At 32.3% G+C, this 116,113-nt stretch overlaps 1 protein-coding gene across 1 annotated transcript; it reads left to right on the forward strand.

Annotated features, from left to right (window-relative positions):
* Positions 1-3,199: 3,199 nt before the first annotated feature.
* Positions 3,200-101,652, forward strand: otp (orthopedia). Its single transcript, XM_076403606.1, has 5 exons — positions 3,200-3,354; positions 3,637-3,935; positions 75,234-75,420; positions 75,486-75,641; positions 98,732-101,652. The coding sequence occupies exons 1-5, from the start codon at positions 3,330-3,332 to the stop codon at positions 99,010-99,012; spliced, it is 948 nt and encodes a 315-aa protein (XP_076259721.1). The 5' UTR covers positions 3,200-3,329; the 3' UTR covers positions 99,013-101,652.
* The last annotated feature ends 14,461 nt before the right edge of the window (positions 101,653-116,113 follow it).

Below are 116,113 nucleotides of genomic sequence, written 5' to 3' on the forward strand. Positions count from 1 at the left end.
TGCTATTTCATGGTTTTATTTAATGAAAAAAGAGATATTATTAATTTGTAATTTCAAAATTAGCTCACCATATAAATATCAGAAATGATTTGGACAGTTTTCACATTATAAGGAAACTGTTTAATACACGCCATTAAACTCTAGAGCTTACTGACTGTGTTCCCTAGATTTGTTTTGAAGGTTCCAGGTCTCGCTAAATTTCATGATAGAATCAACTTTATATCCCGTTCAATGAAACAGATAATGCATGTCGTTGATCTAATACTTTCAAATTAAGTTTATAAAAATGCAAAATTCATTTTGAGCCCGAGGTGGATTTTTCCTTCTCATTTTATTCTAGTTAAAAAGAGTGATGTCCGATGCGCCGGAACATGTAACAGAATCAGTATACAAAATTGGATTTGAGTTGGTTTTTGGACCATGTTGCCAAATGGCTGAAAAATTCTTTAGAACATTAGTGATACTAATTAGACGTTTTAAACCAAAAAAATGTTTTTTCATTACCTATGTTGCAGGAAATAATATGGTACTGTGCTGTCCGATTGGTAACCTATTTTTTTATTGTATTCTTCTTTATAAAGAAGCTTCCATCTATGGGCCCACAAACCCACCTGGAGCAAATACAATTATGGTTGAAGACATGGCGCATTAAAGCCAATGAATCAAAATCCACGCATATAACGTTTACCCTGCGTAGAAGAACATGTCCACCAGTAAATATCAATCATCGCCAACTCCCCCAAGCAGACCATGTTAAATATCTTGGTATGCATTTAGATCGACGCCTAACCTGGAAGAAGCACATACTCTCTAAACGGAAACAACTAGGACTAAAATTATATCACATGTATTGGCTCATTGGGCGCAAATCCAAGTTATCATTAGATAACAAGGTATTGCTGTATGAGTCTATACTCAAGCCCATTTGGACATATGGAATTCAACTATGGGGTACCGCTAGCAAATCCAATATATCCATCATTCAACGGTTCCAAAATAAGGTGTTGCGTGCCATTGTTGATGCTCCGTACTATATTTCAAATAAAGTGATACAACGCGATATTCCTCTAGAACCTATAACGAGTGTAATCCAACGTGTTTGTGTGAAGTACTTCGAAAGAGTGTCAGTGCATCCCAATGTACTCGCTAATCAGCTAAATATGCGACGTGATAGTGAAGTGCGTAGACTAAAACATTTAACACCATCTGATCTGATTACTGGACATATGTAGAGTTTAGAATAAGCATTAGAATAAGACTAATTAATTAAGATAATATTTTATACAGAAGATTGCTTAATGAAGTGATTTTCTACATGCCATGTATATATAATATAAACAGAAGAAATACTTATTGCCAATAGGGCAGATTGTGGACTCACGAAGAGTAATAATAAAAAAAAAAAAATCTATGGGCCCAGATCTCATCCTTGTGAGTTGTTGTTCTCACACTTAATTAAGTGCTGGAGCCTGCTCGTATGTAGTGCAAGTCTCCTGTGATATTTTATGTTATGCTAACTTCTTTCCTGCTTCTCTGTTTTCATATTAAGTTTTAATTACATGTAATTGTTGCTCGTGCTACGATGAATATTAAGCATGTTTCTTGGTGTCTGGAATTCCCTTGCTCTGGAATATTTGGAAGTATATGTGGCAACATTGCGACTTGCTTATATCATAAATTTTATGAAATGAATTAATTGCTCGGGCTATATAATCTTGTTATTAACTGTATTTTTCAATAAATTGAAGCAAAGCAAAATAGATAGTATAGCAAAAGCTGTACATTATCACAATCCATATGATCACAATCCAATATTCTGAGACAGAGAGATAAATAAAAATATTGAAGTGAAATAAAATCATATTGCGTTAGATTAATAAAAATAGTGATGTAAAGATCAAAACAAAATAAGTAAGGCCCAAGAATTATGTTGCCAAGAGTATTTATTTTTCAATAAAATCCTTTAACCCTGGAATGGTTCCATTTCTCTAATGAAATATATATTCAAAAAAACTTAGTTGCAATATTATTCACGAATGTAATAGTATATTATTATGTATTTGCTTTTAGAATAAACGTGGGCATTTATGAAGTATATGTTAAAAAGATCTTTTAGTATCATTAACATTTTAGCTTGGCATTAATCTGAAATTACGGATAATTATATTATTTCCTTATTGTTTATTATGATGAATCTGTGTTTTGAACGACATGTCATCCTCATTTATAATATCATACGTTGCTATCGACTTTAATTGAATTAATTTTTATATATAACTTAACTGTTAATGAGATAATCAAAATATATATCAACAGCTGACATATTTAGATTATTTAATCAAGTTCTTTATAATGTGATTTTCAAAACACTGCAAAAACAAGTTTAGTTCACTTCTTCATGGTAATCACCCTTGGACTTAGAGGAAACACTTATTCCGCACCAGGAATAAAAGCATTCCTATTTCCAGCATGAAGAACTATATGTATGCAATGAATTATTAATAAATGTTACGCAAAATATAGGGTAGAGCTAGAATAACCTAGAACCTTAGAATATCCTGCATTATAGCTAGAACTCTATTATTTATGACAAAAATAAAAATTGGTATGCTCACTTATGCGCATGTATATTAACATATAACTATATAACATATATAATAAAATTTAAATACATAAAAATTAGCAAACATATTATGACATCATATAAATGTTAAAAGGTCCTCCATGGACTGTTCAAATGCACTCACTGGTCATTTTGTTCGTCTTTAAAATAATTATTTGATAACAGAACACGTGACTTATTCGTTTAAGGACTTGAATTTGAAAAAAAACGCATATCTCGATGATGTACCACTAGAAACACGGTAATCAAGTATCAAAGAGAACGTACCGGTTCGAATTCCTTTTCCGAAATACCCTAAATTCCCCCCTCTGTTCCCACCGACAACCACCTTCCCCTCCTTGCCCCTCGCTATCCTCGTCGTGGATGGAAAAAATAGGCGAAAACGCAAAAAGCCAGCCGCTATTCCGCCGTACGGTCTCCAGCGTCTACGGTATGACGGATATGCCCCCACGACCCAAAGGGTCCTCTCGTGACTCCGCCCACGTGGCGGCCCCCTCCTATCTGGGTCGGAGAGGCTCGCACCGCCTCGCCACGCCTCTCGTCCCATTGGCTATCTTCCGGACGGCATTACGACGCGCCGATCGCCGCATACTACGGATTCAGTATCAAATCAGTACTCATTAAATAAACAGTGCAGTGCGGTCCGATTTTGGCTCCATCTATTTATCCGCACACACACCTCAGCACCGACAAAATTCACGCCAGCATGCTGAACAGTTTGGGCACCGTTGGTAAGTGTTCATGGGAGGGCGCTACCCCCCCAGTTAATTGACGTCGAGATCTACGTTGAGCATAACTAAACGATAGGCCGACTAAATGGGCTAAATTGGTTCTGCCTCGCCCTCATTAAGGGCCAGCGCGGGGGTGGAAGGGGGGAGGCGCGGGGTGGCGGTGGTGGTTCGTCGCGAACCAGGGGGGGTCAGTGTCGGCCGGGCACGGGGCAAGTGAAGACGCGGGCTAGAATAGGAAAAAATCGCCCCCCACGACACTGTTGGTTCTTGCTGATGTTGCAGGACTCAAGGATATGTGCGGCGAGGACCTGAAACGGCACCAGGATATCAAGACGCTGGACCAGCCGCGGCTGACCGGACTGTGCGACGGGAACCTCGGCGGAGGCGTCGGTGGGGGTCCGTTGAGTAACGGCAGTTCCGGCGATGGTGACAAGCCGTCGAAACAGAAGAGGCACCGGACAAGGTTCACGCCCGCACAGCTCAACGAGCTGGAACGATGCTTCTCCAAGACTCATTATCCGGATATCTTTATGAGGGAGGAAATAGCCATGCGAATAGGTCTGACTGAATCTCGAGTACAGGTGAGTACATTTTCAATTAATAACAATGAGAAGAAGAAACATCGTTTTGCAGAAAAGAATGTTTAATATTCTCCCTCACAAGTAGTTATATTCTGATTTTGTTAGACTTATATCTACGTGGAAGAAAACATAAACATTGTAAGTAGAATTATTTAAGATGAATGCTGGCTTTTAAGGGAATAAGCTTAATGCATCATAAAACCTCTAAAGAGCCAAAACAATTTTTCGTTGACTATAAAGTTTATACAATAACACATAAACAAGTTTAATAACTAAAAACTTATATTAAATTAAATCGCGATAAAACAAAAAGTAGATTTAACCTAGATGTTTACATAATGTTATGATATAGCAAGGAAGTTTATGGAAATATTAATATACAATATAAGGAAATGTGTTCATAAAACTCAGCGAATAGCAACTATAGCATAAATTAGTACTAGAACATGCAAAATAAATAACCAAAATTGACATCTTCGACTTCGACATTTTTCTGAATTTGACTTTGTAATATGAGTTCTTATTTTTGTGAGTGTTTCCACTGAAATGCATCATTTTCGAATAAATTTTGGATAAAACCGAACTTCTGTTGTGTTCGAATGACAGGCATAATTGTCCTAAATTCTAAAGATTAAAGAGAAAGACTAGAAGACTAGTAAAGACTCTAGAGATTATCAAAATATGGTCCTCTAATTTTGCATACCCATGCTGAACTGGCTGGTCATAGCGGGCGGTAGCGATAGAGATTTTTTTGCGATGCAGTGAATAGAACACGTCATCACTACATACATGTGGTCAATCGAAAAAGTCAGAAGAAAAATAGTTTTTATACAAGAACAAATTAAGGATATTTGTTTTCGAACGATGATTATATTAGTACTACACGATAGTGAGTTTGTGAAGTGAAGTACAGAATGATTATTCAAGCAAATGACTTGTATAAATGAATTGCAGTGTTCCGAAAAAGACTTTGCATTTTGAGTTTAAACATTTTAGTATATATATTTATATATATTTGTTCTTGCATAAAAACTATTTTTCTTTTGACATTTTCGAATTGAATTGAATTGAATACATTTAGGCCAAGATTGTTAGACACAATTTTAATAGTTACCATACACTTGCCTTCCATAATGCCTATCAATTTTTAAATGTTTATATATTCATTGAGATAAGATAGGAGTTCCATGCAAAAGTTCTAAGAAATCCTTCTATAAGAAAAATTATCAATCTAGGATTTTTGAAGATAGTGTGATATGAAACACAGGATTCGTTAGGCGAGAACTAGCAGGTCAATTGAAAAGCACCCGGCCTACCATAGTAAAACACATTTTTTTGGCAAAATTAGTTTTTCTTACTCAACTTAATTCCCTTCAAGGGTGATACACTGATTATAGCGACCCTCCAACATTTCGATACCATTCTTGTAGTACAATTTGTCCTTTGCTTCAAAATAGGCCTTAGTTTCGGGTATCATCTTTTCAGTCGACGAAAATTCCTTCCCAGCGAGCACACTTTTGAGATCTGAGAACAGAATATAGTCGCTGGGGGCAGATCTGGAGAATACCGTGGATGAGGAAGCATTTCGAAGCCCAATTCATGGATTTTTGCCGTCGTTTTCACTGACTTATGATACGATGCATTCTCTTGGTGAAGCACCACTTTTCATTTTCATCAAATGCGGCCGATTTTCGGCGATTTCGTTCTTCAAATGGTCCAATAAAGCTATATAATAGTCGCTGTTAATGGTCCTGCCTTTGCAATGTAGTCAATGAAAATTATTCTATGCGCATCTCAAAATACAGACGCCATAAACTTGCCAGCCGACTGTTGCATTTTCCCACGCTTTAGAACAGTTTCAACGTGTGCAGTCCACTCGGATGACTGTCGATTGGACTTCGGAGTGGAATGATCTTTCATCCATTGTCACATATCGATGCAATAACTAGGGTTTATTACGCTTGATCATCTTCAATCACTGGTCTGAATCATCAACTCGTTGTCTTTTGTCAAAAATGAGCTCGCACGGCATCCATTTTGCCCAGAGCTTTCTCATATCCAAATATTCGTGAATGATATGATGTACACTTCAGTTGATATCTTTCGAGTGTCTGCTAGTTCATTCAATATCAACTTACAGTCTCTCAAAATCATGTTGTGGATTCTTAAAATGTTTTCGTTGATAACAACCTCTTTTGGGCGTCCACTACGTTCACCGTCCTCGGTGCTCATTTCACCACGTCTAAATGTAGCATACCAATCCTTGTTGTTTGATTTTCCTGGGGCAATATCCGGAAACTCGGCATCAAGCCAAGTTTTTGCTTCAACTGTATTTTTTCCCTTCAAGAAGCAATATTTTATCAACACGCGAAATTCCTTTTTATCTAATTTTTTCACAGTAACAAAACTGGCTTTAATCAAAATATTATAATTCACAAACTAATGATCCGACAGCTGTCAAATTGATACACGCCTTTTTTGAGGGTTATGGCTAAAAAAATATGGATTTAATTTTAGTAGCGACATCTATGTGTCATGCCGGAGACTTTTCAATTGACCTGTTATACGGCTTACATCCTATTTACATTCCAAAGTTTCGCCAATAAACAATATGAAGTAGTAGTGTAAAATATCCACAACATTTACTAATATAATTTGAATATATTTAGGCTAAGATTGTTAGACAAAATTTTAATAGTTAAGCCCTGATATTCACAGGACAAATCTTAAGTAGGAATCTTGCCTTCCATAATGCCTACCAATTTTTAGATGTTTATACATTCATTGAGATAAGTTAGGAGTTTCATGCAAAAGTTCTAAGAAATCCTTCCATAAGAAAAATTGGCAAGTTAACAGGATTTTTAACCTCGTCGGAGCCTGTAACCGAATCACCCTATAAAATTTGATTTGGTTTGATTTTGGTCGGCCATGTTGTCAAATGTCTGTAAAATTCTTCAAAATATCTAGAGGTTTATAAATCGGAAAAAGTTGTAAACCTGCGACGTGCTGACGTCCTAAATTTTGATGACGTGCGCCGGATATTTTATTGCTGTGTTTTTTTTTTAGTATATTTTTTATTTTTCAAACCGTAACTATTTTAATATAACACTATAATATCCACTAATCATTTATTTCTTTGAAAGTATTATTTTATATTACGGAATAATAGAAACATTCACGAAATTTCGAATTAAGTCAAAGAGATTACCGCTAAACCTTCTCCATCCTGTTTTGATCCCGGACGAAATCCGTCTGCCGTCGCCGCCACGAAACGTCAGAATTATTCAAGAAACTCCGGAGGATTTTCGTTTTCACTTTAGACAAAGCTAATTAAAAACTATTCGGGATATTTCGGGCGAAGCTCGTGCAAAGGGAATTTCGGTGGAAGATTCGACTTCGGAGGGATGGCCGCAGAGAGTTTGAGATTGAAGCGTTTGATTGAAGTCAAAGTCGTTGAAGTTGTTGGTACACAAAAGAGATTAATATGTCAGATAATATTACGTTAAAAACGTTGTTTATTTTACAATGAAATTGTATAGTATTGTATATCCATTTTATTGAATGGCGACGCCTGTGCAATTATATTCAGGTTAAAACATAAACAACATATTCAATTCATTTTTAGTTCAATGGACAGTTCTGCCAAAAGCTCAAAAACAAATAATTTAGATATAGTTGACAAAAAACGCTTTATATCAAGACCGTCTTCAATGTTCATAGAAAAATAGTTATTTTAAGAACCGAAACTGAAATCAATTGATTTGAAGCGATCTAGATGTCTGAATAAATAAATAAATATATATATATATATATATATATAATAAAAGAAGTATTATAAATTAATTTAATATCTATAATATATATATATAATATATATAATATCTATTTATATATATATATATATATATATATATATATATATATATAATAAAAGAAGTATTATAAATTAATTTAATATCTATAATATGGTTCCTGTCTGAATAAATATAAAATTGCCGTGACTTTAATGTTCATATTTTTAAAAAAACGAGCATTAAAGTAAAATATTTTCTGGACATATGGTGCGAAGAACTTATTTTTGAAACATTGAACATGCCGAATAGTACGAATTCTCTCAAATGGGCATCTAATAGTAATAGGTATTATTAATAATCAAAAAAAAATTAACTAAATTTAACTATAGGCCTACAAATTAGTTTTAAAGTATTCACTTAAAATGAAAAATTGGTACGATGTATTTTATTCAAAGAAGAAGTCCATCGATAGCTGGTACTGTTTCCCATCTTTCAAGCTCGAAAAAACGATGTATCCTTTCAGGCTATCTATAAATCGACCTATATTTTAATATCTTCAAAGAAGTCAAGAGTTGCTCAGACAGGTTATGACTCAAATATCGGAACAAGCAGTAATCAGAAGGAGCAGCATCAGAAAAATAAGGCGGGTGCGGTAGCACTTCCCATTTTAATGTTTTCAGGTATATTTTATCCGATTTTGTAACATGTGATCGAGTGATGGTAAAGAATAACATTATTGTGTCTTTGCTTATATCTCGGTCATTTTTCGCGTAGTACTCGGTGCATAAATTTTAAACGGTAGCGATCAGTATTGATGATTTCATTGAGTAAGTCCTTCAAAATCTTGTTTTCAAATTGTTTCGCCAGTAACACAGTAATTATATCTCTTTCATATCCTTTAATATTAAATGATGTCATAAATCAAATGTACTAGCTAATCGGGTGATGATTTAAATGCAGATCTTTATATGGCAAGATATCTTAAGACATACTCATATCAACTTATGGTCAATTTTGTCGTACTTAGTTCAACTCTCAAACGTAGTAACTTAACACAATATTCCTCTATAACCCGTCTTAGGTTAATTCATTTTGTTAATAATAATGCACACTCACTAATAAGATAAATATGCATAAGGGCAAATAAGTGTGTTTATATGCTTGATATATATATATATATATATATATATATATATATATATATATATATATATATATATATATATATAATATTGCCGTGACTTTAATGACATTAATGTTCATATTTTTGAAAAAATGAGCATTAAAGTAAAATATTTTCTGGACATATGGTTTGAAGAACTTATTTTTGAAACATTGAACATGCCGAATAGTACGAATTCTTTCAAATGGACATCTAATAGTAATAGCTATTATTAATATTCAAAAAAAATAGTTATTTTATGAACAGAGACTGAAATAATATAATCTTAAGCGATCTATATATACAATATGTTTGTCTCTATATGTCGAAAATACAAGTTTAAAAAAAATGGCTGGCAGCGGTGTTACCTGTTGACGAGGCATGGGCAGTCAATGGTGGTACGTCTAAAGTCAACTATGGTCAGTCAGTGAATGATCCCTTCAATAAAATCCCAGATAAGCGTCTCGGGGTTGCCAGATATTCGATATTGTATATTAGTTGGTGTTGCTGGTACCCCGCCCGTGTTCAACATCTGGGATTATATTTTTGGGTATTTTGTACACCTTTCTTTTATATTTTCAATAAATAACGGTCACACAATGTAAACACCACTGTTTCATTTCGTTTTACCTCCATTCACAGAGCTATATCATTTACCCTAAAATTTGATTGAAATTTATTTAAAATATATGGCTAACTGAATGTTCTGAGTTGTGTTAGGCTCTTATAAAGTTATTAATAACCAAAATAAACTTTTTTTTATTATTGGTAAATCCATAGACAGTAGCTCAACTTCTCAACCAATATGCTGATATAGGTGGAGCACGACTTTTGTGTGAGGAGTTTGGGAGGAACAGATATGTCCACGCCATTGAAAACGGCGTCTCAGGACTTGTTCCTTAACTATGAAGAATTGCATTTCTAATATGATCTCGGGGATAAATATGTTTAATTTTTCCTGATTATCGCATTTTAAATAATTGAAGCTTAGAGATGTCAGACGATAATAGTCTACAAGTTTGGGGCCATTCAGAAAAATTAAAAAAAATAAGCAACCAAAAGAAAGTAAAGAGAGCAAATCCTTGGCTGGTAACTTGGCCAACTAGGCTTATTATTTTAGTCGTAGATGCTATTACCTGCTCCAGTATTAACGATTTCAAGTATCTGAACTGCAGCACTTGATCTAACTGGATTTCTTTATTAATTATCAAAATTCGTGGTTTTGCAAAGTGAACTATATCGTGAAGAATTCTCTGTATCTGTATCTGCAAATATGGTTCTATCATCTAGGCGTAGTGTAGCATTATATTTGGATCCACTATATTGAAAAGCAGTAGAGAGAAAATATCTCCTTAGCGAATACCGGCTAATATCTCAAACAGAATTAAACAAACTATTTTGCTCATAATGAGACCAATGAGGGTTAGTGTCTACAGTTTAAAGTAGAACGGAAATCAGTAAAAACGACATTCGATTATTTTCTATAAACTGGTGGAGTGTAAAAATGTTATCTAGATAACGGGAATTGAGTCTAAAATCTGCCTAATCTTCTCTGCTCGTTTTTTTATGAGATATTTGAAGTCTCTGTATGATTTTCATAAATAATATTCAAGAAAATGATAAAAGAACTACATAAAGAACTCTATCCATTCCCTGAGATGAATCACGAAGGGTTCCAACCACATTTTTAATGTTGTTTTTAGTAGATTTACTTTTGACGCTCAATCTCCAAAGTGTTTAGAACAACGTTTCTATATACACATTTCGATTGCAGCAATATTAATGTTAAATAAAAAGCTAATAACCCAATTTAATTCGTTTTGCCATTTTTCACTCTTATATAAATTAAATAAAAATGAAATTCATAGAAACGATAAATATGCAACAATAGATACGAAAGGGTTGTAGAATAATAGCTGTATAATGAAACAAAAGCTGTTTTTGTTTAACTTTTAGCTGTGTCCTACGCTGTGTCAAAGGCCTAACATATATACAGGAATGCTACCAAGCAATATCGGCAGCATTAAGATTTTATTTATTTGGTTTTTGGTTCTATAGTTTCGTGCTCATTATAAACCCTAAAATGTCTTTATTAAAAAAATTATAAATAAATATTAGAAAACTTTGGAGATTATAGGTAATAAATTTATGGGTCCGTAGGAAGTGAGTTAAGTGAGGTTTAAGAATCATAATGATATCAGCAAATTTATATAAATAAATATTTATATATATATATAAATTTATGAAGGTGGTCATTTTATTTTATTCATCTGTAGATTACACGGGAAGTTTAAATATATTTTGAAATGGCGAGAGAAAGTTTTAGCGTTTTTTGTTAATCATTTACATTATTTCTACAAATGGCTTATGCTGTTGTCGATAATCACTCCTTTTTTTTATTTTTATTTTTTTTTATTACTCTTCGTGAGTCCACAATCTGCCCTATTGGCAATAAGTATTTCTTATGTCTATATTATATATACATGACATGTAGAAAATCACTTCATTAAGCAATCTTCTGTATAAAATATTATCTTAATTAATTAGTCTTATTCTAATGCTTATTCTAAAGTCTATATATGTCCAGTAATCAGATCAGGTGGTGTTAAACGTTTTAGTCTACGCACTTCACTATCACGTCGCATATTTAGCTGATTAGCGAGTACATTGGGATGCACTGACACTCTTTCGAAGTACTTCACACAAACACGTTGAATTACACTCGTTATAGGTTCTAGAGGAATATCGCGTTGTATCACTCTATTTGAAATATAGTACGGAGCATCAACAATGGCACGCAACACCTTATTTTGGAACCGTTGAATGATGGATATATTAGATTTGCTAGCGGTACCCCATAGTTGAATTCCATATGTCCAAATGGGCTTGAGTATAGACTCATACAGCATTACCTTGTTATCTAATGATAACTTGGATTTGCGCCCAATGAGCCAATACATTTGATATAATTTTAGCCCCAGTTGTTTCCGTTTAGAATGTATGTGCTTCTTCCAGGTTAGGCGTCGATCTAAATGCATACCAAGATATTTAACATAGCTCTGCTTGGAGGAGTTGACGATGGTTGATATTCACTGGTGGACATGTTCTTCTACGCAGGATAAACGTTGTATGCGTGGATTTTGATTCATTGGCTTTAATGCGCCATGTCTTCAACCAGAATTGTATTTGCTCCAGGTGGGTTTGTAGGTTTATTGATGCTGTGACTGGATCTTCATGGGATGCTAAGATTGCTGTATCGTCTGCATATGTTGCCACAGTAGTTATTTTTGTGGTGGGCAGATCAGCCGTATACAGAAGATACAGTACTGGACCCTGTATACTACCTTGCGGAACTCCTGAATATATGGGATTTAATTCGGTTTGTTCATCGCCTTGATTTACAATAAAATGTCTGTCAGTGAGATATGATTTTAGTAGCTGATAGTCCGGATGAGGAAGAAGTTTCTTTAGTTTAACCTGCAAGCCCGTATGCCATAGTTTGTCAAAAGCCTGAGATATGTCTAGGAAAGCAGCCGAACAATATCTTTTGGCATTTAGGTCAGCGTTTATTTTGTTTACAAGTCTATGCACTTGTTCTATAGTCCCATGCTTATTGCGAAAGCTATACTACCTTGCGGAACTCCTGAATATATGGGATTTAATTCGGTTTGTTCATCGCCTTGATTCACAATAAAATGTCTGTCAGTGAGATATGATTTTAGTAGCTGATAGTCCGGATGAGCAAGAAGTTTCTTTAGTTTAACCTGCAAGCCCTTATGCCATAGTTTGTCAAAAGCCTGAGATATGTCTAGGAAAGCAGCCGAACAATATCTTTTGGCATTTAGGTCAGCGTTTATTTTGTTTACAAGTCTATGCACTTATTCTATAGTCCCATGCTTATTGCGAAAGCCAAACTGATGTTCTGGAACAATTTTTCTTTTTTCTATTATATAGTTTAGCTTTTTTATGTATAATTTCTGGAAAACTTTCGAGATTATTGGTAATAAACTTATAGGTCGGTGGGAGGTCACATCTTCTGGTATTTTTCCTGGTTTAAGTATCATTAATATTTTAGCTACTTTCCAGATACTAGGGAAGTAATTAATTCGTAGCATAGCATTAAATATAAATGTTAATAGTTTTATAGTCTTTTCTGATAGTTCTTTTAAAATTTTGCCAGTAATTAAGTCATAACCAGGGGCTTTTTTAATATTAATCTCTCTCATTATTTTATGTTTAACTTTTTTGACCGTTAATTTCTCGTGCGGTAAATCCATTTGAAATGGCGAATCTAGAAAGCTAGTAATTTTATTTTCGTCATCTTTATGTAGCTGAGACTGGAAAGGTTTAAAAACATTTTTTAAGTGTTTTGAGAAAATGTCGGCCTTCTCTTTATTGCTTCTCGCCCAATTATTTTCGCTTGTTTTAATAGGTGGGTTATGCTGCTGGGATCTCCTAAGCTTTTTTGTTGCTTTCCACAACGAATGGTCTGTAGCCTCAGTTGATGTCAAGTTTTCTAGGTATTCTTGAATGCCTTGGTTTTGTTCAATTTGGATTAGATCTCTCAGCTCTTTTATAGCCCTATTAAATTTTCTTTTATTCTCTTCAGTCCTTTGCTGTTGCCAATTTCGTCGTAACTTTCTTTTTTCTGCTATCTTTTTCTGTATTGTACATGATATATGTGTATTTTTTCTTGGAAATGTTTCACTGTTGGGAGTCGCGGAATATATTGCCTCCTGTATATTTTTTGTAAGATTTATTGCTGCTATTTCTATATCCATTTCAGTTTGTAACGGTAAGTTTAGAGAGATATTTTGGTGTAAGTTTTCTCTAAATGAGGGACAGTTAGTTCTATTATTGCACAGAGAAGGGGGTTTATCTTTGATGGTAATTTTTGAAGAAATTGTTACTATTATTGGTGAATGATCAGAAGACAGGTCGAAACATGATTCTGCCTGACACTTTTTTGGATCAATATTTTTTGTAATACAGAAATCTATTGTATCTGGTTTTTTATTTCTGTCTGAAGGCCAATATGTTGGTTCACCAGTAGAGATATGTTGTAAGTTATCTGTATTATCCTTATGGTTTTTAGCAGTTCTCTACCATTTGAGGTTATTATTCTTGAACCCCACATTAAATGTTTTGCATTATAATCTCCTCCTGCTATAAATCTATTACCTAGCGTACTGAAGAATTCTTGAAATTGTTCTGCCTTGCTGTTATGTTTGGGTGGGCAATAAATCGCAGAAATTGTTAATGGTCCATGGGCTTCCTCTATGGTTATACTGGTGGCTTGCAGGTAGTCTTTGCGGAATTTTTCTTTTTCGAAATGCTTTATATCATCTCGAATTATTATGGCTGTACCTCCATGTGCTTTATCATCAGGGTGATTTGTATGATAAAGTTTATATTTAGGAATTTTCAAATAATGTTTGTCCGTAAAGTGTATTTCGGAAACCATCATAACGTCAATATTTTGTTCAGTTACGAACATTTTTAGTTCCCTGGCGTGTTGTTGGAGCCCATTGGCATTCCAGACGGCGATTTTGTAGCTATTGGTTTCAGGCATTAGGCAAGTTTGCTGACGACGGTTGTGAGTAGACCAAGTATCGTACTCATTTGATCCATTAGTTTGGCCGTCATGTTTTCTAATCTAGAGATGTTGCTAGAACCATTTTCAACCATTTGGGCATACGTTATTTCTGGTTGACTTGGTCTGGTGGGTAGTGGTAGATTGGTAGTAGTGGATTGTTTTTGTTGATGCCTTTTTTCCCTTAAGGCAGGATAGAGTTTCTGCTGTAGTTGCTTGTGAACTGCGCAACCCTTGTAGTTCGCTGGATGATTTCCGTTACAGTTAACACATTTCACTTTTTCATCGCGAACTTTACGAGTGCAATCTCCTGTTTTATGTTCTCCTGCACATTTTAGGCATCTATATGATTTGCGACAGTAAGTCTTTGTGTGCCCGTGCGCTTGACACCTTGTGCATTGTGGTATAATTCTTTTTATATGTGGTGGTTCGCATTTAATAATATTATTTTCCAATTTGGTGATTTTATACACCGCCTTATTATTTCCATTAGGTTTTATACCTATATAAAACATAGGCAGAGGTTTTTTTGTCATGTGATGTCGTATATTGTGAATATTTACGACCTCGTGACATTTTTCAGCTAGTGCTACCTTGATAGTGTTAAAGTCCGTCCCGTGATGTAATCCTTTTAACACGAATTTATATGTTCTCTCGGATTTTGGCCTGAATATATGGTATTGGGTGTTTCTTGCATCTAATTCTTTTACAAGAACTTTAAATTGATCCGCTTCGAACAATTGGATTTTAATTGTTTCATAGCTCACTATTTTAATTGTGTAGTTCGTAGTAATGTTTTTCAATTGGTCATGGATGTTTTTTATTATTCCTACCTTATAGACTGTTATTGGTGGTGGTTTGGGAACAACTTTTTCAGGGCTTGGTTGTATGTTCTCTTCAATTTCTTCCGACAGGTTGCTAAAACTGTTTTTTGTCTCTATCGGTTTTTGTAACCAATAGTCACTGATTCTTGTTTGTTTCCTCGCGATTTCTTCTTCTGGACTTCTCAATCTTTTTTGTTAATGACTGTAGTCCATTCTGATGGTGGAGTTATTGCTGTTTATTATAATCTTATATCAAAGTGTGCAGGTGATTTGGTTGAATCGCTATGGTTTGCCATTTTTAGATTTTTAATATTTTATTTAATTTACTTCCAGAGGATAAAAAAATAAAATAAATACATTGTTTATTTCACGCACTTCATTTTTCACTTACGTTATTTTAGCACTAGTTTTTGACCAAAAATACTATAAATGAATTTCAAAAAGACTGTTGTAAAATAAGGGGAAATAATTTTAAAACACTAATAAAAATGAGATGCAGTCCTTTTGTCCGGTCACGTAAACACGTATTCACTACACTTTAGGTCCACTGAGAGACGGATAGCCGCATCTGTTATGCGTTTTTAACACTCACTTAAAATAATAATCACTGCAGTGATTGTATTAGTACTGTAGCTTCTATAAACAAAATTTTATTTTAGTGCTATATTTGTCTCATAGATATCAGATAGATATGTTATAGTATGTTATATGATTTTCAGAATATATTAAGCATATAAACACACTTATTTGCCGTTATGCATATTTATCTTATTAGTGAGTGTGCATTATTATTAACAAAATGAATTAACCTAAGACGGGTTCTAGAGGAATATTGTGTTAAGTTACTATGTTTGAGAGTTGAACTAAGTACGACAATATTGACCATAAGTTGATATGAGAATGTCTTAAGATATCTTGCCATATAAAGATCTGCATTTAAATCATCACCCGATTAGCTAGTACATTTGATTTATGACACATTATTTAATATTAAAGGATATGAAACAGATATAGTTACTGTGTTACTGGCAAAACAATTTGAAAACAAGAATTTGAAGGACTTACTCAATGAAACCATCAATACTGATCGCTACCGATTAAAATTAATGCACCGAGTACTACGCGAAAAATGACCGAGATTCAAGAAAATACACAATAATGTTATTCTTCACCATGACATCGCTCGATCACAATCATGTGACAAAACCGGTTAAAATATACCTGAAAACATTAAAATGGGAAGTGCTACCGCACCCGCCTTATTCTTCTGATGCTGCTCCTTCTGATTACTGCTTGTTCCGATATTTGAGTCATAACCTGTCTGAGCAACGATTGACTTCTTATGAAGATATTAAAATATAGGTCGATTTGTAGATAGCCTGAAAGGATACATCGTTTTTTCGAGCTTGAAAGATGGGAAACAGTAGCAGCTATCGATGGACTTCTTTGAATAAAATACATTGTACCGATTTTTCATTTTAAGGGAATACTTTAAAACTAATTTGTAAGCCTATAGTTAAATTTAGATTATTTAAATCTTGAATTGGTTCTTCCAATTTAGGCTTCAATCCGGATATATGTAAAGATATTTACCATCCTGTATCTGTGGGGAAAAATAAATTTATTTATTTAGTTAACTTTCGATCCTTTCAATCTAAACTAACTAACTTTCATCCGTGGCCCTTTTATCTCACCCTCTTATATTTAGAGTGACGGTATCATGGCCCGAACACAACAGATTTAAAACTGCGTCAATATGTCACAATATCTGACACCCACCCCCATGCATATTAACCGCATAACCCGCACACACACATAGACGAACAGGTCTCCCCGATATTCCCCGGTCGAAGACAAGGTGCAAACTCCTGGGGGACGGGTGCCGAGTCTCGGGGCGGTCGCGAACGACAGCGGATATCCATTTGTTTCGGAAATATATTGCTCCTAAATAATCCAACAACATTAGCGCCCTTAACGACATCTGGCGGCCGTCGCTATTCCGCCGAGATTTACGTCCCCGGCAGTCGACGTTGGACCCGTCACTGAACGGTGAAACCGTTTCGATGTCTCGCTTTATCAAACGAGGAAGGGTGTTCGGGACGGGCGGACGGATAATGGCCAACAAAATATGAGCGAGACGTTTTTTTCTCTGTCTATTTTTCTTGGAGTTTTGTTGTTTTTGGGGTGACATCTTTTAGCACCAACTAATGGTGCTTTTCTATAGAGTTTTTTTGTTTGACATTAACTCTTTCTTTACTATAGATCTGGTCGTTTTTTCAGAAACTGCAATATATATATATATATATATATATATATATATATATGTATATAAAGTCGATATCTTTCAAATACTTATTTTAGTAACCCATCCGTGTAGTTCCAAGATTTGGACCCATTATTTGGTTCAATTCTGATATTCGTAGGCTTCAGATCTATCAAATGCGTTATTTGCAAATTTTAAGTGTCTTTCTCCGAGCAAGCATTCGTTTAAAGGTCAGTAATGTGTTTAAAACAATATGTGTTGAGAATTATATTAAGAGACGAAGAGTACAATAGTTTGAACATATCCCTCGACTCAGCGAGCAGCTTTTATTCAAAGGTATGAATGAAAATCATGGAAAATAATATGAAAATTAGAAGACTAACATTACCCGAGACCAGATAATATTTTGTGTTAGAACATACATTGTACGAGGCCAAAACCTTTGAAATCCTGCAGCACCAATAGCAGCATGTGATCGCCAGGTATGGATTGATGATGATGATGATGATGATATATATATATATATATATATATATATATATATATATATACATATATATATATATACATATGTATATGATGTATGATGATGTGTACAACCGATTAAGACTTTTTTAATCTATACTGGAAGTAATTTCTGTTTTAAAATATTTTGTAGATTTGAAAAGCAGTGAGGAAACATAATCTCTATCATAATTACTAGCTTGGGTTATAACTGAAACTGACTCATCTCTCCGTATACGATCACAGATAGTAATACTATTGTAAGATGCCTAGAGGAGTAAAATAATATTTAATTTTTGGGGAACGTGTTCAGCTTCCAGTGAAGACCAGTGAATACAGTTGAAAGACGACCGAAAGTCAATAAAAACGACGATCTCACGTTTTCCTCACCTAATAAGTTCCTTCATAATCTGGAAGTGTGAAAATCTTACCTGCCCAATCGTGATTAGATCGATATTATGCTTCCTATTGTCGGTTCGTATCTTCGCAAGTCTCATTTCTATTATATTTATACTGTAGATTCCTAAGATAGATAAGATATTTATTTATCTATTTTTTGCTAGTATATAACTTGGCGGATTGTCGTATGTCAACTCTAGAGACATTTATGAAGCTTCTAAGATGTTGAAACTAATATTTACAAACCAATATACATCTTGTATATTTCATGTGTTCTCGATAACTTAAACAACGAAAAGTAAAACAACGCAAATGTTATTTTGTTTACCCGTAATTCGACATATTCGAAACTGAAGGTTGAGGATTATTCAATTCGTATATTGTATAATAAGAAGTAAAGCCTAATGACAAACATTACATTGTATAAGCTGATTCGGTTACAGTCTTCGACAAATCAGTTAGCATTGTGTCTCTTTTCAACTATGATAAAATGAGAATGAAAAATGCGCCCTCAGTTTAAAATGAATTTTCCATTTTTACAATCTACAATTGGCCGTGTACCATAGTGGGTGTCATTTATAACATTGTCATTCTCTTATCAATAGCGATATAATTTTTTTATCAATAGCGATAAATGAATAATGAATACAAAAAATAAAATAACATATTTTTTTTCTAAAAACTAGGATATAGGTATTACTGGTAAAAAAAATATACTTTATATTAATATCACTTTTTTTTAAAATATATTTTAAAGTCTCCTTTTACCAACTATGGATTTGTCTGGACTGGGCCTAAAGTTTAACGTGGGAACCACGGTCCTCAACATTAAGCCTACCAACTGGCGAGCGACCAACTTTATAAATGATACCAGAAGACATCCGGTCTTACCCGGCCTGGAGTTATTGGAGTGACTGGGATCATTTTCCTTGTCGGATTTTACTCTCTTGTCTAGAACAATCACAAATTTTAAACAATCAAAAACATAAATTTACGACCCAGCAGGATTCGAACCCGCGGCTATCACAACAGTAGGAGGACCGTCCTATCGCCTTTACCACTGCCGGCTCACTTGGATATTAAGTGGATGGTTTTGGTAGATTCGCACATGTGGTAAACAAAAATTTTTTTTATCAACTTATTATAACTGAATATAGCGACTACAGCACAATAGTACGTTTTCACACAGCACAAGTAGATAGTACTATGATTTGTGTTTGGCAAATATAAATTATGATATTATAGAATATTATATATATTTCCGGTTGGAATATATAATTCCTGGAAAGTCAAAAATTCGCCAGCAGTGATGAGGTTTAATGAGAATGTTTTGAAAAATGGTTGTTGTCTTATTAAAACAGCTAGGGATTATTTATGATGTTCGTAAGTTCATTTCACAAATTTTACATGCTCTACGTTAAATCAGTCGAGTGACATTAATACTAAAAAAATATGGATGCTAGGTAACTTCTGAATAGCAACAATAATAACTGCTGTAACAATTTTTTTAAAACTTTGATTATATTCGTTTGAATATCATTTCTTAACGAATTGGTTTACCATATCTATTTTACAAATTTATAATTATGAGCCACATAATATACACTTATATTACTATATGTGTTTGAATGGCTATGGTCTTTTAGTCGTCGTATAAGCTTGAGACTTCAAAAGAGCTGGATTTTAGTCGTTACTTAATATTTCATCCCTTCCACTCGTACAACTCGTCCAATTCGGCATAAACAGTACTTCCTTCTCCTGTGCTACTGATCCCAAGTATTTGAATTCCATTATTTTCTGTAACTGGATGCTGTTTATTTTTACAATAGCAGGCGTTACCTCAGATATCATATCATACCTTTGTTTATCTTTATTAGTTCTTAAGTAATATGTATCTATTGTGAACTATATCACGTAGAATGCTTGAATGAACGTCTATATCAATCAATATAATGCTATCATCAACGAATATTAGATGAATCAAGATGTTATACTGAGATTCAAATCTCCAAAAATACTTTCTAACAATTTATTTCATTATGATCTTGAAAAGCTGCGGGGAGACGGCATATATTTCGCGAATACCTGTTTGAATCTTAATTTAATTAAGTAATTCCGCATGCAGCTAATGAATCTTAAAGACATCGTAAGATACCTGAAGAGGTTTATAATTTTTAGGGCGACATATTTGGCTTTCATATTTGACCAGTGTTGGCCAGTGTTTAGAGTTTAGAAAAACAGAACTAAAATCAATAAAAACAACAATAGCTTTCCACATCTAATACGTTGATTTATAAAAAGAATAGTCCGAAAACAAATTTTAATATAATAAATATTATTTAGTTAATTTAGTTTGTTTTATAGAAACATGGATTATATGAAAAATAGAAAATAAATAGTAATCGCACAGAGAAACCTTTAAGATATTTTTCTGAACTCCATTCAGCGCTTTCAGGTTTTCAACAAATCTTAGTGAAGTATCTTGACTCATTGTAATATACTGCACTCATTTAACTTTAGTGTTTTTTTTTGGTGTAGTCTGTTTGAATTGGGACTGTGTCAGATTGTATTGTCCAGACCTCCTAAATGTATCATTACTAATCCATTTTTGATTGAATGTCGTAAAATGAAAGCTTATTTATCAATAGATATTTTATTTCTTGCGTAAGATGCACATTTATCCTAGCTTTCCAATTTCCAATAGTGCCTTGCAATTGATATGATAAAATGTTGTGCCATAAATAACATAATTTGGTGACATGGTTCCTATTATATTCAATCTGGTTCCAAACTCGCAAAATAAACTTGACAGTAAACACAACATCCTAGTCATAAACATCTTCAGTTCTAGTAAGTTTCTTAATGAATCCTTAAAATTATATATCATCAGCCAACGGCAGATTTAGAATAAGGTTAAAAAAACTAATTTCTTATCCTGTTTGTATTATACGAATATTTATTGAAACTTTAATACTTATAATGCTATATATAAAAAAGAAAATTCAAAATAAAAGCACCCATTAAAAAATATGGTTATATATCGAGCAAATTATGTTAAAGCAAGAAGAGTGCTTTGCCCATAAGAAAGCCAGAAATCCTCACGGTTGATTTAAAATAAAAATCAGTAAAAAGCAACATTAATTTAATCTCACAATAATCATAATTCCTCATCAGCAACCTGCTTCCCGCATTACCGCTACTCGAAACGCGAAATCCTCATTACTCCCTCTACCTCCAGCATCAATTCATATCCCCCATCCATCTACAATGTTACTCCCCTATTTTTCGCTTCGCTTCCTATGATCTTAATTCTTATCTTTTTTGAGGTAGCTCGTAGCGTCTCCCATCTTGGAGGGAAAAATGTAGAATGTGCAAAATGAATGAATATTGCATACTATTGATATTTGCAATACATGTCATCCATCAGCTGTTGATACTTTATTTTTTTATTAATTCTTTAATCATGAACCTTCAGCTAATACAAGCTATTTTACGAAGAATTAGCTATATCTCATATATCATATATAATTAGCTACATTTGAATCATCTAATCAGTGAACATCATATCGGTTAAGAAGCGTGTAGTATCATATTGTACTCCAAATTTCCAAATAATTTCTCGTATTTGAATCCATTACTGTATCGAAAAGCAAGAGGGAGATGAAATTCTGGACGAATAAAATAATTCCGCATGCATCTAATGAATCTAAAGGCACCGCAAGATCCCTGAACAAATTTATAAGTTTGGTGGTAATATGTCAGTGGATACAGTGAAAAACCTAACGAAAAGCAATAAAAACGACAATAGCCGCGTTCCATATCTAACACGTCCATCCACCTGCGGAATGCAAATATTACTTAAAAAATAATAAATATTATTGACATTATTCGGTAGGCTTTATTTTTCAGAAAGATAGATCAAGAGAAAGATAAAAAATCATCGTATAGAAAAATTGCGCAAAAATAGTATTTGGTGTATTCTATTCAGTGCTTTCAAGTTTTCAACGAGTCTTAGAATAAAATACTTCGACTCAATGTAATATACTGAACTCAACTAACCATATTTTTTCTAGTGTAGTTTCTTTGAAGCATTCTATTGAGAGGATTGTGCCAGATTGTGTTGTCGAGACCTCTTAAAGTTGTCATTATCAATCCTTTTCTAATTTGATGTAGTAAAGGGAATACTTATTATTTAATAAGTTTCTATTTTTTGAGTTAATTGCTATAGTGAACATTTATCCAAGATTTTAGGAAAATTTTTCAATGTATTTTTTGCGTCACAAATCACATAATTTTCACAATATATATTTACATTTACGCAGTCAAACATCGTCAGTTAATCCTAAAAATTGTATATCACCTCAGCTCATTTTTCATCAAGTTGATATTTCACATACGCTTATTGTATTTTGATACGGAATAGAATTATATGTAAAACCAGGAGATTTAAAATAAAAGTATCCACTAAAAAATTGTTATACAACGAGAAAATTATGTTAAAAGAAAAAGAGTGCTTCGCCCGCAAGAACGCCAGAAAGCTTCACGGTTGATTTAAAATAAAAATCAGCAAAACGCTACGTAAAAAACGAACACCCTAACAATAATCGTAATTCCCCATCATCAGTCCGCTTCCCCCCATTACCGCTCCACGAAACGCGAAATCCTCATTACTCCCTCCACCTCCAGCATCAATTCGTACCTCCCACCCTCGCCGTTCGAGGGACCGATTCGCAACGGCAAAAAAATAAGGTAGCGAAAAGTAAAAATAAAACAAAAGAGCGTCGCCGTCCGATGCCGTCTCGATATCGATCACGCCGTGGTTGTAGTTTTAATATTTACTCATTCTATTTTGTGCGGTGTCTTCGCCTACGCCGGGGGTTGATTTATGTGCGGCGGGGGGTGGATTTTCGGCGGGCTTACGCCCCACGGGACCTCGCTGTCGCCGCAAACGCAGAGGCATTAGCTTGTATGCAGTCAAACGGTCGTTTGAATACCTAATGAAGAACGATGAAGGGATTTTCCTCTTTTTTCTTTTTAACACACCCAGAACGATAATGCGTGCGCGTGTAGCGAGGGTGATGAATTAGGGTTGTAAATATTTGATCTACAAATTAATTTTATGCCTACAGTAAGCTTGGCGAGTTAAAAAACTGATATATTAGATTCTTTCAGTTCGGGAAGAATAAAACTATCTATATTTTATAGAAAACATTTTTCCTTAAACTCTATCTCTATCGCCGAATCTCACAGGATTAGCAAATACTACTGAATGCATAAACAGGAAAATAAAAGGTACTGTGATAATTATAGAGGAACTACTCTGTTGTGCACAGCTATGAAGATACGCGAACATATTATAGAAAATCGTCTAAAATCAGTTGATAAGACGAGATAAGACAGAATCGCAAGCATAATCCGAAAGGGAAGATGCATACAATGCCATATATTCAGTATAAGATAAATAGTGGAAAAAGTGCCGTTATTGCAGAGAATACGAAATCAAACACCATCAAAAGCAAAGCAGGAATAAGACAAGGTGGAAGTTTATGCCCAACTCGGTTTATGATATACATGGATGAACTAATAAATAAATGTCAAATAGACAAAACAGGATTACATATCTGCTATCGAGAACGGCTGGACCGATTTGGATAATTTTGGTCTTGAATTATTTGTGGAGGTTCAGGGAAGGCTTAAAAGGTGAATAAATATGACAATGTTCCAAATTAAATAAAAACAACAGTTTTATTTTTTTCTTTGATATATCCTCCGTCGTTCAATCAAATCAAATAGAACGCATAGTTTAAAATGAATAGCTAATTAGAATTTTTATATCTTTATTCACAGGAGGTAAAAAATAAACTTAATTTTAGCTAACTACAGTTGTTAACTATCAGATTATTTTTATATAGATTAACTACAGGTGTTAACTATATGTCATATTATTTTTATATAGATTTATAAATCTTAAGTTTTGTCACAAATTAAAATTTTGAAAGCGACCATAATATTTCACATCATAATCTATCTTCTATGTCGATCGATACCTCAGACAAAGAGTGCGTCCTTCTATCTTTTTGATTGGCGATTACCGCTACGTGTGCGAGAACTTTCTTAACCTCGGTGATCCTTTGTGATAGTGACACTTTACTGTTAAGTGCGCGAGAATTATTCTCACTTTGATTAATTACAATTTACCTTACTGAGGAGAAGACGACCTGACTTAGGTCGTCGCAGTCTATAAAATGTGCGAAGAGCTGCCTCACGTGGTAACCGCACTGATGACCAGAGAGAGACAGATTAAGAAAATAATCGTATTGCTATATCAGAATTGCGTTCTTTAGACAGTGACAATGAAGTGGATTCGCTTAGAATGCAACTAGTTCGTGCACATCAAACACAACAGCGAGCTCGACATAATGAAATTGAACGCTTCCGCAGACACAGTGCTCCTGTGATCCTGGAACGAGCTTTATTCCACTATGATGCGGCAATAGATTATTTTGCAGACAAATCGGTAACAATTGGGTAAATGACAATAATTTGTAAATATTGTAAGGCGTGGTGAATCTACTGGATTATGTTGTGCTGGAGGCAAAGTAAAACTGCCACAATTGGTCCACCACCAAATCCTTTACGCTCTTTAGTTTCTAGAATTTGAATTTTATTTATCGATTGAGTCGGTACGAAGTCTGTCGGGTCAGCTAGTATGGTATAAATATATGCAAAAAAGTTGACTTTTACAGATTATAAAATAATAACAAATGATAGATCAAACTATCTCCCGAAAATCTCAAACGGATGGAATATATCACTAGGAGTAAAACGATAAACATGGTGATGGGAAATAGAGAAGTACTGAATATCCATATTGAAGCTGCAGATATAGAAGTAAATGTTGTTAAGTATCAACATACAGTTATCAGAAGATAATTTTCGGTTTAGCCCACATGCACTTTCTATCTTCTAATAGTCTAAATAGCTAATTCTTAATTAAAGAAGTCTAGAGTCAATACATCATTATTTTTACAAAACAATAAATTATCTACCTGTGACCACCTTAGAGTATATCTTTTTTCCTTGCTTTTTTTGTTTCACTTTTCCACCTTCAGAGTAGTAGACATTAGGTAAGGATTATAAGGTCATTCATGGTTAATATTATATCTGTTCAGGTTAATTCTTATTAGTAAATTTGATCTTTTAAAAGTATCGTCCTTCACTATTCTTGCAGTTTACAACATCCTATCTAATTTCTTCTTTTATTCTTTTTCTTTTTATACTAACATATATCATAACTAATATAAATGTCCAATTTTTAGCAGATACTGCAATTTTTGCTACTATTTTTGATAGACACAGCTTTTGATTAAAATATTATTCACTTACTATCTTTTATTTATCGTCCTTCACTATTCTTGCATTTTACAACATCCTATCTAATTTATTCTTTTATTCTTTTTCTTTCTATACTAACATATATCATGATTAATATAAATATCCAATTTTTACTAGTTACTGCCATTTTTGCTACTATTTTTGATGGACACAGTTTTTCGATGATGCACTTACTAGCCTAAAACGAAATAAAATGGTTAATTGCAACCAAATGTGTATAAAGGTTGTAATTACTTTTAGTAATACTTTTAGTACATTTGTTTTTTATTTCTCTTATACCCTTTGCAATGTATTTATTTGAAAAACAAGAATAATTTTCTTTTTTGCTTCTTGTTATCGTTTCGAAATCTGCCGCTGTTTGAATTTTCCGAATATTTTGATATCTATATGAGGTCGTTGAAAATATCTTCTTATAATTTTTCTCACTATAAACAAAATTGATGCCGTTTGGATATCTTAACTTTTAAAAATTTAACTTACTTTTCTCACTTACCTTTGTTCTTCCATATTTTAAAACTAATAAATGTTACATCCCTAAGAATAACACAACAATTCAATTATTATTATTAAGGAGTTATTAATTCATGACTACATCTAAATATCATAGATTTTTTTATTGTTTTCAGTCAGTCAACGGTAAATTTTAATATAATCGATTAAACACACTATAGGTAGAAAAGGAGAGCGCGATATAGCCGATTGTGCGCATACGCTAAACTGAAGATTACCTTCTGAGTATTGAAATTGTAAAGTATTGAATAGTTGATATATCTGGATATAGAAATCGAAGGTAATATAAGGCAGATGGAGCAAACGAATGTCAGAATTGGAAAACCCATGAACTTACACTTCCTATTCATTATTAAAAAATAAATATCAAGTGAAATTAGAATGGAAGTGTACAAAACAATTTTCAGACGGGGGCATTGTCAAAGTGGGGTAAAAGTATGATATAAGCAGCAAACAAACATGATGAGTAAAAAACTAAAGCAATAAGAAAAAAATTTAATATGGAATAATGTGAAGAGTACACAAAGAGAATGTAACTAAGTTTTTCTTTTTCCAAGATGACCAGCTAGAACTAAATGGTCTTCTGCTGATGTCGCTCACACTGAGCATGCCCGTGAAGCTTTTCATGAATGGGATGCCCGATTCTATGTGTGTTCACATACCTCATAAACGATGGGATATTGAGTAATGGACTGGAACACTTGGAATAATGCAAGTTGTCTCTCAAAGACGTACCTGTACACACCTGTGCTCCTGTGTAATCGGTGGTAAACACAGCAGTGTCATTTGCACAAAATTCTGTGTATAAATGTTTAGGAAGTGAGAAATTAGCCATGTTAAAGTTGAACGGGGCTGGAGGACCTTGCGTGATTCTTACGGATATTTGTTTTCGAGAAGAGACTGAAGCACCAGCCTTAACTCGAACGGATCTATCTAAAGATAACTCAGTTAGAGGCGATACTGTACGCTGTTTGTTTGCAGCAGGAAGAAATGAGGAAGGCTATCGAAGCAAATATGTGAGTAGTGTATCAAGAAATATGTCAGAGGAAAGGAAATCTCTCGCGGAAAGAAGAAGAGTGATCAGAGATAAAATATATACATGGAGCAAGACAGAATAGTCACTAGACAAAAGATGCTTTTTGGATATGTATAGATATGACAATAATCGATTCCTTCTACTACTAAATGTGCAGTTGTTGTTTACACCATCAAGAGAATATTACAGAATTGGAAAATGGTAGTCGAACAAGGGTAGTCCGAATACCTGAAAATTTCCAAGTCAGTGCCTCTCAATTTTTACCCAATCAATAAGTTGATCATTTATGACCGCTTTTCAACCCTTGCTCCAATTGCAATAACTATTGACAGTAGAAAATATCATTAATTGTTTGGTCAGATTTAACCACAACAATCCCTATAAGAATTCATTGCATATACAAAAATATGAATATTTAGTATTCAAAAATAGTACCAAATAAAGTCAAATTTAATCTAATTTCTTCCATTTATAACACTCCCGAACCATATTAAAACGAATAAAGGTTCCATAATAATAATTTGGATTGGATGGTGATCGTGTCCCCGAAGGCTAAACGAACCAGAGGCGGAAAAAAAGGAAGAGGGAAAAGACTAAGCGATCCTATTTTATTAGGCCGGCAATAGTCGTACTTTATAACGCGACGCATCCATAGAGCCTTAACGTGGCCATAAAGGTAATCGAAAACCGTAAAGCCAAATCCGCTATAGAAATTCATGGCGTCGACTTACCGACCAGGATTGGGGGGAGTCGTCCTTGCGCCCCCTTATCGAAATCTGCGCCCGTGGGGACAGGTAGTTAAAAAGTGGCATAGAAAAGGTCGCGCAATTGTCGATATGACCGGTTTTGGCAAATTAGATGTTCTTCCAAAGCATCTATTTACTGATTTATAGTAGATCTGTTATATTAAAAACTTTTGGGGTAAATGATGTGGCTCGGTGAATTGAGGTAAAACGAAATGAAACAGTGGTGTTTACATTATGTGACTGTTATTTATTGAAGCAATATAAAAATGTGGAAAATACAAAATAGATAAAACGGATGGCAGCAGTGTTACCTGGTGACGAGGCTTGGGCAGTCGATGGTGGCACGTCTAAACCAAACGATGGTTGAGCACTGAATGAATGGAAATCCCCTTCAATAACATCCCAGATGAACGTCTCGGGGTTGCCAGCTATTCGTTATCTTGTTCTAGTTGGCGCTGCTGGCACCCCGCCCGTGTTCAACATCTGGGATTATATTTCAGTATTTTGTAGACCGTTGTTCCACTATGTAAAATTCGACATGCCTCAAGGTCGTTACAAACGGTTATTTAACAAACTGTTTTAAGCCTTATAAATTAATTTTAAAGGATTACTGTTACTGTGTATTAAATCGCATCGGATATAGTTTTAACCAACTTTAACTATGTTGAAGCCTCACTAAAAAGCCTCAATTTTCAGTGTGGGTCATTTCGTCGATATGTGAACGAAGTATTGTTCAATGTTTTGAAAATGTCTGAATTTGTATTGAGAATTTGAATCGCATTGGCGAGAAGATTAACTTTTTGAATTTAGTTCGAAGAAAACGGTTGCTGACGCTCATCGAATGCTGTATGATGCTTATGGCAACCACATTCCATTGATTTCATTATGTGAATATTAGTTTCGCCTTTTAAAAAGTGGTCATTTTGACACCGAAAGCAAAGAGCGTTCTGGGCGGCCAAAGAAATTTGAAGACGGTGATTCGATCGCATTACTCAATGATGATCCTTATTAAATGCAAGAAGAATATACAGGATTTACAGAAGTAAGAAGTAACACAAGAAACCATTTCAAATCACTTAAAGGACATGGGAATTATCCAAAAGCTCCGATATTTTGTGCTTTATGAATAAAGCGATGAGACGTTGAAAGGCATTTGGAAAAGCCGCTTCAGTGGTAAAATCGGGAAGGTATTTTGCACCGTATTGTTACTGGTGATTCATTATGATCATCCAAAGTGAAAAATATCATGAGGACCACCTGACAATGCGTCGACATCAACGACAAAATTGAAATCCATGGTTTCCAGCTAATGTTTTGTATTTGGTGGGATCAGCTGCTGTGGTATACTATGACCTGCTAAAACCTAATGAAACCATCAGTGATCGATTAGAATTGATGCGTTAGAGCACTATCCGAAAAGGGTTCGGAATACGAACTAAAACTCAAAAATGTTATTCTTTAGCATGATAATATTCGACTACATGTTGCAAAATCAGTGAAAATATATTTGATAACATTTTAATGGGAAGTGCTCCTCAACCGCTGTAATTTCTAGACATTGTTCCTTATTATTACTACTTGTTCCCGATATATGAGTCGTGATATATCTGAGAAGAGCTCCTTATGAATACACCAAAATATGGGTCGATTCGTAGATAGTATTAAAAGTACCTGTAAATTGGAGATTGCAGTTTATGCGATGGAACGGCATAAAATGGCCAAGGAATACATATGGCGAGCAAAATTTCGCATTGATGTCGTAGAGGCTGAATCCTATAAAAGTAACCAAACTGTTTTAAGAATATCATCAGCTTACTACTACCATAACTTGTATTTGTATTGCGATAGTCTTTCTCTAAAGGAAACAATATGGGTTTGGGTCGCCCAGTAGGCGACGAATACGACGAAAGAGATTAGGGTTTGGGTCATAATTCGCAGTTTATTGATGAATCAAAAAATATCACCTGGCAATGTCTGAAAAGAGACCCAGTTTTAATAGATTCAGCATTATTGAACTACCGAATGCTGTATAGTATTTCGAACCGTCTCGGTATATGTCATTATAGTCTGCTTAGTGTGAAAAGATAGCTTATGTATATAGCTTAGGCTATAGTTTAGCTCTTTTAAAAAAGCGAGTTCGATTTTTCCATGAACATTTAGAGAGGAAGGAATTTGGGAAAGTATTTTGAAATGTTTATTTACTACATACTTTTATTATTAGTACTATTTACGTTAATGGGGCCAAATTGCATTAACATGCCGCGTGTGAAATAACTTTGCATCTCAAGAACAAGAAAGGCCTTGAATCTCAGAATAGTATCTTGGTTATACCAACATGATGCGTTATCATGTAGAATTATTCCATTTTCTGGTCAAGCTTTTAGCTCAGAAGTTTTATTATTTACTGTTAGATACTACAGTAATCTCCTAATTGGTTCCAGAGGTTCGTAATAAATAACTCGCTTTAATTCCCAGATACCAGATATATGAGAAACTTATACTATACTTAAACTTAGAGTTAATTCTTGTTACGTTAACTTTAAGTCTTCCTGCAGTAGAGCTTGGAATTCTGCATCTTCAAACCTTCGAGACAGTTCAGCAACGGCTGTCCACTAATATCGAACGGATGATCTAAAAAGTTTGTATCAATAACAGGTGGTACAGAAGATAATTTCAAGACCCTTCAGAAAAACCGATTCCCATGTTTTAGAAGCATTTTATCTTTACTGATATTCAATGTTCTGTTCAACATTTTGATCGATTCTATAAAGACTATATAATTTTTTGTTGCAAAAATAAACTTATCCATCTAACAAAATACGAATATATTATAATATAAACTTTTTATAGATTGTAATATAGTTTATAGTTTTTAATAATTTGAAGAATTCGAAGATAAAAAACACTGAATGACAGAATGGTTAAATATCCTAAAAATTATCGCAACTTCTAAAATAAACATCTGAATCTTGCGTCCCATGTCAGTCGCTATGTCCTACATCTCATTCCATGTTTCCTTTTATATATTCTTGTCAACATCTTTGTTGGTCTTTCTTCTATTCTGGCACAGATTCTTTCATCGATTAGTCCTGTTTTAATAACGTTCGCTCTGGTAATTTTGACGCTATAAAAAACCCAGTCTTTTTTCTGAATATATAATAATAAAGGTAATGTTGCTATACCTGTTTAATACTCTCAGAGGCTATGTGTCTTAGTTACTCGTTTCCAATACAGTGGCATTCTACAGGCTTCCTTAATTATCAAACAAATTTCAGATGAATTATCCTAGATTCTCTAGAATAGTTTTAACGCTATTTATTATTATATAAGTTAAAAAAATATATTGTTACTGATCTTACGATCATTTATTTCGAAGTTATTTTATTTTCCATGTCTTAAATGGCTACTAAAAGCTCTAATTATATAAATATATTCTGTAAACAGGTGCGTGTTGACAATTACTAAACTTTATTCGCACTTAACGATAATATTTAAATAATAAAAAATGTACGGTTACCAACAACGGCGCAACGGTTGGTTAACTTGACCTTCTTTCAAAATTTCTAATATAAGTCGGGGTTTTGAAAACCAATGAAATTATTGTTACTAATGAATTATATATTCTTACGCTTCTTTCAATTTAAAATGTCGCATACTTTAATATTATCTAGAACCTGTTACGACCGCAATAAACGTTATATAGCAATAACTAATCATGTACTATAGCTATAACACATTCTTTAGGATATCCTATAGGGAGTACCCTATAGCGTATATAGTAACTTTCAATTTATTTTCTACTCATTTGAAAGAAGTAATGATTAGACATTTATTAGAAATTTCACAACGAATCGGTGCTCTGAACTGTGAACATTATCCCAATTAATTCCAGTTAATTCCAGCTACTATATTTTAACAGTTGGCAAAGCAGCTACCTAGGCAAAATTGCCATAATAATAATCAGCATAAATGCATACTATTGAATATGTAAAGTAAGTTTCATGCTTCTTCACATAATGTTTGTATAGAACAAGTATATGTAATAAGCAGCATATCTCTTAATATAAATAGAAAATCTAAAGTTTGTAAAAAAAAGATATTGAAATCAATGTGTCTCAATACTACTACAAACATTTCGCTGTATTTCAATAATAATAAATAATGATTATTTGATGAACATCTCAAATATAATGTCCAAATGGCAGACACTGAAACATTATATTTTAACAATTATACCAGATCAGCTATCAACTATCACGACCGGTTTGATAGTTTTCTCGCCATACAACGATTTGAAGTAATATTTTATAGCTTAAACAAACGATTTAACAACCTTGACAATGTTTATCCGAATTCCTTATGTCTCGATAAAAGAACAAGGTTGATGCTTGAACAATGCCATACAGTCTAGAGAATACAACTTGCCACGAAACGGACGGTATTTTGTAAATGTGTTATTTTTTAGAATAATTGAATCGAAATTTAATATATAAAGCCAGACATATATAAGTAATTTTTTAAATAATTTCGACAATGTATGCATAACATATGAGTGCATCTCTTGGAAAATGTTTTTCGAAGCATATATATTGAGGCCACCGAAACAAATTATTGTACAGTGATTGCAGAGTAACATTGCCAAGCAACTCAATCATCGACCAAAACATTGAAGATTTATAACATCTTTTACTGATGAACTAATCAGAAAAAATCACATAAAAATGCATATCCATAAATTTCCATCTCTGTTAATCCATTATCATTCAAAGATTTCTATAAAAATAAATATACTTAAAATGTGACTAGTCAGGATATGGTTACTTAAAAAAAAAGAAAAAGAAAAAACCAACTCTGTTGAGAATTGCAGTATATCCTGTAAGATATCAGTTATTGGAAATCAAGTGTTATAATGAAATTAAATCAACTTACAAAAGTTGAACTAATGAAACATTATATCCTACGTATTCAAAAATAAACTTCTAAAAATGGGTGGTGGTAACATTATGGTTTGGCTTCTCTTCTTAAATTTAAACTTGTTATACTGAAGATCTATTGTATAAACAGGTCAATTGAAAAGTCCCCGGTCTACACTGTAAAACACTTTTTTTGGCAAAATTTGTTTTTCTTTTATTCAACATAATTCCCTTCAAGGGTGATACACTAATTATGGCGACCCTCCAACTTTTCGATAACATATTTGTAGTATGATTTGTCTTTTGCTTCAAAATAGGCCTCAGTTTGGTCGATCACCTCTTCATTCGACGAAAATTTCTTCCCAGCGAGCATCCTTTTGAGATCTGAGAAGAGGATCGCTGCGGGCCAAATCTGGAGAATACGGTGGATGAGCAAGCAATTCGAAGCCCAATTCATGGGTTTTTGACACGGTGTGTTGTGTTGGTGAACCAGCACTTTCTTTTTCATCAAATGCGGCCGTTTTCGGCGATTTCGCCCTTCAAACGGTCCAATAGTGCTCAGCTCAGAGCGGGTTCATCGTGTGCAGTCCACTCGGATGACTGTCAATTGGACTTCGGAGTGAAATGATGGAGCCATGTTTTATCCATTGTCACATATCGACGCAAAAACTCGGGCTTATTATACTTGATCACCTTCAAACACTGCTCCGAATCATTAACTCGTTGTTTTTGGTCAAAAGAGAACTCGCGCGGCACCCACTTTGCACAGAGCTTTCTCATATCCAAATATTCTTGAATGATATGATGTACACATTCAGTTGATATCTTTATCCATTCAAAGTCATTTTGTGGATGTTTTCGTCTGTAACAACCTCTTTTGGGCGTCCACTGCGTTCATCGTCTTCGGCGTTAATTTCACCACGTCAGAACTTATCATACCAATCCTTGATGGTTAATTTTCCTGGGTCAGTGTCCGGAAACTCGGCATCAAGCCAAGTTTTTGCTTCAACTTTTTTATTCAATATTTTATCAACACGTGAAATTCCTTTTTATCAATTTTTTTCACAATAACTTCACTCGAAATGCTATAATTCACAAACTAGTGATGCGACAACTGTCAAATTTATACACGCATATTTTGAGGGTTACGGCTAACTAAAGGACATATGATTTTTCAATTTTCAATGAATTTTTTAATTCTTCTGTTAGTTTGAATGTTGCGACATGTCAATCAAATTCCCCCCTAAACCGTTTTACATAATAAGTGAATCTCAAAAGCTTCTTTAGAAATATATTTTCAAAACATATTTATAATTTATTTCATCTTAATTATTATATTACACATTAATCTGAGGCAATACTGACAAAAACATTTATATTATATGAAAGTACATTACTGTAAATAATGCAATAGAGATTATTTAAAATAACGCATGACAAAAGGCTTTGAAACATTGTAGAATCTGGCTATCTCTAGGCCTTTTAATTGCTGAACATTTATTATACGTTAAAATATTGTTTTAAAGTTACTTAGCAATACTAAGACACACTTAAGATATTCAAGTTCAGAAGTTGTCAAACTTCTTTTTCAATATGTATGCTGATAGATCCGATGATTTATGACCGGAGATGGGTTATAACATGCTAATTAATATTCCCTTTCATTTTATATTCATTATTCCAAAGAATTTATTATAATATTGATTACAGAGTAGTATAATATTGAAATCGTTGTAGTATTACACATATCATTTTTTAATGTGTCTCGTTGTGTAAATATTGTAGTGTTGACTCAAATGTATACAATTTGTTAATATTTAATTTTCTTTCTTTTTATGTTTTTTTAAATTTTTATTAGCCGTTACCGACTAACCTACAATTTGTCTTTACAATAACTTTAATCCTGCTTAGTTTCTGGTGTAAAAATGTTAATGAATTAACGCTGCCGTTTTTTTATTAAATGCATCTCACTACACTACAATAGACAAGATCAAATGGGTTGATTCTCTTGAGTCTGTTTTGATGTTATTCATGAGTTACCTCGATATTAACATAGAATGGAGTCTGTCTTCATGTCTCCTTGAAATTCTCTTGATTTCCTGAATAATACTCATTACTGTAGTATCTGGGTGCACCTACCATACTTCTCCGGAAATTCTTCTGGAAAACCTATTTATATTATTCTTCGCGGAACATCCCCATAATTGAATGCGTTTTCTTATGTTTTAACTCCAGATTTTTATTTTACTTTTATACATATTAAGTATTGCATCAAAATTCATTACAAGATACATAGCGTTGTTGCTATATGGAAAGATAATATTAATTATTGCTATTAGTACTTGTACGATCTTATTATACGTGAACTGCATATGCACATATTTACTTTCGTTAATTTTTAGTTTCCATGTTTGGGTTAAATTATTTATATTGTCACTTGCCTATGGTAATTTTCGTTTGGCTTCTTCGCTATTGCCTCCGACAGTAAGAATTGCAGTATCATCAACAAATTTAATTATCGTCTATTTTCAATATGTGTGGTGTATCACATGTGTGGAGTAGTTAAAGAATTGAACCTAATTAACTTATTTCTGGTACACCTATTGTAGCTCCTTTTATTGTACAGTAAACTTTCTCTTATTTGACTCTAAACATTTCGTTTGTAATGTTATATTTTAATAATTCACTGTTGCAATACACGAAAATCTTCTTTATTCATATTTGTCAAAGTTTGAAAGATTCTCTGCTCTGAATGGCTATAAAATAAAAAACTATATTATGCAGCTTGCTCAAAGTTTCTCCGTAGTTTATCAATAAATGGCAGTTATTCAAGACATTCTCATTATCAAATTTTATCCCCAAATTATGCAAATAAATTAGTGTGCGTGATCATCTGCAAACGCAAAACTGATTCGGTAAAAATAATTATGATATTGAGAAGGGTGCATAAGATAATATGATACAATAATTTCTCATTTCGTTCAAGAAATAAATTTCAAATAGTCTAGAACCTAATAGAGTATTCTACATAAGTTCTGAAGTAGTAATTGTATAATTTGCGTAACTACTTAGTTATCGGCATATAGTTACTTCGAGCTTAAGTTGTTTCCGCCCTTGCTATTAGAATTCTAGTACTAATTAATTATATCCAGTTTTTAGTAACCTAGAAACCTGAAAACATGAAGTATCCTTAACATTAATGATGCATTTTATATACCCTAATATCATTTTGTAAGCTGTCAGTTTGTTTTTGATAATGTTATATATAAATCAATTTTTGTTAATATATGTAATATATTACAGAATGTTTAAAGCAATTTGAAAAGCTATAGAAATATAAGAAAGTTAAAACTATTTCTATTAACGTTTGCGGTGTTGCTAAATAAAGGAAAACTGGCGTCAATTCTAGGTCAATGGTTTTTAGTTTGAAACTTTTTGATGTTTTACTAAACCACTGATCCTGCGTTGATTGCTTGTTTATAAATTTTTTTTGGTTTCAAAAAAACAATGTTGGATTAATACATTTTTTAATAGAAAAATATTACATAAATTAATTGTTAAGTTTTTACTATAGCAATCAATATAGATCGTAACTAAACTAAGTTATATTATATTTTTACATTTATATATTTAATTATATATTATTATTTTATTATATTAATATATATTACACTAAAACCAAATCATCAGTATTTGTTGAAATTAATTTTTTTTATTATCTAATTAATATATTCTTACTAGTTGATTCCACCTAACCTACAATTTGTCTTTATGATAACTTAAATTTAGGTATATAACTTGGAGGGTACATCGGCCCTAACTCAGTCTCAGGTGAGATAATATCTATACATGTCACTACTGAATTTTTTAATATATGCACCTCACTACACAACACTACACAAGATCAGATGGTTTGATACTTTTGAGTCTGTGTATTGTTCTAGTGGTATCCAATAGTTCTAATATTTCAATATTCGTGTGAGAATGGAGTCTTTCCCCATGCCCCCTTGCAATTCTCTTGGTTTCTTGACTGACTGTGGGTATCTGAAGGTCTCTATGTAGGTAATCAGTCCTATAGTATTTGGGTGCGCCTACAATACCTCGCAGGACTTTGTTCTGAAAAATTTGTATTTTGAACTCATAATTGAACTTCGTATGTCCATATAGGTTTCAATATTTGCTTATATAATAACAATTTATTACGTACTGATAATTGTGATTTTCTTCCAATTAGCCAGTACATTTTCTTATATTTCAATTCCAGTTATTTTATTTTCTTTATATTCCTTCCAGCGAAGCTTTGCACGAGATTTATTCCGAGATATTCAGAATTCTTGCTATATGGAATGATAGTATTATTTAATGTTATGGGTACTTGTACGGTCTGTTTATAGGTGAATTGCACATGTATAGATTTACTTTCATAAGTTCTTATTTTCCAAACTTGTGTCCATTTATTTATATTGTCACTTGCCTGGTGTAATTTTCGTGAGGCTTCTTCCCTATTTTCTCCGACAGCTATAATCACAGTATCGTCAGCTAATTTAGCCATCGTAATATTTTCCGTTTCTGGTATATCACAAGTGTAGAGTAGATAAAGCCTATAAAGTCGCAGTACCCCCATTGCTTGTGGTACACCTGCTTTAGATTCTTTTATTGTAAAGTAAGCTTCTTGTTGTTTATCTCTAAACATTCTGGTTGTAATGTATGATTTTAATAGTTCGGTGTGTTGTTTTGGTAACATTTTCTGTAGTTTATGAATAAGGCTTTCATGCCAAACCTTATCGAAGGCTTGTGCTACATCTAAAAATATAGCTGAGCATAATTTTTTACTTTCGTAGGCTTTTTCAATAACATCTGTTATTCTGTGGACATGGTCAATTGTTGAGTGCTTGTTAATAAACCCAAACTGGCGTGTTGGTATTAGATTTTTTCTCTCTATTATCGGTTTTATTCTTTTCAACAGAAGTTCTTCAAAAACCTTAGATAATACCGGTAGCAATGATATAGCTCTATAGGCTTTTATTTTGTTTGCTGTCTTCCCAGGTTTTGGGATCATTATAATTTCCGCCATCTTCCAGAGGCCTGGAACATGATTTAATCTAAATGCTGTATTGATCAAGTTGGTGAGTTTTATAATTCTAACCCTTTCTTGTTGGTTTTTGCAGTAATTTTCCTGTTATTAAATCGTATTGTTGGTAATTTTCTGGGGTTCATGTCAGTTTTAATAACTTTAGTTAACTCTATCGGCGTGACTAATTCAATCATCGAATTTTCAGCTTCTATGTCCGCCAAATCATGTTGAATATTAGTTTCGTTTAGTTTGAAAGCTTTTCCTAGATATTCAGCAAATGCTTCTGCTTTTTGGTGATTGTCACGTGTCCAATTCCCACATAGGTCTCTTATAGGTGGACTGTGTAGACATGAGCACTTTAAATATTTTGTGGCTTTCCAGAGTGAGTAATCAGTTTCTTTATCATCTGTTAAATTTCTCAGATAGTCATTTATGGTTTTGTTTTTAATTTTCAGTATTTCTCTTTTCAGTCTATGGGTTATATTGTTTAAACTATTTTTATTTTCAGGTGTTCTGTTTTGTTGCCATTTTTTTTTTGTAATTTACGTTTTTCAGCTACCATTTCCTTCACTTCTTCTGGATAATTAATTCCTTTAGTAGTACTCTTAATTTCTGGAGTATTATCCCAAGCAGCTTGTTGAATATCTACTACGAATTTTTCTTCTTCAAAATTTAATTGTTCAGTTGTCTTGAGGGGTACATTTAGTTGAATTCTTTAGTTCAATTCTTCAGCAAATCCTTCCCAGTCTGTTCTCTTGTTTGTTAACGTTGGGTTTTGTAGTCTTATTATATTTTCTTTCAACGTCAGATTCACTGGCGTATGATCTGAACTTACCGTAAAATTTTCTTCTACCTTTATATAGTTTTATGTTATGTTTCTTACTATGAAGAAATCTAACATTTCTGGGGTTTTCTCTTGGTCAGCCGGCTAATAAGTTGGTTTTCCAGTTGACATGCAACTACATCTAAGTTCAGCAGCTGCTTTATGCAGTTCATTGCCTTTAGCTGTTGTCATTCTGGATCCCTATCTTTAATTTTTTGCATTGAAATCAGCTTTATTATAAATTTTTCTCCCAGGTAGCTTAGGACATTCAAATAATTTTTTTTTGATTGTATCTTGGAGGACAATAAATTGCGGCTATTGTAACCTTATATATGCTTGATTTAATAGTTTGATTTTCTGCTCTACTGAGCCCGGGTTCTTGATGGTGGAAAATGTTATTTTTATTATTATTGCACTTCCTCCTCTTGCGGTGTTAGCTGGATTTTTGGTATGATAAAATGTTTATCCTCTAAATTTTATAAAGGATTATTTTGTTAAATGGGTTTCTGATATTAGGCAAATATCTATTTTTTGCCTATCTAGGAATACTTGCAGGGTAGCGTGATATTGCTGATATTCTGATATCTTTATTTGCCATTTCGGGTTTTTGGGGCCACAGGCCTAATGTTTTACGTTTCTAACTTTTCAATCCTTTCGGAAAATATTCGATCATTTTTTCTTGTCTGTCCAGCTTTCCTATTAATTTAAGTAGCAAATGGTTGGCGATTGCTTCATCTTCCTTGGTGTCTCTTTGGTTATTTTCACTGATACTTTGGGCATAAGTCATTTCACCATTAACGTTGTTATATTTTTTCGGTTTTTTCTTTGTTGCAATTAATAAATTAATTAATTCAAAATAAAACATACCTATCGGTAATCCTTGTATTTCACAAGTTCTTGATGGAATAACTTATATGATTTCAAGACAACGCTAATCTTATAGGTGTCTAAATTATATGTGGTTTCAACTCTTGTTTACTAGTTACTCTAGTATACGGGAATAATTTTAATTATTTTCAAAACAATAGGCAAATGAGACTTTTATGTTGACAAGATATTCTATTTTGATTGAGTAAATAATCTTTGATTGAGGAGATTTATGGAGACTCCGCACCGGATTAATTAGCTATTATTTTAATAATATACTCAATATAATATTTGTTCTCTATTGACGTTAAGCGAAGTCATATAAACGCCTGTCGTCAATGATCTGTAGATGTCTGTCTGGAAAATTCTTTAAAATTTTCACAAAATGCTTTTGGAAAGCCCTAAAGTTGCGTAGAATAATTGAAAACTCAATAATATCACAAGATAGTGTGTTTAAAATTTTATATCCGTACATATCAATGTATGAAACATGGAATTATGACTACATACTTGGTTTAAAAGATACCCCAGCTGAAAGAAAAATAGCGGATGAGAAACGCCTAAAGCTCTCATCAAAAACACAAAAATTGCATGCCAAGTTTCTTGCATTTCTTTTAGGCATAATATATTCTTCACTAGCCGTAGTGTATAATCATAGGCAAAATAATATGAACAACATGCAATATTGTATTTTGTATTACATGTTGGCAGCACTTTTTCCGTGTAAATCAGGTGATAATTCTCAAAAAATACATTTTTCACTGAGACAGTTAAAACATGCGATCAATGAATTGTGTGCAATCTAACGGTAAAGACAGCATTCAACGTAAAGACCGAGGAAAAATTATGGCTGCAAACTCAGTCGTAGTTTGAGGAACATCAAAACATTTTACAATTCAATCGTTAGACCTCAATATAATTCAGCCGTTATGGTGATTTTTACAGCAAAGGGTGAAGAGTATATTTCCATTAGCAATATAATCGGTACAATTAACGGATGTTTTGGTACAAGAATGAGACAACATTTCTGTTTTGAAAAGTATTGCAGCTGTTTTAAAATCAGATGATGATACTGAAAAAATTTATTTTTCGGGACATTAAATACTATCGGAGTTGATGGTATTTTTTATAACGTCCTGCAACTAACTGAGTGTAGTTATCATCGTTTTGTGCCTTCTTCTTTCTAAGTTGAATAATTTTTCTCTTCAGCATACTCGGCTGATGGTTTTGACAAAATTATTTATTAAATTCAGGCTGATACGTAGCAATAGAAGAGGAATATTCTTTTTTGTGGTAGTGGTTTATTAAAGAAATATATTCCACTGGACTTACGAAGATCTACGCTATAACAATATACATGTCTGCTTGAATATAATATGATATTTTATCGTCTCTAGGACCTCACATATAATATATAGAAGCATATTAAGAATGCTATAGATACTCTTCTAGTTTTAAGCATGTTTAATTAAGTCGACGATGTCTGTTACCTTTACATTAGTTAAACTTATGTAAACTGTATGACCAGTAGGAATACAAGGAAGACGTATTACTCCACTGTGAAGCAATGCAGTTTTTAAATTAAATTCTAGAAGTTTATAAATAACATGCGTTCAGTTGATTTCCACTTCAAATTTAAACTGTTCATTGAACTTTTACTGTCATAACAATATTGACAACAATTGACAATGAAGAAGACCGTGCGACTGATCAAAATATAGGATGAGTACAGTTCAATACTGCTCATTCATGTTCTCATTTAATTCAAGAGTTCTTTAACTTGCAACACTTCTTTATCCAATAATTTCAATCGTAGTATTTGAATATTGTGCATACGTCAGGTGTTCATAATACCCTGTCAGTTGCCGGTCCATAAAAGGAAAGTGGTTTTTCACCAGGTCGCACAAATCGATGACATTGATGTCATCGTTAAATTGAATCAATTACTGTTGAAATTATTTTCAGTTATTCAGGCTTCCAGTGTTTACGAATTCTAGTAGTGCGCAAATAAATATTGAGAAAAAATTGAGATAAACTGAGAAAGTCAATGCCTTATATCTATTGAATGCTTGATACCTATTTTATGTTGAAAGACAAATTGTTAGACGAATTTTAGAATATTTCTTGAAGAATATTGATTGATGTGTTATTATATTGTTATCTGTTCTTTTTCTATAATAAATTTTATGGAATGTTTCAGTGAAAAATATATTTTAATTATTAACAAATAGTAATTAATTATTAATTAATGCTCAATCATTATTCAAAGTTACACTTGTTATTGAATTCTTAAAATACAGCACTTGTTGCTAAAGAATTGTCATAATGGTTAATATATGGGAACTATATATTATATCAAAATTAGTTACATTACGCGTTTTAGCAATACATTTTTTATATATTAAGATTAAGTTTACATTAAAATATTTGTTGTCACTAAATATAAATAATAATGTTAACAAAATATGTTAATGTCAAGTAGTTAATTAAATAAAATTACTAGCTCTAATGTAAGCCAAATTCTAATACTTAAATTACAATCTCTTCTATAAGAAAATGTACTAAAATTAACACCATAAAATTATACTTAATTACCTGGTAACAATATAAAAAAAGCTATGAAATAGAATCTGTATTCGAAATCGGTAAGGATAAACCTATTACTGCTATTACAGGTCCATTTGTTTATCTTTCTCACAAAAATGAGGGTGCTAAAACTAAGTCCAATATCGATAAACACCGAACGTAGGTACAAAATCTGGGTAATACGGAGGGCTCGGTAGGTCGAGAAATCCGAAATAAAAAAAATGAAAGTGACGCCGTGGCCAGGTCGGTTTACGATCGTTTCTTCGGCATTCCGCGCGTTTTCACATGTGTCCGTCAAAAGTAGCAGGTTTCTTACCCCTGCCTCACCGATCGACCTGTAAAAACCCCATAGCAAACATCGTACAAGTTCGTTTTACGATCGACAAACATACACAAAGCCGTAGGTAAAGGTTTTAATGCCTTTTTTTAGGTATGATCCGTCTATTCCCGGGTAGCTTTTGTAGACTACAATAGTCGAAACAGTTGAAAACTAGCGGTGATAACTTAAATTTAATATTCAATTGTCCGTTCACGGACGGCTTGATTTTATATCCGATCTCTTTGGTTTATTTATTCATTATACGGCTAACTTAAGAGTTTTTTGCAATTTAATATATAATTTATGTATTTTGGAATTGATTGGTTAATTTTATTACTTAATTTCTGGTGTTTATTTGAAGTAATTTAAATAATTCATCGAAATTAAATGGTTGAAGTTATCAATCAAACAGTTAGTTGTTGATTTTTGTTAATATTTTTAATTTTCTTTCTTCTTTATGTTTAATATAATATTTTTAGTGAATAGCGAAAATAGAATATTTAATTTAAAATTCTAATAATCATTCCAAATAGAAAACAAAAAAATTGTTAAGCCTAATTATTATTATTGTTAACCTATTGTTACCCTAATATTAACAGCTGCAGAAATTGTTATTTTAATATTTTACAACGCTAAATACTGGATTAAAAATATGTAATTTGCAAATGTAATCTTTCAATCAAGAGTGTCCCAAGGGAATTATATTTGGCGGTTATTTGATTATTATTTTCATCTAAAAGTTATCAGTAATAGCTGAGGAATTACTTGAAAAACGAGAAACTGTTTACAGTTACAAAACTCTTTATAAATTAATAATCAAAATATTTATTAGGAGTCATAATTAGATTTTTAAACACTTAAGAACTCAATAACAAATTTAATCAAATATACCATTTATATTAATAAAAGCCTTAAATCAGTACAACAAAATTTTGACAAAAGGAATCCTATTTATTGATTAGTACAACAAACATTTAGAACTATGGCGAAGAAACACCAAGAGATTCCCTAAATATCTCCATAAATATTTCAAAAAAAGTAGATGAGTGATCATCCAAGTAATTATTATCGACTTTTCTCTATTGTTTAGTTTTCTTCATAATATACTGTTTTTTTGGTTCTAGGCTAAAACAAACTTGAGTTATTACACGACTGGATGCTGTCGTATGAGGGCGAAATTTATGACTGCAGCGACAGATGAGGTCGTTTCAGCTTGAAAAAAGATGGAGATTAGCGGTGACGCGGCGCTAAACTTTCAGCATGTCGACCAGTCCGCGAACAAGATCGTTTTCAGGAGAACTTGAGCTGAGTTGTTGTTTGTGGAAGTATTGAGATATGAAATGCTTGATTTTTGTGGTGTCAGTTTTCTTGTCAATTTGATAATTTCTGACAATCCATGGCGCGTTTAAAATTCCCCTAAGGAGCTTATTTTAGTAATCTTGAAGCCGTTTCACCTGATTGAGTGTTACAAACTTGAAGTACACATTAGATCCGTAGAGAAGTACGGACCGAATTAATATCTTGTAAAACAAGCATTTGATGGAAATGGGAAATCTGCTAGAAAGGCAGATCAGAAAAGATAGCAGGTTTCCTATCCCCGAACTTTTCTGGAATGCTTTCTGGATTTGGGAATGCCAAATGAAGCGTCGATCGAAGTGGAGACCTAGATACGTGACGATATTCAGCCATGGAATTGTTGCAGTGTCGATCTTAAGTTGCGAGACGCGCAGTGCGTAACGCTTCTTATAGAAAATGATGGTCTGGGCTTTCAGGGTTGAGAATGTACTGGAAATAAATCAGATCATTCATATTAATCCTATTTTTGGTCTCAAGAAAGCTTCAGGTAAAAAAGAGCCTAACTAATTTGTATTTCCTTTTGATATCAATTAGCTATATCGATCAAATTCGTTTATAAAAGAATACTTGATCTAATTATTCTATTGATAAATGAAAAGATGGTTTTACTGTATAATTATTCTAAACAAAAGCACTAAAGTATGCATTAAATACTTATATACATTTTTTTTGTAAAGCTATTTGTTGATAGAATCACAACCAAAATAGAAAGTTACTTTCCTATTTTGACTAAGCATTGAAATGAAACTTACTGCTAGCTTACTTTTCCTTACAAGAGTAATTATAACGTTATTAATTATTTGTAGTAGTGAGCAGTTAGTGACCATTAAAAACATTTTCGAAAATCATATAATAACGTATTTTTTAATTCTGCAAGGGATAATTGATCTTCCAGAAGACGAATATGTTTCACTAAACTGTTATTCAATTACAATTTTCAAAGGAATCGGTCAAAACATTTCTTAGTACATATGCCGTCAAAAATGTACAATAGAGATATTAATTGAAACAATTTTTTCATGAAGCACTTTGAAAATAAACATGTTTTGTTTTTTTATTTTTAGGAAAATGTAAATATTTATTACATACGCTATCAACGTTTAAAAAATGACAATTACATCTTGTACTGTTGAAAAAACACCAGGTAGTTATATCTACTAAAATCAATAAGTGGCATATGAGATTGTACTTTTTTAGCTCTTCTCTACTTTCCTGCATATATCTACTATTAAACCTGCATTAAACCGCAACATTTTTTTCAGTGGCCTATATCTCCCTAAGACCATAGAATATTTCATGAAATATTTATCCACTTTCATCAATAACAATTTCACAAGGTCAAAATGAGATTGAAAAATATATTGTTAGGGACATTAAATACTATCGGAGTTGATGGTATATTTGATAACGCCCTGCAACTAACTGAGTGTAGTTATCATCGTTTTGTGCCTTCTTCTTTCCACGTTGAACAATTTTTCTCTTCGGCATACTCGGCTTATGGCTTTGACAAAATTATTTACTAAATTCAGGCTGATACGTAGCGACAGAAGAGCAATATTCTTTTTTGTGGTAGTGGTTTATTAAAGAAATATATTACTCTGGACTTAAGATCTACCCTATAACAATATACATGTCTGCTTGAATATAATATGATATTTTATCTTCTCTAGGATCTCATATATAAAATACCGAGACATCTTAAGAATTCTATAGATATTCTTCTTTACATAAGTCTCCGTTATGTAAACTGTATGGTGAGTAGTAATAGAAAGAAGACGTATGACTCCATTGTGAAGCAATGCAGTTTTTAAATTAAGTTTTAGAAGTCTATGAATAACCTTCGTTCCGTTGATTTACATTTCAAATTTAAACTTTAATTGAACCTTTATTTTAAAACATTCCTTAATTGCAGCTTTTGTTTATGCACTTGTTGGGATTTTTCCCACTAGTGTACTATATAGATGGTAGATATGGTGCATTGTATATAACAATTACTGATGTTCCTTCAAGTTCTTTAAAACCTTATTTTCAAACCTGACTTTGAGGAAAACAGTAATTCTGCACCAAGAATAAAACTATTCCTGATTCCAGCATGAAGAACTATATGTCTGCAATGAATTGTTAATAAATGTTATGACTAACAAAACCTAATCGATAGTTATTCCAACTTTTACCTTATTCCATCAACTTTTGTTGTCTTTACACTATACTTATTATCACCTTGCCATGAGCGACCCAAACTACCATTCTGATAGATTTATGTCTCATTTAAATATATAAATTGATATAATAATTGTTCTTTGATATTGTAAAATGTTTCTAAAAATAGTATTCTTTTAAAAACAATCTATGGAAGTTCCATTAAACCCCTTCGTGGGTTATCTTTACACCAATTAAATCCTATATTACAGTGTATGAAGGGATGTTCTACATCCCTCAAGTAGCTATATATGTTTTATGCTTTTTATGGGTACTTTCCAAACTAACAATTTTCTCTGAAGTAATTGTATTAAATTATGTTTCGATTAAAAAATCTACTTACTGTTTTTTATATTTCGTATATTAGATCTCTGATACAGTTAACAACAAGCTGATCTTGTTTCATCACATGTTTAATACATAAACATGGTTTCTTTTTGGTGAATTTAAGGATATATTGTTTTTTTTATTTTATGAGATATTAGTGACCGTGCCGTACAATATTCAGCGCAGCTGCAATGCGCAAAAATATTTTTTCAATAAAAATCCCGGCGATTTGCAATGTATTAAAACAAAGCGTTAAAACAACGTTTGCCGATTTATAACCCGTAATTACAATATATTGAAGAATTTTAAAGACGGTTGATAAACGGACAATTCACACACGTGTCATTACTGTTTTGAATTGACTATAACTGTGTAGTAAAGTGGACCAAATGACTAAAATAGTGAAAAGTGCTAACTTTTATTTTATTAGAGACGAAGTAAGGGTCAATATGTCTTTCTAAATAAGTACCTAATCACTATACAGTAGGTGGCCGAATTATTAGAGACAATATTGAGATTAATTTTCTAGTTTAATTAGATTTCTCTAACAAATTTTTAATTGGAAGTATCTTATATATTCTTTGTTTGTATCTGTAATCTATTGGAATCGTAAAATCTACAAAAATACAAAACAGTTCGTCAGGACATGCTCTCAATAATGTTTTCTTAACTTCCTGGAGTTTGGAGTTGTGATGCCATTCTCTGATGAGAGTTTCAATTAACTATTTCATAGTGGTAATAACTTTTTTGAAATCGTTAATTCCCTGATCAAGGCAAAATAGTGATTTTTTCCGCCAAATGTGTAGTAATCCTTCTGACATTATTCTAATATTTAATCATTTATTGATCTGTGGTAGTAGCCGGGTAGTACTCGCTTGTACTAATCTTGTTTCATTACTCGTTTTACAATGTATAAGCATCCCATGCTTTCGGCTGAGATAACAGACCAAACCGTGGCAGAAACCGGGTGTTTAACCCCCCCCCCCCTATAAAACAATCGGAGTGGAGTTGTTCACAAGGGCTTTGTTTGTGTTACAAAAGAACTTTTGTCAATCAAAATTTAGAAGGTTGATTCGTCGGAAAACACACCTGTAAATTAATAGAATTAATACCAGAAAATCGTTATTGACCAATTTTATTATTCAGAAAAAGTATACTTACTCGACTCCAGTCTGCAATAGTTATATTTCGATGTTGTTTAGCCTATTGGAGGCGTTTCTTGTTGATGCTATCGGTTAGGCGTGTTTATTTGTGAGTCTGTCAACTTCAACAACTGTCTTCATATTGTCCTCTGCGAAATATTTACACCCTCGTCGTTCATTATCATAGTCAAATGAGCAACTCTCTTTTAACCATTTTCCAGGTAGGTGTTTCTGATTTTTCGATCGGACAAGGTATGGTGATTCTTTTTCTGCCACACTTGTCTCCTGCCTAGAGGCCTTTTATTATCAGTTTTAGTTATAATTCGATTGACTAAAAACTCTGAATAGGAATAGCTGCTATTTCGCCCTGGGAATATGTGGAGTGCCACGACAACTTTGTATCTCTCTACATTTTTTTGGAAACGTGTCCAAAACCTTTCACATTCTGCATAGTTTGAGGTAATAGCATTGACCTATTAATAAAATATTAATTAGTAGACAAAACATAGCAAAAGTATTATTATACTGAGCGTCTTTTGATTATTTTAGACACAAGTGTCGGTTAAAATTAATGAAATTATAACATCTGGACGATACTGCAAAGCGCTCGGTTTAACTAACAATGACTGAATGAGAAGAAACGTCACATAATTGACAAATGATGAGCTGTATTGCCAGTTAATAAATATATTAATAATGATACCAGTATCTACTTAAGATAAAATAACCCTTTAAAAACAATATCGTTTATTTAAACAAATATAATAAACTACAAATTACATAAATACGAGTACTATATCTAATAACTTATTCACCTATCTTCGACAAACTGTAAATTAGTCAAGAAACAAAAATATTTCTTAAACTGAAGCTCATTAGAACTGTACAATATTAGGTAACGTTAAAAGACAAGGTAGTATTAAAATAAGTAGGAAGTCCAAGTAGAGAGGTAAGAAAATTTGCCAACAAGACAATTATAAATCAGTGATTTTGATCATAAAATGTATAAATCATATAATAATTTTAAAAATTACAATATTTTCATATATTATGTTAAGTAGAGTATTTAGATATATTCGCAGGCCTCAGAGATATTAAAAGCGAAAACGCAAGCGCTGTAAAATAGTATGGATCAAATAAGAGAAGACGTCCAAAAAAAATATTACCGAGAAGAAACAATATTGCATAGTTTTTTATTGTTACACTATTAGATCCCAAGAAGAAAAAACGTATTTTTTCGCCCGCCTGTTCCGTTATTAGTTCAGAGCCAAGGAAAAAAGTGCGGTAGCTCGGAAATCCTGCGCGATCCAAATTTACGATCGGTCCCGAGATTTAAAAGTTATTACCTTTGATTTCGGTCGGTGGACCCCAAATCCTTCGCCGACAATAAAGCCCCCGGGCGCCTGGGGAGGGCGCGTCTCGACCCCGGCACACCATACATCAACCCCCCGCGCCCCATTAGGGATTAATGATGTTGGCGCGGCCCAAATTAACTTCCCGACGGCTTACCGCCGCAATAACGTTAACATATTAGCCATTTGTTAGAATAACAATGCGTGCCTGCGGGACCTTATTGCCCCGGCTAGGATTTGCAGGAACCTGCACTATATCCGATCGCCTCATGCCATGGATATTAGTTTGTTTCACTCACTACATATTTCGAAACGTTTGTCATGCTCGTATTACATATGATTCACTTCTTCAGGTAATCAGTCCCGAGTAGGTTTGATATATGTTGTTGGTTTTAGTACATACACGCCATGATGTTAAACTCTATTTGCACTAGAGTTGGTAAAGCTGCTGTAGATGCTAATGGTTGTATACGAGGTTGTTCAAGGTCAACTTCTAGAAGCTTTGTCTATTCTTCAAGGGTAGAAATTAGTCAACAGATTAAACACAACACTGTTTAAAAATAGGTCCTTCATTGGCTCACAGTGGAATAAAAATATATTCAAGTGTTATTTTAAAGACAAGTGATTTTGTACGTTGTTTTATGAATGAGGCCTGAGTGTATTACTTTGATTTTCAATCAATATAAAAGTTGTTTAGCTGATAAAACAATATTCTGAGACTCTTATTTCAGACCGTTTAAAGCAATTTGATGCAAACTTGAAAGGAAAGAAATATTTTTCATAAATATAACGCACCATACAATACATATTAAGAAACAATCACTGAAGTTAGTTAATTGAAGCACAAAGGTAACAGATTAATTTGCAAATTCTTTGAGGAAAACAACTAGGCCCTGAAGTAGAGGAATACACCTATTGAAGTTGAGAGAAATCATATTGAAAAATTTAATTTTTATAACTATAATACTGTTTTTTAATTTCAATTTCTTGTGCGTGTTATTTACGGAAATTGATAATTTACATACATATTCTGATGATAAATTCCTAGTCAATTTATTGATTCTTCATTCACAGCTTTGTTCCCTTCTTTCAATAATTTGTTTCTTAATTCTGAGTATGGAATTACATGAGTCTGTAGGTCGCCCAGGCTATTGTATAATAAGTAAAGATTTTAATACCAGATATACGAGAAAATCATTACCGGTTTTTCTAATAGTTTTCAAAATGTCTCTAGGCTTAACTATATAATCTTATGATTTGACCCATATGTCATTTTATCCTGCTGACATCAAGCTTCAAAGCAATATATGTTATTTTGAACTCTTTGAATATGTCAAATTTCGTTTCCGGAAAATGTGCACTGCATTTCTTATTTAATCAAAAGAAAAAAGCTGCTGACAGTCATCGTTTGCTGGTAGAAATTTTCCGTGAGTATGCTCGAACATTAAAAATCTAAAAAAAAGTTCTGGTATACGGAAAAAGTTATTGGATGAAGACCCAAATCAAACTCAAAGGCCCAAGAAGCGATTAGCGACCCATTGCGAGCAATGGGGAAATTCCAAAAGATGGGGACCATCAATTGAATGACAGGCAAATGGAAAATCGAATAATGCATTGAATACCGACGGTAGATAAAAAATGGATTTATTTTGAAAATGCTCAAAATAAAAACTTAAACTCTGAAAAATACGCAAAAAATCATGGTCATCGCCTAGCGAAACCGGCCGATCGGCTCCAAGACCAAATCGTATTGGATTAGACAAATCGCTCAGGTGGCGTGGTGTATTATGAACTAGTGAGACTTGGTGAACGCTACGGACAACGAACGATCAATATGAACCACGTATTGATCGAAAAACACGATAAAGTGATATTACAGCATCATGACGCGCCGCCTCATAAAATAAAACCGGTCAAGGACGCATTAATAGCACTTGGATGGGATACATTATCGCACCTGCCATGGAAACTAGACTGGACTGGAGAGTAGTCCTTTCTTCGTTAACTATCAACTTTTCGTATCAATGCAGAATGGCTAGATGAATGGTTTCACTGAAAGGAGTTTCGGGATGGCATCAATAACTTACCTGCAATATGGACAAAATGTATAAAATAAAATGTATAGTACTCCGAATAAACAGTTTTTTAATGGAGTGGTTGTTGGAGAGTTGGAGGTTGGAACTAGATGGTTTATTGTAGTATGTTCAATATTGACGACATTTCAATAAAAACAACAATTCATTGATATCGAGATATTAAGCCTATGTTACTCCTGAAAAATATTTGGAAGTATTGAAAAATCTTTTCCCAAATGATAACTTATTTGGAGAATTTCGTTCTTAGTTTAGAGACCCCTAAATCCATAGGTGGAGGTTGAGAAGCCTTATGTATGTACTGAAAAAAAAGTAGTAAAAGTACATCCTGAAAGAGAAAGAATGGTTGCTTAACGTATAGTCTAAAATAGTGACATAGTTGAAATCGACAAGCAGGATCATAAATAGATTAAGATACATAAACATGCTTGTCAAACATGATGTCCGTTGTGGGGATTATCATATTTGTTTATATTTATTTCTTGTAACATATTTGAAGTTTGCTAATTATATATATAAATATTATATACTGAATAACTATATACTCAACAATAAAAACCGAATTGCTTCTAGTTCTGTTACAATACTTCACAGCAGTGTTTAGTAAGAAAAGTTAAAATCAGTTAAATCAATTTTTATTTTAATTTTTTACTCTTTAGTTTTTACTGATTATAAAAAGTTTCTTCAACATCAAATTCAAATCAGAAACATACATCAACTATGCCATAACGTATCAATCTAGCAAACAATTTCTATGGGTAAACAAAAACTATAACTTCTAATCCGAGGCATCGATACTGGCATCATAAGGAAATAGAAGAATTAGTACTATAGACTGCAATTAACATATGAGCATATTTAACTAGGAAACACCTAGTCAATATAAAAAGAATTAATGACTTAATAATGACTTAATAATTTATACAAAATTTAAAACATACAAAAATATATACATGTATTTAAAAATAAATACTGACATTTTAGTATTTTTTTAGATATATTTTAGAGTCTCCTTTTTACCAGACTGGGATTTATCTGGACTGGACCTACTGTTTAACTTGAGCTCCGAACTACGGTTTTCGGCATTAAGTCTACCAACTGGCCGGTGACCAACTTAGACTATCCCAGAAGACATCCGGTCTTACCCAAACTTGTTACTGGAGTGACTGAGATCATTTTGCATGGCAGGTTTTGCACTCTTTTCTAAAAAAAACATAAATATACATTTACGACATCGCCCAAGCAGAATTCGAACCTGCGACTATTGCAATAACACTAAGACTGTCCTGTCACTTTTACCACTGCGCCTGTCAAGTCGGTTTTTTAACATTTATTTTGTTATTGAAACATATTTTAAGAGCGGTCATTGGTACACTGTTCAGTACGTTTTTCAGTACTTCGCTTAAAACGTGGATAAAAAACTCCGTGATCTAAATTCTACATTCAAAGTCTGCAAACGGAATGAAACTTTAGTGTCGAATTATTATTTATTGCAGACCCACGTAATTGTCTATGTAAGCATTCAGCCATTTTAGAAGTTCCTAAGTTGACACTTAATTGTGAAGAAAAAATCATTTCCACCCTGACAGAATTCAATTACTGCAAGCTTTAACGGGAAATAACTAGGAAGAAACAGTCCTAAAGGAAACTTTTAACTTTGAGCTGAAATAAATTGGAAGTTTTTTGGAACACTTTGAAATTTAAACTATTCCACTGGACACGCTGTATGTTGGTATTTCCATCGTGTTCATCACATATAGCTTCTCCTAGGCCTAAGTTGTATTCTAACTCTCTACCAGCATTATTTAAAAAAAGACAAAAAGTGTATTAGGTTACTTCAGACAATGTTTCAGTGATATGCCGCATATTAGCTTTCATTTGAGAAACTACTGTTAATACTTATTAAACTCAGTTGAATATAACAAATATAAATGTTTGGAAACGTCTATTAAATGATTCGCCAATTCACAATTCAGTTCACGTTATTCACCTTAACAGCTGTTGTTGAAAATGCGTTTCAAGAAAAAAATAATCCGGAACGTCTCGCAGCCATTTGCCCGCGTAGAGTATTTGGAGCTGATGTACGAAATGAGCAAATTGTTTTTTCGAAAGAAAGTTTAGCTTCCAATAACACTTAAACCAATTTCGTCTGGAGTCCTATTTCTTCGTCCTATTTCTTCGCAGAGTAATGTCTTTGGACTACACCTATATTCACTGCATAAAAATATATCTCTGTTTAGAACATAGTTCTATAGAAAACTATAAGTAGCAGTCAAGATCCAAAAAAGAACTACAGATTTTAAAATCCGGATAATATAGCATAATAATTCGAAATCTGTTCATCTCAATTTTGCCTTACAACATAAAAAAAGTTAATAAATCATTAATCAATAATCAAGTACATTTAACAAAAAATATTATGTTAAAAAATATTAGTCTGTTAAAAGGATACAAATACCAATATTTCTTGTGTTTAGAGGGTTATTTATTAGAAAGCTTGTATATGCGACAATACATGTTTAATAACCTAATACATACACCCGGAACCTGTAAGTATTAACAGAAGTTAATATTATGACCCAGCAAGTTACTCAAATAATAATAGGCAATATTTTCAAAACACCCCCTCGGTGTAGGGAATGATGGTCGATTTCTCCCCTTTTAACGGACAGACCCCGTAATGCCGCCACAGGGAATATCTATGTCTAAGCGTCAGTTCATCAATCACTATATTAAAGAAGCACCAAGGCCCGTGGCAGATTTCTGCCAGGGGTGGGAGTACGAATAAACGCATCCAAAAAGTCGAACAAGTTTTTCTACTTAAAATTCATTATCATGGCGTGCAAAAAAACAACTGTTTAGATTTCGCTTTGGCGAGCGATCAATTGTTCTGACAGATGTGCACCAGTAGGTTCTGTCTACAAGTAAATGTTTAATTAATATATTAAGATTGATGTTTAGTTTTCTTTCATAGCTCGGATAAACTGTCCAGTGAAAAATGTTTCAATATATACAAATTTTCTTCATTCTTCCCTATTTTTGGCAGTTAAATGCAACAATTCTGGCTTTTCAATTAAAGGTTCTTTACAACAGGTTAAAATTGTTACAGAAGTTGTTCTTTCTTTTGACGCGTACGTCATAGCCTTATATTCTTTACAATTTTAATGTTTTCATCATCATGTTTTTCTCAAAATAGAGTAAAAGGACTTATTTAAAAATGATATGTTATTAAAACTTGTTTTCACAGTATTTGTAATATGAAATCAGAAATTTATTTAATATATATTATTAATAAAAATAATAAATGCCTATATATTAAAACATATTAAAATATATACACACTATCTGAGGAACTACCTCTTACTAACATTATTTAAATTACATTTATTTAAGGCTAATTTCCATTAACTTTCAATAGTCAGCAAAATATTAATCAGTGTAAGTGAGTATATATATATGATTTAAAAAAAATTGAAATTGATATTTGTTTTCAGCGTGTATATTAAAACAATAACGAACAAAATTAGGTAAATTATTTTTATAATTTTGAAATGTGTATTAAAGGAATATATTCACAACTACTGAACTATTGATTTTCCAGAACTTAGTTCTATGAAGTAAATAATTAAAATAATTAATACAAGGTTCAAATAATAAAATATCATATAGTTATATATCTTATTGTATTAGTCATTAAACATTTTATTATTTATCAATGCTTTAAAATATGTACAAATATACTCTTAATAATTCATAATTTCTTCTATTTGACCTATGTATTCCATTTATGCAAATTATGTAGTTAGTTTAATTTTAACTTCTGCATATTTCCATACTTCATATATGTATTCATATAGTCCTTATCATTTATCCATAATTATAAACTAAAATATATATTACAACATCAATAAATAAACCAGACTAAATAAAATATTAATTCATTTGCCTACATTTTTAAATAAAATTGCATTGTTCTTTGCTTATTTATATCACTCTTCGATCTCACCCTTATCTATAACTCATCTTTAGTTTGTCTTCTATGGCTTTTATGTATCTATTGCCGGCTTTAGGGTAAATGATGTGGCTCGGTGGATGGAGGTAAAAAGAAATGAAACAGCAGTGTTTACATTATGTAACCGTTATTTATTGGCAAGATAAAAAAATACAGAAAATACAAAATAGATAAAACGAATGGCAGCGGTATTACCTGGTGACGAGGCTTGGGAGGTCGATGGTGGCACGTCTAAACCAAACGATGGTCGGTTACTGAATGATTGGAAATACCCTTCAATAACATCCGAGATAGACGTCTCGGGGTTGCCAGCTATTCGTTATCGGGTTCTAGTTGGCGATGTTGGCACCCCGCCCGTGTTCAACATCTGGGATTATATTTCAGGGTATTTTGTAGACCGTTATTCCACTATGTAAAATTCGACATGCCTCAAGGTCGCTACACTGCTATATTGTCTTATGTCCCACGTGGGAACTAAGAACTCAACAAGAAATGAGGACTTAAAATTCTGTGAAACTATTTTGTAATTCTTAATATTCTTTGCAGCATTCATTTAGAATCGAAATTTCAATTTCAAAAATTTAAATTTCTTGTAACCAGACAAAACAGACAATTTTTGCTTCTCTCGAATTTTGTTATATATACAGCTTTATATACCTTCGCATAAAACGGACACATTAATTTGTTTTTTTCTGCCAAAAATGTAAAATATAACATTACATGACCATTTTATTCTTAATAACATTTTATCCAAACTTGCCATAACTCATTATTAATTGCAACAATATGGGATAGCCGAAAGTAACAGAAAACCTTAAATAACACTGATTTTTAATATCGTATCAAAATTAAAATTTAAGGATTTGTCTTCTGATTCAAAATTTACTGTCGGCGGTACAAGGTACAGAATTTGTTTTCAAAAATTACGCGTCCATACCGTATAAGAGTTGGGCTGACAGCGCGTTGGCCAGAACCTAAAATATTTGTTTAAATTTTATTTTAAATTTATTTATTTAGAGTCATCCCAGTACACTATTTACTACTTCAAATACTCTTAATACCACTTAATTTTAACGAACACTATCATTTATTTTATTTTAAAAACTTTTTAAAAGAGTTTATCCCCAACGATATTCGATCTTAGTAACGTTATTGTCGCTGAGAAAGCCCTTAGCCCGCACGGCTATATTTTATACCAATGGTTTGACAGGTATTCCTGGTTACATAATTTGAGCACTTTTTGTATTATTGGAATGCCTTGTAGCGCATATTATACCAAAATATAAGGCCCTAACATTTTTCCTCGATATAAGCTTAAACTGTACCAAATATTACGCCTCCAGGTGCCTCCGTTTTCTTCTAGAAGGGAAGAAAAATGTTCGTTAACACTCGTATATAGATATATTGATCATTTGGAATATAATTATAGCTTATAACATTGTAGGGGACGTTTTTTCCTGTCTAGTGTTTATATTCGAAGATCCAAATATCAATTTTTACAACGAATTGGTGAAAAAATAATTTCATTTTTTTCATATTTCACTGAATGAAATATGTCCCCTTTTCTTTGTGTGGTCTTTAGTCAAATGGTCTTTGGTCACTTTTCTTTTAGACTAAAAAACCAAAAACTGAACCAATTGATTTTCACAAATATTTTATATTCATATCTATATTATTAAAAGGTTTTTGCAGGTTTTTTTTTGTGGGATAAATGGTAGTCGAACGGGGTAAAATGTTCTTTCTTCTTTGCCGTCTTGCGTTATCGCGATGGAAGACAACTTATACCTATTGACTAATTCTAACCGTTCTTTTATTGACCGAGGTATTTCTCGCAAATTATTGTCGTTTGTCGTCAAGCGTTTAACATATTCACCACTAATTCAATCCAATATTATGTAAATGATTCAAAAATGTTCTACGGTTGGTGTCGCATATGATATATATATATTTTTAAAACGTAATAGCTTTTGACTTAGTAAATGGGTGACATTACTTTTATATTCATATGTTTTTATGAAGTGTTGCCTTTAAAGTATATTATATTTCGTCTTCCTTGAGTAAATTTAATAAAGAGCGAATAAAGAGATTTAATAATCACTAAATTTCAAGTCATCCAATAAGACAATCCAGAATTACTTTTTCACTATTTTCACTAATCAATTTTTCGGGCTAATCATATTTTAAAATATCACAGCAGAGCTCTGACATTTACTTGTGTCTAAATAATGGTAACAACTAATTTAGCACATTTGTATACTTAATATTAATAAAGAAATTACCATACTAAGAGACACCATCTAATAATGAAAAGAACAAATGCTCAATGTTAACTTTGACACAATATTTATTTACCAAGTTCTTGAGATATTATACGATTTGCAGATATTATTGAGCAGCTTCTTGCGGCATGTTTTGGTAGAATGATTAAACAATTTACAGCAAAATTTTATCCTATGGTTGTAATAAAACATCACTCACTCACTGTGGATGGAATTTTCACGTCTTTATTCATTCATCGTTAATAGTCTCCTTTAAAAGAAGATGATTGTATTTACTTTCTTCAGATTCTATACAAAAGACTCTCACAGAATTTTTTTTGCATTAAGGACCATTAGAAATGTACATAAACACCATATTATTGTAGTACCTACCTCTGTTATTTCTGATACTAATATTAAAATTATTTTTTTATAAATATTCAATCAATCAATCAAAGTAATGTTCTATTTAATAACTTATGACAACTTCAATGCAAATCGATGATCGGTTATCACCTTTGGTTGTTCTATTTTAGTTTATAGGCAATCATTTAATAACACTTCCAATGAAACTAACCCTTATTGTTCAATTTGAAATTATGATCTTTTTACTACTGCGAAAGTATCTCTCTATATCAATTCTTTTTATTATTATTTAATTAATATATTGTTACTAATCGTTTTCATCTAACCTACAATTTGTCTTTATGATAACTTAAAACTAGGTATATAACTAGGAGGACCCATCGGCCCTATCTCAGTCTCTGGTGAAATAATGTTTATACATGTCACTGCTGTATTTTTTATTATATGCACCTCACTACAAAACACTACACAAGATCAGATGGTTTGATCTTTTGAGTCTTTGTCCTGTTCTGGTGATATCCAATAGTTGCAATATTTCAATATTCGTATGAGAATGGAGTCTTTCCTCATGCCGCCTTGCAATTCTCCTGATTTCTTGACTGACTGTGGGTATCTGAAGGTCTCGATATAGGTAATCAATCATATAGTATTTGAGTGCACCCACAATACCTCTCAGGACTTTGTTCTGAAAAATTTGTATTTCATTTATGTTATTCTTTGCAGAACATCCCAATAATTGAACTCCGTATGTCCATATAGGTTTCTGTATTTGCTTATATAAAAGTAATTTATTATGGGCTGATAATTGTGATTTTCTTCTAATTAGCTATTCCTATATTTCAATTCCAGTTATTTTCTTTTCTTCTTTATATGTTCCTTCCAGCGAAGTTTTGTATCGAGATTTATTCCAAGATAATTAGCGTTGCTGATATAAGGAATGATAATGTTATTGATGCTTGTACGGTCTGTTTATAGGTGAACTGCACTTGTTTTCCAAGCTTGTGTCCAATTATTTATATTGTCACTTGCTTGTCGTAACTTTCGTGAGGCTTCTTCACTATTGTCTCCGACAGCTATAATCGCAGTATCATCAGAAAATGTAGCGATCGTAATATTCTCCATTTGTGGTATATCACAAGATAAAGTATTGGTCCCAGTACACTTCCTTGTAGTACACCTGCTTTAGCTACTATTTTTGTAGGGTAAGCTTCTTCTTATTTGACTCTAAATATTCTGGTTGTAAAGTATGATTTTAATAGTTCGGTGTGTTGTTTTGGTAACATTTTCTGTAGTTTATAAACAAGGCCTTCATGCCAAACCTTATCGAAGGCTTGTGCTACATCTAAAAATATCTATATCAAATAAAACTACTAGATTTTATTGTTTAATCTTACATGATTGGCATCACAGTTTAGTTTAAATATTTCTCCCAATATTCTTGACGATGCTTCAGTAACCAATAGTTAGTTTATAAACATGTGTTTACGATAAAAGGAAAATTATAATATTATTTTAACAGTTTCTTTTTATCTTAATTTTAAGCTTAAATTTCAAGAAGCTTTTACTATATTATATATTTTAATGAACAATTAACATTTTTACTAAATCATTCTGTTTCTTATTATAATAGCAATTAAATATTTAATACGAAGAATTATCAATTGAAGTAAAGCAATAAAGATGCATTTGCCTCTACATGCGTAGATTTGGTACCCGTAGTGGTTAAGATGACAGGATGATCTTCCTACTGTTGCGATCGTGTCAATATCGTAGTTTCGAATCCGGTCGGGGAGTGGTTCTAAATGTGTGTTTGTTATTGTTTTTAATTAAGATTGTTCTTAGGCTAGAGTAAAAAAGACTAATAAGGAAAATCTAAGTCACGGCAGTAACCAGGCTGGGTAAGACTGGATGTCCTCTGGGATGGCCTCTGAGTTAATCACTGGATAGGCTTAATGCCGATTACCGTGGTTCGGATCCCACGTTAAGTTCTAGGTTCATGAAACGGTACTGCCAATATTCAAGTCTATTCTAATATAAATCAAAACCCCTATCTGTCGTGCGATATAACATATATATTCTACATGCATATATGACATATCAAATATACCGATAAAAAATAAATAATAAAATTAAAAAATAAATTATGATTCCGTTTGATTTAAATATTTAAAAAAATCATATATCGTGTAATATAGTAAAAAAATATAAAATATCATTATTAAACTACAATAGATTAGTAGAGATAATCTGTTCCATTGTAGTTAATTCCATTTACGTTAATAGACAGATGAATTTTAATAAAATCACCTGCACTTTTGGCTAGTTCATCTGCCTCTCTATGAATCATACGTAGGCATATGTTTTCCTAAACGTATTGGAACAGAACAGTAGGAATCCTTTTAATGGGATATAAAGTGCAATATTTAGGGTATGTTAATTAACATAAAATCAATAATATTTAACAATTCTGTTGATCTGTTTTGTGTGGTCTATGAATGTAATTTATTAGATGAGTAAAATACATAAAATCATAAAAAATAGTAAATTTCAATTAATCATTGTTAAATATCATTGTTTTTTACTATAAGTTTGAGCTCAATGAGTTGAAAAGTAAGCTTTCTTCGTTATATAAATAGACACACAACAACAAAATTATGCGACGTAGCAATAGTTGGTCGTATGTTGCAAAACTTGTGAAAACCAATTTGAAAACACTTAATTGTCAAGGTCTAGTTATGAAGGCTAAATATGTAGCAGTTATATATAAATATGTGAGCTGTTAATGGTAGAACACATCAGATATTTCCTTTTAAATTATCTGTATCTTATGTATGTATATATAAACATAGGTTTTTCTCACTTTATCAGATAAACAAAACAATAGTTTCTATAGCTAGATGGTAAAGTAAAAGATTTCAAATAAAAAGCCAAAAACAATGTAATAAATATAATTTATTGCTGTAAAGGTAAGTGCAATATCAAGTATCATAGTTACTGGTTTCAATTTTGCTATGGTATAAATGTAATGTAAGTTTATAAATATGAGTTGCTATAAGTAAAAGTTTTAAACACGTCTTAAACACCAGGAATAATTCTAGTTGAACAAATAGGCAATAACAATAATACATATAAACATAACAATAACGGCAATAAACAAGCTGGGGTACCAAACGTACCAAACATTCCGACATTTCTCAGATCAATTGTATGACCAATTTGTACTGGTGCCTAAACCAGGCAAACTACCACAACAAAGGACCTAGAATAAACATATAAAACTCCTACTAGTGGTGGGTAGGATTACGTAATCTGTAATAACGTTGCAATTTTGCCGCAGAAACTCTGAGTTTTGGTACATTTTAACTTGATTATGATGATATATAACAAAATTCTAATCTAAATATAATAGTGAAACAAGAATGTTATACATTATAATTTATTTTAACATAATAGTACATCAAATGCATATATTATCGAAGAACGTAAAACTATAATTAATCATTAATCATTAAAACTATAAATAAGTAAATTGTAATACAGCAACAATAATTTATAGGTTAGGGTTGTTTTATTATATTTTTATGTAGTGGTACCCCCGAATTCCTAATCCACTTAATTAACAATAATGAGTAATGCATTTTATTTTCGTCACAGAGCATATTTACCTTTTACGCTTGTTTCATAGATGCAACGTGTCCTTGTAAAGTCATTATAATATTACTATATTTCTCCTGAGTTTGTTATGTTACTAGCTGTATATATCTTTCTTGATAAAACTACATTTAATCACTGTATTCTTCTTAATGAATTTGCCGTATCTGCAAAATAGTTAGTATTATTTCTCACGTCATACATTTTTACCTAACGTTCATGTATATTCTTAACAATAACACACATGCTCATAAAACTTTCACAATCTATAATACAATTTCCAATGGTTAAAGTATATTAATTATATACTGACTTCTAGTTATCCTCCTCCCTTCCTCTTTCATCACCCTGTCTTGGTAATTGTCAGCATTGAATCATAAACCAACATTCATTCTACCATTTATCAATTTCTTCTTCAATATGTCTGATCTAGCTCATCCAAACCGATTTTTTTTTCGACAATGCCTTTTTCCATTAATCCAAACAGTTCTGGTTTGAATATCCTCCTCGATCTGAATGTCTATCGTAATAATTATTTGCAATACCGAATATCAACACAATTGGATTAAATATGCAGTGATAGGGAAGAAGACGTATTATCTGAGGCCATAACGTTCAGCAATCAGATCTACCATGTATCTTTTCTCAAGCTTATTGCTAAAAAAGTAAATTAAATTAAATGCAATTAAATATTTCATTTATATTTACCGAGTAACGATATGAAATTGTTCATTCTTTAACATAGTTTCTTCAAAACTTATTTTATGTACTTTAAACCATCCCTTAATTGCAGCCATTGTTGATGCACTTGTTGGCATATTCTCCACCAGTGTACTATGACATGGTGCATTGTTCATAACAATAACTGATGGTTCCTCCAAGTTCTTTAAAAGCTGATTTCCAAACCACTGCAAAAACAAGTTATGGTTAATTTCTTCATGATAATCACCTTTGGAATTGAGGAAAACACTAATTCTGCACCAGAAATTAAACCATTGCTGTTTCCAGCATGAAGAACTATTTGTCTGCAATGAATTATTAATAAATGTTGTGGCTAACAAAACATAATCGATAGTTATTCCAATATTTACCTTTTTCCATCAACTTTTGTTGTCTGAACACTATATTTATCTCTTAATTTATTTATATCATCTTGCCATGAGTTACCCAATGTACCATTCTAAAATATCCCTGTCTCATCTAAATATTCAAATTGATACAATAATTCTTCCTTGAATTTGTTATATGTTTTTAAAAATTATATTCTTTTAAAAGCAAAGTTCCATTATACCCCTTTGTGGGTTATCTTTGCACCACTTAAATCTTATATTACCCAACAGTGTATGAAGTGTTCTACATCCCTCAAATAGATATTTTCCAGACTTAACAATATGCTCTGAAATAATTGTATTAAATTTTGTTTCGATTGAAAAAATTACTCTGATACAGCTAACATCAAGCTTGTCTTGATTCGTCACCTGTTTCGCATATAGATGGTTTCTTCTTGGTGCATTTAAGGTTATACTGTGCTTTATTTTTTGAGATATTTTAGCGTTAAAATAACGTTTGCCGGTTTATAACCGGTAATTATAACATTTTGAAGAATTTTGGAGACGTTTGAGAAACGGATAACTTTTGCAGGCTCATTCGATTACATGTACTTGTCAAACAGCATTCTATCTCTTTTTAAATAGAATGAAATGAGAAGGAAAATATTGTCTGACTGTAAAATTAATTTACAACTTTCGACAGACACATGTTGATGACGTGCGTCGCTACTGTTTTGAAGAGACTATAGATATTGTATTCCGAGAAGATCACGAAACAATCGAACAAGTACAAGTACATCACACTCTAGACTACATCAGTAGAGGCCTGTAAAGTGGATTATCTTTTTCTGTTGCCTATTGCGCGTAAGTCAAAAATTTGATAAGGTGTTATATAAACTAAGAAAGACACCTCTTCGTATATATTACCACCTACTCTCATCCTGCCTCAATCCAAGAAGCTTTATGTTTAAGTGTAATGATAAATATTCTGCTTTGCATGAAATACGGCCGTTGTCCCACAAGGCAAATATATTTTCACCGATCTTATACCTATAACCATTTACACGGCCAATAGAACTAATAAGGGCACTATGACTGCGTTGACGACACTGTGACCTGATCAGTGTATTTTGGCCAAAAAAACTGATTCATTCTCACTTCATCTTCATGCCATCTAAATAAAGTACAGAAACTCTTTAACCAATAGAGAGTAAAGGCAAGCCATTAATGTTATTTACATACTGAGAAGAGAAACCTATCCTTCGGTAAAAATATATAACGAAAACATCTCACAAGAACATCTGCATGTGCTCAAATTGGATAGTGCAACTGCAATTGCTATTGCAAATGCAATGAATTGGTGGTGAGATTGCACAGAGCTTGTGTAGATTAAATATTTGTATCTCACCAAACCCAGACAATCAGAAGGGTTTTCAAATCTTTGAGAAAACAGTTCTAGTATAGTCTTAAGGCAATCTTACAAATAGAAATAATATCCCAACTTAAAAGTAACGTACAACGTGGGGCAAAAGTCCCGCTACCATTTTGATCTCCTATAACTTTGCTCAAAGAAAAGATAAGTAAGTTCCATTTTCATAAAAAGTTTATTTGGTCTTTCCATTTTTTTTTGTTATGATTGAAAAATTATATCGACTAAATGGTGACCGCGATTCGCTATGCGTCATCCTGCACCATCTGCGGCAAAATGTCTTCAATTTCGTGACGAATGTTGTCTTTAAGATGTTGATTGGTTTGGGGCTTATTCACATAAAATTTTGATTTTAAAAAAACCCATAAGAAAAACTCTGGTGCTGTTAAATCCGGAGATCTGGCTGGTCATGCTAAATCGCCACTTGGCGAAATGGAAAATCGTCATTCAACAATTTGTTTTTTGTGGATGCAATGGTATTTCATGAATTAATTGAGGATTCTGTTTTGCGCTAAAACTGACTGTTCTGTTTATTGACGTGGCCTCTGAGAAGAAAATGAGCTCACAGCGATGATGATGATTATTAATTAAGACGAAAAATATTTAGTTTCGCTAGACAGCCTTAGGATTGCATAACTGTAATCAACTCGTGGATCAGGATCCCTCGGTAGCAATTTTTGGACCAATTGAGTTTTGTACGGGAACATTTTCCAATTAGTTTTCAAAATTCGTCTTAAACTGCGTGCAGATATGTGTAACTGGGAACCACGTCTCCGAATAGATGTTTCTGGAGACTCTGCAACACTATCGCGCACCAGAGCCACATTTTCAGCGTTACGAGTCGTCCGCTGTCTTCCAGATATATTATGGTTTTGTGAAGCACTGGACGATCAGGATATTTTTGACGCAATATTCCCGAACGATTTTTTTCTATAAATATTATAACTGTTTCTGCTTGTTCTTGTAGCCTATATATTTATCAATAATAAAATTTGGCCGTCTACACAACACAATGGTTAGAGCAAAACTGAACTAAACATTACATAACCAAGATGACACGCTATCAAAATGACAGCGGTTCTTTTGCTACCAGAATTTACCAGAATTGCTATTAACTTTATTGGAAACAATTGTGTACATTAGTTTTCGAATTATTACCCATAATTACGTTTCTATGCTAAACGTCTTACACCTTTCTGGCAGTATTTTACTTCCAGGTCCAAAAATTACTCCTGATTTTTGAGTTGCTCAAAGAAATTAGAGAGATTGAAAAATCGAAATCTTCTTGAATCTTATCTCAATATGGTCAGTATACGGTATCCACCTAAAAAATTACTACTTGTACAAAGTGTTTTGAGCGTAGAGATTGCTGTTTAATTTGCTCAATTTGATTTGATCATATCGAGTCTAACTCGAGAAAGTCATATCATTTTTTATGTAAATTTTAGTCGAATATTTCTAATTCCGCATAATTAAACTTATTCAAGTAATTATAGAATATTGTTTTTTTTTAATATAACTTACTCAGATTTTTTTTACTGAAAAAAATTCAATTTATACAGTTGAAGCTCGCAGATATCTTCACTAACAGTTTCTGACTATTCCACTTCGAGGTCGATGTGGATGACTCTCTAGACTAACCCATGATTTTTCGCACTTGAAATTATCGTAGTAAATCCACTTCTTAAATTTACTCACAATACGTCCTAGAAACATTTTTTTACTGTCTTTTCACCGTCTGTAAACGTCTAGAAACAATTGAGCCATTAACTGATAAGCTGCCTGAAAATTCTTTGAGAGTTTCAACGAAGTTAAAGATGGTGGCTGTGCATATTTCAAATATTCTGGTCGATTTACAAAGAGAGTTATTTAATACTTCCATCTATTTTGAGGATATAATTATATAAACTTGAATATGGCCTTATGTGTTCAAAATGAAGAACATATTTTTTGATTAAAGCACTTAATATGTATGCAATTAAATATGTAGAAAATGTATTACTGTGATTTTATGTAGCGATATTATTAAATATATAGTCTATTCAAAGTTTTTTGTACATACGCCATCAAGGTGTTTAATATATTGCCTGCGGCAATTTGCAAATTCCTTTCAGAATCAGACAATATTTTTCTTCTTATTTTGTTCTACTTAAAAAGAGACACAATACTGTCAGATTAATCCGAAAACGTAAACGAATGAGCCTGTCAAAGTTGTCCTGTTGTCGGACGTATGCAAAATTCTTGTAAGCTATAATGAGAAGTTATAAATATTAACTGAAGCTTTTAGATGCACAATAATGGAACAATAAATTATATTTGATACCATTTTTGTTCAATTATTTTATTTAGATTAGAATTCTGTTACATATCAAAGCCAAACTGAACTAAAACTCATGGTTGATGCGGCAACATTGCGATGCTTCGTCGTCGCAAATTTAGATGACGCATGTACAAAATAACTTTGAATAGACTGTAGTCTTGTCGATTAATCATCAGTTTTACATTACTAACATGTACGGATTCGAACGAGTATCATCTATTGAATAAACATCGCTTGATCTATACAAGAAAATGAAAATATCTGCTAACACGAAAGAATGTTTATCGATGTTGATGTAAGCTAAGATATTGATAGTGTGTATCTCAAGTAATATGGTTGATGAGCTGAATAAAGCTGAATGGCATTATGTGTTCAAAATGAAGAACATATATTTTGACTAAAATATTTGTAGATATTCAAGTAATGTTTAGATTTTCCACATACTGTAGATACCTCAAGATCAATTTTGAATTCAAATCCGTTAAAAACCCCAAAACTTAGAATTTTTTATAACATCTTTATTAGATACGCTTAATACAATCTTAAATTACAATTAATTTATTACTACTTTTTTTATGTACTTAGATTAATTCACAAGCAAGACGAGTGCGAGAAAATACATCAATATGTATTCCTCAATTATAAAATTATAATAACTTATAGCTATAGTTTACACTAAAGGTATACACTTTATATAAGTTCGTATGGTTTTGTTCGCTTCAATCTCCTGACATCCTGCGCGCTGTCCAGCAGTTGTATTGCTTCCACGTTAGTATGATTTAGTAATCTTCTTTCGTGTTTCAAGGCGAAATATTGGATAAGTTCGCAAACCTGTTTGATTTCCAGGTCATCGTGCAATTCTTCGTTGGTTACGTAGCGATAGGCATTGGTACTCAATCAAAGAACCTTGTTTTGACAGCGTTGTATGACTAGTTGATTTGAATTTTTAGTGCAACCCCATATTTGCACCCCATAGGCTCAAATTAGCTTTATAATTGTATTATAGATCAACCTCTATACCAGTATAGTTATTTTATTTTGGATCTAATGTGTTTTGCTTTTTGTCTAACGTGATGTTATGTAGAAAATTCATTATTGTATTTTTATATATCGGTACCATTAATTACAGTGACGTTTATTAATCATTAGTTTTAATACAATATACAACGAAATTGATTTTAAAGGACCATTTATTAATATGTACGAATTCGAACGAGTATCGTCTATTGAATAAAAATTGCTTAAAATCTTGCAATTGTTTCCAGCTCGAAGAAGAAGCTAACAAAAAAAAAAGACGACAGAACCGAATAACGATCAGGAAACAAAAAACGTTCTCTCTTAGCTGAAAGCGCATATTGAACCGACATAGCGATGAAATCCGCCAACCCTCCTGACGTCTCCCAACACCTAGCAACCGTCATACCACCGCCGCCATTCAATCCTGTTTCCCCCCACCGCCTCCGTGCCCCGTTCTCCCCCGACCCGGATGTCAGGATGCCGCGTTTGACGCCGCCCGCCCCCTCTACACCGATTTCGGAACGCTCCCCGCCACCCTTGGTTGTTTCTCTTTTGTTTTTAAATCGAACGCTTGCTGCGATTGCGTTGAGTAAAACTATGGCGGATTTTTTCGCTAGTTGTTATTTTAGTTTTTTATTTTAATTTGCCGTTATCTTCAATATATATATATATATATATATATATATATATATATATATATATATATATATATATATATATATATATATATAATATGTATATCAACAAATTCAAATTAGGAAAGCATAAATGCAAGGAAATATTTATAAATATTTACATATCCTATGTTCTGATATAAAATAAATCAAACGTCAAAATCCAATCAAAAACGAACAAATTAAATTAGCTTCATTCTAGAGAGTATCATTTCATTTAGAAAATCCATCTCTAATAAAAATTAAATAAAATTGCATTAGTTAAAAGATTTCAGATATACAGCTAAAGAGGATTAGTGTTATAAATATTTACATATACTATGTTCTGATATACAATAAAGCATACATTAAAATTCCTATTATTTCCAAATTAGTTTCAGTCTAGAGAGTATAATTTAAATTATAAAATCTATATTTTATAACATTAACAGATAATCTATAATATAAGTAATCATGAATACTATTAAATAAAAATTGTATTATTTAAAAGATTCCAGCTATAAAGCTTAGAAAATACTAAAATTGGTGGGAAACATAATTAGGTTGTAAAAATACAATATATAGTTGGACATATTCTTTAAATTTTGGGATTTATAGCAACTATTAGTTTATAATCAGTAAGCTAATTTTGTTTAAAAAAATATTTCATCTTTTGCAATTTCTGACAACATATGAATAGGTGAGAATGATATATTTATTATAAAATTTATATATATTTAGATCAGATTTCAGTTATAGGCAATAACATACCTCATGATGGTTTTATATAATTTGATCACAAATTATTGACAATTTGTTAATGTTTAGTATATTCTAATGAATACTAGTCATATACGAGCAAGAAATTATCTGATAGTAGGTAAGAAATATCAGTTAAAATAACAGAAATGCCATAGTGATTAATATTAAAAATGTATTTAATGCTACAAAAGTATAATGAGACAAAAACTGGTTAAATTATTGAATTTTAAAGATTTATAGTGTACTTTAACGTTTTATGTAACACAATATTTTTATAATTCACAAAATAATGTGTCACTAATTTTACCAAAAACCTACCTAAACCCATTTAGGACAAGTATAAATATGAGTATTAATAATATAACTTTAATATAAGTTGTATTTATTTGCTTCTTCACCCCAGCAGACATCCGGTCTTAACCGGCCTGGTTACTGGCGTGACTGGGATCATTTTCCTTGTCAGATTTTACAGTCTTACTTGGAGCATTCACAAATTTTAAACAAGCACAACATACATTTACGACCATGCCCCAACATGATTCGAACCCGCAGCTATCGCAACAGTAGGAGGACCGTCCCATCGCCTTTACCACTGCGCCACCAAGACGCCTTTTATTTGCTTCTTGTTTAAGTATTCTGGTCTTTAAAGAAACATTTTGTCATTCATTATTTTCTGGATATGTTTATTGATCAAATCACGTGGAATATATTACCGTTTCCGTAGTTTTACCCTATCGACTGTAATATTTTAACCCTCTTTCACATGTTCAATGTCTATATGTTAAAATCAAAATAAGTAATATAATAATATAATTAATAATAATAATTATTAATTATTAATAATAATAAGAATAAGTTAATATGAATTCCCGATAACAAGTGATTTTTGAGAACCTTTAGCGAGGCTTTTGCTAAAAAAAACATATTTTGCCGATGTCCCTAGTATATTTTGAACTCAAATTCTCAACATGTATGTATTAGTACCAGTAGGTTATTTAGATTCTAGTCTACTAGTAACGCTATACGTTATGATTAAATATTAAAATTAAAAAAACTTCCAATCTATTTTATATTATTTTTGTTTCCTTCGTTTTCTTTTGTGTTAGCTTCGTTTTTAGTTTGACATCAATATTTATGTTATAAAGAAATTACATTTTTGTTTCGTATAGCTATTTTTCTCATTCAGAAATGTATTTGAACCTTTTATATCTCTTAAATACTTCCAAATAGCACTCTAAATCACCAACTTCATTAAAACAGCATTTCAACTTTGCAGATATCTGTAATTATAAGATATAAAAGATAAAATTTCTCGATCGCTTATATATTTTTTTTAGTGTAGTTTGATTTGCGATAACACGCAAGCTTCAGAACATGTTACCACTTCTAAATTCTTACATCTCAGTCAAAATGTTTAGAGTCAAATAAGAGGAAGCCTGCTCTGCAATAAAAGAAACTAAGGCAGGTGTATCACAAGGAAGTATATTGGGACCAGTTTTAACCCATTTTATACATGTGAAATAGAAGCAGAAAATTTAGAAAAAGTTAATGATGTTGCGATACATGTTGTAGGATACAATAGCGAAGAGGCATACAGAAAACTACAACAAGGAAGCGAAAAATCAGTGTATATTGAATTTATATACATTTAAACTACTTTATGATTGACCTGATCAATCTCTTTGATTTTAGGTCAAGTTAATAGTATCTTATGACTAAAAAGTAGAGCTGCTTGACTTTGAGTCATCTGCTCTACTTTTTGTTACCAATTTAAACTACCATCGAGATATATTCCGAGGTTTTTAGCTAATTCTACTTGAGAAATCCCATATTAGTCAAGTGGTCAAGTGGGAGTGGTCCCAAGACACTGCCCTGTGGCTTTACACAACTTTAGCCGAAATAGGTTTGAGTGTTGAAAATGCTCCTTCATGCGACAAGATGTGATTTCTGTAGATGACAGTAATTCCGCGGTAGCAATTTGTTCATTTTGTAAATTAATCCCAAATGCCATGCCTGGCCAAAAGCTTGTGAGACGTCCAGGACCATTGCAGGGAAGTTTTCTTTCGAATGCCTTTTCAACGACCGCTGTTGCGTTGTGCACTTGGTCGACTGTCGAGAAGTAAATCACCAAGTTGATTAAAAATGCATTTCAACTGTGGAGATATCTGTAATTATATGATATAAAAGATAAAATTTCTCGATCGCTTATATTTTTTCTTAAACACAGCCTAAGTTTAGTTTGATTTGTGGTTACACGCAAGCTTCAGAAAATGTTACCACTTCTAAATTCTTTCATCTCAGTCAAAATTTTTAAAGTCAAACAAGAGGAAGCCTGCTCTGCAATAAAAGAAATTAAGGCAGGTGTGTCACAAGGAAGTATATTGGGACCAGTTTTAACCCGTTTTATACATGTGAAATACAAGCAGAAATTTGACCATAGCTATATTGGTTAATGATGTTGCGATACATGTTGTTGGATGCAATAGCGAAGAGGCAACCAGAAAACTACAACAAGGAAGCGAAAAATCAGTGTATATTAAATTTATATACAATTAAACTACGCATACAAGTGTGATAGTGAATTAAATGCAGCAACAAGGACAAATATCTAGAAGAATCGATTTTTTTCCACGGGTTGGCAGGAGCACATTAACATGAAAATAAAAGAACTGGAATTAAACCAAAATGCGAATTCAACAAGGTCCATCATCACACAATAACACCATAATAATATATTAATCGAAAAGCATTGTAACTGGTAAACTAATAGTTGCTATGATATTAATGAACTGTGTGTTTATGTCAATTGGTGTTATCTATATGTTAGACCAGATATTTATTAAGTATTTTAATTAACTAGAAAATATTGTTATTGCTATTTTAAACTCGCAAAAGCTATTTAAACCAGCTTATTAAAGATATAATGGTACATGGCGCGATACTTTATGGCATATTCTCTGAATGATGATTACATTATGAGTACTACCTGAGAACTTTAGATTGTATAATATTATTGTCTATTGTCTGAATAAGCCATATATAGGAAGCATGAAGAGCATTTTCCACATATAAAGCCAGATAAGAACATTAACATAAAATGTAGTTTAAACAATTTCTCTTAAATTAATAAAGATTTGTAACCATATTAACAATCCTGATGCAAGAAAGTGTTTAGACAAAATTTGCTTATTATCACAGGATTTTTTATAGAATCAAATGGTAAATATTATAAAGATTCTTTGTTTAAAAAACGGTTATTTTACATCAACCTGGATGTGGAGTTTATCAATATAATTAACGGGCTGTTTTAAGAGTCCTGAAAAGTGATATTAGTACTGGGGGAATGTTGAGGTTATTCAACTCTGACATCATTGAACTAAAGCTTCTTCACTTTGTTTAAATAAATAAAAGAGTCCGAAAGTGGACCACAACACGGATGTATTCACGGATGTAAAATATAGCGCAATCAAGAATATAACATCTAAAGATGTCTGATAATTTAACTTTATAACACTAAATTATTTTAAAATAATAATTAATAATTACCGTTATACTTGTTTATTATATATATATAGTGACATGTCCTTATTTAATGGTGAGGTACAATTTCTCACTCTCTAAAATATGTCATCCTCAAAGTTATACTCGCAGGGATTTAAATTTATTTTGAATAGAAAACTGCTTAAAATTGATCATATACCAGTGGAAGTTTACCAAATGTTATGAAAGTTTATGTATAGACAGGTATACCAAATTACTAGTAGAAATTCACAAAATTAGTATCATTGATGTGGAGAACAAAACATGTTCATACCTACCACTAAAATATGAATTTATTTCAATCATTTCTTCAGCAAACGAAGTCCTTTTCATATCGAATTGTTGCTGATATTGAAATGTGCATATAAATCCTATTACATGGGCAAATTGGAAACACAAGAAAATATTAACGCAGATATGCTTCATCAGAATGCTTCATCTCTGAGTATATGATGGATTCAGAAGAACATGTTGTATAACGAGCTGCTAAAATACAAGGAAACTATTAATGCATTTCCGATCGAAATTCATTAGCTTGAAGCAAGTATTGGCTGACAAACGGCCAGATTAGAAGATCATAACAATGCTCGACCTTATACAAAAACAAAAGGCTATTCGAAATATAGTGTGCAGGCATAGCCCACTTTGTTATTGCAGAAACTTCTTTAAATCTAAGATAAGTTCACCTTACTGTGGGTATAGAGTAACACCAAAAACAGAACATAATATTATGCAAATTAATAAGTCAATTTTAGTCAGTTGTATATTTCGTGCATATATTGAAATAATAAAATATTAATTAAATAATAAAAATCTTCACCGTGGTGGAAAACGGGTACTTGTCATATCGATAATATTCAATACGGTTTTATTACGTTAAATAGCATATATATTATATTACAGGAAATATTTATAAATAATATTACAGTTTTTACATTATGATAAACTGTCCCGTGTATTTTATTTTTAATTAATATTAATCAATTACTTCATATTGTAGGTTAAAATAATCATTATATTTAAATATTATTTGGTTTATATCGAGAAGTTATAACAAATAACGATGTTTGCAACATTCAATTATATCATGGCATCAGATGATCTGTAATATGTGTTAATGGCATTGTAAATATTGATAAATTAACAAAGTATGTTAAAGATTTTGCAATATATATGGTCGGAGCAATTGGAATTGAAACCGGTTTAAAAGTAATAATTTAATAAAAACTGGATAAAGTACTATCTCCAATAAAAACAACGAAGGACCTAATATACACTAATAGACATTTTCGAACTTAATACGAATTCTGTTCGCTTAAATCATTTCAATAATAATATCAATACAGAAATTATCGTGGTTATGTAAATAATATTTTCAAACCTCATAATTTTTTTTGTTTTGTATGATTTTCATTGTTATTATTGTTCATTCTGCTTACGTCTGTATATAAAATACTTAGGATAGAATTAACGGACATAATTAAACTCTTAAATATTCTATGATGGCTCCTTTAGTTGTGTACGAAAGTGCGAAAAGATTTGTCGATTTCATTTGAATATCCCAGTATGTAATCGCCAAGGGGATACTGCCCACTGCTCTTCTGTTGCAACATACTATTGGAAACATATATAAAATATTTAAAAAGCTTTTCTTTCAATATATAGGTACAAAGGAAGAGAATAGCAATTACAGTTCATATCAAATTATTTAAAATAAAATAATTACCTTTGATATATACATATATTACGATAATTCGCATTTTGGTACTGTTATTATTTTTTTTACTAATAACATCTTGAATTAGATGTTTTTAGTACAATATTAATTTACAATTTAATTTATTATTACTGTTCTGTTATACTCAACTGTATACACTAAACTTGTATAAGTGTTTTCGTGTAACTAGGTTCTTGTAGTTTGGTTCGCTTCAATCTTCTGATTTCCTGCGTGTTGTCCAGTAGCTGTATTACTTCCACGTCTCGGTAATGTAGCAACCTTATTTCATGTTTTAGTGCGAAATCTTGGATCACTTCGTGTATCCATTTAATTCCGAGGACGTCATGCTCGCAGCTCTTCGTTGGTTACGTAGTGATAGGCATTAGTAATTAATCGTAAAACTTAGAAGATTACCCCATATTTACACTCCTATAGGTCCAAATTGGCTTTATGATTGACTTGATCAATCTCTTTAAATTTAGGTTAAGTTGATAATATCTTACGACTAAAACGTAGAGCTGCTTGACTTTGAGTCTAATCTGCTCTACTTTTTGTTACCAATTTGAACTACCATCGAGATATATTCCGAGCTTTTTAGCTAATTCTACTTGAGAAATCCGATATCAGTCAAGTGGTCAAGTGGGAGTCGTCCCAAGACACTGCCCTGTGGAACTCTAGGCGAAATAGGTTTAAGTGTTGAAAATGCTCCTTCATGCGACAAGATATGATTTCTGCAGATGACAGTAATTCCGCGGTAGCAATTTGTTCATTTTGTAGATTAATCCCAAATGCCATGCACGTCATTTTTACTCAACAATTAATAGAACAATTAATAATTTATAATACAAATTTAATAATTTTTTTAATATACAAACTAATTTATACAAATTTTTTGGTAAGAAACCATTCTCCAATGAATCAGATAAGCCTTACCTTTTCTTAATAGTTAATAAGTTGTTGAATAAGTTGTGTTAAAATATTAACACAAGCCGTTATCAGGAGGTCTCTCTGTTTGATCTCTGTGGAAGAAAATCAATGCATTATATTATATATAGATATTATATTATGTTACAATATAGCTGGTTTAATAATTAGCAATAACTATTAAAGAAAATATCAACGACTAGACAAGATCCCATTAATATAATGGTCCATGTGTTTGTGCAACAAATTTAAGTTCCGATAATAATGTTAAATATAATTTAAAACAAATCAGAATATATTATTTAATTCGAATTTTTGTGCAGGTTTGGTTTCAAAATCGACGAGCTAAGTGGAAGAAGAGAAAGAAAACCACCAACGTCTTTCGCACCCCTGGAGCCCTTCTTCCATCACACGGTTTACCACCTTTCGGAGCTATGGGCGAAAGCCTCTGTGGCTCAACCATGTTCGGATCGTCCGAATCAAGATGGGGCGTGACAGGAATGACGTCAGGTAAGCTCAGATTATTACTATATTGTTTTCTTTAGTATCGACTAACATTGAAGCTTTTATTGAAGGTCTGACACAGTTAAGTCAAGGTACCGTAGCCATGGGCAGTTTCGGGCAGTCCCTTGGACAACTCAATCAAGGATCCGGAATTAGCCCGACATTACCAATCAGCAGCTCAGCTGCTAGTACTGTATATCAAGCACATTACGGTCTAAATTCACTAGGTAAGAGGCAATTTTTTTTAATTATTTATTTCGGTTTATTACCAGATGTGTCGGTAATGTGCCGGTTTTTGTAATAGATTTCACCAGTCATGTATGCAATGTTATAATTTGATACCTATGTCATTAATCTTACAAATGCACAAGTTGTGTTCCACTAATATAACAGCATTATATTATAAGTATAATTTTTTGAAAATGACGAGTTTTGGGCCTGAAAACGTGCATTTGCAGCACACATTCCTTTTATTGTTTCATCAAAAGTAAAAAGCCGTTGGAAGTCGTCATTTGCTGGTAAAGACTTATAGTGAACATGCTACAGTCGTAAAAATACTATGCAAATATAAGTGCGTTCAACGTTCAAGATAAATAATGCCTTGGTAGGCTGAAAACGTTTGAAGAATGTAGAAGAAATTGGATGAAGAAGACCCAACACAAATGCAAACCTAATTAGTAAAATGGTTGTTGTAATGTATTTGTGAACAATTACAAGTGATGTGAATAAATTGCGGCGACATGAATTGATTAACAGGCAATTAGAAAATCTAAAAATCACCACTTAAATGCAGCTTCAAATTTATAAAAGGATGGACTTATACCTAGAATAGTAAAGGATGATAAAAATGGATTTATCTCGAAAATTTTTTCGAAAAAGCGAAAAAAAAATTGCTTCGGTCGTAGAATCATGCCCTGTGTCTTATGGGACCAGGTTGTTGTTGTATTTTAAAATCTGTTGAAACCTGAAGAAGCCGCTAATAATTATCGCTACATACAACAAATGATCAATTTGAACTATGCGTTGATCGACGAACATCCACATATAACAAGGTTAGTCAAAGAAGTGTTAATATCACTTGGATGGGAAATTGTATAGCCTTTTCGCATATATGGCACACGCGCTTGCATAGCAGATTTCGAAGAAGTTAAAAAATGACTCGATGAATGGTTTAGCTGTAGGAGACACTATTTTTTGGAATGGCGCCTAAAAATTACCCTAGAGTTGGACACAATATATAGAACTGCCAATACTTACATAGTACCAATACAAATATGTTTTATCTATTCGTTGTAAATAATTTGTTATTTTTAGTAAAAAAATCGAAAAGGAATTGACAATAATTCTAGTATGTTGAAAACAAATTGTTAAGCTGCATCAATTTTGGCTAAATAGATTTAATGAATAGACAAATTAATGGCTTAACTGCGTTTTCTCTCACCATACTGTCATTAAAATTTATTTAATGGAGCCTGGATGCAATACCTGTTTATCAAATGTTTCTGCAATTGTTCAAATTTTCAAATTTTTATTTGTCATAATCCTAATAGATTTCATGGATCATGATAATGTCATGGTACTAGTTATTTTTAAAACATATTTTATCACATTTTTTACTTATGATGCATTCCCCAATAGGTTAAACAATAGTTATTCTTCTTATCATTCGTTTTTCAATGTTAAGAAACAAATCAACAGCAAACTGGACTAATCACCAGTAATGAGTAAATTTAATGAGATAAATGCTACCAAATCAAGGAGTTAGTTTTGTATAAATAAGCGAAAAATTATTTATGGGAAACGCATAGTAATCAGTTCACAAAGAGCTTACAAAGAGCGTAGAGGGAAGCCGACAAGAGCAGGTGGGATTTAGACCGAATAGCGGCTGTGTAGGTAAGACTTCACATTCTGTCTGTTTATGGAGGAACTTATTAGATGTGGAAATACTGCTATTGTCGTTTTTATTGATTCTCGTTCTGCTTGCTAATTTATATATTGGCTCTCAATATGAGCAGCTTTGGAAGCTGAACATCAAGAAACTGAACCCAAAGAATGATTAAACTTCTTCAGGCATCCTTCGATACTTTCTAGTTGGAAGTGCAAATGATTTGTGAAATTTGAGGTTTTAGCGAGCCAAGGGGATGCCATCTGTTCACTGCATTTTAACATAGTAGCGAATGCAATAGAAGGAAACATATCTAAAAGGAAACATGAAGTTCTATAAAATGCTACACACTATTTGACCCATTTTTATGTTCGCTGATGGCAGGGCTGTATCCAAATATTCAGACGCAGAAGTTTTGAATATCCTACGTGATATGCAACGCGGTAGTTAAAAATATAATGAAAAAAGACCGAAATATTGACTGAGGACGGATCTCCTGTTATGGCAGATCTCAACGAGCAAGAAATAAGCCTAATAGGCCGAGCTGCAGATTTTGGTTTTCTAAAAAGATGCGAATAGAAAACTGGAAGTAAAATGTTGGTTTCCCCTATCCTTTAGTGTTGCTCAAAAAATTTGGACACTGTTCAGTTCGATTAAGTTATTAAAAAAGTTTAAAAAAATTAAGTTAAAAAAAACAAATGCAGAAACTTAGATTACAATGGTTTGGATATGTCTGTCGAATGATATCTGATGAACACATTCCTCCCAAACTTCTACGGCGAAATCGACATTTTGAATGGTTAGATTTAGCTATGGATTAATTATTATTGCTCTATAGAACGCTAAAAGAGGATTTTACTTTACTCGGTATTAACCTTATCGACTGGCGAGTGACCAACTTAAAAATGATCCCCGAAGACATCCGGTCTTACCCAGCTTAGTTACTGGATCATATTTCTTGTCAGATTTTGCTCACTTGCCTAAGAACAATCACAAATATTAAACAATCACTAACAGAATTGGTCGTAAGATGCCCCAGCAGGATTCGAACCCGCAACTATCGCAACGGTAGCAGGACCCTCTTGTTGCCTTTACCACTGCGCCAACGAAGCCGCCAAATAACGTTTTAAAACAGCCTTTATCTTAAAGAAACTGTAGTTACACTATTTAATATGAAACTAAAATATTTCTTTATTCAAGTTTCAATTGTGTGTACTTCATTTTATTATTTACAGCATTACTCTTAGTATAACAATTTAATTTTTAACGCTACAAAAATATATTTTATATTTCTGGCAACACTTCTTATAGCTTCATCGGTTATAAAACAGCGAGAATATTTTCCGAGTTCGCTTGAACCTAAAATCTAAAAACATGATTTCAATATCGGACTTAATAAATATTTAACTAGAGTTGATTACGGTGTTGACAAGGGGCTTGTTTTATATTTTATGTTCAGAATAATTCATATTTAAATTGTAAAACGGAGCGGATATACCTATTTAATAAAACAATGTAGATCCCTGTTTAAAAACAGACGTTTTTATTAAGCAGTTATTCTCAAAGGTTGTTAAAATAACGTACTGAGATAATTCATTGGCATCGAGAGTTTTGTAGATTAGTTATAAAGCAAAGCTTAACATAAAAGTATACTCAACCGTAATTCCTCATTTTGAAAAATAAAGTTAGTAAAAACTGATGTTACCATAGTGAATATTGTTTAAAAATGCGATCATGCCTTTAAGTACAGTTTCATTAACTGTTATGTATGTTGTTATTTAAAATAATCATTAGGCAACTACCTGAGAGATTGTAAACTTGAGGTTAAGACTTCAAATTAACCGTTCAATGTATATATGTATATATATATATATATATATATATATATATATATATATATATATATATATATATATATGTATATATACCAGTTGACTCATCAACTTTGACTCTCACTAATCAACTCTGTCTGAAAGTTCTTTGGGAGTTTAAGCTGAGTTTTGGCCCAATACATTTTACAACTCACTGTATCTGAACTATTTGGTCTCTCACGCTCTTCCGTGTGATCCACATCAAAATCACCACTTTTAAATGATTCATCAAACCATCGTAAACAACAATCGTGAGTACCGTCACTATAAGTTCGTCTCTATAAGTTTCGGCTGCAAATTACTCTAAAGAAGATTCGTGAATTCGTGATCATGTCCATTTTATTTAAAATACAACGTTTACACTAAACAGAGAATAATCTTGAGTTCAGTGGACGAGATTTTATAAAGTTTATAAACTTGACAGACTCTTGCATCATAGAATTCAAGGATAAAGGCATTTCCTTGACTATCAATGCCCCTCTAGAATGCTTACTGTGAGCCCATACACATTTCAGTGCTAAAACTTTTATTTTTGAATAATATTCACTTCTTCTATTCAATGTTATTTTTGTTCGTATAATCCTTAATGAAGTTAAATATTCTTTCCGCTGTCGTTGCTTTTGGCAAAGGTTTCCAAAATAAAAACTGTTCATAAATAGTATTCAAAAAATTGTACAAAACGTTCAAAATCATACAAATCGTTTCATCGATTTGCAAGGAAATATAATGACATAATTTCCAATGGCTTACGACTGTTTTTCAATGTTATCTGCTATATCCACAATCCAACCCTTTACCATGTTATTCGATAACGCCGACTTGACTGACTTACTTGGCTTTACTGGTTTAACAATCGAGATGCTGCAATATTTAACAACGGAATTATTATCTTCTCACCGTTAACATGTGGACAGCCAGACTTGGAAATTAATTGTGGAGTTTCATAAGAAGCCAGGACAAAATTTTTTTGATTCCATATTTTTTCCTATTGTTTAACTCTCTCGTCTTATTTACGAAGAACCCTTTTGACTTTTCTTTGTAGTCACAATGTTTTAGTTCCAAATGCCGCTACAACTTTGAACTTGCTACAAAATACACATAATGGTTTGTTACCTGTGTCCTCCGTAAAACTGAATTGAATGTAACCTCAATATATTATCGGATCCATGACCCCTTTTTCTTTCTTGGAAATTTATTTACCAGTTCATCGTGCACCCGTTTGCTGGAATCAATATTAGAACTTGTACTTGGCGGTACTTACTCACTATCACTCAACTGCTGTTGCGACTTGGTATTTTATTGGGGTGGCATGTACCAGGTCGCGACTCGGGAAATGGGAAACACTCCTGTAGAAAAATTTTTTGGGTTGCGGCCCAAAAAATTCGGCGGATTTGTTTGGTGAATTTATTCAAATCAAATAAAAATAATGAATGCCAACAATGTAATTTTGAACGCTCGCGTAATGACAAGCGTCTGCTTACACTGAATATTTCAATCACACAAAAATAAATATTAAAATTGATTTATACGGAAAAGTGTCAAAACTATCAATTTACAGATGTTTTGGATTTTTTCATTATTGTTTATATGGCTATGATCCTTATTATAAAATATTTTTAACAAAAAAATTTAAACTAACATATTATTAAACTAAAAAGGAACTAAAATATGTACATAATAATCACCGTAATAACTAACTAACTAATTCTGTAACTGAATATACAATTTCGTCCTTTTTCGAAATCGGTTAAAAAATGCATGAAAGCTCCTAATAATACATAAAATTCCGTTCTTTGGCCTAACCTAAACGAACCGTACTAATATATACTCCGAATATTTTATTCTGCAGGATCAATATTATATTCTGAGTCATATCAGAGACCAATAATAAAACTATTGTAATAAAATTTATAGCAATATAGTTGGAATATTGGGCTCGTTCAAGAAGTAGAGTGGCAATATAAGAAAGAATATATCTACGGTATACCACTGAATACAATTAGCAATGATTAGATCCTTACACGAAGCCATGCTACTGGGTATACGCTGCTCTCCTGTTAATTGTTCGTGTAAATCTCCGGTCGCGCCATTAACCCGTAATATTTTTCTGTTTCGTCCATCAAACATGGGTGAGAGCTGTGTGTGTGTGTGTGTGTATGTATGCTCAAGACTTTGAAGGTTGTGTTTGGTTACCGATCGACTATTTATAATATTTTTACAGATAGTTGCTACTTTTACCACTTCTGTTTCAATATAGAAGAATGGTAACAAGACCACATTCGACGTTCAGGATGTGTCGACTAAATAATACTGAGTGTGTATAATGTACGAAATGCTTCCTCATGTAACATATACACAAATAAACTAGGATTAACATAACTTTCTAATAACAATAATTATGTTCGATAGAATTTAAGAAATTCTAAATCAAATTTGCATATCTTAAATTCATAATTACAATAATTAAAATACTAGGGATTTGTAAATCTAACATATAGAAGAATTATTTATTTTTCTAAATTTATCATGTAACTTTCAAAATAATTTTCTAAATTTATTATATACCTTTCAATATAATTCTCTTTATTATTGTTTTATTAATATATTTTTACTACTCCTTGCCGACCAAAATACATTATTTTTCTACGTGTAATTAATTATAACTTTATTTCTGTTAAATACACTTTATTGCACTACAAAATCTAAGAGTTTGATTCTTTTGAATCTTTTTCCTACTGAAATGCTATCCCAAGAGTTGCGATATTTCAGTTTTTACATGAATAGAGACCCTCCTCATGTCCCCTTGCGATTTTCTTGACTTCCTGTAAGGTCCTGATAATTTGGATGTAAATAGTCGTTCCTAGTATATGAGGGTATATCTAGAATACTTTGTTTCGAAAAATTTACATTTTATTTTACATTCCGTAGAGCATCCCCAAACTTGATTTTATAGGTCTATATCAATTTCAGAATAATTAACTATGTATAGTATATGGTAGTATATGATGATGTGTAGTTTTAATATACTTCTTTGCTATTTTCTCAGTAAGCAACCGTCATAGTATCATCAGCAAATACTGATATAAAAAAAACACATATATAAAATAGGTAAAGAATTTGCGGCACTACACTTCCTTGTGTTACACGTGCTTTATTTTATTTTATTGTACAGTATTTTTCTTCTTCTTCTCGTTTAACTAAAATTTCTAGCTGAGTTGTAAGAGACACATGTGACACACATGACATTATTGTATTATATTTTTTAAGTTTGTGGATGAATTTTGCATGTTATGTTTTGCATAACTATCAAAAAATATAGAATATACATTTTTGTCTTCGCTAGATTTTTTTATTGATTTCTGTGATTCTGTGCACCTGGACAGTTGCTGAATGTTTGTTTATGAAACCAAAGGGATGTGCAGGTACCTAGAATTGTTTTTAGTCGTTTTTTTTTCCAAAATATTTGGTTATTATCGGTAGCTAATAGGAAAGGTAATAGATCTGTAGAACTGGATTTCATTTGGTGGCCTTTTTTGTTTTGGGATCATATTTATTTCAGCTCTCTTCCAAATATTTGGGATTTGTTTTAATCGAAATACTATATTTATCAAATTCGTAAGTTAACAATTCCATTTCCTGGTAAATTTTGCAGCACTTGTGCAGTTATTAAATAATAGCCCCATACTTTTTTTGAGTTGAAGTCAGTTTTTGTAACTCTAAAAACTTTATTTGCCTATGCTTAGTTGAATCGTCGAAATTTCGCACTTATTGTGCTGTAAAATATTTTCAAATTTACTTTCGTTTTGGTGTGAAACTTTATGTTTTTGCCAATGTTGTTTCAGTCTTCTGAAGAATTACATTGAATATTTAGAGTGGCTGTCGATTCCATTTTCGATTCTCTTCAATATTCTCAATAACTTGGAAGCAAGTTGGAAAGTTGGCATTATGGTTACTCATCCAGGCCTCTTGAGACATATGATTAGTTTTACGTAAGCGATGCAAAGAACTCAAATGATAGTTCTAACTAACAGCTTATCGGAGCAGGAGTTACTACTTGATGCCCGTAATATGTCTTGATTGACATTAATGTATGGAAAATATATGTTATAAGAATACTAAATTTGATAATATGTGTATCAATGAAATATCAGTACCACCATACACTACTATGCTTTACAACATTGTTCAATTTTATATTGCTACAAAATAATAAATAGGTATGATAAATATGACGAAAAGCTACACATTTTTGATACGTATGTACATATATGACTGACAATTAGAAGAAGATTAACTGATAATTTCTGAAAATAAACATAAAAAATGGGATATAAATCTGGAGACACATTTAATTCCCCTTAACTTCAAAGTGCTTATTCCAACGAATCTCCAAATTATGGATTCCATTATTGTAGTTGCTCTAGTTTCTACAAGAGGTCGTTTTCTTGTGAGATAAATAAATCGAGCAAAGATGCTGGAAAAAAATCATACATTAATTCATTTATTTTAACAGTATATCTTATCTTGACGATTTGTTGCAGTATTTTTACATCCTATTGATTCAGATTACCATTTTATCATTCTACAAATTAGGCAGTAATTCTCAGTATAAGTTTTATGTATTAAATTATTTTTTAATTTTTTGCATTAAAAAACTGATGTTAATAATTTTTTGGCTTGTTTACAGTCAATAAATAGAATTGTACACTTTATTGAGCAATAATTGAAATAACCAGCTACAAGGGCCCTCTAAAGATCTTTTACCATATTATTAAATTCACTATATGTTTCTTTTCAAAATAAGAAAAGCGCGAAGGGCTCCTTTTTAATATACAAAGCGTTCTTTTCGTAGAATATTCAGCAGCATCTTATGGAAGATATAAGAAACAAGGAAGGAAATCAACTGCCTATGTATATGCTAAAATTTGCCTATTAAAATCAAATTAGACTACTTAAGCTAAAGTTACAAGTAATATTTATATACTATACAAGTTCGTGTGGTGGTTTGGTTTGCTCCAAGCTTCTGAACTCCCGTGCGTTATTTGGCAAATGTATTGCTTCCACGTTGCCGTGACTTTCGCTTTATAAGGCAAAATCTTATCTTAGATAACTTCGTAGTATGATTTTGAGATCATCGTGTAGTTCTTCGTTGGTTTAACAGCGATAAGTGTTGGTCATTAATCGAAAAACTGTTCAGGCCGTACTGGAGCGGATACTAGTCGGCAACCCTATATTTGTGCCCCATAAGTCAAATAGGCTAAAAATGTATGAAATCAAAATATTAAAAATGGAGTGCTCCTAAGATTTCGATCTTAGGACAAGTTGGATATTGAAATTAACAATATTGTTCTTTGTTTTCGAATCCGACCTGTTCACTTTATTGTATATCGTGATATTTTCATGTTAATCCATTCGTTTGATGCCGAGATATTTCATTCTGCGTGAGGAATTAGGAATCCGTCAAGTTAAAATCCTAAGATTTGCTTATAAAAAAGCACATAATTTCGTCCGTCAAACATTGGCTGAAGCTAAACTAAAAGTAACAGTTTTACACTGCCAAAACTACTATATAAGTAATAGTAAGTATCAAATCTTTTCAGGCCTCTTATCAGGTCCTTATTTTAATTTGCATTAAGAATTTTGGTATTCTAACAGTTTCTCGATAGCTTCTTAAATATTATTTCGGCTCTGTAAAATATGTCACTCTTCTTAGAAATACCGTAATTTGTTAAATTACATATCATAAATTTTGCAGGTAAATTCCAAGAATCTATCGCAAATGACTAAACATCTGAAAAAAAATAAAAAGGATTAGTTTTCAATTAATAAAAAACTATCAAATAAAGTTATAATAAAATATTGGAAGAATTGGCAACAGCTTGTTCCAAAGATGATACAGGCAATATGCAAAAATGTTTTTGTGTATCAAACTAATTCGTGCTTGCTGTAAGCAACGGAGGTAAAGTAAATGTCAATATTGCATGATGATTGTGTTGGTATGGTATGGCCGCTAAAATGACGTAACGTTTCAGTAGAATGTGATGTTATTGATTTAGAAAATATCCATACACGGTGTGAAAAGGAAGTATTATAATCTACAATCTGTATTTTACACAGATACTATTTATGTTATTTAAAACAAAAGAAGAAAAAAACAACCGTAATATTGTATTACGTTATGCATTATTTAAAAAATCAATGTGGTTACTATAATATATCAGAAATATTCCAATACCGACCGATACTTCAGATTCAAAAAGAAGATGCCTATTCTAATTTAAGGACAACGCAAGCAAATGTGCAGCAAGGAGGTGTATTGGGTCCAGTTCTTTGTCTGCTGTACACTCGGTACTTGCACACTTGGTACGTGTACACAAATGTTGCTACATTTACAGATGACGATGCAATCCTATCCATTGGAGATAATAACACTGATTCAACCGGAAAGTTACAAACAGTTATTGTTGGTATATCTTGTTGAACATAAAAATAGCACATAAAAATTAATAAATAGTGCATATTGATTTCACTAACGAAAGAATTCAGCCAATTGTGATGTGGAAATATAGCAGAATATTTTGGCACGACCCTAGATGTTAAATTCAGGTGGAAGCCATATGTTAAGAAAGAATGTAAATCATTATATGTTTATCCACTGTAAAAATATTATGTCTCGGCTGAGAAAGGTTATTGTTTTGTAAGCTATTGGAAATAGATAATATAATAAATATAACACTATTTACATCACCCATTTTACGAAGTATCTGGAAATGTACCAAAAGTTACACCAAACTATATTTTACGCATTAAAGTTGGTGGAATATACATATATAATAAAGAACTTTATTGCTGTACTAACCACATAATGTTCCTTTTCTTTAGTTATTTATTTAATAGAACGATAACTAATTCCACTTTCTCATAGCTTAATCTAATTCCAATCTATCTTCCCCAATATGGTAGTTTATCGACTAAACATATTTTTAATCTTCATATTATAAATTATATTTTAGCAAGCAATAATTACTTAGAGTAAAAAATATTAAAAATTCAATAATATTAAGTTAATTATTCAATGATAAATTATTAATGAAATATTATTTGTAGTTCGTAACTAGATGTACAAATAAAAAATATAACAATTAACACAGAACTAATAATGTAAATCAAAATTGCTGCAAATTATAATAAAATATTGATATTTTAAATAGTTACATATTGTATATAGTGAACTTGCAGTTTAAAGCGCCTTGTTAACGATCTTGATGCTACTTGTATTTGCAGTCACCATCTCATTACTCAATGCAAATTTTATGACAAACTCTATATTATATGTTCTTAGAAGAGATGATCCGTCATCCGGAATAAATTTTAATATGTTTTAACTTTTAACGTCCTTGAGAAGAAAGCAGTCTTGTTTGCAACCGTCTTTAGTAACTTTTAGTCAGATTGTCTATTACGTTTTATGACTTTTAGTCAGATTGTCTATTACGTTTTATGGTTACTTAACTATTACTAGTTAAACTTATGGTTACTTAAACACATACTAAGTGGAATGGAAATCTGTCAACTCATTCATATATTTACTGCTATTTCAAAATTTAAGTTTTTTTATAATACATTAAATTGAATATTGTTCAATACCGAAATTATTTCTAAAAGCAAAGTACCAAAAATTATTCTTTGAAGATTGGTAACAATGCATAAAAAATCTTTAGTTTGAAGAGAAAGAAGATGAGTTGATGACTTTAAACTTGTTTGAATCTATAAATTATCTCTAAAGCTAGCAAGATTTAGTGTTAAATATTGACTAAAATATTGACAACTGTTATTGTAACTGCTATCTCAACGGCATCCAATTTGAACAAATACAGGATTTCAAGTATTACACGTACTACTTCAGATACATGTACTCGATCATTAATATAGGATAATAAAGTTGGATCTATGGTTGAACTAATAAACCGAATCAACCAAGCTTCAAGAGCTTCAAGATAGTGTTAGCGGAAGGGAGATCATTTTACGATCAAAACTAAAATCCGGCTCTTTCAAACACACCCTTTGTCAATCATTCAGGTCTAACTCTGAAACTTGAACATTGTTTAGATCTAGCTACTGTAAAATTGAATTTTTTTTTAATAGGATTCTTTGTTTTCCAATGCCTCTTATGCATCTATTGAATGTAAAGAGGAAATAATTTTTGCTAGCCTTTAACACTCAAAAAGTAGCACTAAATAGGAGAATGATCAGAATGCTAGATAGATAAAATCTATAATTTCTCTTAAAAGCCTTATATTTTCCAATCAGTTTAATGACCTTTTCTATGTTAAATTCTCAAAGTTTCAAACCAGCAAAATTTTTTTTCTGTATACCTTATCATTAACGAGTCTTTCCGTAATTTAATTTATTTTTCTTAATACTAAATCATACATTAAAATTGAACGAGACTTTGCATTCCATAATAATAATGAAGCATCTTTGCTGCCATACGATTATTGGTAAGTGGAAAAGAATTATAAGTGCAAAGAATACACTTCTTAATTTCTTAAGAGTAAACATTTTTATTAAATCCCCATTGAATATTATTTGCATTAATTTATGACAATGAAAGAAATTTGGATGATAGCTAGGAGGATGATACTGACTGATAAACCTAAGTTAAATAATCTTACATCCTAACTAAGACATCTACAGTAAAACAAGGCGATGAAAATATAGAATTACAAGCAATATATTCAGGAGTTCTGCAAGGTAGTGTACTGGGTCGAGTATTATGTCTTCTGTACAAAACCGATCTACCTAGAACAAATATAACTACTGTGGCATCATACTCAGACGATATGGTAGTCTTAGCCTCTCATGAAAATCAAGCCCTAGCGTCAATTAACCTACAAACACATCTAAATAAAATACAAATGTGAGTGAAAAGATGACGTATGACTAAAAAAGATTCAGTCATATAACTTTTACACTTCGTAGAAAGACATGCCCACCAGTCTATATCAATAATTGTCAACTTCGGCAAAGCAAGGATTCTAAGTATCTTGGTATGCACCTACATAAATGACTAACTTGGAAAAAGAACATCCTTCCTAAACGGAAACAAGTTGGGCTTAAACTCGACCATGTATTGACTAATTGGGCGCGAAATCCAACTTATCAATAGATACCAAGATATTATTGTATAAATATATATCAAGCCTATTTGTTCGTATGGAATTTAACTATGAGAAACTGCCAGCAACTCTCTGGAAAAATTGTGGAATTGCTATGAGTAATAATTAAAAAAACCGAGACAAAAAATTCAACTTGAACAAAATACCTGCAGTCTTTTATTAGGACTAGTCTTTTATCTGCTGTGCACTCGAGACTTGCCTACATTCAACGAAAATATTGTTGCTATATTTGAAGACGACACTGGCATCCTATCCATTGGAGAAAACAACACTGAATCATCACTAAATCTGTGAATGAGCACTGAATTTATAGTGTTCAATTCTAAGGTTGTTTCAGCCAAAAAACATAAATATCATACAAAGTTACCAAAATAATTATTGTGGATGCTCTACAGTACATTCGTAATGACAATCTGAATAAGGATCTGAAGGATTATGCCCAAAGACCCAGCTACATCATCACATCAATGTTGAGGTTCTCCAACTCCTAGTGCAACTCAGTGTACATTAAAAACAGTTACATAGACGTTAAGCCCTTATTATCTATAGCAGAACAAGTGCTTTGTAATTTTAAAAACGTAGCAAATTAGTATATAAACAAATAATTTGTTAGTGTTATTTTACTAGATTGCTATAATAAATAATTTGAAAAATTTAAACTGTTATTTAATTATAACAGATGCTTTATTCTTTGGGGTATCTTGTTAGGTTAGCATTATTCCGAAATAAGATAAGATAAGAACTAATAATATAATTTGTATAAAGGTAGATCAACATTTTTCAGCGATTAAAATATCACTATTGATGATTCCCTAAAAGTTGTGTTATTTAGCCTCAAAAACGTATTGTTCGAAGTAGTAGATATTTATATTAGACTGGTAATCGCTCCTTAACATGTTCTTGTAATTGGAAACGACGTTTTGATATGATGTGCTGTATGACGAGAACACTGAAGAATATTGTTGACATAGCTGTCCCCTAGATTCATACCAAGTTTGACCATCATCTCTCATTTAGTTTAATTTACACTGCTCTATTTTGTCAGTTTATCCCAAGCGTATTTTGTGATTTTTACACTGTATCTTTATTCTAATTATGTTGTTCGTACTACACCAATTTTTAATAGCTATTATATTTTATTTATTTACCTCTATACCGAAAAGCTCATATTAAAAACTTACTCCGTCAATTTTAAAAATTCTGCAACCACAACAGCCCTAGCTTGTATTGGATACACGATAGCTTTTAAATTCTATTTACACAACAATTTTATTACATATAAGATTGGATAGTCATGTATGAAGGCATTCCAAATATATCTTTATTACTGCATCTAAAACCCCAATTAATTATGTTGTAACCTCCGATATAAATTAATATTATTATAAAAACAAATATAAACGAACGTTTATATTTTATAAAAATAATTCTCGTGAGAATGTTATTGTTTGCATTAGCTAATTGTCGATAAAAGCAGATTAATAACACTCTAAACAGTAGTTAATTAATTATAGTGGACCATGATATAATCGCTAATTAACTCTAATTCGCCGCTAAAAAAGATAAACTTCTCATTATCGCCGATTATCCGATGGAACTGGTAATTATTAAGGTAAGCTGCGCGATACCGATCCCGCACTGTTAGAAAAATGCTTGTTTTTCATTCAGCTCAAGGTGCGACAAGGGCCTTAATTCAATAATTTGAATTCGTGTCGCACGTGCAGAATATCCCTACCCGAACGCCATCACGTACCCCGGTCGTCTTCACGATAATCCCTTCTTGATTTTGTCGATTTTCGTTGGTTGTTATTTATTTGCTAGTTCTGAAACTGATTCGATATGGCTAAAAGGAGATGTTTAAATTTAAAATTGCCCTTTTTTAAGAACATTTTTTATTTACAGATATAATTATGGGTTATAATAACCACAAAAACAAAAAAAAAGGTGTTGGCTTTTTAAAAACATTTTGTATCAGCATGTTTTTAACATCATGGCTATATGGTGACTTTTTTTTCAAAGACTGCTACTATGAAAACTTTTTTTATTAATCACTACAACATAAGAACTTAAGAGCTTCAACAATCTGCCCGTGTGCAATAAATATTATTATATGATTTTCGTTATGTAATATAACGATCCTGACATGTAGAAAATTGCTTCAGAAAGTCATTTGCTGTAAAACTTATAATCTAAATCTTATTGTAGATACTATTCTAACTTACTTTAAAGTCTATCCTAACTTATTCTAAAGACTATTCTGACTTATTCTAGAGATTATTAAATCTCACTCTATGTGTCTATTAATCAGTTCGTATAAAAGTTTTTGTTTGAGCCTATGCACTACACTGTCATCGCACACATTTAACTGTCTGGCGAATGCATTGAAATGCACTAATAGTCTTTCAGAGTACTTCATACTAACACTTCGAATCGCACCCGTTATGGGTTCTGAGGGGATATCGCGCTGAATCAGTTTGTTGGAGACGAAATATGGGGCATCAATGATGACTCGCATCACTTTATTCTAGAACCTCTGAAGGGTAGCTATGTTAGTTTTGCTAGTTTTACCCCACAGTTCATTACCGTAGGTCCAATTGTCACGATTTAGTTCACATTGCAGAATCCTATGAATTGAGAATTAAGGAAGAAATAACCAAAGAACTAATAAGGAATTTACCAGTATATCAATATATATCCTGCCATTGCAAATCCCAACGGTATTCACTTAAAGAAATTCCGAGAATTCAAGTATTTCAAATCAGTAAATCAGTAGTTGCAAGGAATTTATGATTATTATTATTCGAACGCTTATTTTGACATGGCTTATTATTCCTCGATTAATTCACACCCAGTTGGGGAACTAATATAGACTTGCAGATTGTCTAGTGAATTAGGAGTGATGAAGAGGGACTAATTACTTCACAGATTTCTGTGACCTGACTGTGAGAACATCGATTACTTGGAGGGAAAACACAACGAGCACTTCAAAAAAAAGATATGGATCAGGATTATAGGAAGTGTACTGAAAAATAAGAGGGAAACCTGGTCCGAGGTTAGAACGCTTGCATAGGGGTGTTGGCCACCGAAAATATATAGATATATCGGAGAAAAAAAGTCGATATATTTTTTGCAATAAGTATATAAAATATCGATATTTTAAATAAAAAATAATAATAGTGAAATATTAGCCTAAAATATATACATTTTTTCTAAATATTTTAAAGAGTAGTGATATTTTGGACTTAAGTACTAAAATCCACCAAACGTTTAGAATTACGTACCAATTTTAAAGGTTTATTAAAAATTATATTTAATTTATTTTGAAAAAATATCGAAAAATATTGGCTAAAAAATACTGATACCTTTTTCAGAAAATATCGATATATTAATATATCTACAGCTTCCAGCATCCCTAGCTTGCGGTTACTAAGCAACAATGGCGAGATTTGGTGAAAAATATAAAGTCCTGCGGCACAAACAACAGCTATTGGTTGAGAAAGGGACATCCTCACCTAGCATCGGCTACGGATTGATAATGATGGTGAAAATACCCTCAAATCTTACTGAACATGTCTACTAAAGGGTCATAAATGACTTGGTATGTCTCATAATATCGCCCAAAATACAGATTAAAGTGTGATTGATAATGCTATATCTATATATAAAATGATTCAATTCAAGAAAAGGAATTATTTAAAATTGTGGATATTTATATTAGACTGGTAATCGGTCCTTAACATGTCTTTGTAATTGGAACCCACGTTTTGCTATGATGTGTTCTATGACATGAATATTGGATAATATTCAAAGTTGGCATAACTGTCTCCTAGACTCACACCGAGTTTGAGCATCATTTATTATATAGTTTAATTTACACTGCTCTATATTGTCAGTTTATCCCAAGTGTATTTTGTGATTTTTATACTGTATTTTAATTCAAATAAAGAACTTGGACTAAATTTTGCCCTGAATGTGGAAAATGGAATGTACTGAGTCGCTAAAAATATTTCAGTAGGCTTATGGTAAATCAATTTTATCAAAAGGACGCGCAAGCCAGCGGCAGAATGCATTGAGAAGGGCAAATATCGCTAGCATGAAGGAAATCAGGTGATATCAACTGTTTTATTTGATTCTCTCGATATTGTGCACTGAACATTTCACCTAAAATGCCGTACTGCAAATTGGAGAGTTATGTGGCTATCAAAATGTATGGCTGGGCTTGTGAAAGTGATAATTTCTGACGTAAAGCTCAATATATCATCGCAGAACCACCTTATTCACTTAACATGATCGACTTTTTTTGTCCCAAAATTCAAACTACGTCGTCGAAGAAAATAGAGCTCAATACTAGAAAATAAGTTTGGATATGTTTGACAATACTTCCCATAAATGTATTTCTCCATCGTGAACAAATTTGGATAAATAACAAACATTTTGTATTTTATTGATCGATCAATCTTGAATTGTGGATATGGCATCATAAATGTTTGATCGATTGCATGAATTATGACATTATAGGAAGTATATTCTATATCAAAACTAACCAATACCTATACATGTGTATCGATTTAAGTCACATGCTCACGTAAGTTAATTTTATCGCAAATTATGTTTAATTGACTAGTAACTCGACATCTCCAATTATTTCGGCTGGAGTTTCACAAGGTAGAGTCTTAGGTACAAGACAGGTTCTCTTGTATCTCTATACACTGCTGATATTTCAACAATAAAAGAAACACTACTTAGAACCTTTGCTGACGATACAATTATTATGGCAAAAGAAAAAGTGCAAGTGGCAGTCAACAAAATCTACAAATGGACGAAAGATTGGAAAATTCAACTTAATAGCTTCAAATCTGTACACGTTAATTTGGTATTGCGGCAAAATAATAAAAACTTAATTATATCACTCAATGGATGCCCGATTCATCACGTAGAATCAGCTAAAAACTTTGGAATCCATCTTGACGGTAGATTAAATTGGAAACATAACGTTAGACAAAAAGCAAAACGCATTAGAACCAAAATAAAACAATTATACTGGTTAGTCGGAAGATACTCTCAATTTGATCTAAAATCGAAAAGGTTGATCTATAATACCATTATAAAGCCAATTTGGACCTATGGATTGCAAATATGGGGTTGCACTAAAAATTCAAATCAACTAGTCATACAACGTCAAAACAAGGTTCTTCGATTGATACGATCCGATTACCAATGCCAAATTGGCTATGTAATCAACGAAGAACTGCACGATAACCTGGAAATCAAATGGATTTGCGAAGTTATCCAAGAATTTGCCTTGAAACACGAAAGAAGATTACTAAATCATACTAACGTGGAAGCAATACAACTGCTGGACAGCGCGCAGTATGTCAGGAGATTGAAGCGAACAAAACCATAAGAACTTATATAAAGTGTATACATTTAGTGTAAACTATAGCTATAAGTTGCTTATTAATTAATACAAGTACATAGGAAAAGTAGTAATAAATTAATTGTAAATTAAGATTGTACTAAGCGTATCTAATATAGATGTCATAAAAATTTGTTTCAAGTATTGTTCGTATTGACAGTTAGTATTATTGAAAACAGTAAGATTATAAATTCATTTTAAAAGTTATATAATAAATGATAATAATCAGGTGGCATAGAGAACTTTTCGGACTACATTATAACGTTATTATCAAGCTATTGAAACTTCATACAGTTTGTTATGTATCTCGAAGCCAAGACAACCACCGAATGTAAATAATTTTGACCATAAATCAATAAATCACACACAAAATCAAAGGGGTATCTAAAGAGTAATTATAATTCCGAAATTACACATTCCGAAAGTGACAAGATAGATTGGCATCGAAATTTGTTTTTTTCAGTATAATTTCTCTCATCACTTATTACACTTATCCTTCCTGACCTCGTTTCAGTTTGGAGGCTCCATAAATAAAATTCCTTGTATATCTGAAAAATTTCTTATATTTCTTGATTTCTCACTTGAACTCGCCCTGAAGCCGGACTTACGCACTTCTTAGCACTCATTGGCCTCTCTTTTTGAATTCGCTAGAATATAGTTTGTTTTTGATGCTAATGAATAGCACCGCTATTATGTCCTTAAAATTTTCAAATAAAATTTGATACAATAATTTAATAATTTGTAACAAATGTATTAACACTGTTGTTTTTCTATTAAATGCATTTCAGTACACTATACTATACAAGATCAAATTGTTTAATATTTTCTATGTCCTATTATGGTGTTATCCAATAGTTGTAAAATTTCGATGTTGACATGAGAAAAGTTTCTCTAATCGTGTCTCCATGCAATTATCTATATCTGTAGGTCTCGGTGTAAGTAATCAGTCCTGTAGTATCTCGGTGCGCATACAGTACTTCTAAGGATTTTGTTCTGAAAAACGTATATTGCATTTACTTCCTCATAATTAGATTTCGCATGCCTATATATTTAATACTTGCTTGTATAATAGCAATTTATTATGTACTGATAGTAATACAACAATGAAATATTCATAAAGTTTTTACATAAATAAAACATTAACCTGTACTCCTAATAATTAAACAGAGAACAAGGATTATCTCGAACAAGAAGTACCGTATTTCAGTTTCAAGTTCAGGAGCCTGTAAAATCGGATAATGTTAATGTGTTCATGTTCATACCCATGTGGATACTCAGGTTTATAAATATTTGATATTACCATAAACATAAAGCTTGACACTTTCGTTCATACAATTGCATTCGCTAGGTATAATATATTATTTACATTGTCATGAATATAGATAAACCTATTCATAATACAGGATCTAAATTTTGAGAACTTGAAATACTCATTATTAAATATACATTATTAAATATAATATATATATATATAGTATATAATATAAATATATATAGTATAAAGTATAATAATACTGTGCCTTTTTTTCATCCTTCTAAAAAATACAATTTTTATTTTAACTCTTTTAGCTTCAAACTGCTATTGGCTTTGTTAAAACTGTTCAGAAGGCAATACAAGGGCATAACATTTTAAAAAAGTTCATCATTGGCCATATCAGAATCTCCAGAAATCAACTTATTGCTGAATATTCTCGTAACAATTGAAGTACTATTCAACCAGACTGCGTTAGTATTCTAAGCCTGTGATAATCGGAAGATGCTATAGCTGATTGATACGGTGACTTTCCCTTAAAAGCTTTTCTACATATTCTTTGCGGAGATTTCGCAATATTTTGTGAAATATTAAATTAACTAATTTATTTTCATCAGCGATATCTACTAGTAAAAATACAACGATTTAATGTAAATAATGTTTTTAACCATCTAACCTAACTGTTATATTCAGCTATTTTAGCATTTGTCTATATATAATAACAGCTATATATATATCATTAAAAACTTATTCAGCACGCTCAAAACTGCATTCCTGACTTTCGTTATATTTGCTCTTTGATGAGAAATTTCCTTCCCAAGCTCATAAAATTTAGAAAATTAAGGTGATGGTGCACCATTTCATTCCTAATATAGATATAGATTTTAACGATTTAAAATTGGCGATTTTATTATAAATGATAAAAAATTGCCCGGAAGATCAACAGATATAGAAGTTGAAGAATTTTCAATTCTCAAAAAACTTTTAGATAGCTTAACAGTTGATGAATTAACTGTTTCCAGACGATTACACGCGATGAAAAATATCTAATTAGGGGGAAAATAAGTACCAATCGAATTGTCTTAAAATGCGATTTAGAACCTTTTCATCACAGCTGTTATTACCTTGTCAGGCAACAAAGAACAATTTTCTTTGGCACATTTTGACTGACGATGAAAAATGTGTCTACCATTATAATACTAAGCGTAAGGAATCATGTGCTAGAAGAGTTATCCATATCGTATCTTGTTATGCATTTGGGTGGATCTGCAAACTATAGTATATTATAGCTAAATCTAAATAATCTAATAAATCTTAATAAAGTCACGTTAACTAAACATATTTAACGAAATATCACTGCAACAGAGATAGGAGATCAAATTAAAGAGGTTCAAGCTTTATGTTTCACTTGAAAATAACTTATTTTGAATATAATAATAATAGTTTCAAATTGATACTCTGCTTCATATTTAATGCTGCACTGAAACTCATCAATTTCTATTCATATGAATAGAATTTGAACCTTCAATCCCTCTTAAAATTATTAAATATTTTATCTTTTTATGAAAAGTTATGATCATAATAATTACAAGGTCCAATGGGATTTAATAGAGAATTATGTATTTTAAACATCAAAATAATTGTTTTTAAGGTTTATGTTTGTAAATAAGTGCCTAACATCTAACTCAATCCTTAGTTGCAGATCTTCTACAATATAAAGCATTTCCTTCACATTTTCCATCAAAACTATTTTTATCATAAAACTCGATGAATTCAAGTTGTCAATAAACGTTTTCTATGCTTATCATAACTATATAAGAGATGAAATGAGATGTTATGCTGATGTTATGTTATTTTATTTTCTCATGATATTTCTTTATTAATGATTTTATATTTGAATTAATTGCAACTCTAATTCTTCTCTAATGTCAATACAACCAGTTGAATAATCATCAAAACCACGATCAAGATAATGATTATGTTCATTCAGTTTTTTGATAACTGTTGTTCTTTGGCCGCAAAGTAACTTGCTTGCTACGAGTCTTCTATATCTTTCAGGTAAAATGTAGTTTTCTCGTTGTTTGAAGTGATTTATGTGGTTTCTTCATAAAAGCGAAGCACTGTTTAACATGTTCCAAATGACAATGTTTGTTGAATACTAGATTTGATTATAATCAAGTGGATATTGACGACAAATGACCAACGTTATTTCGTTTCAATATAACCTGAGGGTATGTTGATGATTTGCTCAAACATATCAACTTTATAGCTAATTTATAGCGATCTCTCATGTTTCAGTTTTCACTCTTTTCTTAGGTTCTTTAAAACTTCGATGATGAACTAGCCATCTCAAGCTTTTAAAATTGAATTCAAATAGAACAAAAGAAAATAACATCCGATGTTACAAAATCGTTAATACTTGAAATTTACGTTGTCTAAGAGCTCAATTTTACTATTTATTCTCCTAATATATAATTACTTCAATAATGTTCCCGAATTTGTTTAAACAATAACGAGAAAACAGGTCAATTGAAAAGTCCCCGGCCTACCATAGTAAAACACATTTTCTTAGCAAAATTAGTTTTTTTTATTCAACATAATTCCCTTCAAGGGTGATAGACTGATTATAACGACCCTCTTCTAGTACGATTTGACCTTTGCTTCAAAATAGACGTCAGTTTTGGCGATCATCTCTTCATTCGACGCCCAATTTATGGATTTTTGCCATCTTTTTCACTGACTTGTGACACGGTGCATGTAATGTGTGCAATAACCCTATGTAATAGTGGCTGTTGATGGTCCTTCGTTTTTCAAGGTAGTCAATGAAAATTATTCCATGCGCGTCCCAAAATACAGACTCCATAACGACGCAAAACTCGGGATTTATTACGCTTGATCATCTTCAAACGAATCATCAACTCATCGTTGTTTTTGGTCCAAAGTAAGCTCGTGCGTCATCCATTTCGCACTGAGCTTTCTCATACCCAAATATTCGTGAATGATATGATGTACACGTTCAGTTGATATCTTTAGAGTGCCTGCTATTTCATTCAATTTCAATTTACGGCCACTCAAAATCATTTTGTGGATTTTTTAAATGTTTTTGTCGGTAACAACCTCTTTTGGCTGTCCACTGCGTTCACCGTCTTCGGTGCTCATTTCCAATGTGCAATCCTTGATGGCTGATTTTTCTGGGACAGTGTCCGGAAACTGAGCATCAAGCTACCTTTATGCTTCGAGTGTATTTTTTTCCTTCAAAAATAAATATTTTATCAACAAGCGAAATTTCTTTTTATCCATTTTTTTCACAATAATAAAAGTTGCACTCAAAATGCTATAATTCACAAATTAATGATCCGATAGCTGTCAAATTTTAACGCGCATCTTTTGAGAGTTAGGGCTAACTAAAAAACATGTGGATTTAATTCTAGTAGCGCCATCTATATGTAATAATATAACAATTATACTGTTATGTTAACGTTATATTTATTAGTCTTAGTCAAAACCGTTCAGCCATGACCAAGGAGTGACAAATTTGAAAGATGTTTTGATAAAACCCAATTGTTTTAAAATGCCAACAATAATTTTAAAGAATCTGTGATATTCTCTTTGGGTTTTTGATACCTGTTAGTTAAATTGTATGAAAATATTTGTATTTCAATGAATATCTCGCAAAACGTTTGTATTGTTTACTGAGAATTGATTTATATGTTGCAGGTGATAGCATGATGACGTACTGTAACACCGGCGCAAGCGGTGGGGGTGGTGGAACGGGAGGCGGTGGGGGCGGATCCCCGCCTCCTCAGATCCCTTGCAGCAGCGCAGTGACGCCACCAGTATCGTCTGGAGCCTCGCCCACGGGCGGCGAGCAGGACGAAGATGTGTGGCGTGGCCACAGTATAGCGGCGTTGCGACGTCGAGCCTCAGAACTGAACGCCGCTATCCCATCGTACCTACAAATCAACTATGACACTCACAATAATGCATCCGTTTATTAATTCTTTTTTTGTTGTATCGATAATCATCACGGTTCGAAGGAGGTCGTCTGGTCTCGAGGCGCGTTTACTTCGTCTAGGAGCGTCGATGGTCTACATCTGATGTTTCCGCGTTGCCGTAACTCGCAGCTCGATCTTCCTCCTAATCGATAACAAAAGTAGTTGAGTGTGTTTAACAATAACAAAAGGTTCCAGAAATATATCAATATAAGAAAAACGACAACAAAAATCTATATTACCTTAATACGATCCGGCAACGTCGCTTAGCGAGATAAAGTTCCTCGACCATTAAACATCATAGACTAAAATCATTAATTAATTATTAAAGTACACTCGTGTACATAACTATCGAGCAGCATAAATATGATCCATATTTGCTATTGTTAAATACAGTGTCAGCTACTTTTTCGATGTTAAAATGTAAATAAAATTCCAATCCACTTTTGTTTCCTGTTAATTTGGAAGGTATACATGTGTTTTTGATGTTTATATTCGCTTACTGGACTGTTTGCGGTATAAAGATTAAAAAATATACATATTGTATACCGTATTGGTATACGTGTAGTAGTATTTTTTGTTAAACAAGTGAATTTATTTCGTTTTCTTTTTCGGTCGATTACATAGCAAGTAAAGTTACCAGAAAGGAGAAAGCGTATAAATATATATAAGTTGTATAGAATGATTGAAGGGTAAACTAGTAAGCTGTATACAGAATTGTAAAGCAAAATGTTTGTCAACAATAACTGTACTTAAAGTATAGCAGATCAGATCTATCAGTATTTGTTGTAAACCTTTTGCAATATAGTATATATTTTTTGGATTAAATATTTTCTTGAGTTGATATGGGACATGTTTGGATAAAATTGATTAATATTATCGAAATGATTTTGATATAACAAGCAAAGAAACGAACTAAATTTATTTTAATACTAATTTAAAATTGTATTAAAATTTTTGTAAATATTTAATTTATTTATTAATATAAAGGCATCATATCCTAAATACTTATTATAATTTTAATGTTGTTTTAAATAAGATGATGATAGGGATAAACTTATGCATAATTTAAAGGCCACTAATATTTTATTTGTATTTTATCTAGGTATTCTAGATTTAATATCAGGATAACGGTTAATATTTATCAACTAGATGATGACCGTCAGCTACAGAGTATTTGTTAAAAAACAGATGTGATCAATTTAAAATAAATAGAAACACACCTCAAGAATGTTATCGATGTTTTTGAACGATAGCTCATGTTATCAATAGATCTTATTCTGCAAATTTGGCAAACTAGACTCCTTTTTCCACATGCTCATTACCTTTTCATACCAGCTCTTGAATTCATAATTTTAAAGAAACCACTCTTGATGGTTGCTAATGCTGCAAATCTTAATAAGTTTTCATTTCTGGCGATCTGTGACTTGAGCATGGTGATTTTAATACCTCTGGAACTCTGATTTCTAAAATTGTACAGTAACTTCCAGGTGTAATAGAGGCTGTTGGTCAATACTCGTATTATAAACATCTCGAGAGGCAAAACATTTTCAAATATTACAGAAATGTGGATCATAGAAGTAAAATATGGTGGTGCCATTGGGGAATTTCCACTGTTATCACTTACTAGCAAAATTTTAAATGGTTTGTAAGTCGTTTTCAGTTGCTGTAGTGATATTTTCCATCAAGAGATACTCAAGATATGTTAATTATATCACATCCTCTATTTATTTGCCTCTAATTAGATAATTATTTGTAATTCTTTATTCAGATTCAAATATTCAATTGGATTATGTATAATGTTCATGAAGTATAATTCATATACGAGTAGTTTCAAATGAGTAGTTCAGAATTTCATCGAAATAAGGCACCAGTGAAGGAACAATCTATAGTAATATGTATATGTGAGAATAGAGGGTTGGCACGTAGTTTTTATAATAAAACTACGGGATTCTACTATGGTTTATTCGAGAAGTCAGCTCAGAAGCTTATTCAATTGCTCTTGGATTAGGACTTTTCCTTCTTTCTCAGGTCACACACGTACCAAGACTGCCCTGATTTGGCGGCCGTTCTACATTACTAGGTGTGGGGAGAGGATCTCCATATTTCTTGAAATATTCAAAGGAGGCCGTATCCCAACTGCTTACGACTAATAAACGGCGTATGCTCACATATACACAAAAGAAAAAACTATAACTTAAGAGCAGAAATTTCCTAATAGTAACATAATTATACTAATCTAAACATATCCCACGTCAACAAAACAACAAGACACTAGCAAATCATCAATCAATTTAAGTTTAACTAATAACAAGGATTAATTTTAAAAAGATAAAAATGAAATACTATACCAAAAAATATTGATAATAATTGTTATTGTATTTGGTAGCTGTTAGGACTATATAGACACTTTATATTTGAATGTGCTCTTCATAAGAAGTATACGATGTATATTAGAATGTATAAAAATTACCAGCGATAGTTTAGTGGTGTACGTATTTTATTAAAACTGTATTGATAATATGAAAATTAAGAAGCAAACAGAGAAAAAAAAACAGTAAAACAATAAAGCGAAATATAGCAGAAAATCGTTTGTTCTTCGGAAAAGATTGTTCAAGAAAATATAAATCTTTTTAATGAAACTGATTTATTGTATTTTATTTATGTTTACTCTACCAATTTAAAAATATAGTGCTTAGTGCCCTCTATCACCAAATTCCAAAAAAACCAAAATAGAAAATCATTTTCTCTAAATAGTAGTTTGATAGATCTTAAAATATTACAGTAATCTGTAAAGTGGATATAACAAATTTAAATAGGTACAAATTACCTTTAAAGTATTTGCATCAAGCTCCTAGTAGTAAAATTGATCAAAAATCACTTTGTCAATAAATATGTCTGTTAAATATTCTTAGTATTAATAAATTGTAATAATAAATGCTCATCTTGACGCCAGTGACCTCTATGAGTCATAGGCTAAATCGTTTGTTTGATGGCTAATAGACAACTCTACTGTCAAAGATGTTCTGTCAAGAAATTCTTGAAAGTTCTTAATTCCGCCTATAGATGTCCAGAAAAATTAAATTGTTCCAGAAGTTTGTACCGGAGTAATAACCCTAGAGGCGAATGAAGGAAGAACAGCAATATAAATTAACGATTAGGTTATATTATTCCGGAAATAAGAGTGAGAGAGAAAGGGAGAGACGTAGTTCTTCTGGTTTTATACACCTTTGATAGCATCGTACAAACCCTTGAGATATTCCGACCAAAGTTTACCCGTTGGTGAATCTGCAGTGGCCTACCTTCTCTATTCCAAATTTTCACAAATAGATTGGATTTTCCATTAAATTACTAATTATTACGATGTTGTTATGGATTTTCTTTTCATTTAAGACATTTTGCTGAATGTAATATTTATTATGGAATACTAACATGGAATTGTGACTTATTATAGCTGAATTTACAATACAGGTAGGCAAGAAAGTAGGGTGAAAAACAATTTCCATTTCATATAGTGATAAAGTAAAGAATGTTTAATTTTTTTAAAAGTAACCTTAAACATATAGACACCTGTATAGCCTTTTAATTCTCTTCCAATAATTTTAAGTGTAGATGGCGAATGCGCCGGAACATTACGAATATCTCAGGAACTGAAATTTACTAATTTTAGAATGATTTTTAAATTTACTGTATTATCATGACATTAATTATTAAACCTGTTCGCCGTCGTAAAGCAAAACTAAGCCGAAAATAATTTTAAACAGTTTCAAATTGTTATTATCATGGATAAAATATATGGGACTGTAATTAGATCCTCAAAGAAGGTACTAAATTACATTAAGTTATAAGATTGTTGCAATTTTATTTGGGAATTGTAAATAAATGAAATAGGTTTTTCATATGCTAAGATCTTAAATTTAAATAATGCTCTATTTCTAAAGGAATATATTCTGCAGTCCACAAACATTATTTGACTTCTTAATTCACTTCTTGTAAGAACACTAGGATTCATGTTATCAAAGCGTCCAAATATAGCTGATATCTTGAGGAAATGTTCCCATCTATACCCGCCTGGGAATCATGCATTTTGCGGGATGATACATGCATTTATACTAGCCTTCCTCCTCTCTTGGCAATTAGAAATATTCCCCAAACATTACTTTCAAACACATTCTACCAGAGTACAAAAGTGTCACAACATCATAGGTAAACGATAGAATAAACAGTCTTAGAATAGGCCTTCGTCAACAAAATAGTGGTATATGCACTATTAGTGCAAATATATAATTTTCGAGTTTGAAGTTATTGTTTATTGGTAGATTAAATTTAAAAATACTTTACAATTTATATTAGACAAAAATCTGCAAAATAGGACTCAAAATTGAACAATTGTACTGGTCAGTCGGAAGGCTGATGATATTACCTCATAATAGCTTAGTAGGACTTCAGATCGGTCATCAAACCGATTTATAAGCTAGCAATGACCACACAAAGTGAAACAGTGAAAAACTACACGATAACCTGAACATCAAATGGATCTACGAAGGGATCCAATATTTGACCGTAAATTTTGGCAATGCCCAGGGAATCGGAAGATTGAAGTGAACCAAGTTAGTCTAATATTATTTTAAATTATGAAATAGACGCTGATGCATTTACGCCGCACCCGAATTGGTTGTTAATTGATTCAAATACAAATGAACAGTATTAAAAATCAATTTATGTTTAAGATTTTACTAAGCGTTTCTAATAACAGATGTAATAACAAATATTTCACATTGGATTGTACTGTTACCTATGTCTCAAACGCTATTATAATCTTTATATTGTAAATATGTATTAAAACTTTGTTTATTAATCTATACGCTCTCTGTTTAAGAGTTTTAAAATTCCTTAAAGGCTGCTATATAGATAATTAATAAAAACTAATCAATAAACCATAGGCTGTTGCTGTATAAACTAAATTCTTAAAACATAAGATCTATTCTACTTCCACTTTACTTTTATGAATATTACTGAAAATGTATTCATTTTTGGAGAATATCATTTTTGTCATTAATAATTCAAATGCTCTTTATAATGCAACTTTTCTTTATGATGAATAGCAAATATTATGTTCAGTTAGAAACAAGTTATATTTTGTAAAACGGTATTAAACGACGAGGCTTGATTTCTTGGACGGCGATACAAAGTGACTCTATCTATTAAAAAACAGACACGTCTTCAATCCTTTGACCATTTAGGTAGTATATTAAACAGAAGTCGAAATTTCAGTAGACTATGTTAATTCACGTCAACTTTAGTTTGCCGTTTTTGACCTTACGCCTTGAACTATAATACATGTGCCGGAATTCCACGAACTATGAATCCACATCCCACATCTCAACAGAAGAGAAGAGACTTGTTGAAAAACGATATAAAGCGACACTGAGGGTTTTTTCTATCTCTTATTACAACTGATAGAACTGAACTGAAAAAAAAATTATCATATAGCGACCGCTACAACCCTTTAGGCTACCACTATGACACCTACATTAAATTCAAAGGTTGGCAACGCTGGGGGATTGGTACCATGTGGTTCGCGGCTATAAAACACCACCACAACAACGTCAGTACCACTTCCATAGCGTTTCCGTACTTCCTTAACCTAATCTAATACGAGTTTTCTGTCCATCTTCTCATCAAACATATGTAGTATCTAATCAACGCCGTCGAGAAGCTGGATTGCCTTGACGCTCTATACAGATCACTATTTCTGAAATTCCGCGAGGCATTAACAACATTTCTCAATATGTTGTTCCGAAATCGTTAAATTAATAGACAATATAGATTAATAGACATAATATTAATAGACATAATAAAGATTGGACTTCTTGATATTAAGTATATACAGAGCGGTAGGAGTACATCTAAGATATTATTAATAAAGCAGAGAACCTTTGTAAAGTCACACGATGAGTTTCTCCAACGATGAAGAGCGTCCTTTATACAACTATGAAATCATTACCCACAACAGGTTTCAGGGACTTTTATTTTTTGTTGATGAGCTAATAATGGACGAAGTGCGAATGACAATAAGATTATTAAATTGTGATAAGAGCATTGGAGTCGATTAAGTTACAACGATCAAGGTCAGTGAGGAAACGTTGATTCAACGGTTTCACGTGCTGCTAATACAAATTTGTCTATCGGATCGTGGAGCCTAACCGTCAGCATGGAGGAAAGCGATAATTGTACCTATCCTTGAAAAATGCGACAGTAAACAGTCTAAGAACTATAAATACATGTCTCCAATCAATTATGTGGAAGGTTTTTATGAAGTTCATATAAATGAGACTTCAAAATCTTGTAAGGAAACAAGCCTAGAAGAGCAGGTGGGTTGTAAACCCATTCAAGGCTTGTTAATAAATTTATTCTCCTCCCAATATTGAAGCAATTACTCTGTAGTGTAACTGTCTTTGCGGCCCTCTTGTTTTTGTTATTAGCACCAGCGATTCACAGACTGACGCTAACTTCAATTTGTCTTGATTATTCACAACTGAAGATTTCACCTAAACTATTATACTCATTTATTAATGAACGATTTACACTAAAGTGAATCAAGGCGATGTTTGTCTAGGCCTTCTCAACTCTGTCCTTTGAATGTGAATCACAATATATAGAGCATGTAAAAGGGGATCTTAAATGGGCGCTTGTGAAACAGTGTTTTAGTACATTATCTTGTAGCTAGGGGGCTACAAGTTTGAATTTGGCAAGAACGCTGAATTTGACATACTTAGCTTTCGGAAATTCGTTCTAGAAAGCAATAAGACGTACAGTTCGAGTGTATATATTTTATCGAAATAATCAAGAACTTACTGGATATTTTGGACCTTTTTATTAAACATATACTTCGTATAGAAACAATTTCACACGTATACAAAGAATTAAGGTTGAATTTTGCCGACAAAGCTTTTGTCTCTTTCTAGTTGGGATGAATATTTCAACATGACTGACAGAGCAAATAACGTATAACGTGATGTATAAGCAAACGTTTTAAATACTTTTATTTTTCTCATTATTTTCTTAATTAAAATAATCTACTTAAATTCGAATAATTTTATATGATCGACATATGGAACCAATTTCAGGGTTCTGACAATCTTATTGACAATCATGTTATTAGGGGTAAAATAAACAAAATGAAGTGTATGTGCTGCAGTCAATGCTTCAGTAAAACTATTGAAGTTTTGATGTTGAAATGTTTAGAATGTCATTATATTAAATGAAGTGTAATAATGTCTTGCTAACCTGACTAGTATAGCTCCCTAATAATTCCTTTCATTTTTGTTTCAGAGCATTCAAGCATCCTGGTAATCGATGACGCTGGCCACACTGCGGAATTGATACTGTTTTTTGATAAATGGTTTGACAGTATCAATTCAATTAATAAGCAATGTCACGGATGTTCTATTTAATCGACAGATTATGCACAATATTTAACAAGAAATCTTACTAATATTTTATACAAGCAAATTCCCGGGTTATTTAACACAATCAAGTGTATTAAATATTCTTAACAAGATATATTTCTAAGATAGAGAGTGAGAAAAGTCAACTAAATCGTTAACGTTACGAATGAAACATCTTTTATTGCAACATCTAAATATAATTCAGCTTATATCGATGACTTACAATTATATAATTACAATTACAATTATTTAATTATATAGTTACATTAAATATAACTCAAAGAAATGATTTAAAAATAGGGAGGGTTCAACATAATATATATTGTATTGTGTTGTGCGTTTGACTTGGTTTGATATGATAATAAAACAAATTTAATATTCAACGCATGAATTGTAAAAAAATATACAATGTATACATTTTTATATATTTTATAAAACTTTGCATATTTAAAAGTATACATTTTTGTGTCAAATATATTTTATTACCACTGTCGTGTCTTCTGGTATGAAAAATATGCAAAACTTTTCCTAATACATGGGAGATTTCCTTCTATACTCTGTGTTTTGTGACGTGGTAGATATAAAACACCATTCTGAGATAATATTATATTTTCCAAGAACCTAAACTAGTAAATACATATAATTCTGGGAAGCCTAACAGCCTACAGGGAATGAACATGGCCGTTGGTTCATTAAAAAACTTATCAAGTTCATTTGTGGTCCCAGCTGCTTTTCAATATAATAGTGGACGTAATAGTGAGAAAAAACATACCTGGTGTTCAATATAACGTAATTGAGGAATAAATTCAGGGACGCAGATGCACTAGCTAGGCCTTGTCTGTCAAATATTAAGTGAACGAACTCGTCACAGAATTGTGTGGCGAAATCGACCTTGTGTGTGACCTTGACATTAGTATATAAACAAGCAGCGTATTGTTTGAGGATCTTAGGAATCACTTCTTTATATGTTGAAAGTACTGCCAATATATAACAGGTCAATTGAAATCTCCTCGGCCTACCATAGTGGAACACATTTTTTGGCAAAATTACTTTTTTTTATTTAACATAAATCCCTTCAAGGGTGATACACTGATTATAGCGACTCTACAACTTTTCGATAACATTTTTGTAGTACGATTTGTCCTTTGCTTCAAAATAGGCCTCAGTTTCGTCGCTTACCTCTTCATTCGACGAATATTTCTTCCCAGCGAGCGTACTTTTGAGATCTGAGAACAGGAAATAGTCGCTGGGTGCCAGATCTGGAGAATACGCCAGATGAGGAGGCAATCTGAAGCCCAATTCATGGATTTTTAATACGGTGCATTGTCCTGGTGAAGCAGCACTTTCTTTCTCTTGAAATGCGGCCGTTTTTCGGCGATATCGTCCTTCGAACAGTCCAATAATGCTATGTAATAGTCGCTGTTGATGGTCCTTCCTTTTACAAGGTAGTCAATGAAAATTATTCCATGCGCATCTCAAAATACAGACGCCATCAACTTGCCAGCTGACTATTGCGTTGTTCCACGCTTTGGAGCGTATTTATTGTGCGTAGTCCACTCGGATGACTGTTGATTGGGCTTCGGAGTGAATGATAGAGCCATGTTCAATTCATTGTCACATATCGACGCAAAAATTCGGGTTTATTACGCTTGCGTGTCTGCTATTTCATGCACTTTCAATTTACGGTCATTCGAAATTATTTTATGGATTTGTTTAATGTTTTCGTCGGTAACAAACTCTTTTGGAGGGCCACTGCGTTCACCGTATTCGGTGCTCATTTCACCACGTCTAAATTTAACCAATCCTTGATGGTTGATTTTCCTGGGGCAGTGTTCAGAAACTCAGCATCAAGCCAAGTTTTTGCTTCAACTGTATTTTACTAACACGCGAAATACCTTTTTATCAATTTTTTTCACAATAAGAAAAGTTGCTTCACTCAAAATGCTAAAACTCACAAACTGATGATCCGATAGCTGTTAAATTTATACACGCATCTTTTGAAGTCTAGTAGCGCCATCTATGTGCCATGCCGGGGACTTTTCAATTAACCTGTTAAATAACCATTTTTATTCAAATCTGTTTTTTTCTTATTTACAACAGCTTTCCAACATAGCCTCGTGTTTAATACATTTCCTAAATTTTTCTCTGTTAGCATATTGCATTGGTAATTTATTTTCATATTAACTAATTATATTAATTACTATGAAATGTTAATTTATTTTCAGGTATAATAACTAATAAGTTTATTAGTTTTACAGATATAACATATAATAATTAATTAAATGATAATATCAACATTTAATTTCAATAAATGCCCAATAATATAAAGTATATTGCCGGCTTTCTTGGCGCAGTGGTAAAGACGACAGAACGGTCCTCCTACTGTTGAGATAGTTGCGGGTAGGCAAGAGTGCAAAATCCGACAAGGAAAATTATCTCAGTCACGCCAGTAACCAGGCTGGGTAAGATCAGATGTCTTCTGGGATGATTTTTATATTGGTCACTCGCCAACCCTCGTACCCCTCGTTGGTAAAACGGAGACTTAAATTAGATAAAAAATTATATTTTTTTGGTATATATATATCTATTTTCGGAGTATTGCAAGGGCCTCTATAAAAACAGACCGGGAACCTTTTCGTCAGCATGCTATATGATTATATATTACCCGATATTCTAAATCAGAAACAGGAGATTAATGTTGGTGTAACTGTAAAGTTAACCAGATGTGTTATCGTCAAGATCATATATACGATATGTATATTCGCATAATGAAATTGAGGTCACACTTTTTTGCGAAAAAGTAATATTTCCAGTCGCAGTATAATAAAACGAGCGCAATAAAAAATAATTGAAAGAAAATGCCCACATGGACATTGCAATTTAAACCGAATGGCCTGTTTTTCTGGTCGAACGATTATCAGAAAGGAAAGTTAACAAACTGCGCGAGATTGTCTTACTAAATTCTCGGGAAATTGAACTGTGACAAAAAGGAAAGCCCCCGAAAATCCTCCGAGAAACGAAGGCCGCCGAACAGCCGAAGCTCCGGGTCACGTCACCATTATCTGCAAGAGGAATATGAAAAATACAAACTTCCGTCGGTATGTATTCCACGATTTATATCGTGCGAAATTATAGTTTTTTTAATTTATATTTTTTTATGCATTAGAATCGTCGTTATGTTTATAGCAAGTGAATATTTAATGAAATCCTCTAGAATAAAATAAAAATATTGAGTCGGCGTATAACGGAAATGTTAATATTCAGTTTGACAGAATATAGGATGCGCAATATGAACCAGTAACTAGATTTACTTTAACTAAATATTCATAAATGTGGTAGATGTAGCTACCCTTTTTGAATTAAGTAACAATTTATTATATCTATTTGGACCTGCAGTTTCACTAGCATTAACAATATAAAGTCAACAGACAGTTTCTAATAGGAAGCGTTAGTATTAAGTACTTTGAAAGAGTGTCAGCGCAGCGTACTTCAGTGTACTTAACAATTGGCTAAATGTACGAAATAGCAGAGAACTATGTGGAATAAAACTTGAACTACCATATCATCCAATTAGTGAATAAATACAATTTTTAGAGTAAAATTTAGAATATGGTATTTTGGACTACAAGGAAATAAATAAGATATAATATAAAATATGTTTGGTCCGTTCCGTGCATGCGCATTTCGATAATATACATCAAGTTGTGTTTATTTGCCAATTCTATGGTTATGTAGTTATAAACCTGTTAATTTCGTATATATGATTGTAAAAATTTTATGAAACTCATACGATATAACAAAAAAACTAGTTTTTTTTGGTGATAGGGGAAATTAATAAGAAAACATGTTTCGCTTTAATCGTTGTATTGTGTAGACGCCCAAGTTTTATTATGGATAAATATACACCTCAAGAACGAGTAGAAATAGTGACAATGTTCATTGAAATTAATAGTTCCATTATTGCCACTTAGCGGAAATTGTGTCAAAAATATCCTAAACGCCCAGTGCTTCACAATAGCACAGTTTATCATTTACGTGCGAATTTTCGACAGTATGGTACGGCAGCAGACAGGCCTCGTTCTGGAAAACAACGGACTTTTCGTATCTCTGAAAATGTGGCTCTGGTGCGCGATAGTGTTACAGAGTCTCCAGAGACATCAATTCGGGGACGTGGTTCCCAGTTACACATTTCTGTACGCAGTTTAAGGCGAGATCAACGAGTTGAGTACAGTAATGCAATCTTAAGGCTGTCTGGTGAAATTGAAAAATTTTCGTTTAAATTGATAATGAGCAATGATGCCTATTTTCTTCTCAGTGGCCACGTCAAAAATCTGAACAGTCGATTTTGGGGAACACAGAGTCCTCAATTAATTCATGAAAAATCACTTTATCCACTAAAAATAACTGTATGGTGTGATATTGATGCTGGAAATATTATTGTCTCTATTTCTTTTTGAAAATGACAAAGTTGCAGTTACTGTTACTTCTGAACGGTACAAAGTCATGATTCGAAATTTTCTTGTGCCCGAAATAGAAGAGCAAGAACTAAAGGACATGTGGTTTCAGCAAGATGGGGCCACAGCACATCCAACTCGTTCAACAATTCAATTATTGAATAACGTTTTTCCACGAAGACTAATTTCGCGAAGTGATGATTTGGTATGGCCAGTCAGATCTCCGGATTTAACAGCACCAAACTTTTTATTATGGGGGTTTTTAAAATCAATCGTTTATATGAATAAGCCCCAAACGATTTATCATCTCATCATAATACCAACATTATAAAGACAATATTCGTCAAAAAATTGAAGAAATTTAGCATCAAATGTTGCAGGATGTCATGAAATGTGCCTTAAAAAAGCCGAAGGTTGCATAGCGAATCGCGGTCACCATTTAGCTGATATGATTTTTCAGTCATAAAAAAAATGTAAAGATCAAGTAAACTTTCTATGAAAACGAAACTTACTTATCTTTCCTTTGAGCAAAGTTATAGGCAATTAAAATGGTAGCCGGGCTTTTGCCCCACGTTGTCCATCAATAATATGTGAATGTACTTGCGTGATGTGAATATAATTATGCCTTAGTTGACATATAATTTTTCATATTTCGTATTCATAAACATTTTGTTGCGCTCGTTATTATTAATGTTTTCAATACCTCAGTTAAAAAGTTTATTAGTTATTTAGTGAAGAAGAAAGGTATATTAGTAAATTTAAGCAACATAGTAAGAATTTTTAGTTCCATTAATTCTTTTGAGATATTGATAACTGTGTCCGCATTCTTATTAATTATTTTTCAAAGAGAAATCTTACAAAAATATATAATATATAATAATATAATAATAACATAAAAACAAAATACGGTCAGGTAAAAAATAAAAACGCCACACTTAACTAAACATAATGAAATGATATTCATTTTATTTAAGGACGCCTGAGTTTAACTAGCTAATCATATATTACATCTCGTTCATTTCCCTGTAGTTTCGGTATTTTACACAGGATTTCTGAAGTGATTTTCTCTATGTAATATACAGGAAGAATCCTGTAAATGATGATGATCCTGAATCTGTGAGAATACCTATCAGGGAGAATATTGAGATTATTTAATTTTCTAATTTAATTGGATTTATGTAACAAATTATAAGTTGGGGGTCCCTGATACATTTTTATTTGTATCAGTAAACTGTTAGAATCGTAAAAACTACAAAAAAATACGATAGAGTTTACACATTAAAAATTAATTGAATACATTTTAATATTTAGTGATGCTACACTTTTCTGTAATAAGAGTTTCTATGCGCTAGGACAAGCAATGCTCTCAATACATGATTTTGCATCTTTCTGGTATTTGCAGTTGATGACGTTCTCTGATGAGAGTTTCAATTAACTGCCGCTTGATAGTATTCATTTATTTTGCAATCGTTCGTTCGGTGAATTCCCACATGTTTTCTATAGGATTCGTGTCTGGTGAATTCTCTGGCCTAGGCAAAACAGTAATTTTTTTTCGTTAAATATGCTGTAATAATTCGCGATTTATGGCACGGTGCCGAATCGTGCATAAAATGTAATTGTTATCGCTAGGGAACCCTTCATTGATATTCGGTAGTAACCGGGTTTCTAGTACTGGCTTGTATTGGTTTCCTCCTTCTTCTCGTACTAAAAGTATTATAGCTGAAGCATGAAATTTTCAAATCATCCTTTCAAGGAAGGATTTAAGGTGTTCAAAGACCCCTGCCATCAACTTTTCGAATTAGGAAACATCCAAGATTTAAAAAATACTCCTAGTCTCTGGACTCCCGATACAAACATCGCAGTTCAGGGCATAGGGCCACCAAAAGTAAACTGAAGTTGTTTTGAACTAACATAGTCTACTGGAGTTTGAACAAAAGCGTGCAGTTCCGGATGTACGACCATCAAAGGCGCATTGCAGTAGCCCAGTTTTTCAGCCGTAAACTATTGGAATTTAGGCAACTATCTTGGTCAACACCAAAAATAATAAGGTGTTGGTGATTAGACTTGATTCAAGTACAATATATATATATATATATATATATATATATATATATATATATATATATATATATATATATATATATATATTTTTATTCATTTCTATACATTGAATTAAAACAGAAATATTGAGGAAAAATCGTTAAGAAATATAATTGAATGATAATAAAATCCATTTATATTGTTTAATGAATATTAAATCTTAACATATTTCGAACATAAATATTGTAAAGTATTATATATTAATAAAAAAGGTTTAACCAAAATAAAAATTGCTTTTTTACGGTTTCATAATATAGAGACTACAAGCCATGTGAATACTGTGGTATTGCAGATTGCGGACTACTTCGAATAAAGGACTAAAGAGGATCAAATCTCTTGAATTGTGTAGGGTTTGTTGACACAAAAAGGATACAGTAAATGAAGTGAACGAAATAATGAAACCGAGAGGAGTTCCTATATACCGAAGAGATTTCGTTTAGTCGTTAGTAAGGAAATGTGTGTTAGATTGTATCGGTACATAATTTACAAAACTGTAGCTATTTTTAAGAAATTAACGTAAAATATTTGTGTAAAATAATTAAAATCTATGTTCTGGTAGTGAAAGTATCAAAAAGGTGAGTGACACTCTAAATCTATTCTTTTTTAGTTAAAAGAAGGCATCTATGTTAAGTACAATAATGAGATGGTTTAAAATTTAGATTGAAAAGGATCAAGGCATTATATTGTCTAAATATGTACGATTTGAAAAGAACACTTGGTTTCAGAGTGAGTGAAGCTGATCCGTATTTGTTATGTTGTACTCTGTAGAGAACTGTTTATAGTTTTATATATGTGGATGATGGATTAGTAGCGGCTACTAACACAGATTTGCAGTTTTTCCTCAGGCAGCTGAAAGCAAAGTTTAAGTTAATAACAGCATCCGCAGCGTACTTCTTAGGCTTGCAAATCGAAAAGGAAGAAGATGGCAGTATCAAAATTCATCAGGAGGCATATACTAAGGATGTTTTGAAACACTTCAACTTTTCAGAGTGCAAATAAGTGGTGTCCAATGTTGAAGTTTGGAGAAACTTCACAATCAGGGAGAGAAGATGATGCAAAGTAGAAGTCTCCATACAGGGAAGCAGTTGGAGCATTAATGTATTTAAGGCTTGGGACTAGACCAGATCTGCCCTAAAGTGTGAGTGTTTTGTCTAAATATTTCGAAAATTATCGCTGAAGATTAATACGACTGAAGAGGGTTTTTCGTTATGTAGCAGGGATAACTAACTACGGAATACACAAATACAGGTCCAATCCAGAAACTGCTAGCTTGGAGTGCTACAGTGATGCATATTTGGGAGGTTGTTTAAAAACAGGTCGATGAACATTCGGAGTTGTCAGTAAGCATTCTGGAGGGGCAATTTCATGGTAAAGTTGAAGCTGAGCTGGAAGCTGCAAATGAAGCTGTTAAAGAGATTGTTTGGTTAATCAGATTGTTTCGCAGGATCGCAAGGTTTCAGGATGTTCAATTTTAACAATCGATAATTCGGCAGCGATAAGGTTGCCACAAAACCCTGAATTTCATCGCAGAACTAAACATATATCAAACAAACACTTTTTCATTCGAGGCAGGCCTCTCGGCGGAACAGCAGGTTGCCAACATCATGACCACACCACTTTAGAGGACTCGTTTGCGGGTTTTGTGTGGTGAAATGGGGTTGCTGTGAGATTGAATCCTTTTTCTATGTTTGATTATTGTTCTTAACCAGGGAAAGCGTTCAGTATAGTATTTCTTCTTTAGTTAAAAGAGGGCTTCTATGTTAAGTACAATAATGAAGTTTAGATAGGTGTATTAAATCAATAATGCTGTTTGTTAAGATAGTCTTAGAATAGCAATTAATAACCTAAAATCTTAACACTACTGATTATTTTGTTATTTATCTTTATTTATGTTTGCCATTTCATTATAAATAGACTCAAAATATTCAGAACCTTAATAGAGTACGTTCATATTGGCGTAGAATAGTGTAGCACAGTGGAATATCCAAAGGAAAACTTAGATTTCTAACTCGTCCATCAAATGAAGCAGTACGCTCTCCAGGAAAGGCGTAAATTAAGGAAATGGCTCTCAAACAAGGTAAATGGTGATATCGATTTATTAAGAACTAAATTAGCAAATAAGCTCGTTTTGGTTCAGTGGTAAGTCAAAACTGGCGTATTTAGAATAAAGACAATCCTGATTCTATATTGAGACAATGTTCGATATAGAAAACCTGATTATTTAATGTGTTACATAGGCTGGAATTATCGGTTAATATCAATAAGTCAATCGTAACCTGAATAGGATAATGATAATTGTTTTCATTCCTAAACTGAATCATTTGGGTGTAGTTTCAACAAGACGCTGGAATATGGCACTCATCCCGGCTTCGGCGTATTTTCGACGTATCATTATCATTAATTTTGGGTGCTTTTTGCGCTTCTTAGACGAATTGTATATTGACGCAAAATATTGTAAAATCTAACGGGGTATGTCTTCCATCAATCCTCGGGGGAGGTATTTATAAAGATAATATAAATAAGATTTCAAAGAGTTGAACATGGTTCTTTAAAAATTGTTAATGGTTCCATTATGTAGGAGAATATGAAATTACAGGTCAAAGTATTTTAGAATCTAAGCCGGTGTTCGCTAAAGGGATCATAGTTGTCATACCAGTGCTTTTCAACGTAGTTTAATATGATCTGATGTCAATTGATGATGGCACTAAATTCGCTGATACAGCTGCTGAAGATTGTAGCATTCTTTATGATATAGTTCATTTTGCAGAGTGATACAGCCCTGAGAATTAATAAAGAAAAAGCCAAATATTGAAAACTGGTCGAGTTATTGCTGTTGTGAATCTCAATAGTTAGAGCAAATACTTGGAGAAGTTCAATTACTTTGGTATCAGTAATACAGAAAAACAAAGTAGCATCATCGCCTAGGTAATAAGCCGAGATTATAGCAATACTGGGAGAGATTTCACTTACCGAATCAAATGCCATCACCCTAGTACAGTCTCTCAAGGCGCAGCAAGAATCCTTGATTTCTTTATTCTTCAAGACGTAAATCGCGATTCCGAAGTTCGAGTCTTTGACGAACTAGACTCTGATCATCGTCCG

The sequence above is a fragment of the Rhynchophorus ferrugineus genome, unplaced genomic scaffold, assembly GCF_030347505.1.
Source record: "Rhynchophorus ferrugineus isolate W39M unplaced genomic scaffold, kcgeb_rfMv2 rfM4, whole genome shotgun sequence".
NCBI classification, from domain to species: Eukaryota; Metazoa; Arthropoda; class Insecta; order Coleoptera; family Curculionidae; genus Rhynchophorus; species Rhynchophorus ferrugineus.

What these genes read in the sequence shown, in the direction of transcription:
- otp (XM_076403606.1), top strand. Translation starts at nt 3,330, where the DNA reads ATGCTGAACAGTTTGGGCACCGTTG. An exon ending in GAACAGTTTGGGCACCGTTG is followed by an intron (nt 3,355 to 3,636) that starts GTAAGTGTTCAT and finishes CTGATGTTGCAG; the next exon opens with GACTCAAGGATATGTGCGGC. An exon ending in TTACGGTCTAAATTCACTAG is followed by an intron (nt 75,642 to 98,731) that starts GTAAGAGGCAAT and finishes TATATGTTGCAG; the next exon opens with GTGATAGCATGATGACGTAC.